This window comes from Hemiscyllium ocellatum (genome assembly GCF_020745735.1).
Source record: "Hemiscyllium ocellatum isolate sHemOce1 chromosome 27 unlocalized genomic scaffold, sHemOce1.pat.X.cur. SUPER_27_unloc_12, whole genome shotgun sequence".
NCBI lineage: Eukaryota > Metazoa > Chordata > Chondrichthyes > Orectolobiformes > Hemiscylliidae > Hemiscyllium > Hemiscyllium ocellatum.
The window spans coordinates 404,691-530,860 of NW_026867479.1; the positions used below are offsets into that span (position 1 = coordinate 404,691).

The 126,170-nt window shown below is 46.3% G+C and overlaps 3 protein-coding genes and 1 pseudogene across 4 annotated transcripts in view; 1 reads left to right on the plus strand and 3 right to left on the minus strand.

Annotated features, from left to right (window-relative positions):
• LOC132807287 (zinc finger protein 271-like) overlaps positions 1 to 18,279 on the minus strand; it is an 86,962-nt gene extending 68,683 nt beyond the window's left edge. The window contains exons 1-2 of the mRNA XM_060821557.1: positions 18,140 to 18,279; positions 7,658 to 7,723 (exon numbers count right to left, since the gene is read on the minus strand). The gene's annotated coding sequence lies outside the window, so the exon portion shown is untranslated. The remainder of the gene's footprint in view (positions 1 to 7,657; positions 7,724 to 18,139) is intronic.
• Positions 18,280 to 27,687: 9,408 nt separating this feature from the next.
• On the minus strand, positions 27,688 to 30,404 carry LOC132807279 (gastrula zinc finger protein XlCGF49.1-like). 2 transcript variants are annotated; one of them, XR_009641944.1, is made up of 3 exons: positions 30,282 to 30,404; positions 28,084 to 29,394; positions 27,688 to 27,747 (listed from the first exon to the last, which is right to left on the minus strand). XR_009641944.1 is itself a non-coding variant. In XM_060821552.1 (2 exons), the coding sequence occupies exon 2, from the start codon at positions 28,990 to 28,992 to the stop codon at positions 28,444 to 28,446; it is 549 nt and encodes a 182-aa protein (XP_060677535.1). In that variant the 5' UTR covers positions 28,993 to 29,394; positions 30,282 to 30,404; the 3' UTR covers positions 27,961 to 28,443. The 2 variants fall into 2 exon arrangements, 1 of the variants encoding a protein (XP_060677535.1); XM_060821552.1 differs by lacking the exon at positions 27,688 to 27,747 and having other exon boundaries at positions 27,961 to 29,394.
• A 4,804-nt stretch (positions 30,405 to 35,208) lies between these two features.
• Positions 35,209 to 118,559, minus strand: LOC132807281 (zinc finger protein 420-like). The gene is made up of 3 exons (XM_060821553.1): positions 118,448 to 118,559; positions 107,306 to 108,603; positions 35,209 to 36,508 (listed from the first exon to the last, which is right to left on the minus strand). Exons 2-3 carry the CDS (start codon positions 108,202 to 108,204, stop codon positions 35,767 to 35,769), a joined length of 1,641 nt encoding a protein of 546 aa, XP_060677536.1. The 5' UTR covers positions 108,205 to 108,603; positions 118,448 to 118,559; the 3' UTR covers positions 35,209 to 35,766.
• Positions 76,839 to 100,252, plus strand: LOC132807274 (zinc finger protein 239-like; annotated as a pseudogene).
• Positions 118,560 to 126,170: the final 7,611 nt, after the last annotated feature.

Consider the following 126,170-nt stretch of genomic DNA (forward strand, 5'->3'; position numbering starts at 1 on the left):
CTGCTTTCACCGAAGACAGTTAGTCATACACCACAGAAACAGATCCTTCCGCCCAACTAGTCTATGCCAACCATATATCCAAAATCAATCTATTCCATTTGCCAGCATGTGGCCCATAGTCCTCAAAACTCTTCCTCTTCATGTACCCAGCCAGATGTTGTAATTGCACCAGCCTCCATCATTTCCTGTCAGCTCGTTCCATACATGCAGCACCCTCTGTGAGAAAAAGTGGCCCCTCAGGTCCCTTTTAAATCTTTGCCCTCTCAGCTCAAACCTCTGCCTTCTAATTTTGGACTCCCCTACCCGGAGGAAAATTCTTTGGCTATTCAACCTATCCATGCCCCGTATAAACTTCTATAATGTCACCCGTCAGCCTCCGACACGAAGGGAAAACAGCCCCAGCTTATTCAGCCTCTCCCTCTCGCTCAAACCCTCTAACTCTGACACCAGCCTCATATACCTTTTCCAAACCCTTTCAAGTTTCACAACATCTTTCCATAGCATGGAGACCAGAATTACACACACTATTCCAAAAGTGGCCGAACCACTGTCCAGTACAGCCACAACATGACCTCCCAACTCCTTCACTCAATGCTCTGACCAATAGAGAAAAGCATACCAAACATCATCTTCACTATTCTGTCTACCTGCAACTCCACTTACAAGGAACTATGAACATGCACTCCGAGGTCTCTTTCTTCTGCAACACTCCCCCTAAGTCCTGCCTGCATTGCTTGACCAAAATACAACACATCACATTTCTCCAAGTTCAACTCCATCTGCCCCTCCTTAGCTTATCAGCCCATCCGATCAATTCTAATTTAAAGTGAAATCTCTTTCCTCTCTTATTCCTTAGAAGCTGAAGATCTCCATCCCACACACTCTTCCTCCATTTTCAATTTGCTGAACCTAATCCCTGAAGGGTCTGGTTCATGCCCATTAACAGGGCCATACTCAGGGGAGATTTAATTGAAACATACAGAATACTGAACAGCCTGGACAGAGTGGATGTTGGGAAGATGTTTCCATTGAGAGGAGAAACTAAGACCCGAGGGCACAGCTTTAGAGCAATGGGAAGACTTTTTAGAATGGAGATAAGGAGAAACTTCTTCAGCCAGAGTGGTGAATCTATGGAATTCATTGGCATAGAAGTCTACAGAGGCCAGGTCACTGAGGATATTTAGATTGAGATCGCTAAGTTCTTGAGTATTGAGGGGATTGAGGGTGACAGGGAGAAAGCAGCAGAATGGCCCTCAGAAACTGATCAGCCACAATTGAATGGTATGAGTAGAACTGATGGGCTGAATAGCCGACTTTCTGCTCCTATGTCTTATAGTCTCTTGCTGTCCAGGACACAGAATTGGGAGGAGTCAGCCATTTGGTCTTTTAAGCCTGCACCAGCATTGAACAGATCACAAATGGATATGGATCTCCCTACATCAAGATGCAGAGGCTGGAACTTTTTTCACTGGAGCATCGGAGGTTAAGAGATGACCTTACAGAGGTTTAAAAAAGTCATGAGGGGTATAGGTGAGGTGAATGGCAGGTGTCATTTCAAGCTTAGGGAGCAAACTTTTAAAGTGAGAGTAGAACGAGTCTAAAGACATGAGCACTTTTTTTTAAAAAAGAAAGAGTGGTTGGTGTGTGGAATGAATGTCAAGAGGAAATATTGGATGCAGGTACCAGTTACAATGTTTAAAATACATTTTGATAAGTAAGTGAATAGGAAAGGTTTGGAGGGATATGGGCCAAACACAGGCAGGTGGGATTAGTTTAATTTGTGAATATAATCAGCATGGATCAGTTGACCTGAAGGGTGTTTCTATGCTGTATGACTGTCACTGTTCTGTACTAGCCTTAAAACTATTTTCTTGCCTTCCCCAATAACCATTTGTGGGCGGCACGGTGGCATAGTGGGCGGCACGGTGGCACAGTGGTTAGCACTGCTGCCTCACAGCGCCTGAAGACCCGGGTTCAATTCCCGACTCAGGCGACTGACTGTGTGGAGTTTGCACGTTCTCCCCGTGTCAGCGTGGGTTTCCTCCGGGTGCTCCGGTTTCCTCCCACAGTCCAAAGATGTGCGGGTCAGGTGAATTGGCCATGCTAAATTGCCCGTAGTGTTAGGTAAGGGGTAATGTAGGGGTATGGGTGGGTTTCGCTTCGGCGGGTCGGTGTGGACTTGTTGGGCCGAAGGGCCTGTTTCCACACTGTAAGTCTAATCTAATCTAAAAAGTCTAATCTAATCTAATCTAAAACCATCCACTTTTCGGTTGTTCAAAAATGATATGAACTCAGCCTTGAATATATTCAATGACCCCCTAACTGCATGAAGGCATCCCCACTTCTAAACTCAATCCCTCTTGCTAATATATCACTTGCCTTGCTGATTGCTTGCTGCACCTGTCTGACAACTGGCAGTGACTGGTGTAGGAGGACACTGAGGCCCCTTTGTCCATCCACACCATTCCTGATGAAATCTTATCCGAAACGTCAACTATCCTATTCCTTGGATACTGTCTGACCTGCTGTGCTTTTCCAGCACCACACTTTTTGACTCTGATCTCCAGCATTTGCAGTCCTCACTTTCTCCACTTCCCAATATATCACCATTTAAACAATACACCTCATTTCTGCTTTTTTCTCCCCACAGCAAAATTTACAACCCAGGAACCCTGTGGTACTGCACTTGCCAGGTGTTTGAGGCACAGACGTGGACCAGCTTTTCCAGAGTCTGTCCTTTTTCTGGATTCACTCCCTTTCTTTTCAGTTGCTGCAAGTCAACAATTGGATCGCAGCATGAAAATAAAAGAAATAGAAAACGGAGTGAGAGAAGAGAGTGCTGTTGGACAGAGGAAGGAAATTACAGTCTTGGATGAATCTCAAGTCTTCATTCAGAGAGAGAGGAGCAGCAGCAGCTTCAGAAGCTCATGGGTCAAGATTAGAGTGGTGCTGGAAAAGCACAGCAGGCAAGGCAGCATCCGAGGAGCAGAAACATCTACGTCTCTGATTCAGACAATAGGGCTGTTCTGAATGGTAGGAGGACCAGGCTTCTCCTTCCAGTGTTCCAGAGCTCCTCATTGGGCCGGCAAATGAAATTCATGCACCATTTTTACAGACAGACAGAAGCATGTGCATTTTTTTTGCAGACACAGTGAACATGTGCAGTGCTTGCTGACACAGAGGGACACGTGCAGTAGGCTCTGTAGATAGACTGGTGTAACTGACGCATTCAACTGGCCAAATGCCAAAATGAGGAAAAAAGGGTAGAGTCACAATTTTGTTTCACCTTCCCACCCCCCCGGCTCTACATAACCGCGCATGTTCCTTGCTTTTCTCCTTAACCTCACCCCTCATGATTTTTCAAATCTCAATAAGGTCATCCCTCAACCTCCTCCATACCAGTGAAAAAGTCCCAGCCTCTCCCTATAACTAAAACCCTCCAGTCCTGGCAAAGTCCAAGTAAATCTTTACCGAACCCTCTCCAATAGTTTTCTTCCTATTATAGGGCCACCAGAACTGTACTCAGTACTTTTTAAAAAAAAAAGTGGTCTCACCAACATCCTGTACAACCTCAACATAGAACAAAAAAAATTTACAACCCAGGAACAGGCCCTTCAGCCCTTCAAGCCTAAGCTGATCCAAATCCCCTGTCTAAACCTATTGCGCAATTCCTGAATCTGTTTCTCTCTGCTCTCCACCTACTCATGCATCTAGACAGATGCACCTTTTCTTTTTATAGATATTTTTATTGAAAATTTAACGTTTTTACAAGTTTACAAATTAAGAAAACACAAGTACAAACACTAATATACAATTAAATCTTAAATAAAATAGCCAAAACCTGTCAAACAAAGAGAGATACAGAGAAGAAAAAGAAAAAAAAGACAAAATTCAACCACTGTATTCATGCGGGATTCCTCTCCCAAGGGGCCCCGGACCAGCCAGAACTGTTACCTCAACTGGATGAAAGCCCTTGAAAGAATGGCCAAAATATCTGTATCTATGTAAGTCAAAAAGGGCTGCCATTATTTATACAATAATTCAGTTCTTTGGTGCACCATATTTGTAAGGAAGTCAAGGGAAATACATTCCATGATTAATCTGTGCCAATTCGGAAGTCCGAGAGGGCCCTCAGCCACCCAGTTTACTAAGATATTTTTCCTTCCATAGAAGAGGAGAATGGAAAATAATTTCCTCCTGTGCACATCCAGAGAAGGTAAGCTCGAGAAGCCCAGAAGAGGAGATACTGGATCTACTGTAATTTCCGTTCCCAAGATTTCTGTCAGGGCGTTTACTACTTTGGTCCAGTATTTGCGAATCTTATGGCATGTCCATAAGCGGTGTGTAAGAATGCCCACCTGTTTTACATTTGGGACACATTGGAGATGCTCCTGCCCTAGATTTTGCCAATCTTTCCGGTGCCATATGGGTCCTATGAGGTATCTTCAACTGAATGGTCTGGGTTCTGTTACAAATGGCGATTTTTTTGGCATTTTCCCAGATGTCATTCCACATTTCTGTAGAAATTTCCAGCCCCAAATCCTGATCCCATGTTCTAAGCAGACGGCCCATATCTTCTGACACGTCATCACGTAATAAATGATAAAGAGTTCTGACCGAGGGTACACCCATTGGCCACAACAATGTTCTCTATCTGATTTATAGAGACTAATAGCGTAGTCTTCTTCTGTATGTAGTCTTGAATTTAGAAGCATCGAAAGAGGTCTCCATTAGGTAATCCAAATTTCTGATGAAGCTGTTCAAAAGACATCATGACCCCCTTCTCAAACAGATCCCCCTGGATCTCCAGGATTTGAATGTGACATCTGTAAGCCCTGGCTGAAAACCCCATGCCCCCACTATATGAGTATAGGGGGATGTTTTATGTGAATTACCCTTGTTTTGCCACATTATATTCCAAGCTTTGTGTTTAGTACTATAGGGTTTCTGTAGTGGTCCGTAATGATTTTCATCTTATCTAAAAATAAGAGGTTAATAAGAGGGCACTGTACTTGAGAAGCATCGACGTCCATCCAGATTGATTGGGTCACGTCTGACCTGCAACTGGCTATGTAGCTTAACAAGGAACTTAACCTGATACTTCCTAAACTCTGGAAAATTCAGCCCTCCCCCCTTGCCTGTGGAAGCTGTAGCTTCCTTAACTTAATGAGGAGCCATCTAGGATTCCAGATGAAAGAACCCAGCCAACGATACAATCTGCGCAGTGCCGGCCTTGGCAGCATCACCGGAAGCATTCTCATAGGGTATAAGAGACTGGGCAAGACATTCATTTTAATTAGGGCTATTCTACCTAGCCAGGAAATTGGAAGGTCGCCCCAACGTTGAAGGTCCTGTCTTAACCTTTCCAATAGATGCACAAAATTGGCCTTGTATAGCTGACCAAATACTGGGGTGATAACCGAGACCACTGAAAGGGGAAGTGGGACATACTGGTGAGGCCACCCATCGGCATGGCCTCCGATATTGAAAAATTAATTTTGTAGCCTGAAAATTCACTAAATGTATTAATAACTTGGATTAATGAGGCATGGACATCAGAGAATTACTAAGAAAAAGATCATCATCTGCATATAGGGTAATTTATGCTTACCTGAACCAACCTTCGGGGCCATTATATTAGAGTCAGCCCGTATCGCTTCCGCTGATGGCTCAATTATTAGCGTGAATATCAACGGTGAGAGGACATCCCTGACAGGAGCCCATACCCACAATGAAGCTATCTGAGCCTCACCCATTTGTGATCACAACTGCTTTGGGATCATCATACAGTGTTGAGACCCATTTGGCAAATACGTTTCCAACGCCAAACCTCTCCAATGTATAGAACAGGTATGATCATTCAACCCTGTTGAATGCCTTCGCCGCGTCCAATGAGAATACTATTCCCAGTATTTTTTCCTGATGACAGACTTGATTCACATTCAAGACCCTTCTAATATTATTAGATTATCTATGGCCCTTAATAAACCCAGTCTGCTCCTCTTATGATATATGGCAGTACCCTCTCTCGCCTCAATGCTAATGTTTTCGAGAGAATTTTAAAAATCTACAGTTAGCAAGATGCACAATCTTCTGGATCCCTTCCTTTTTTGAGAATAAGGGAGATATTCACCTCTTTCAGTGAAGGCGGGAGGAAATCCTGACTTAGGAGTAGTTGTACATGCCCATAAGTGGGCCAGCTAATACTCCTGTGAACTCTTTGCACAATTCAACCTGAAAGCCCTCTGGCCAGGTGCCTTACCACTCTGAAGTTGCCTGATTGCTTCAAGTATTTCCTGGGTTGTTAGGGGAGCATTCAGGGCCGATACCTGTTCTGGGGTTAAGTCCAGAAAGGCCAGGCTTTTAAAAAAGGACTGCATCCTCCTGGCTCTATCTTCACAATCCTGCAATCAGAATAAAACTTTCTGAAGATTGTGTTGATCCTTTTAGGATTGTGAGTCAGAGTACCAGCATTTCCCCTGATAGCTGTGATAGCTTGAGGGGCCCTTTTTTTCCTTGCGAGAAATGCTAAGCATCCACCAGGTTTATCGCCAAATTCATATAATCTTTGTTTTGCAAATAATATTTTCCTCTTTGCCATTTGGGTAAAGGCGGTATTCAGAGCTGTCCTAAGGACTGTAATCCTTTGTAATTTGGCAATAGAAGGTCTGTTAGCACATGCTGTTTCAGCTGCTTTTAAGCGAGCCTCAAGTAGACACTGTTGTTCTCCCTTTAATTTTTTCTGGGTCACCGAGTATGAAATGATCAGATCTCGTGCATAAGCTTCAATAGTCTCCCACATCACTGACGGGTTACTAGTCGAACCTGAATTAATTTCCAAGAAAGGTTTAAATTCTTGACAAAAATATTTTACAAATTTACTATCCTTCATTAAGAAGAAATCCACATGCCAATGTCAGGAGGATGCCTCACTGTTCCTAGCCTTGATTTCCATATACACAGCAGCCTGATCAGAAATTATTATATCACCTATTTTACAGGATGATATGGAATTTAAAAAAGTCAAGGGGGCAAAAAACATGTCAATTCTAGTGTGACATTTATGTGGATTAGAGTAAAAAGAGAAGTCTCTGCCTTGCGGGTGGAAGCACCTCCACACATCTACTAATCCTAATTCTTGATTCAAATCCGCCAATTGTCTCGATCTGGGGGATACACCCGCAGTACCCTTGGGTATCCTGTCTATTTCCGGCTCCATAATGCAATTAAAGTTTCCCCCTATAATTGTATGATGAGCACAGAGAGCCATCAGTTTGGAGAAGGCTTCCATTATAAATTTGAAAGGATGCACCGGGGGACAATACTGGTTTAAAATCCCATATTCCTCTCCATTTATAAGGGCTTTAATTCGTATATATTGTCCAGATTCATCTTTTATCTGACTTCGGATTTTGAAAGGGAGATTCTTCCAAATAAGAATGACTACTCCCCTACATTTTGAGCTGAAGGAAGAAAAGGCAGCCTGATCAAATCCACCCTGTTGTAATTTCAAATGTCCATTATCCAATAAATGGGTCTCCTGTAGAAGAGCTATATTAACCCTTTCTTTTTCGAGGTTTGATAATATTTTCTTCCTTTTGATTGGGCAATTACTCCCCTTGACATTCCAGATGCACCATTTAATTGAATGACTCACCATAATCATCCAGACAAGTCCGAGACCCTCAGGAGGAGGAACACCATCCAAAACACCGAGCATAGACTATAGAAAATTCACAAAAAGAGATTCTTTATTACACGAATATCATAAAAAAGTTACTTCTAAATAAAAAAACAAAAACATATTTCAAGGGAGATTTTCCTCCTCGTTTCCGGGGGCATCACTTCCTTTCCCAACCAGTGCCCCACACTCGACCCAGGCACCCCATAATAAAAAAGAAAATTCAAGTGTACGACCAAGCTAAAGTTAAGTGACTAACCTACCACCCTCCTCCCCACCCCCCCACCTCTAGATATATTTGGTGATGTTAATACCACGTATAAACATATAAAACTATAAAATTACAGTCTCAGCAGATAATAATTATGGTAATACAAAATAAACAGGGGAAAACAACCCTGCTTTAAAAGAAAGAAAAAAAATAAGACAAAGCAGAGACCCCTCCTCACCTACATCTACTAGACTACCCGGCCTAATAAGCCCCCCCTCACTACTCCCCGGAGATAATATTAAGCAATAAAGTAATAAAAGAGAAAAAACAGGAGAAGGGGGAGGGCAGAACAACATCATTCACCACGAGTTAACTCTTACAATTTATCTAAGAGAGTCCAAAAATTCCTTGGCCTTCTCCGGCGATCCGAAGTTATACATTGACCCTTCGTGGCTAAAACGTAGCGCCGCTGGCTAGCACAGGGAGTACTGAATGTTTAAATCCGTTAAACGCCCTCCTCTTTTGAATCAGAGCTGGGGAAAAGTCTTGACACAGCATAATCTTGAATCCTTTGTGAATCATGGCTTGGGGATCTTTCCCAAGATTTCTAGAAGCTTCCAGGAGCACCTGCTTCTCCTTAAAGCACTACAGCCAGAACCGGACCAGATGGGGGTGCTGGTCCAAGCTGGCCTGTGCATTGCAACCCGTTGGGCCCATTCTACCCTTACCTTGCCTGATCCAGCCTTCAGATTCCATAACTGCGGAAGCCACTGCTCCAGAAGCATTGTAAGCTGGCCTTCCTCTTCCCGTTCAGAGAGGCCCAGCAAACGAATATTTTTTGGACGACGTCGAAAATTGAGGTCGTTGATGTGATCGTCCAAGGCCCGGACTCGCTGTTCGAGAGTCCGGACGCGACCCACGGCTGATTCTGCAGCAGCATTGGAGGTTGCGGCCTTTAACTCCGCCCCTCCGACTCCATGTCCGATTCTTTCAATATCTCGGTCATACTTCTGCAGCGCAACGGAGAGCGACTCCCACCTGTTCCTGGACTCTTCTATGAAGGGGTTGATCTTCTCTTCAAGCTTAGAAATCACTGCAACAAGGCTCGCCACCATAGTTAAGTCCCCTGGGGCAGCTACAGACACCTCTGCTGCAGCTGGGGAGGGATTCCTGTGTGGTGCGAGCATTCTTTCCTTTAGTCATTTTAACGGGGCACTAAACTGCTCAAGTTTGGTGCAAAATAACTAGCTGTATTTAAATAAAAGCTATTTTAAATGATTTGGCAGGTGTGGTGGAGGCAGACAGCCCACTTTGCCTGAGTCTTGGGCAGAGCACTACAGACTCAGACTTGCTGGGTCGCCACCATCTTGGATCTCCCCGCCCAGATGCACTTTAAATAAATCGAGAGCCCCTGCCTCTACTTCTGATGGCAATGCATTCCAGACATCTATCACCCTCTGAGTAACGTACTTTCTGTGAGCATCTCCAACATGATGTCCCAACTCCTGTACTCAGCAGGTGAACAATGAAGGCAAGTGTGCGAAACACCGTCACCCCATCTACCAGTGAGGTAGCTTTCAAGAACAATGAACCCAAAAGACCCGCGGGTCTCTGTTCTGCAACATGACCCAGGCCCTACCATTACCTGTACAAGTCTTTCCCTCCTTTATTTTAGCAAAATGCAACTTCTCATTTTTTTCCATACTTCTCTCATACACACACACACCATCCTCTCAACACTCTCACAGACTCATACTCCATCACAAATCACACTTTATCAAGCATGCACACATGCAAATACACATTCACTGATGCACAGTCTTATACACAAACTCACTTACACACACACTTTCCTGATGAAGGGCTTTTCCCCAAAACGTTGATTTTCCTGCTCCTGGGATGCTGCCTGACTTGCTGCAACACCACATTCTCGATCCTAAACTTATTACCCTCTAGTTTTGGGCTCCCCCATCCAAAGGAAAATACCATGTCTATTTACCCTATCCATCTCCCTCATGACGATATAAAAGCATATAAGGTCACTCCTCAGACTCTGGCACACTATGGAAAACAGTCCCAGCCTGTCCTTCTGTCTCTCCTCACCTGGGTAACCAAGACACATACCTGAGGTCGCAAAGTCTGCTCCCTCTCTGGATTCACTCCAGTTCATACAAGTGAGCCTGCTCCGCAATCATTAAAGATCATGGCTGATGTATCCATCGTTTCATCTTCTCCTCCCTGCACTGTCACAAGGAACCCCTTAATTCCCCTACCAGCAAAAACCCACCTGTGTCTTGAATATACTTAATGAAGCTGCCTCTATTGCTTCCTTGGCCAGAGTATTCCATAGATTTTGATGAAAACATCAAAACATCGATTTTCCTGCTCCTCGGATGCTGCCTGACTTGCTGTGCTTTTCCAGCACCACTCTAATCTAGACTATTCCATAGATTCATGACTCTCTGGGAAAAGCAGTTCCTCCTCATCTCTGTCTGAAAGCTCCTCCCTCTAGCCTTGAGGCCTAGTCTCACCCACCAGCAGAAATTACCAGACAGGGTAGGGCTTCACCCCCACAGTGCAATGACATTGAGAAGATGTTTCCATTGGTAGGAGAGACTAGGACCAGAGGGCACAGCTTTAAGAATAAAGGGAAGACCTTTAGGAACAGAGATAAGCGATGTCTCCTTTTTTGCCGACAGCGAGGAGCATGGATAATGTGTTGGTGACACCAGCGAGCAGGTGCGCTGTTGTTCACACCGAAGAGCAGACACAATATGCTCTGCGGCGATGCTGATGTTATTGACAGATGTTAAGTGTTCAAATGCCAGTAGGAGAAATAAAGGGTAGGGCCACAGTTCTTTTTCCCCCCATGTGGGTCAACATTTTATAGCTTTTGCATTTTGTCTGGCTGCTCACTTTTTTTTAAAATGTCTTTTCGTCAGTGTAAGGGTGAGATTCACAACTAGAGGGCAGAGGTTTAGGGTGAGAGCAGAAAGATATTAAAGATACCCCATGGGGCAACTCTTCCATGCAGAGGGTGGTGCTTGTATGAAATGAACTGCCAGAGGAAGTAGTGGAAGCCGGTATAATTGCAGCATTTAAAACACATCTGAATGGGTACTTGAATAGGAAGGGATTAGTGGGATATGAGCCAAGTGCTAGCAAATGGGACAATATTAATTTAGGATATCTGGTTGGCATGGACAGGTTGGACCGAATGGGTCTGTTTCCGTGCTGTAAATCTCTATGACTCTAAATAAAAAGTTTATTTTTCCAAATAACACCAAATCCATGTTAACAAGGCTGAGTGCACCATATGCTTTACTAACCATTCTCAACAGGTCCTGCCCCTTCAATGACTGAGGAACATATACATGCTGGTGCATAGTATCCTTCACTAGTATTTACACACTACCCTCAGCAATTGCACAAGTAACAGTGAGGGGTAAACAGCACAAGGATTAAAAAACAGTGAGGGGTAAACAGCACAAGCGCCAGTAAAAGCAGATGGAAAGTGAGTGTAAAATGTGACTATGACAGGACAGGCCCCACATTCCTTCCCCTCCGTCCCCCCCACAACCTGCCTCACCTTTCACCTCCCGGGCCCAGTACCTTCCAGGTGGCCCCATAGTTGACACAGGGGCCGCCCCACGACCAGTAGAACTCCACCACCCAGGCGGCCGACCAGTTCCCAAACAGGCCCTTAACCCCATCCGCCTCCAGAATGGTCACCGGCTCCTGCCTGCTGTACAGCCGGCCGGTGTGGCCGTGACACAGCAGCTGCACCAGGAAGGCGGCGGTGACCAGTGACGGGGGTCTGCCCCGGGCCGCACGGCGCCATTTTCCTAACGGCCGCCGCTTCCCCGCTCGAGCGACTTCTCCTCCCAACCGCCTTCACCCCCGCGTGACGTCTGCACGGGGGGATGGGCGGGGCCGGGGGAGCCTCACCGTCACCAAGCAACAGCCACCTCGCGCTACAACTGCTCATTCACAAAAACAAACTCTCCTGTCTCGCTCTGCAGCTGCAGGGGGGACACTGCCACGTTTCGAGGAGCCCTGTCTACATTGGGAAAGCTCACGGCTCCATTTAAACAGATATTCCGACATCTAACGGAACGGCCTCATATCTAAAGGGGTAAATCTGCATTTTAAAGGGACATAGACATTTTAACGGGTATTTCTGCAAATACAGAGATGTCAATGGACGAGATTATATTTCAAAGGGATGTGGCACATTACATATGAAGATATCCCTTTGAAAGTGACGCAGTTATATCTAAATGAATCTACATTTCGAAGAGACTTTGCCCTATTTATTAGAGACAATGTGAATTCTGTCTGTGTTCCAATGTTGAGTCAAAGTGACATTTTTCTTTGAAAAGCTCTGCATTTAAATTACATTCTTGAGAAGATGTAAGTTAGGGAGAATTGGCGTTGCTAAATTACCCATAGTGACCAGGGATGTACAGTTTTGGGTGGATTGGCCATGGGAAATACGGAGTCAGGGGTTGGGTACGGGTGGGATATTGTTCAGAGGGCCAGAGTGAAATAGATGGGCTGAATAGCCTGCTTCCACATTGTCGGAATTCGATGACCCTCCCCATAAAGGAGCATTTTATCTGCATCTATCCTATCAAGCCCCTTTCAGAATTCGACTGGTTTCAATAGAGGTATACAGCACAGAAACAGACACTTCGGTCCAATTCATCCATGCCGACCAGGATTGCAAACTAAACCAGTCCCACTTGCCTGCATCTGGCCCATATTCCTCTAAACCTTTCTGTTCATGTACCCATCCAAATGCTATAACTGTACCTGCATCTATCACATCCTCAACAAGTGCATTCCACATGCAAATCATTCTCTTTCAGAATGTTGCCCCTCCGGTTCATTTTAAATCTCTCTCCTCACATTAAAAAAGTCCCCCGAGTTTTTAGTTCCCCTACGCTAAGCAAGAGCCATTTGCTTTTCACCTTATCTCCACTCATGATTTTATCAATCTCACTGAGGTCACCCCCCAACCTCCTGGGCTCGAGTGAATAAAGTCCCAGCCTCTCCTTATAACTCAAACCCTCCAGTCTTTACAACATCCTGGTAAATCTTTATTAAACCCTCGCTAACAGTATTCTTCCTATTACAGGGCCACTAGAATTGTACTCCGTACTCTGAAAGTGGCCTCACCAACATCCTGTACAACCTCAACATGATGTCCCAACTGAAAATGTGTTGCTGGTCAAAGCACAGCAGGCCAGGCAGCATCTCAGGAATAGAGAATTCGACGTTTCGAGCATAAGCCCTTCATCAGGAATCATGATGTCCCAACCCCTATGCTCAGTGGTGTGAACAATGAAGGCAAGGTTGCAGTAGGTTTGATATCCAGACGTTTCATTACCTGGCTAGGTAACAACATCGGTGGCGACCTCCCAGTGAAGCTCTTGTCTCCTGCTTTCTATTTATATCTTTCTCCTGGATAGGGTTTCTGGGATATGTGGTGACGTCATTTCCTGTTTGTTTTCTGAGGGGTTGACAGATGGCATCTCGATCTATGTGTTTGTTTATGGCATTGTGGTTGGCATGCCAGGCCTCTAGGAATTCTCTGGCATGTCTTTGCTTAGCCTGTCCCAGGATACATATGTTGTCCCAGTCAAAATGGTGTTTTTTTTTCCATCCGTGTGTAGGGCTACGCGGGAAAGAGGGTCATGTCTTTTTATGGCTAGCTGGTGTTCGTGTATTCTGGTGGCTAACTTTCTTCCTGTTTGTCCTATGTAGTGTTTGTGGCAGTCCTTGCATGGAATTTTGTAGATGATGTTGGTTTTGTCCATGGGTTGTACTGAGTCTTTTAAAAGTTTGTTAGTTTTTGTTTGAGAGTGTTGGTGGGTTTGTGTGCTACTAGGATTCCGAGGGGTCTTTGTAGTCTGGCTGTCATTTCTGAAACTTCTTTGATGTATGATAAGGTGGTTAGGGTTTCTGGGGCTGTGGTTGGTCTGCTTGTCATGGTTTGTTCTTGAGGAATCTGTGCACTGTATTATTTGAGTATCCGTTCTTCTTGAAGACGTTGTATAGGTGGCTCTCCTCTGTTTTCCGAAGTTCATCTGTGCTGCAGTGTGTGGTGGCTCATTGGAACAGTGTTCTGATACAGCTTTGTTTGTGGGTCTTGGGATGGTGGCTGGTGTCGAAAGAAAGGACAACGGAGAACAACAAACCTATGTATACAGAAAACTGACAAACTGACCAAATACTTAACTACACCAGCAGGGGCCTGCAGGTCAAGGCCTCTCTGTACATGGATGACATTGCCGTTTTCTGCTCAGATCCATTGAGCATGCACAGACTCGTGCATATGTGACCAGTTCGAATGGGCATCGGGGGGCCAAGGGAAACCGAAGTAAGAGCGAGGCCATGCCCTTCGGGAACTGGGCCGACCTATCCTCGGTCCCCTTCACCATCAGGACTGACCACCTGAAGGTGCTGGGTAGTTGGTTCGGGGGGCTGGGGCGTGCGCCAAGTCTTGGGAGGGGTGTATCAGCAAAGTGGGGCAGTAGAAGTTGCCTACACGAGAAGTATGTGATGGACACCTGGAAGTACTCAAGGATGCCCTCAAGAACAGGGTATGATGCTCAACTCATCATCCGCCAGTTCCAACGTGCCACAGCAAGGAACCATAATGACTTCCTCAGGAGACAGACACGTGCTGCAACTGACAGGGTACCCCTCGTTGTTCAGTACTTCCTGTGCTAAAAAATTACGCTATGTTCTTCGTGACCTGCAACACATTATCAATGAGGATGAGCACCTCACCAAGACCTTCCCAACACCTCCACTACTTGCCTTTAAACAACTGCCAAACCTCAAACAGATCATTGTTCGTAGCAAACTGCCCGGCTCTCAGGACAACTCAATAGAACTCTGTCACGGTGGACGCTGTAAGATGTGTCAGATTGTGGACATAGATACCACTATTACGCGTGGGAACACCTTCCACCTTGTACATGGCAGGTACTCATGTGACTCAGCCAACGTTGCAGACAAGGATGCCCAGAGGCATGGTACATTGGGGAAACCGAGCAAAGGCTACGACAACGGATGAATGGGCACCGCACAACAATTAACAGACAGGGGGGTTCCCTCCCAGTTGGGGAACACTTCAGTGGTACAGGACATTCAGCCTCGGATCTTCGGGTGACCATCCTCCAAGGTGGACTTCGGGACAGGCAGCAGAGGAAAGTGGCCGAGTAGAGGCTGGTAGCTAAGTTCGGTACCCATAGGGAGGGCCTCAACCGGGACCTTGGGTTCATGTCACATTACAGGTGATCACCATTGCACCACACACACACACACACACTCACACATACACACACACACAAGTACACACAGACATGCACACACACACTCCCACACGCACCCCCTCACAGACACTCTGCGCTCACTACACACACACACACACACACACATTCTCACAATCACAACCCCCACCCCAGACAGACAAAGACCCACATGCACACATATTTTGTGGGGTGAATTTGTACTTGCAGAGTGACATCGCACTTTGCTCAAAAGCTGCATGCATTCATGTAGAACTCTGAGTTCAAAAACTGCATGAAGTTATATAAAACTTGGTTATCTCACCTTTTGGATTAGAGTCAATCTAAACATCAGGTCATAGACAGAGAACAAAGGGGGCTAACACCTTCAACATATTGTCTAGCTATCACCATTGTTAACAGCTAACCCGAGAATGCAACTTTTTAAAAAAAGGGTTTTGTGATTTACACATGAAAGAAGTGAAACTATCACTGTATTCTAACAGATGAAAGGCTTAACAGACAATGAATTTTTCAATGTATAATTTCAGTTACATCACACTGCAAATTTTTGCTATAAATTCTGTGTTACGATCGAGCCCTCCACAATCACCTGATGAAGGAGCGTCGCTCCGAAAGCTCGTGTGCTTCCAATTAAACCTGTTGGACTATAACCTGGTGTAGTGTGATTTTTAACTTTTCCACCCCAGTCCAACACCGGCATCTCCAAATCATGACAGCTTATAGGTGTCAGCATTATGTTGTAACAGTGATGCTATCAGTGAATAAAGGGGATGACGAAAATTAAACTAAACTCTAAGAGGGTATTGTTCCAGGCTTCCAAAGAGTACAATCTCCAGGACAAACCAAGAGAGAGGCTTTACAGGTCTGAGTCCATGAAGGATACCCTGGGCCACCTCAAATCTCCACTTTAACATGGGAGGTAGGACAAAATAGCTTCTGCTTGGCTAACTCGGTGGGAACTGAGTCAGGCAGATACTGGCGACTCAGAACAAACAAGGATCCACAGACTGACGTAAATCCGGTGAAAAAAATTGCAAATGCAGAAGTAACAATGTGAACCTAACCATTGATCACAGAAGTAACGGTTTGACCCCAACCACCAGACAGGACAAATACGATTCCAAGAACAGGTTGTCTACAAGAAATTATGATAGGCTAAGTCAAAAATGCACAAGGACCTTGCAAGATCTGATTGGTTGTTACTATGTGATCATGCTCAATGTCTGACTCAAAACAATGTACATAAGTTCTATACAAACTCTGTAAAAGTCGGCGGATTCTTTTGGCACTCTGGGGCATACTCATCAGTGGCTCAGTGGTTAGCACTGCTGCCTCACAGCACCAGGGTCCCAGGTTCAATTCCAGCCTCGGGGGGCTGACTGTGTGGAGTTTGCACATTTTCCCCATGTCTGCATGGGTTTCCTCCCACAATCCAAAGATGTGAATTGGCCATGCTAAACTGCCCATAATGTTAGGTGCATTAATTAGAGGGAAATGGGTGGGTGTGGACTGGTTGGGCCGAAGGGCCTGTTTCCATACTGTTGAGAATCTAATCTAAGCCTTCTGGGCTGATCAGAGTCTACCGACCCGGCCGTATCAAAGAATAAACTATTGCTTGTGTGATTGACAAAGAGTCATTTCCTTATTGACCAATCCCAGAAATCGGGATCATTCGAACAGCCAGACAGGTAATGGTTAATGTCCCCAGGATGTGGGGAGCAAAATAAGACATCAAGGCATTAACACCAACATCAGGGATAAACTGAACATACAGACATGACAAACATTAGTGGCAAGCCAGAATCACAGATGTACAGCACAGAAACAGTCCCTTCAGTCCAATTCATCCTTGCCGACCAGATATCCTAAATGAATCTAGTCCCATTTGCCAGCAATTGGCCCATGTAAATGCTTCCCAACATATACCCATCCAGATACCTTTCAAAGGTTGTAATTGTACCAGCAGCCACCACTTTCTCTGGCAGCTCATTCTTTACACACACCACCCTCTGTACATCGGAGTTCCCACTTAGGTTTCTTTTAAATCTCACCCTAAACCTGTGAGCAACCCCAGATCAAAGATCTTGTCTGTTTACCCTCGCCATACCCCACATTATTTTATACAAGGTTGTAGGGTCACCCCTGTGGGATATAGGTAAAGCAGTGTTACTTCTGTAACCATAATTGCTTCTGCAGGGTAAATGAACTAACGCCAAGGTATAGCTGTTTCAGCAAAGAGTGGAGTTAACAAGAGTGAAAACTATGTGAAGGAAATATATAATTGCTTTTGTATTAGCTAAAATGTGCATACAAGAATGAAATGCGCCTGCAAACAATGGTAGATATTACAGACAAACAGATAAAGGTGCTGTGAGGCGAGGGGGTGTATGTTAAACTAGATATGCTCGTACAAACAGTTATAAGCATCTGTTTCCTGCTTCTACAAAAACAAAAAAAAACACAATCAAAGAGGTCAGAAGGCTCAGTGTCGGCGAAACATGGGAGGAACTGTTGCTTTCGCAAACAAGGAAGCACCTGGCAGTGAAAGAGGATAAACGCTAACACTTTGTTCACGCACATGGCCGGATAAGGCAAGAAATAGACAAGAGAAATGGGCGCCACCGGGAAAGAATGGAAGGACCAACCGATCTTTTGCGGGTCAGCTTGGAACATCAGAGCGGGGGAATGGGAATGAGGGAAGGAAGCTGAACGGGCTGGAGCCAAAGTGGAGGAAGAACAGAGGATGCAAAACCGGCTTGAAGCTGCAATGAGGAATATTGCATGTGCTGTACTTGTACCTGTTGCAGTTACTGGTGGGAATCGGGTGCATTTTAAACATCAAAACAGAAAAGATATCCAGCCCTCTCCCTTCCCAATTTCTATCCTTCCGTCCCTCCTCACCCGGGTAACTAAGACACATACCTGAGTTTGCGGAGTCTCCTCCCTCCCTGGATTCACTCCAGTTGCTACAAGTGAACAGTTTCCCCTCCTCCCATCTCTGTCTCCCTCCCAGGATGAAGAGTTACCCAGAGGGAGGGAGATTCACTTTGAAACTGACAGGGCCACTTCCGCGTTGTGACGTCACAAGGGAACGGGGCGGGGCGAGGAAAAGGGACGGTGCAGGGGGCGGGGCAAGACCGACAGCGGGACGCCGCACTGCGCATGCGCTGCGCCTGCAGCAGAAGGGGAGGAGAACACACTTTCCAAAACGCCCTCCCTTCAGAGAATCCCCACAGTGTGGAAGCAGGCCACTCGGCCTCACCGACCCTCCCAAGGGTCACCCAACCACACTCATTCCCCTACATTTAACCCTGAGTCATGTGTCTTACCTGCACATTATGCCTAATTTAGCATGGCGGATCCACCCTAACCTGCACATCCCTGGGCACGATGGGGAATTCAACATGGCCAATCCACTTTTGATGAGAGTGATGCTGGAAAAGCACAGCAGTTCAGGCAGCATCCGAGGAGCAGGAAAATCGACATTTCGGGCAAAAGCCCTTCATCATGAGAGCCCACAGGGTGGAGAGAAAAATGAGAGGAGGGTGTGGGTGGGGAAAAAGTAGCATAGAGTACAATAGGTGAATGGGGGTGTGAATGGAGGGGATAGGTCAGGGAGGAGGGTAGGGGATGGTAGCAAAGACTACAATGGGTGAATGGGAGTGGGGATGAAGGTGATAGGTCAGATAGGAGGGTGGATTGGCCTGTTCGGATCCGAACTCTACTGGTTTAAAGATGGTCTGGAATCTGTGTAGGATGAGTTGGTTACGGAGGCAGGCACTGAGGAAGCAAATGTGGCTGTGGTAGTGAGTCTGTTTCAGGACATGGTTGAAGAGCTTCAGGGCAGAGGAAATGACTTGGGAGTTGCAGTGGGAGAGGGACTCCCTGAGATTCTTGTAGAGAGAGGAGGAAAACTTCTTCAAGGCAGGCATCCTTGCAAGGGTTAAATCAACTAGGTAAAAACAAGGACTGCAGATGCTGGAAACCAGATTCTAGAATCACACAACTCCAGGCTGTAGTCCAACAGGCTTCTTTGGAAGCAGTAACTTTTGGAGTGCTGCCTCTTCATCAGGTGGCTGTGGAGGATAAGATCCTAAGACACAATTTAGAGCAAAACATTCCAGTGTCCTGCCATTGAAATTTGAACAAGCCTGGATTGTTAAGTCTTCCACCTTTTCAAATAGGTTGCAGGTCTCATTACAATGTAAATCCCAGAAGGTCTTGTTGAGATAACAAAGTTTTATAGCAAAAGCTCACATCTCAGCTCAGACAATGCATTAAAGGTATGAGATCAGAGTCTGCCTGTATCCCAATCTTGTGTCAGACTGGTTCTGTTTCCAAAGTCGAATTTACAAACTATTACATGTATTGACTGCCTGTAGATTTTTTCTTAAAAAAATGCACATAGAATGTATCTGCAAATATACATCCCCACACCCCCCCCCCCACCACACACACGCGCAAGTTTGTTGGGTGAATTTGTACTTGCAGAATTATGTCTTACTTTGCTCAAAAACTGCATGAATCCATGTAAGATTCTGTAAGTCAGTTTAACCATTGTGGCACAGAGTCTCACACAGGGGAGCTCACACCTTCAATACATTATCTGGGCTGACGTGACACCAATTGGTAAAGTTCACTTGAGGATTTAATTATTTAAAAAAGTTTTGTGATTTACATTTGAAAGAACTGAAACTATCATGGTCATTCGAACAGATGAGAGACTTAACAAACAATCCAGGTCATTTTCAATATATAATTTCAGTTACATCACACTATAAACTGTTGCTATAAATTCTGTGTCTTACAATCTTATATTCCACAATCCCCTGATGAAGGAACTGCACTCCGAAAGATACTGCTTCCAATTAAACTTGTTGGACAGAATTCCTCAAGTAGGGCACCATAAGAATCCTGGGAGACCCCTAATTCTTGTTTACTTCGTAATGAACAAACATTAAGGACGGTCACCTATTTATTTCTCATTTTGTTTCATTTTTCTTGTTTTATTCCCTGCGATGATGTGGGAGAATTGTTAGATTTGGGTCAGCCATTTTGTCACATATTAAAGCCTGGAAACCATTTTGAATCTCAACTTAGTGCCTGTTTGCTAAAGCTTGTGTTTCCCAGGCTCAGCGGAGACGGTTGGCCTTGCAGCTGTACTGCTTCCTGATAAACAAATTCTTTCCTGACATGGGGCTTTATTTCCATCCCCCACAGTTGGTGAGTCAGGCAGGAGATACCCTGGTCCTCTCAGGTCACCGGCCGATGAGAGATGAAATATAGAGGGTGGTTGCTACTTTTGTTGTGTCCAAAATAAAGAGGAAAGCTGGCCAGGGACAAAAGTGCTGTTAGAAATGTTGATACAATTCTCCCTACTCAGCCACAAGATACTCGTGAGAGAACTCAACAGGGTCCTAGTGTCTGGATGTAATGTTGCTGAGAGCACTTGCGCTTTCCAAAGTTAGTAATAATGAATTTGCTTGCCCCAGGGTTACGAGAGGTGAAACCCTATTTGATAAGCCCTGGACCCACACTGAGGACCGTGGCATGCTTCAAGATGCCTCCGATCTGTTTGAGTGCCCAACATTAGTTTTAATTGGCGAGTAGAAATCTGAAGTATAATTGCTCGCTTCAGGACGTCCAGACTTGAATGAATTTGGTATACAGGACACATTGGGCAACTATTAAAGACTCCTTTGTATTTCCCCGGGTTGTGGACTAATGCAGAGACATGAACAACTTGCCTTGAAAACAGTGTTCGATTTGCAAATGGAACAGCTGAGAGGTATTTAGAGTTTGCACACTTGGTTAAGCAGCAATGTGTCACAGCCAGGATTTATGAGGCTCAACTCCCTAACTTGGGCTGTTCTGGAATGTGAGTGCCTCATTACCCTTGGAAGGAAGGAAGGAAGGAATAAACAAAAGCTGACAAACTGAGATATGAAGAAAGTTGGAAAATGTTACAGAGACACACACACAGACAGAAGTTTGCAGAAAGGTTAAAACTTCATAATCTGGTTTCAATGCAGATTAGCCTGGGTATGGGACTGATATCACAGGGGCCTCAAAAAGGGTACTCCCTCAATACTCAAACCAAAATGTGGGTGCCCCCTTCTGGACGGGTTTGTGTTCATTCTTTGCTGCTGCCTATTTCTGTTGATTACGCACATTATTGGACACACTCACAAACCTGGTGGCACCCAGATTTTCGTAAAGCAGCTCGGAAAAGATCTGAAGTGTGTTTAATTTGTAAACAAACAAGATGCATACTCTAAGAGAGATGCCCTGGGTTTGTTAACCACCTCCTTGCTTGGTCGGCCTTTTTTAATTGTCTACAACTTGCATATATAGTATCACCTCGCGTACATTGTCATGAATACTGTCTCATAGGAATAGATTTTTAGTAGATGAATCAAAACCATCTCAATGACTGAAACAGCCGGCACTGGATTGTTGAACAAGTGGAAATATTTGCATCAGTTAACCAAAACACTTCAGAGTTTACATTCACGGGTATGTCAAGTCGAAGAGTTAGGACCGGGGCATTTTGGAGCTTGCTTCTTCGGGCAGAGAATTCCGCAGATACACTACTCTCTGGGAAAAGCAATTGCCCTCACTTCCTCCTCCTCATCTCTGTCCTAAACCTACTCCCCCAAAGCTTGAGGCCTTGTCTCAGCCACTAGCAGAAATGACTGGATAGGATTGGGCTTCATCCTCAAAGTGCAATGAATTCCCACTTGCCACCAAAATCCCGGATGTACTCACTTAGTTGCTTGCTGTCTCCCATATGAAAGATTTCATTGTAACTTCTTCTCGTCCCAGTAAGGGCAAATCATCTTTGAAAGCTGCTCTGAAAGTCCCATCTTCTCAACCACACTTCTGTTTTCACCGAAGACAGTTAGAGTCATACATCACAGAAACAGATCCTTCAGCCCACCTCGTCTCTGCCAACCATATATCCGAAATCAATCTATTCCATTTGCCAGCATGTGGCCCATATTCCTCAAAACCCTTCGTATTCATGTACCCATCCAGATGCAGAGGGATGTGGACCTAATGCTCGTAAATGGGACAAGATTAATTTTGGATATCTGGTCAGAATGGATGAGTTGTACCAAAGGGTCTGCTTCCGTGCTGTATGACTCTAATCTTCTTCAGTGAAAGCAGAAGTGTGATTGTGAAGGCTGGAGTTTCAGAGCAGCTTTCAAAGATGTTTTGCCCTTAATGGGAGCAGAAGAAGTTACAATGAAATCTTGCATTTGTGAGACAGCAACTGAGTGAGTAACTACATCCGGGATTTTGATGGAAGATGGGAATTTGTTGCACGGTGGGGATGAAGCCCTAAGCTATCAAGTTATTTCTGCTGCTGGATAAGACCTCAAGATTAGGAGGAGCAGATTTAGGACCGAGATGAGGAAGAACCGCTTTTCCCAAAGAGTAGTGAATCTATGGAATTCTCTGCCCATGGAAGCAGGAGAGGCATCTTCACTAAGAGAGACCTTGGAATGCAGGTTCATAGCTCCTTGAGAGTGGAGTGACAGGTTGATAGGATAGTGAAGATGGTGTTTGGTATGCTTTCTTTTATTCGTCAGAGTACTGAGTACAGGAGTTGGGAGGTCATGTTGCGGCTGTAGAGGACGTTGGTTAGGCCACTGTTGGAATATTGCGTGCAATTCTGGTCTCCTTCATATCAGAAAGATGTTGTGAAACTTGAAAGGGTTCAGAAAAGATGTACAAGAATGATGCCAGGGTTGGAGGATTTGAGCTATAAGGAGAGGCTGAACAGGCTGGGGCTGTTTTCCCTCGAGCGTCAGAGGCTGAAGGGTGACCGTATAGTGGTTTATAAAATCATAAGGGACATGGATAGGATAAATAGATAAAATCTTTACTCTGGGGTGGAGAGTCCAGAATTAGAGGACGTAGGTTTAGGGTGAGAAGGGAAAGATATAAAAGACTAAAGGGGCAACTTTTTCACACAGAGGCTGGTGTGTGTATGGAATGACCTGCCAGAGGAAGTTGTGGAGACTGGTGCAATTGCAACATTTAAGAGGCATTTGGATGGGTATATGAATAGGAAGGGTTTGGAGAGATATGGTTCGGGTGCTGGCAGGTGGGACAAGATTGGGTTGGGATATCTGGTCAGCATGGACGGGTTGGACCAAAGGGTCTGTTTCCATGCTGAACATTGCTATGACTCTAAACTCAACAGAGTTGAATGGGTATTTGCAATGGTAGGGAATGAAGGGTAGTTGGGACAATGCAGGGAGGAGGAGCTGAGTCGATGGATAGATCAGCCATGATCTTAATGAATGGTGGAGCAGGCTGGATGGGCCAAATGGCCAACTCCTGCTTCTATTACTATCAAACTATAACCCTTCATTTCCCATGGCTAACCCACCTAATCTGCACATCCCAGGACATTCTGGGCAATTTAGCATGGCCAATCCAAATCAAGGCATGTGAGCAGTATAGTGATGTGGAAAATAAACATCAGAGAACGATAGAAAGGTACAAGGGGAGTAAATGTACCAGCAATCAAAACTGGATTTTAAAGGTCACAAAACTTGAATCTAAAAACAGTGTGTCTGAATGTGTGCTGCATTGTAACAAAAGTGAATGAATTAACTGCACACATTGAAGAGAATAATTATGATCTGAGACTCCTAACAGAGACATGGCTTCAGGATGACAAGGATTGGATCCTGAATATCGAGGGGGTAATCAGATGGGAAGTGAGGTAAAGGCAGAGGGTTGGCAAAGGTCATCAAAGCACTGAGCACACGGTACACTGGTGTCACCTCGGATTTCAGGGCCTGATTTCTCTGTCCTCTGTCGATCTCCCTGTTCCCTATTACACCTTCTGGAACAATAAAACATTCAGTAATCAAGCCCCAACCCACAATCTCCCAGCCTGTCAACCATCCAGGCACAGAGTGTAGTCATAACAGAGAATTAAACAAGAAAAATGAAACAAAATTAGAAATAAATAGGTGTTCGTGCTTAATGTTTGTTCATTCAGAAGTAAACCAGAAATGGGGCTCTCCCAGGATTCTCATGGTGCCCTACTTGGGGAATTTTGTCTCCCTTCCATCTAACTGTTAGCACCCAGCTATGATTTACAACAATATTTACACCAACAGAAATAAAGCACCTGTTAGCAAATAGGCAGAGATAAACTGATGTAGATTTTTTTTCTCTCTCATGCAAACACACACACACACACACACACATATCTATGGGGGTGAATTTGTGTATGTGCAGGTCCGGGGGGAATTGGCCATGCCAAATTACCCATAGTGCCCAGGGATGTGCAGGTTAGGTGGTGGGGGGGCGGATTTGCCTTGCCAACTTACCCATAGTGCCCAGGGATGTGCAGGTTAAAGTGGATTGGCCATGCTGAATTACTTAGTGCCCAGAGATGTGCAGGTTAGCTGGGGTAAATGTAGAGCAACAGGTGTAGGGGAATGGGTGTGGGTGGGTTAACCTTCAGAGGGTCGGTATGGAGTTTTTGGGCCGAGTGGCCTGCTTCCACACTGTGGGGATTCTCTGAAGGGAAGGGGTTTTGCAAACTGTGACTCGCCTCTTGATATGTTGATGTCACAGCAGGGAAGTGGCCCTGTCCGTTTAAGTGAATCTCACTCTGTCTGGGCAATTCTTCATCCCGGGAGGGAGACAGAGATGGGAGGAGGGGAAATCTATTCACTTGTAGCAACTGGAGTGAATCCAGGGAGGGAGGAGACTCCACAAACTCAGGTATGTGTCTTAGTTATCCGGGTGAGGAGGGACGGAAGGATTGACGTTGGGAAGGCGGAGGGGTAGATAGTTTTCTGTTTCGATGTTTAAAATGAACCCGATTCCCACCAGTAACTGCAACAGGTACAAGTACAGCACATGCAGTATTCCTTCAAGCCGGTTTTTCATCCTCTGTTCTTCCTCCGCCTTGGCTCCAGCACATTCAGCTTCCATCCCTCATTCCCATCCGCCACCACCCCCTCCTCCCCCACCCTGATGTCCAAGATCGGTTTGTCCCTCCATTCGTTCCCGGTTGTCTTTTGTGGGTTTTGAAAACTTTTCCAGTCCTCTGAGTATCGGAGTTGGGAGGTTACGTTGTGCACTCTCCAGGACATTTGTTTGGCTACTTTTGGAGTATTGTGTGCAGTTCTGGTCTCTCTGCTAGAGGAAGGATGTTGTGAAACCTGAAAGGATTCAGGTAAGATTGACAAGGATGTTGTCAGGGTTTGAGCTGAACAGGGTGGAGCTGTTTTCTGTCGAGCGCCAAAGGCTGAGGGTGACCCTACAAACTTTTATAATATCATGTGGGGCATGGATAGGGTAAATAGACAAGGTCTTTTCCCTGGATGGGTCATAGGTTCAGGGTGAGGGTGAGATTTAAAAGGAACCTAAAGGGCAACTCCTATATTCAGAGGGTGGTGCGTGTAAGGAATGAGCTGCCAAAAAACGTGGTGATGGCTGGTACAATTACAGTATTTAAAAGGCATCTGGATGGGTATACGAATAGGAAGGGTTTAGAGGACATAGGCCAAGTGCTGACAAATGGGACTGGATTAATTTAGAATATCTGGTTGGTACTGATGAGTTGGACCAAAGGGTCTGTTTCTGTGCTGTACATCTCTATGACTCTGGCTTTCCACTAACATTTGCCACGTCAATAGGTTCACTTTCTCTCTAATGTCGGTGTTAATGCCTTGATGTCTCATTTTGCTCCCACCTTCCTGGGGACGTTAACCATTTCGTGTCTGGTTCTTCCTCAAGAAGCTGTATTCCCGATTCACCCCGAATTGACACACTTTTTTTGCTTCCAAAAATCAGACCTGCTCACTCTCAGTGGTATCCCAGTGTTGTGAAAGATATTAACTTCCAGGTGGAACTATTCAAAATTCAGAGAGATGTCAGTCTTGATATTTTTGCTTTTCTATCCCTGTAAGATCCTGAATCAGCACCTTCAGGGAAATTAGTTAGAGCGGAGTGAGAACAGAGGGGAAGGGAGAGTGGGATGGTGCTTTCAATTTTGTGGAATAATAAAGAAAAGAATATTCCACAGAAAGTAGAATTGCTTGTTCAGAATTTCTACCCTGCACCGACAGTGATGACCTTTGTAATCTCTCTTTATAGAGTATTTGAAGATCTGAAGACGGAAGTTTCAAAATCAACAGATGAAGGCCTTATGCCTGAAACATTGACTCTCCTGCTCCTCGGATGCTGCCTGACCTGCTGAGCTTTTCCAGCGCTGCACTTTTCGACTGACTCTCCAGCGTCTACAGTCTTCACTTTGATGTCAATGTCTGACAGTCACTCAGTCCATTGGGACTGCAACAGTTTTCAACTATGAGTCTGTGAGAAGGAGCAAAGCTTTTTGGTTCCTGTTTGAGTAGGTTTTCAGCATCAGTGGGACTGGATGAGAGACCCTACTGTTACAGCACATTGAGTGTGGAGCCTGAAACAGTTATAGGGCCTGGGAAGAGGAATTCAGGGTGGGGAGGGGCTCCACACACGTTTGTGTGTAACTGAAGCTTCAGCCATGGAATCCCGCCCCGTGGAGAAACCGTGGAAGTGTGGCAACTGTGGGAAAGGCTTCCGTTTCCCATCTGCCTCGGGTGGACTCCTCGGGTTGGGATTTTTGCAAATGGTGCATAGACTGCTTTCAGCTTGGCCCCACCCCATTACCCAGACACCTTACCCCACCCCCTCACTCCATTGTTGATGTCACTGCACAGAACTGGTCTTGTGAGGTTCAGAGTGAAACCCCCTCCCTCTGGGCAACTCTTTATCCTGTGGGGGGAGTAAATGAACTTTTGTATCTCTTTTCCCCAGGGTTGGGGGTAGGGGGGAGTCCAGAACTAGAGGGCATAGAGTTGGGGGGAGGGGGTGGAAGATTTGTGAGGGACCTAAGGGGCAACCTTTTCACGCAGAGGGTGGTGCGTTTATGGCGTTTATGGAATGAGCTGCCAGAGGAAGTGGTGGAGGCTGATAGAATTACAGCATTTAAAAGGCATCTGGATGGGGATATGAATAGGAAGGGTTTAGAGGGACATTGGCCAAATTCTGGCAAATGGGTCACTCGGTTCATTTAGAATATCTGGTCGGCGTGGACTGAAGGGTTTGTTTCCATGCTGTACAACTCTATGACTCTATTTCTACATAGTCAGAACCAATTTCACAAGACTAGGAACAGGCCATTCACCCCTTCCAACCTGTCCTGAGCTGTGGTTAAACTGCATATAATTCAGTGCAAGTTTCAGAAAGGTTTCAACAGCTCTTTTAAAAAATTTAAAATGCTTTCAGACTTCAACTATGTTTCTGAATATATCATTTTAGGTATTCTTAATTGTAAAGATACGCGTATCTAGTGAACACAACCCACAACTCCTGGTGCTGCCAGTAAACTTTACAATTCTGATGAAACGATGCAGTACCTGCACTCACAAAAAATTTACAATTTCTAACGATGCTAGCTCCTCATTCACTGCTCCTTCTGATACACGACATTGGAAACTCAGTGCAGGAGGCTGCAAAAAAATGAGTAGCTTTAAAACAAAAACCTCTTGGAGCTCAAAGCTTTCAATGAGAGCCTGAGCCTGGCAGTAAGTTCAGGTAACCTTTATTGTGACCCAACTTTGTTACAGCTTCAGATTCCACCCCCGCACCTCCCCCCCTCACCAAAAAGGCGTAGAAAAAGTTGCTGTTTTTTTTAAATAAGCAGCTCAAGGTCAAACCGCACACATTGCCACCCCCCTCTCTTCCTTTACTATTGGTCAGCACCGAGTTGTCCCTTTGTAATTGGGTCCTTGCTACAGCCGTAACCCATAGGAAATACTGCCTCACTCACCAATTTCAACCCATACCTTGTCTCCAAGTAAATTTCTCTCCATGCATTTGCCAGTCGGGTGGAGGGCAGTGTAGAGTCAACCAGACTGCTGTGGGTCTGGAGTCACGTGTAGGCCAGACCGGGTAAAGGATGCAGCTGGGACGACTGAGTGAATCCTTTCCCACAACGGCAGTTTCCTTCCCTAAAAAGGACGTGAGTGAATCAGATGGGGGTTTCTCCACCCCCAACCCCCGAAAATGGTTTCACTGTTAGATTCTGCACTCCAGATTTCTGACCGAATACCAGTTCTGCCATCTGTCGGGGCGGGATGCAAACCCCGGAGTCCCTGGAACCGGGTTGACAGTCCAGTCGATAATGGCACTTGGCCGTCGCTCCTTCAATCCCCCTGCGATGGCACGTGAACTCGCTGGTGCCTCCGCAGGCGGGAGGAGCAGGTGAAGCCTTTCCAGCACTCGGGGCAGCTGAAGGGCCTTTCCTCTGTGTGGACTCGCTGGTGGGTCCGCAAGTTGGAGGCCTGGGTAAATCTCTTCCCACACTCAGGACAGCTGAAGGGCCTCTGCCCTGTGTGGACCCGCTGGTGGGTCAGGAGGTGGGAGGCCCGGACAAAGGCCTTCCCGCACTCGGGGCAGCTGAAGGGCCTTTCCCCAGTGTGGAGCCGCTGGTGCCTGAGCAGGTTCGAAGAATTCCTGAAGGCTTTCCCACACTCGGGGCAGTTGAAGGGCCGCTCCCCTGTGTGGATACGCCAGTGGGTCAGCATGGTAGAGTCCTGGGTAAAGCCCTTACCGCATTCAGGGCAGGAGAACGGCTTCTCCCCCGTGTGGATGTGCCGATGAACCTCCAGGGCAGACGGAGCACGGAAGCCTTTCCCACAGTCGCCACACTTCCATCGTTTCTCCACAGGGCAGGATTTCTTGGGCTTTTCCATGGCCGAAGCTTTAGCTGCACACGTGTGGAGACCCTCCCCAATGTGAATTTTTCTTCCCAGGCCGTACAGCTATTACACGCTCCTCACTGAGTGCACTGCAATGGTAGGGTCTCTCATCCAGTCCCACTGATGCTACAAACCTACTCAAACAGGAACCAAAATGCTTTGCTCCTTCTCACAGAATCAGAGTTGAAAACCGTTGCTTTCCCAATGGACTGAGTGACTGTCAGACATTGACGTCAAAGTGAGGACTGCAGTCACTGGAGAGTCAGTGTTGAAAAGTGCAGTGCTGATAAAGCGCAGGAGGTCAGGGAGCATCCGAGGAGCCAGAGAGTCAATGTTTTGGGCATAAGGCTTTCACCTGTTGATTTTGAAACTTCTGTCTTCAGATCTTCATATACTCTGTAAAAAGCAATTACAAACGTCATCACTGTCAGTGCAGAGTAGAAATTCTGAACAAGCAATTAATTCTACTTTCTGCGGAACATTCTTTTCTTTTGTTATTCCACAAAATTGAAAGCATCATCCCACTCTCTCTCCCCCTCTGGTCTCACTCCACTCTAATTCCCCTGAAAGTGCTGATTCAGGATCTTCCAGGGGCAGAAAAGCAAAAACGTCAAAACTGACATCTCTCTGAATTTCGGATACCTCCACCTGAAAGTTAATATCTTTCACAACATTAGGATCCTGCTGAGAGTGAGCAGGTCTGATTTGGGAAGAGTGTCAATTCAGGGTGAACCTGCAATACAGCTTCTTGAAGAAGAACTAGACACAAAATGGTTAACATCCCCGGGAAGCGGGGGAGCAAAATGAGACATCAAGGAATTAACATAGACACCAGAGAGAAACTGAAGGTAAAGATGTGGCAAATGTTTGTGGAAAGCCAGAGTCACAGACATACAGACACTTGGATCAAACTCTTCGGTGCTGACCAGATATCTGAAATTAATCTAGTCCCATTTGCCAGCACTTGGCCCAAATCCCTCTGATCCCTTCCTATTCATATCCCCAACCAGATGACTTTTAAAATACTGCAACTGTACCAGCCTGAGCCACTTCCTCTGGCAGCTCATTCCATAAATGCACCACCCTCTGCGTAAAAAGAATACCCCTTTAAGCCGCTTAAATCACCCCCGTCCACACCCTTAACTTATTAACCTCCAGCTCTGGACTCCCCCATCCCAAGGAAAAGACCTTGTCTAATTACCCTCTCCCCGCCCCTCTTCATTTTATAAAAGTCTTTCAGGTCACCCCCCCCCCACCACCCCAATTTATCCGTCTCTCCTCACCTTTAGTTTGCAGAGTCTGCTCCCTCCCTGGATTCACTCCAGTTGCTACAAGTGAACAGATTCCCCTCCCTCCCTGGATGCAGAGTTCCCCAGAGGGAAGGAGTTGCACTCTGAAACTGACATGGCCACTTCCGCGTTGTGACATCACCAATGGAGCGAGGCCGGCAGCGGGAGCCCCCACACTGCGCATGCTCCGAACGGCGGCCGTCTGGTCCGCAGTGCGCCTGCGCAGTTTGCAAACCATCTTCCCATCGGAGAAGCTCCATAGTATGGAAGCAGGCCACTCGGCCCAGGGAGTTCACACCGACCCTCCGAAGGGTAACCCATCCACACACAATCCCCAACCCCTATTGCTCAGCATTTAACCCTTACTAATGCACCTAACCTGCACATCCTATGGTTAATCCACCCTAACCTAGACAGACGCCAGCCAGACATCCTAAATTAACACAGTTCCATTTGCCAGCATTTGGCCCACATTCCTCTAAACCTTTGCTATTCATACATGCAGATGCCTTTTATATTGTGTCATTATTTCAGCCTCCACCACTTCCTCTGGCAGCAGGTTCCACACCTCCACTACCCTCTGCGTGAAAACGTTTCTGCTCACTTCCCTTTCCCCATTCACCTCAGACCTATGTTCTTCTAGTTCTGGACTCCCCTACCCTGGGGAAAATACCTTGCCCTGATTCATGCCCCTTATATACTTTTATAAGGTCACCCCTCAGCCTCTGATGCTCCAGGGAAAATATCCCTGGCCTATCATGCTCTCCCTGTACCTCAAACATTCCAACTCTGCCAACAAGCCTTATAAAAGTTTTCCCACCCCTTTCAAAGTTTCACAACATCTTTCCTATCGCAGGAAGACCAGAACTGAATGCAGTATTCCAAAAGTGGCCTAACCACATGTTCCTGTTCCTGCACAGCCGCAACAGGACCTCCCAAATCCTGTACTCAATGCTCTGACCAATAAAGGAAAGCATACCAAGGTCTCTTTGTTCTGCAACACTCCCCTTAACTGTTCAAGTCCTGCCTGGATTGCTTGACCAAAATGCAAACCTCACATTTCTCTAAATTAAACTCAACCTGCCACTCTTTGGCCGATCAGCCCATCCGATCAATTCTGATTTATATCTCTTTCCTCCCTTATTCCAGAGAAGCTGAAGATCTCCATCCCACACACTCTCCCTCCATTTTCAGTTAGCTGAACCTAATCCCTGCTGTACCACATCCTGAAAGGTCTGGTTCATGCTGATTAACAGGGCCATACTCACCAGGAGGGGGATCTAATTGAAACATACCTAATACTGAACGACCTGGACATTGGGAAGATATTTCAATTGGTAAGAGAGACTAGGACCAGAAGACCTTTTAGAATGGAGAAAAGGAAAAACTTCAGCCAGAGAGTGGTGAATCTATGGAATTCCTTGACACAGAAGGCTGTGGAGGCCAGGTCACTGGGTATATTTAAAACTGAGATAGGTAAGTTCTTGAGTATCAAGGAGATCGAGACGTATTGGGAGAAAGCAGGTGAATGGAGTTGACAAACCGATCAGCCACGATTGAATGGTATGAGCAGACCCGATGTGGTGAATGGCCAAATATCTGCTCCTGTCTTATAGTCTCTTACTGTCCTGGACAAAGTGAGAGAGTTGGGAGCAGGAGTAGGTCATTTGGTCTTTTGAGCCTGCACCAGTTTTGAACAGATCATAACTGGATATTAATTTACCTACATCTAGGTGGATAGGCTGGGATGTTTTCAATGGAACACAGGAAGTGGAGATGCGACATTATAGGAGAATTATAAAAATCATGAGGGGCATAGATGAGGTGAATGGCAGGAGTTGTTTCAAGATTAGGAGCAAATTTTAAAGTGCGAGGTGAAGAGATTTTAAAAGAGATATGAGGAGCACCTTTTTCCTTTGAGAGAGTGGTTTGTGTGTGGAATGAATGTCCAGAGGAAATGGTGGATGCAGGTACAGTAACAGCGTTTAAAAGATGTTTGGATAAGGACATGAATAGGAAAGGTTTGGAGGGAGGTAAAAACAATGACTGCAGATGCTGGAAACCAGATTCTGGATTAGTGGTGCTGGAAGAGCACAGCAGTTCAGGCAGCATCCAAGGAGCAGCAAAAGCCGGAAGGTTCGGAGGGATATGGACCAAACACAGGCAGGTGGAATGAGTTTAGTTTGTAAACATAGTCAGCACGGACTAGTTGGACTGAAGGATCTGTTTCTGTGCCGTCCGACTTGTAATTGTTCTATACTGGCCTTGAAACCATTTTCTTGTGTTCCCCCAGAATCATCCACCTCTTTGTTGTTCAAAAATCAGATGAGTTCAGCCGTGAATATATTCAATGACCCCCCCCCCCAACCTAACTGCAGGAAGGCATCCCCACTTCTGAACTCAATTCCTCTTGCTAATATAACACTTGCCTTGCTGATTGCTTGCTGCACCTGTCTGACAACAGGCAGTGACTGGTGTAGAAGGACACTGAGACCCCTTTGTACATCCACACATCATTCCTAATGAAGGGCTCGGGCCCGAAACTTCAACTCTCCTGCTCCTTGGAAGCTGCCTGACTGCTGTGCTTTTCCAGTGCTACACTTTTTGACTCTGATCTTCAACACCTGCAGTCCTCCCCTTCTCCACATCCCCATATATCACCAATTAAACAATGCACTTCCTTTCTGCTGTTTTCTTCCCCACAGCAAAGGCTATAACAACTTCACACTGTGGGACTGTGTTTGCCAATTGAGACACAGACCTGGATCAACATTTCCTGAGACTGCTCCTCCGTGGATTCACTGCCTTTACATTCAGTTGCTGCAAGTCAACAATTGAAGCCCACAATGAAATAAGAAATTGAAAAGAGAGTGCCGTACTCCCAGATGTTAATCAGAGGAAGGACGTTGCAGTCTGGAGTGAAGCTCAATCTTCATTCAGAGAGAGAGGTGCAGCAGCAGCTTCAGAAGCTCATGGGACAACTTCCGCATTTTTTATTTTATTAAACAAATTACAAAACAGTTTACAATAAACATTTACAGCTGTACAAGAGACAGCAATTTTACAAGGGAAAGGAGCAGCAAAGCTAGGCCCCAAACCCTATCGTTTGACCATTTTACAGGGAGATGAGGACAAACCTCAAATCCCAGTTCCACATATGACAAGACAGTAACAATGACATTTGTACATTAAACAATACAGTTACATACAGAATTGCAGACAATACAGACACAGCAAGCCTCCCACCTTCCAACCACTCTAAGGCAGCCCAACCCTACCGGTTCTCAGTCCAGCCTGTGCCCCTTTCAGTTACAACTTCCGCATTCAGACAATAGGGGATGTTCTCATTGGCAGGAGGACTACCCTCTGTTCGGTCCTCCAAGGCTCCTCATTGGCTTCTAAAGAAGATCGCGCCCCGTTGCAGCGGACAGCTAGGAGCATGCGCCATTCTTGCTGACACCGAGGAGCATGCGCTGTCCACTCTGTGGCAATGCTGTGATTACTGACAAATTTAAGTGTCAAATGCCAATAGGAGAAAAAGACACGGTACAGCCAATATTTAATTTCCCCTGTGACTCGACCTAACCAAACATGCTCCTCACTATTTTTGCGAGTCACCTTGCCTGCACCCCTCATGATTTTACAAATCTCAATAAGGTCACCCCTCAACCTCCTCCACTCCAGTGAATAAAGTCTCAGCCTCTCCTTATAACTCAAACCCTTCAGTCCTGGCAACATCCTGGTAAATCTTTACCGAACCTTCTGTAATAGTATTCTTCCCATAACAGGGCGACCAGAACTGCACTTGGTGTTCTAAAAGTACAACTTCAAAATGATGTCCCAACTCCAACATTCAACAGTGTGTACAATGAAGGCAAGTGGGCTAAACAACTCTTCACCACTTTGTCTACCAGTGATGCAACTTTCAAAGAACTATGTACCTGAACCACACCCCCATGTCTCTGTTCTACAACATAACCCAGGGCCCTGCCAGTAACTGCTACTAGTCCTCCCTTTTTTTTAAGCAAAATGCAATTCCTCACTTTTATCTATACCGTTCTCGTGTACACGCTGTCTCTCAGACAGAGACACATACCACCCACTCTCACCCTCTCATAGGCTTTTCTTCATCACACTCATACATTACCAAGCATGCACACAGGCAAACTCTCACACACAAAGTCACATGCGCACAGACACACACAGGTCTATGGGGTAAATTTGCATTTGCAGATACATTCAATTTTGATCAAAAAAGCACACAATCTGCAGGCAGTCAATCCATGTAATATTTTATAAATTCCTACTTTGGAAATTCAAGATTGCGATACAGACAGAGTCAAACCTCACATCCTTCACGTACTCAGCTGAGATGTCACTGATTTTTATAAAACCTTAAGTCATCTCAAGAATGTGACTCAAAAGTACTTCTGAGCTTTACATATTAATTACAAAACCCACAACCCATTCTAGAAGCTGAAAGACTAAACTACAATCTTGATTTGTTCCATATATCCTATCAGTAGTATGACACTGTGATCAGTTGCGATATGTTCCTGCTCCATCACTACCCAATGAAAGAGCAGCACTCCGAAAGCTACTGCTTCCAAATAAATCTGTTGGATGATAACCCGGTGCTGTGTAATTTTATCACTTTATCCACTCCAGCCCAACACCGGCACTTCCACATCGTTCCCAGTGAACACAGCCCACAGCTCCTGGTGCTGCCAGGAAACCTTACAATGCCAATGACATGGTGCACTCTGCACTCCGGAAAAAATTCTAACGGTACTGGCTCCTCATTCACTGCTCCATCTGATACACGACATTGGAAACTCTGCAGGAGGCTGAAAGAAATGAGCAGCTTTAAAACAAAACCTCTTGGAGCTCAAAGCTTTCAATGAGAGTCTGAGCCAGGGGGTAACTTCAGGTAACCTTTATTGTGACCCAACTTTGTTACAGCTTCAGATTCCACCACCCCCAGCAAAAAGGCAGAGAAAGCATAGTAGATTTTTAAAAAAACACCTCAAGATCAAAGTGCACACAGACCCCCGCCCCTCCCTTCCTTTAATATTGGGCAGCACGGAGTTGTCTCTTTGTAATTGGATCCTTGGTACAGCCGTAACCCAGAGGAAGTATTGCCTCACTCAGCAATTTCAACCCATACCCTGTGTCCAAGTAAGTTTCTCCCCGCTCCTTTGCCAGGGGCTTTTTTGGGGGGGCGGGAGTGGGTGCACAGCTGTGGGTCTGGAGTCACGTACAGTCCAGACCGGGTAAAGGATGCAGCTGGGACAACTGAGTGAATCAGATGGGGGTTTCTCCACCCCCACACCCCTAAAATGGTTTCACCGTTAGATTCTGAACTCCAGATTTCTGACCAAATTCCAATTCCACCATCTGTCATGGTGGGAATTGAACCCGGAAATCCCTGGAACTGGGTTGATCGTCCAGTCGATAATGGCACTCGGCCGTCACTCCTTCAATCACCCTGCGATGGCACGTGAACTCGCTGGTGGCTCCGGAGGTGGGAAGAGCGGGTGAAGCCCTTCCCGCATTCGAGGCAGCTGAAGGGCCTCTCCCCCGTGTGGATCCGCCGGTGGGTCAGCAGGTTGGAGGCCCGGGCAAAGCTTTTCCCGCACTCGGGGCAGCTGAAGGGCCTTTCCCCCGTGTGCACTCGCCGATGCTTCACCAGGGCAGAGGAATCGCTAAAGGCCTTCCTGCACTCGGGGCAGCTGAAGGGCATCTGCCCCGTGTGGACCCTTCGGTGCTTCAGCAGGTCGGAGGAATCGCTGAAGGCTTTCCCGCACTCGGGGCAACTGAAGGGCCTCTCCCCGGTGTGGACGCGCTGATGCTTCAGCAGGTCCGAGGAATAGCTGAAGGCCTTCCCGCATTCAGGGCACGTGAAGGGCTTCTCCCCAGTGTGGACCCGCTGGTGCACATGCAAGTTGCCCACCTGACTAAATCCCTTCCCACACTCGGGGCAGGAGAACGGCCTCTCTCCAGTGTGGATCCGCCGGTGGGTCAGCAGGATGGACGCCTGTGTAAAGGCCTTCCCGCACTCAGGGCAGCTGAAGGGTCTCTCCCCTGTGTGTACCCGCCGGTGCTTCAGCAGGATGGAGGAATTGCTAAAGATCTTCCCGCACTCAGTGCAGGGGAACGGCCTCTCCCCTGTGTGGACCTGCTGGTGGGCCTGCAGGGCGGAGGAATTGCTGAAGGCCTTCCTGCACTCAGGGCAGAAGAACGGCCCCTCTCCGGTGTGACTGCGCCGACGAATCTCCAGGGCAGACGGAGCACGGAAGCCTTTCCCACAGTCACCACACTTCCATGGTTTCTCCATGGGGCGGGATTCCTTGGGTTTCTCCATGGCCAAAGCTTCAGTCGCGCACAAACACGTCGTGAATTCCTCTTTCCAGGCCGTATAGCTGCTACACACTCCTCATTCAGTGCGCTGCAACAGTTGGGTCTCTCATCCAATCCCACTGATGCTGAAAACGTACTCAAATGAGAACCAAAAAGCTTTCCTCCTTCTCACAGACTCATAGTTGAAAACTGTTGCGGTCCCGATGGACTGAGTGACTGTCAGACATTGACATCAAAGTGAAGACTGTAGATGCTGGAGAGTCAGAGTCGAAAATTGCAGCGCTGGAAAAGCACAGCAGGTCAGGCAGCATCCGAGGAGCAGGAGAGTCAACGTTTTGGGCATAAGCCCTTCATCTGTTGACCTTGAAACTTCCGTCTTCAGATTTTCCAATACTCTGTAAAAAGAGATTACAAAGGTCATCACTGTCTGTCCAGGGTAGAAATTCTGAACAAGGAATTCTACTTTCTACGGAATACTCTTTTGTATTCCACAAAACTGAAAGCACCATCTCACTCCGCTCTAACTAATTCTCCTGAAGGATCTTCCAGGGGCTGAAAAGCAAAAAAGCCAAGACTGACATCTCTCTGCATTTTGGATAACTCCACCCGGAAGGTAATATCTTTCACAACACTGGGATACTGCTGAGAGTGAGCAGGTCTGATTTTGGGAAGCAAAAAAAAAGTGCCAATTCAGGGTGAAACTGCAATGCAGCTTCTTGAGGAAGAACCAGACACAAAATGGTTAACGACCCGGGAAGGGGGGAACAAAATGAGACATCGAGGCATTAACACCGACAACAGAAAAACTGAACATACAGACGTGGCAAACATCGTTGGAAAGCCAGGGTCATAGACATAAAGCACAGAAACACCCTTTGGTCCAACACGCCTGTACCAAACAGTACAAAGAGATCTGGGTGTTCTTGTACACCAGTCAATGAAGGTAAGCATGCAGGTACAGTAGGTAGTGAAGGCGGCTAATAGCATGCTGGCCTTCATAACAAGAGGGATTGAGTATAGAAGCAAAGAGGTTCTTCTGCAGCTGTACAGGGCCCTGGTGAGACCACACCTGGAGTACTGTGTGCAGTTCTGGTCTCCAAATTTGAGGAAAGACATTCTGGCTATTGAGGAAGTGCAGCATAGGTTCACGAGGTCAATTCCTGGAATGGCGGGACTACCTTACGCTGAAAGACTGGAGCGACTGAGCTTGTATACCCTAGAGTTTAGAAAACTGAGAAGGGATCTGATTGAGACATATAAGAATATTAAAGGATTGGACACGCTAGAGGCAGGAAACATGTTTCCGCTGATGGGTGAGTGCCAAACCAGAGGACATAGCTTAAAAATACAGGGTAGACCATTTAGGACAGAGATGAGGAGAAACTTCTTCAGCAGGGAGTGGTGGCTGTGTGGAATGCTCTGCCCCAGAGGGCAGTGGAGATCCAGTCTCTGGATTCATTTGAGAAAGAGTTGGATAGAGCTCTCAAGGATAGTGGAATCAAGGGTTATGGAAATAAGGCAGGAACAGGATACTGATTAAGGATGATCAGCCATGATCGTATTGAATGGTGGTGCAGGCTCAAAGGGCAGAATGGCCTACTCCTGCACCAATTGTCTATGTTACAAATCATTCAAATCCCATTAGCCATTTTCCATTTAAACCCTTCCTATTCATATACCCATTCAGATGCCTTTTTAAATGTTGTAATTGTACTTTCCTCCACCACTTGTGCCATCCTCTGGGTTAATAAATTGCCCTTTTGGTCAGTTTTACACCTGCCCCTCTCCCCCACCCTGAACCAATTACCCTCACATTCTGGACTCCCCCACCCCAGGGAAAAGACCTTGCCTATTTACCCTATCCATGCTCTTCATGATTTTATAAACCTCTATAAGGTCACACTTCAGCCTCCAACGCTCCAGGGAAAACAGCCCCAGCCTGTTGAGCCTCTTTCTATAGCACAAATCCTCCAACCCTGGCAACATCCTAGCAAATCGTTTCTGAACCCTTTCATGTTTACAACATCCTTCCAATAGGAGGGAGACACAATATTGCAGAAGTGGCTGTGGTTCTGTTGGATAATGGCGGTTTAATTCCAAAGTGTTAATTCCTCCATGAGAAGGGAATAATCAGCAATGTAGCTGTGAGAGGCCCCTTGTAGAAGAGTGAAGAACTGAGTGAGAGAACATTCCATTAAAATGAAGAGGAACACAGTTGATTCAGAGACTGGGGACTTCAATCTAAAGCAATGGCAGAAACAAGAACAGGCTACAACAAATGAGGGAACATTATTGAAAGAAATGACAAACATTTAAATAGCACCAGAAGGAACAGTTGTTCCATCCTGTCTGACAAAATAAAACACAAAACGTGGCCTAGCCACAGCTAACAAGGGACATTAAGGATCGCACTGGATCCAAAGAAGTGGCGTACAAATTGGCTAAAAATAAAGCAGCAGATCTGAAGACTGGGAGCAGTTCAGGTTTCAACAGAAGGATTGATCAAAAGGGGAAATGGGGGATGTGAAGAGGCAAAAAAAGCATTAGTGAAAACAATTACACTTAGAAACAGGCAAAGGTCTCATGTGGAATAAAGAGATGGCAGACCAATTCACCACATACATTGCTCTGATCCTCACAAAGGAGGATACAAGTAACATCCCCAAAATGTTGGGGAACACATGGTCCATTGAGAGCAGAACTGAAGGAAATGAGCAGTTGTGTATAAATGGTGTTGGGGGAAATTGATGGGATTAAAAGTTTACAAATCCCCAGCACCTGGTGATCCAAACGCCAGACTATGGCCCAAGTCATCCAATTGTCAAATCTTGAGCTGACCTTAGCAGGACTTATACACTTAATGGTAAGGTCCCAGGGAGTGTTGCTGAACAAAGTGACCTTGGAGTGCAGGTGTATAGCTCCTTGAAAGTGGAGTTGCAGGTAGATAGGATAGTGAAGGTGTTTGACATGCTTTCCTTTATTAGTTGGAGTATTAATTAATGGAGTTAGGACGTCATGTTGTGGCTGTACAGGACATTGGTTAGGCCACTTTTGGAATATTGCATGCAATTCTGGTCTCCTTCCTATCGGAAGGATGTTGTGAAACTTGAAAGGGTTCAGAAAAGGTTTACAAAAAGTTACTAGGTTTGGAGGATTTGAGCTATAGGGTGAAGTTGAATAGGCTGGGGCTGTTTTCCCTGAAGCATTGGAGACTGACCTTATAGAGAGGTTTATAAAATCATAATCACGGATAGGATAAATAGACAAAGTCTTTTCCCTGGGGTGGGGGACATCCAGAACTAAAGGGCATAGACTTAGGGTGAGAGGGGAAAGATATAAAAGAGACCCAAGGGACAACTTTTTCACTCAGAGGATGGTGCATGTGTGGAATGAGCTGCCAGAGGAAGTGGTAGAGGCTAGTACAATTGCAACATGTAAAGGCATCTGGATGGGTATATGACTAGGAAGGGTTTAGAGGGATATGGGCTAGCTGCTGGCAAGTGGATTTAGATTAGGTTGGGATATCTGGTTAGCATGGATGAGTTGGATGAAGGGTCTGTTCCCATGCTATGATGTTTGTCTTGAGTTTCCCATCTGAAACTTGCATCATCCTATAAAAGAAATGTCCAAAAGACATCACTGTGCGCACAAGATGGAAAAAAGACTGAGGGGACAGTTCAACTTTCTACAGAACACTTTTCCTATCTATTTGCTGACTGTATTAAATTCGAATCCTACATATTATCCCTCCCCCTGCATTGAAGTTCAAATCCATCCTCATGTCTTTCCTCCACTCCTGGTGTTCGCCCTTTTCTCTTGTCTACAAACTGAAACTAACACCAACACGTCAATGCCCTCCTGCTCACTGCCATCTCGGAAACACCCACATCCTGTTCCAGTGCCACAAATTATCACATTAATTCACCTCAAATTCACAGCCCATCTAAGTGTTGTTTTTTTTCTGGACCTGTCTCCCACTTCCTTTTCCTGTTTTAAGGGCACACAGCTGCAAATGTGTTGCTGGTCAAAGCACAGCAGGTTAGGCAGCATCTCAGGAATAGAATTCTCTATTCCTGAGATGCTGCCTAACCTGCTGTGCTTTGACCAGCAACACATTTGCAGCTGTGATCTCCAGCATCTGCAGACCTCATTTTTTACCTTAAGGGCACACAGACCGAGCTCAGGGCCAGGTCTCCCAGAGAGTGAGATGAGGAAATTCTAGTTGACACAAAGACTGCCCCGAGGTTGGAATTCCATCCCGGAAATGACGGCGAACAGTGCCTTCACCAAGATGGCCGCCCGCCAGCCCGGCCCAAAGACAACTTCCGCCTGACCCTCACAAAGATGGCCGTCGGTTGCCCGGGCAACCCGAGAGCTCCTTCCCCGGTGAAGTAAACACTGGGCCTGGGCGGCTTTTATTCGCGGCCTGCGGCCTCCCCCTAGGAGTTTATAAACTCCCCAGTCTCCCTCCTCCCGCGGTTCCCAATCCTACCCTGTCTCACCATCTCCTCTCCCCGGGGGCAGGAGCCAGGTATTGGCGCTCGGGCCTGGCGACCTCCCCCGGGATGTCTCTGAGGCCTGTCCGTGTTCTGAAGAAGGATCCCCGGACGCGGAATGCGCTACTGGACCCAGCGGTTTCGGACCTTGTTCCTTCGGCCGCCGTCCGGCTGCGGGAGCTACACTGCACATGCGCCAGCTCGTATAGGGGCGGGGTCCTGATGAGTGACGTCTTCGCCAGTTCAGGGGGCGTGGCTAGATGAGTCCTCCAAGAATTCGGTTACAATAGGGGGCGGGGCGATAGTTGTGCCCGCCCCCTGCCCCTGAAAGTTGGGTTTCTTTTGGGTTCGAACGTAGCTTTTTTATTCAATTTTCAGCCTGTTCAGAAGTGAGCAGAATGGGTTTTGTTGATTATAGTGTTTTATTAAAATGCCTCTTGATTAAATTTTAAAAGTATAAGTGATAAGTGCTAACTTAGCCTTGAGCGCGTCTTTTTAAGAGCAAAAAGAAATTGTTGTTGTCTGGGTCTGTAGATTTTGGATGAGCAAAAATGGCCTTTATTATAGCGATATGCCCTTCCTGTCGGAAATGGGAGATTAGGGAGAGTTTCCACGTTACTGAGGATTGTCTGCAGCAAGTGTCCTTGGTCACAAATCCTATCAGATCGACTGGATCTGTTGGAGCGATAGTTCGAGGCAATGAGGAATTTACAAGAGCTAGGGGGTGCAATAGATAGTTATAGGAAGGGAGAAAAGCTGCAGATACAGTCAGATAGATGGAGTAACACCAGGAAAGGTAGGAGAGGTAAACAGTTAGTGCAGGAATCTTCTGTGGCTATCCCCGTTTCAAACAAGTATACTGGTTTGAAAAATGTATGGGGTGATGAACTCCCAGGGGAACGTGGCATGAACAGCCAAGTTTCTGGTATTGAGACAGGCTCTAATGTAATGAGGGGCATGCTGGGGTCCAAGTGTTCGATTGTGACAGGGGACCCTCTAGTCAGATGCACAGACAGACATTTCCTCAGCCAGCGGCGAATAATCAGAATGGTGTGTTGCCTCCCTCGTGTCAGAATCAAGGATGTCTCAGAGAGGGTGCAGAATGTTCCGAAAGGGGAGAGGGACAAGCAAGTCATCATTGTACACACTGGAACCAATGACTTCGGAAGGGAAAAAGATGAGATTCTGAAGGGTCAAAGAAAATTAGGCAGGAATTGAAATAAGAAGGTCGTCGAGGGTCGTAATATCTGGTTACTCTTGGTGCTATGAGCTAGTGAGGGTAGGAATAGGAGGATAGAGAAGATGAATGTATGACTGAGGACCTTGTGCAGGGGAGAAGGGCTCACATTTTTGGATTGTTGGAATCTCTTCTGGGGTAGAAGTGACGTGTACAAGAAGGACGGATTGCACCTGAATTGGAAGGGGACTAATATACTGACAGGGAGATTTGTGAGAGCTGCTCATGAGGTTTTAAACTAGTTAGGTGGGAATAGTGAGGAAAGAGATCAATCTGAGACTGGGACAATTGGGAAAAGGTGCTGCAAATGTGTTGCTGGTCAAAGCACAGCAGGCCAGGCAGCATCTCAGGAATAGAGAATTCGACGTTTCGAGCATAAGCCCTTCATCAGGAATAAGAGAGAGAGAGCCAAGAAGGCTAAGATAAAAGGTAGGGAGGAGGGACTTGGGGGAGGGGCGATGGAGGTGGGATAGGTGGAAGGAGGTCAAGGTGAGGGTGATAGGCCGGAGTGGGGTGGGGGCGGAGAGGTCAGGAAGAGGATTGCAGGTTAGGAGGGCGGTGCTGAGTTGAGGGAACCGACTGAGACAAGGTGGGGGGAGGGGAAATGAGGAAGCTCATCCCGTGAAACACCCCATCCACCTGGACACCCCGTGAAACGCCGCCTTCGCCTCCGTGCCTACTTTCACAACCAAGACTCCCGCCCACCCTCTGACGACCCCTTCTCCCGCCTCCAACACACCCCATCCACCTGGACACCCCGTGAAAACTCCTACCCGCCCTCGACCTCTTTATAGCCAACTGCCGCCGTGACATTAACCGACTCAACCTGACCACCCCTCTCACCCACTCCAACCTCTCACCCTCAGAACGTGCAGCCCTCCACTCCCTCCGCTCCAATCCCAACCTCACCATCAAACCCGCAGACAAGGGAGGCGCGGTGGTAGTTTGGCGCACTGACCTGTATACTGCTGAAGCCAAACGCCAGCTCGCAGACGCCTCCTCTTATCGCCCCCTTGACCACGACCCCACCTCCCACCACCAAACCATCATCTCCCAGACCATCCAGGACCTCATCACCTCAGGGGATCTCCCATCCACCGCCTCCAACCTCAAAGTCCCACAACCCTGCACCGCCCGTTTCTACCTCCTGCCCAAAATCCACAAACCTGCCTGCCCCGGCCGACCCATTGTCTCAGCCTGCTCCTGCCCCACCGAACTCATCTCCCAATACCTCGACACGGTCCTGTCCCCTTTAGTCCAAGAACTCCCCACCTACGTTTGGGACACCACCCACGCCCTCCACCTCCTCCAGGATTTTCGCTTCCCCGGTCCCCAACGCCTTATTTTCACGATGGACATCCAGTCCCTGTACACCTCCATCCCCCATCACGAAGGACTCAAAGCCCTCCGCTTCTTCCTTTCCCGCCGCACCAACCAGTACCCTTCCACTGACACCCTCCTTCGACTGACTGAACTGGTCCTCACCCTGAATAACTTCTCTTTTCAATCCTCCCACTTCCTCCAAACTAAAGGAGTTGCCATGGGCACCCGCATGGGCCCCAGCTATGCCTGCCTCTTCGTAGGACATGTGGAACAGTCCATCTTCTGCAACTACACTGGCACCACCCCCCACCTTTTCCTCCGCTACATCGATGACTGTATCGGCGCTGCCTCGTGCTCCCACGAGGAGGTTGAACAGTTCATCAACTTTACTAACACCTTCCATCCCGACCTGAAATTCACCTGGACTGTCTCAGACTCCTCCCTCCCCTTCCTAGACCTCTCCATTTCTATCTCGGGCGACCGACTCAACACAGACATCTATTATAAACCGACTGACTCCCACAGCTACCTGAACTACACCTCCTCCCACCCTGACCCCTGTAAAAACGCCATCCCATATTCCCAATTCCTTCGTCTCCGCCGCATCTGCTCCCAGGAGGACCAATTCCAACACCGCACAGCCCAGATGGCCTCCTTCTTCAAGGACCGCAGATTCCCCCCAGACGTGATCGACGATGCCCTCCACCGCATCTCCTCCACTTCCCGCTCCTCCGCCCTTGAGCCCCGCTCCTCCAACCGCCACCAAGACAGAACCCCACTGGTTCTCACCTACCACCCCATCAACCTCCGCATACAACGTATCATCCGCCGCCATTTCCGCCACCTCCAAACGGACCCCACCACCAAGGATATATTTCCCTCCCTTCCCCTATCAGCGTTCCGCAAGGACCACTCCCTTCGTGACTCCCTCGTCAGATCCACACCCCCCACCAACCCAACCTCCACCCCTGGCACCTTCCCCTGCAACCGCAGGAAATGTAAAACTTGCGCCCACACCTCCACACTCACTTCCCTCCAAGGCCCCAAGGGATCCTTCCATATCCGCCACAAGTTCACCTGTACCTCCACACACATCATCTATTGCATCCGCTGCACCCGATGTGGCCTCCTCTATATTGATGAGACAGGCCGCTTACTTCCGGAACGCTTCAGAGAACACCTCCGGGCCGCCCGAACCAACCAACCCAATCACCCCGTGGCTCAACACTTTAACTCTCCCTCCCACTCCACCGAGGACATGCAGGTCCTTGGACTCCTCCACCGGCAGAACACAACTACATGACGGCTGGAGGAGGAGCGCCTCATCTTCCGCCTGGGAACCCTCCAACCACAAGGTATGAATTCAGATTTCTCCAGCTTCCTCATTTCCCCTCCCCCCACCTTGTCTCAGTCGGTTCCCTCAACTCAGCACCGCCCTCCTAACCTGCAATCCTCTTCCTGACCTCTCCGCCCCCACCCCACTCCGGCCTATCACCCTCACCTTGACCTCCTTCCACCTATCCCACCTCCATCGCCCCTCCCCCTAGTCCCTCCTCCCTACCTTTTATCTTAGCCTGCTTGGCTCTCTCTCTCTTATTCCTGATGAAGGGCTTATGCTCGAAACGTCGAATTCTCTATTCCTGAGATGCTGCCTGGCCTGCTGTGCTTTGACCAGCAACACATTTGCAGCTGTGATCTCCAGCATCTGCAGACCTCATTTTTTACTTACAATTGGGAAAAGGAGTGAGTCAAGCAGTCAGGGTAGGTAGGGACAAAGCAGAGAACAAGTTAGGATTGGTAAATTGAACTGAATTTACTTCAATGCAAGAGGCCTAACATGAAATGCAGATGAAGTCAGGGCATGGGATATGACAGCAATCACAGACACGTGGCTCAGTGATGGACAGGACTGGGAGTTTAATGTTCCACAATACAAATGCTATAGGAAGGGTAGATAAGGGGGCAAGCGAGGTGGGGAGTGGTGTTTTTGATAAGGGTTGGTATTACAGCTGTATTTAAGCAGAATATTGTTGGGAATACATCCAGGAAAGTTATTTGGGTGGAACTGAAATGAGAGGGATAATCACCTTATTGGGATGGTATTATATACCCCGCTAAGAGTCAGCGGGAAATTGAGAAACAGATTTGTAAGGAGATTTCAGTTATCAGTAAGAATAATACAGTGGTTATGGTGGGGGACTTTACATCTTTGCCCCCTCACATTAAACTAATGTCCTCTAGTTCTTGACTCCCCTGCCCCAGGAAAAGACTTTGTCTAATTTACCCTGTCCATGATTTTATAAACTTCTACACAGTTACCCCTTAGCCTCTGATGCTCCAGCGAAAATAGCTCCATCCTCTTCAGCCTCTCCTTATAGCTCAAACCCTCCCACCCTGGCAATATCCTTGTTCAAATTTTCTGAACCCTTTCAAGTTTCACAACATCCTTCCAAAAGGAAGGAGACTAGAATTGCACGCAATATTCCACAAGTGACTTAACTGAGGTGTGATACAGCTGAAACACGACCTCCCAACTCCTATACTCAACACTCTGACCAATAAAGGAAAGCATACCTTCTTCACTATCCTATCTACCTGCAACTCCACTTTTAAGGAGCTATGAACCTGCACTCCAAGGTCTCTTTGTTCAGTAACACACCCCTGGACCTTACCATTAAATGTATAAGTCCTGCTCTGATTTGCTTTTCCAAAAATGCAGCCCCTCACATTTATCTAAATTGAACTCAATCTGCCACTCCTCAGCCATTGGCCCATCTGATCAAGATCCCGTTGCAAATCTGAGGTAACCTTGCTCGCTGTCCACTATACCTCCAATTTTGGTGTCATCTGCAAACTCACTAACTATACCTCCTACGTTCACATCAAATAAATTTACGTAAATTATGAAAAGTAGTGAATCCAGCACCGATCCTTGTGGCACTCCACTGGCCACAGTCCTCAAGTCTGAAAATCTACCCTCCACCACCACCCTCTGCCTTCTACCTTCGAGCAAGTTCTCCTTGTGTTCCACGAGATCTAACCTCGAACACCTTACTGAAGTCCACATAGATCACGTCCACCACTCTATCCTCATCAATCCTCTTTGTTATTTCTTCAAAAAACTCAATCAAGGTCATGAGACATGATTTCCCATGTGCAAAGCCATGTTGACGATCCCTAATCAGTCCTTGCTTTTCCAAATGTGTAAATACTGTCCCTCAGGATTCCTTCCAACAACTTGCCCACCACCAACATCAGGTTTATTGGTCGATAGTTCCCTGGCTTGTCCTTACTGCCCTTCTTAAACAGTGGCACCATGTTCTGACACCTAACCTGTCACTATCAATGATACAAAATCTCAGCAACTTCCCTCGCTTACCACAGAGTTCTAGGGTACACATGATCAGGGCCTGGGGATTTATGCATTTCAAGACATCCAGCACCACATCCTCTGTAATATGAACATTTTTCAAGATGTCACCATCTATTTGACTACATTCTATATCTTCCATGTCCTTCTCCACAGTAAACACTGATGCAAAATACTCGTTTAGTATCTCCCCCATCTCCTGCGGATCCACAGAAAGGCCACCTTGCTGATCTTGGAGGGGTCTATTCTCTGAAGAAGCTTTCTGAAGAAGGGTTCATGCCCGAAACGTCGTTTCTCCTGCTCCTTGGATGCTGCCTGACCTGCTGCGCTTTTCCCGCAACACATTTTCAGCTGTGATCTCCAGCATCTGTAGTCCTCACTTTCTCCTCCCTATTTTCTCCCTAGTTACCCTTTTGCCCTTAATGTATTTGTAAAAACCCTTTGGATTCTCCTTCACCATATTTGCCAAAGCTATGTCTTTTTACACTCCAGGAGTACAGGAGTTGGGAGGTCATGTTTCTGCTCCTATGTCTGATGGTCTCTTCCTGTCCAGGACACAGGGTGAGAATTGGGAGCAGGAGGAGGCTATTTGGTCTTTCGAGCCTGCACCAGCATTGAACAGATCATGACTGGATATGGATCTCCCTATAGCGGTGCAGAGGCTGGGACTACTTTCACTTGAGCACAGCTGACCTTTCAGAGGTTTATAAAATCATGAGGGGTATAGGTGAGATGAACATTTAAAAGACATTTGGATAAGTACATGAATAGGAAAGATTCGGAGGGATACGGGCGAAACACTGGCAGGTGGGACTCGTTTAGTTTGCGAATATAGTCAGTGTGGACTAGTTGGGCTGAAGGGTCTGTTTCTGTGCTCAGCAAAAGTGAGAACTGCAGATGCTGGAGATCAGAGCCATGATTAGAGTGGTGCTGGAAAAGCACAGCAGATCAGGCAGCATCCGAGGAGCAAGAAAATCAACATTTCGGGCAGGAGGATGCTGCTTGACCTACTGTGCTTTTCCAGCACCACTCTAATCATGGCTCTGATCTCCAGCATCTGCAGTTCTCACTTTTGAATGGCGACCAAGAATATATCCGGGTCTATTCAGACTCTCCCTGTAGCTCAAACCCTCCTACTCTGGCAACAGCTTCGCAAATCTTTACCAATCCCTTTCAAAGTTGCACAACACATTTCCTGTAGCAGGGAGACCAGAACTGAATGCAGTATTCCAAACTTGGTCCAAATAATGACCTGTACAACTGCAACATGATCTCCCAACTCATCTACTCAATGCTTTGACCAATAAAAGAAAGCATCCCAAATGCCTTTTTCATTATCCTGTTTACCTGTGACTCCACTCTCAAAGATCTATGAACCTGCACTCCAAGGTCTCTTTGTTCTGCAACACTCCCCTTAACGGTGTCAGTCCTGCCTGGATTGCTTGACCAAAATGCAAACCTGACATTTCTCCAAATTCAACTCCATCTGTCACTCCTTGGCCCATCAGCCCATCCAGTCAATTCTAATTTATAGTGAACTCGCTTTCCTCTCTTATTCCCCAGAAGCTGAAAATCTCCATCCCACACACACTCTGCCCATTCTCACTTTGCTGACCCTAATCCCTGCTGTACCTCATCCTGAAGGGTCTGCTTCATGCTGATTAACAGGCCCACACTCAGGAGGGGGGGAGGGGGAGGGTCTAATTGAAACACAGAATCTTGAACACCCTGGAAAGAGTGGAAGTTGAGAAGATGTTTCCATTGGTTGGAGAGATTAGAATCAGTGGGCACAGCCTTAGAGTAAAGGGAAGACCTTTCAGAATGGAGGTAAGGAGAAACTTCTTCAGCCAGAGAGTGGTGACTCTATGGCATTCACTGCCACAGAAGGCTGTGAGGCCAGGTCCCGGAGAATATTTAAGACTGAGATACAGACGTTCTTGAGTATCAAGGCAATGGAGGGTTACGGAGACAAAGTGTGAGAATGTGATTGAGAAACTTATCAGTCATGATTGAATGATGGAGCAGACCTGATGGGCTGAATGGCCTAAATTTCTGCTCCGATGTATTATGTTCTCTTGTTGTCCTGGACAGTGAGAGAGAATTGGAAGCAGAAGTAGGCCATCTGGTCTTACAAATCTGCACCAACATTCAACGGATTGGTGGTGATTCTGCCGACATCTAGATGAATAGGTTGGGACTTGTTCAATGGACCACAGGAGGTTGAAAGGTGACCATACAGAGGTTTATAAAATCATGAGGGGGACAGATGAAGTGACCACCAGGTATTGTTTCCCTAGGTTGGGTGGTTCAAGATTAGGCAGCAAATTTGAAGGCGAGAGGAGAAAGATTTCAAAAAGGCTGGAGGGGCACCTTTTTTTCAACACAGAGAGTAGTTAGTGTGTGGAGTAAATGTCCAAAGGAAGTGGTGGATGCAGGTACAGTAACAATATTTAAAAGACATTTGGATAAGTACATGAATAGGAAAGGTTCAGAGTGAATTGGGCCAATCTAGGTGGGACTAGTTTAGTTGGTGAATATAGTCAGCATGGACTAGTTGGGCTGAAGGGTCTGTTTCTGTGCTGTATGACCCTGTAACTGTTCTGTACTGGTCTTAAAATAATTTTCTTGCCTTCCTCCATAAACATCCACTTCTTTGTTGTTCTAAAATCAGATGAGCTCAGCCTTGAATATATTCAATGATCCCCTAACTACAGCGAGACATTCTCACTTCTTAACTCAATTCCTTTTGCTAATATAACACTTGCTTGCTGCACCTGTCTGACAACTGGCAGTGACTGGTGTAGGAGGACGCTGAGGCCCCTTGGTATGTCCACACATCATTCCTAATAAAGGGCTCGTGCCCGAAATGTCGACTGTGCTGCTCCTTGGATGCTACCTGACCTACTGTGCTTTTCCAGAACCACACTTTGACTCTGGTCTCCACCATCTGCAGTTCTCACTTTCTCCACATCCCAATCCATCACTAATTAAACAATATACCGCCTTTCTGCTTTTATTTCCACAGAAAGGCTCCAACTTCACATTGTGGTACTGCATTTGCCATGTGTTTGCCAATGGTGGTCTTCTCTACATCGGGGAGACTGAGCATATACTTGGGGAACGGTATCGCCGAGCATCGCAGCTGGGTCCACAGAGGCCAACTGGACCTCCCAGTCACCATCCATTTTAATTCCCCTTCCCACTCCATTCCTGACATGACCATCTTTGGCCTCCAGCCTTACCACACCACACCAAACCACAACTTGGAGGAACAACACCTCATCTCCCGCCTGTGCAACCTACAACTCGAAGGACTCAACATTCTCCAATTTCAAATAACCTCACTTCCCATCCCCAACTACCTTCAAAGCCCCGACCCCTCATTTCCAATCCTCCCTGCCACCAACCAGTTTCCTTCCTCCCCTTGACCAACCAGGTCGTACCCTCAGCCTGTCTTCACCTATCCCCACTTCACCACACTGCCCCTTACACCCCCTTTATCTGCATCTCCCCCTATACCCATCCCCAGTCCTGAAGAAGGGATACAGCCGAAACGTCAACTTCTCCATCTCCTGATGCTGCCTGGCTTGCTGTGTTCTTCCAGCCTCCTGCCTGTCTATTTTGTCAATTGAGACACAGACTCAGACCAACATTTCCAGAGTCTGTCTCCTCCCGGTTTCACTCCCTTTGCTTTCAGTTGCTGCAAGTCAACAATTGAACACCACAGTGGAAAAAGAAATGGAAAAGGGGGCAAGAAAAGAGAGTGCCGTGCTCACAGATCTTGGACAGAGGAAGGAATTTACAGTCAGGGTGAAGCTCAATCTTCATTCAGAGACAGGAGCAGAAATAGCAGCCTCAGAAGCTCATGGTCCAACCTTCGCATTGAGACAATAGGAGGGCTCTGATTGGCAGTAGGACCAGGCTCCTTCCGGTCCTTCAGGGTTTCCCAAAGGTTCGTCTCCCCGTCCATCAGAGCGATGAGAGGCGGGGCCCCAAGTCGATTTCACACATGCGCACCATCAGCACTGCTCACGGCCAATAGAACGGTTTACTGATCGCATGGGATTGTGGGTGGTATATCAGCCATTAAAGAGAAGAACTCAAGCGTCCCATATGCCTTCTTAACCGTCCTTTTTCGTATGTTGGTGACGTATATGTCAGGAACTAATCTTTAATCGATATTAGATTGATACACTGAGTGAAACACTGCAGGCATTCAACTCTAAACACAATTTCCAATTCGGTGTCCGTGCAGCACTCTTTATTTGTCCTCACATCAGGACAGAATCAAAGCCCGATATCTGTTCCACCTGAACCTCGATTTTTCTTTAGTTTGCGGGTTCCAAATCTCTGTTTCAATCATTTATTAAAAGTTACTCATGGTACATGTGCATCGCTGGCTGGCCAGCATTTAGTTCCCCTTGAGAAGGTGGTGGTGACCCGCTTTCTTCAACTGCTGTGATCCATAATGGTATGGTGACCCACAATGTCCTTTGGGTGGGAATTCCAGGATATAGACCCAGGGATACTGAAGGAACAGCAATATGTTTCCCAAGTCAAGATGGTGAGTGGATTGGAGGGGTACTTGCAAGAGGTTGTGTTCCCAAGTATTTGTGGGTGGCACGGTGGCACAGTGGTTAGCACTGCTGCCTCACAGCGACTGACTGTGTGGAGTTTGCACGTTCTCCCCGTGTCTGCGTGGGTTTCCTCCGGGTGCTCCGGTTTCCTCTCACAGTCCAAAGATATGCGGGTCAGGTGAATTGGTCATGCTAAATTGCCCGTAGTGTTAGGTAAGGAGTAAATGTAGGGGTATGGGTGGGTTGCGCTTCGGCGGGTCGGTGTGGACTTGTTGGGCTGAACGGCCTGTTTCCACACTGTAAGTAATCTAATCTATCTGTTGCCCTGGTCCTTCTAAATGGAAGTGGTTGTTGGTTTGGAAGGTGTTTTCTAAGGATCTTTGGTGAATTTCCGTGGTACATCTTGTACACCGTACACATTCCTGCTTCTTAACAGTGGGCAGAGGGAGTGGATGTATGTGGGGATGGTGCCCATCAAGAAGGCGACTTTGTCCTGGATGGTATCAAGCTTTTTGAATGTTGTTGAAGCTGCACCCATCCAAGCTGGTGGGAGAGTAGTCCATTACACTGCTGACTTGTGTTTTGTAGAAGATGGACAGGGTTTGGGGAGTCAGAAGGTCAGTCACTCGCCACAGTATTCCTGACCTGTTGCCTGCTCTTGTTGCCATTGTGTCTGTGATTAGTCTAGTTGAGTTTCTGGTCAATGGTAAACCCCAATGATGTTGATAGTGGGGTGTTTAGTGACAGTAACACTGTTGAATATCACGGGGCAGTGGTCAGATTATCTCTTTTGAGGATGATCGTTGTTTGGCATTGGCATGGCATACATGTTACTTGCCACTCATCAGCCCATTGGATATTGTTAAGATCTTGTTGCATTTCAAACTGAACTGCTTCAGTTTGTGAGGAGTTGTGAACTGTGCTGAACATTGTGCAATTATTGGCAAATATCTCCCTCTCTGACCTTATGATGGAGGAAGGTCATTGATGAAGATGGTTGAGCCTAAGACACTACCCTATGAGTTCCTGCAGAGACGTCCTGGAACTGAGATGACTGACCTCCAACAACCAAAGCCATCTCTCTATATGCCAGATATACCTTAACACTTAAGATACACAATAATATCCCCCCATTCTCTCTCCTATCCCCCCATTCTCTCTCCCCTCCCCCATTCTCTCTCCCCTTTCCCCATTCTCTCTCCCCTTTCCCCACGCTCTCTCCCCTCCCCCCATTCTCTCTCCCCTTCCCCATTCTCTCTCCCCTCCCCCCATTCTCTCTCTCCCTTCCCCATTCTCTCTCCCCTTCCCCATTCTCTCTCCCTTCCCCATTCTCTCTCCCCTTCCCCCATTCTCCCTCCCCTTTCCCTTTCCCCCATTCACTCTCCCCTCCCCATTCTCTCTCCCCTCCCCAATTCTCTCTCCCGTTCCCCCATTCTCTCTCCCCTTCCCCCATTCTCTCCCCTCTTCCCCATTCTCTCTCTCCTCTCCCCCATTCTCTCTCCCCTCTCCCCATTCTCTCTCCCATTTCCCCCATTCTCTCTCCCATTTCCCCCATTCTCTCTCCCCTTTCCCCCATTCTCTCTACCCTCTCCCCCATTCTCTGTCCCCTCGCCCATTCTCTCTCCCCTCGCCCATTCTCTCTCCCCCACCCCTATTCTCTCTCCCCTCTCCCCCCACACTCATTCTCTCTCCCCTCCTCTCCATTCTCTCTACCCCACCCACGCATTCTCTCTCCCCTCCCCATTCCCTCTACCCTCCCCCATTCTCTCTCCCTTCCCCCATTCTCTCTCCCCTCCCCCTCCCCATTCTCTGTCCCTTCCCCCCATTCTCCATTCTCTCCTCCCTTCCCCTAGTCTCTCTCCCTCCCCATTCTCTCTCCACCACCCTCCTTTCTCTCTCCCCCACCCTCCATTCTCTCTCCCCACCCCCACCCCCGTCCTTTCTCTCTCCCCTGTTGTGGGGAAAAACACCAGGCTCGGAGTCAGAATTGCGGTTCAATGACAGAGTTTATTGCACAAGGAAATCCCGGGGCTCCGGGGAGAGAAAGACACCAACAGCACAGTGTCAGCTGCGAGACTTCTCTCGACCCGGAGCACACGTCAAGAAACTTTTTTCCATCTTGTGATACAATCGGTCAGGGATGAGATTATTGTCTTTGTAACATGATTTGTTTATGGTAGTCCTTGCAGAATCGTTGACAGTTGATACAATCATTGTCAGTTCAGGCACAGCCTTTGTTAATTTCCGCACAGTCGTTGTCAGTTTCAGTGAAGACATTGTCCATTTCAATGTCTGCATGGAAATCCATTGTTGTAGTAATGGGCGCTAATTGCTCTTCCTGAGAAGGAGGATTCCTGCAGCCCTGGCTATTAGCATTTGGTATTGAGTCTGTATCAAGCTGTTAGCATTTCTATAAGAGGTGTTGGCTGGACCCAGACACTTCGGCGGGCAGTGTTCAATACTCATGTGTATTCTCTCCCCCACCCGCCTTAAGCTAATCACCTGGGTTGTGAGTCCATTGTGCTGGCATTCTAGTGGCCCCCAGGCAGTGTCTGTATCTGCTCTGCTGTTTCTCTCAGTATTGTGATCCGGCGGCCATCTTGTGTGTCAAGTTGGCCAACTGATGGCTCAGTGACCATCTTGTGTATCCGTGTGCCTAGTGTCACCCTGCCCTGTGCCATCGCCCACTTCTCCACCACGTCCATTCTCTCTCCCCTGCCCAATCACTCTATCAACCCCACTCATTCTCTGTCTCTACCCCCACCCTCTGACCCCAATTTTCTCTCCCTCTGACCCCATCCATTCTGTCTCTTTTCTCCCCAGCCCCCACCACACCCGTCCTTTCTAATGCCTCGAACCAGCTTTGACCGCTGGATCAAGCTCTTCAAAGGACACACACACAAAATGATGACTCTACCTGGGAGTCGGGATTGGTGAGAAATGGCTGATCTTCAAAATTGAGAATACCTAAAATGATATCTTCAGAAACATCATTAAAGTCAGAATGCACATTCAAGTTTTTCAAAGAGCTGCTGAAATCTTTCTGAAAATTTCACTGAAATAAGCGCAGTCAGGCCACAGCTCAGGAGAGGCTGGGAGGGGTGAATGGGCGAAAGTGGGGACTGCAGGTGCTGGAGATTAGAGTGGTGCTGGAAAAGCACAGCAGATCAGGCAGCATTCAAGGCTTTTGTCTGAAACGTCGATTTTCCTGCTCCCTTGGATGCTGCCCGACCTGCTGTGTATTTCCAGCACCACTCTGATCTTGATTGTAAGGGGTGAATGGCCGAGTGAAGTTGTTCCAACTATCTAGAAATAGTGTCACAGAGCACAGAAACATACCCTTCGGTCTATGCCGACCAGATATCCTGTGCCGACCAGATATCCTGAATTAATCCAGTGACCCATTTGCCAGTATTTGACCCCTTATCCCTCTGAATCTGTCCTATTCATATCCCCATCCAGATGCATTCTAAATATTATCACTGTACTAGCCTCCACCACTTCCTCTGGCTGACACGCACCACTGTCTGTGCAAAAAGATTACCACTCAGAAACCTTCCCCCTCTCACCCTAAACCCGCGCCCTCCAGTACTGGACTTGCCCCCCCAACCTGGGGAAAAGACATACAAAAGTTGAGCAGCCAGACAGAATGCAAAAGTAATGAAGTGTCGAACCACAGGGAAAAACAAATTGCGGCTCTACCCCTTTTTTACCTTTTGGCATTTGGACTCTTAAAATCTGACACGAACACCTGCATGCCCAGTGAGCATACTGCGCATGTTATCCGGTGTCAGTAACACAGTACGCATGCCCACTGGTGTCAGCAAAACTCTGGGGGATGTTCATCGCGTGCCAGCTGTTCCCCAAGTTTACACTCGGTCTTCCCGATGTAGAGAAGACCACAATTTACAAACACGTGGCAAATGCAGTATCTCAATGTGAAGTTATAGCCATTGCTGTGGGAAATAAAAGCAGAAAGGTGGTGTATTGTTTAAATGGTGATATATTGGGATGTGGAGAAAGTGAGGACTGCAGATGCTGGAGATTAGAGTCAAAGTGCGGTGCTGGAAAAAGGCAGTAGGTCAGGCAACATCCGAGGACCAGGAGAGTCGACATTTCGGTCCCGAGCATTCCATCAGGAATGATATGTGGATGTGCAAAGGGGCCTCAGCGTCCTTCTACACCAGTCACTGCCAGTTGTCAGACAGGTGCAGGTGAAGAGCCTTTGCCTGAAATGTCGATTTTCCTGTTCCTCAGATGCTGCCTGACCGGCTGTGCTTTTCCAGCACCACTCTAATCTAGACTCTGATTTCCAGCATCTGCAGTCCTCACTTTATCCTGGACAGGTGCAGCAAGCAATCAGCAAGGCAAGGGGTACATTAGCGAGAGGAATTGAGTTCAGAAGTGGGGATGTCTCCCTGTGTTAGGGGATCATTGAACATTATCCAAGGCTGAGTTCGTCTGATTTTTGAACACCAAAGAAGTGGGTGTTTCTGGGGGAAGGCAAGTAAATGATTTAACACCAGTATAGAGTCAGACACCAACAGAACCAGATCCTTTAGTCAAACTAGTCTAAGGCCGACTATATTCACAAACTAAACTAGTCCCACCTGCCTGCATTTGTCCCATATTCCTCTGAACCTTTCCTACTCATATACTTATTGAAATGTCTTTTAAACGTTGTTACTCAACCTGCGTCCACATTCATCCCACATACAAACCACTCTGTGTAAAAAGAAAAGTGCCCCTCCCCCCAGCCTTTTTAAAATCTTTCTCCTCTCACCTTCAAATTTGCTGCCTAATCTTGAAACCCCCACCTTAGGGAAAGGATACCCAGCGGTCACCTCATCTACCCCTCGTGATTTTATACACCTCTGTCAGGTCACCTCTCAACCTCCTGTGATCCAGTGAACAAGTCCCAACCTATTCATCTCGATCGTTGTGAATCTGCCAACAATCTGATGGATGTTGGTGCAGGCTTGAAAGACCAAACAGTCTACTCCTGCTTCCGATGTGCTCTGTGTGTGTGTCCAGGACAGCAAGAGAACATAAGGCATCAGAGCAGAAATTGGACCATTCGAGGTTTGCTCTGCCATTCAATCATGGCTGATAGGTTCCTCAGCCACATGCTCCCACTTCATCTCCGTAACCCTCCATCACCTTGAGACTCAAGAACGTATCCATCTCAATCTTAAATATCCTCAGTGGCCTGGCCTGCACAGCCTTCTGTGGCAGTGAATTCCATATATTCACCACTCTCTGGCTGAAGTTTCTCCTTACCTCCATTCTGAAAGGTCTTCCCTTTACTCTGAGGCTGTGCCCACTGGTTCTAGTCCCTCCAACCAATGGAAACACCTTTCCAACTGCCACTCTGTCCAGGCTGTTCAGTATTCCTTGTTTCAATTAGGTCCCCCACCGAGTGTGGGCCTGTTAATCAGCATGAAGCAGACCCTTCAGGATGAGTTACAGCAGGGATTAGGGTCAGCAAACTGAGAATGGAGGGAGAGGGTGTGGGGTGGAGATTTTCAACTTCAAGGGAATAAGAGAGGAAAGAAAGTTCACTATGAATGAGAATTGATCAGGTGGGCTGATGGGCCAAGGAATAGCAGTTCAGTTTAGAGAAGTGTGTGGTTTGCATTTTGGTCAAGCAATCCAGGCAGGACTGACACAGTTAAGGGGGATGTTGCAGAACAAAGAGACCTTGGAGTGCAGGTTCCATAGTTCCTTGAAAGTGGAGTCACCGGTAGACAGGATAGTGAAGGAGGCATTTGGTATGCTTTCCTTTATTGGTCAGAGCAGAGAATACAGGAATTGGGAGGTCATGTAGTGGCTGTGTAGGACATTGGTTAGTCCACATTTGGAAGACTGCATTCATTTCTGGTCTCCCTGTTATAGGAAAGATGCTGTGAAACTTTGAAAGGGGTCGGAAAAGATTTATAAGGCTGCTGTCAGAGTTGGAGGGTTCAAGCTATAGGGAGAGGCTGAAATGGCTGGGGATATTTTCCCTAGAGCATTGGAGGCTGAGGGGTGACCTTACAGACATTCGTAAGGGGCATGGATAGGGTGAATATCCAAGGTCTTTTCCCCAGAGTCCAAAACTAGAAGGCATATGTTTGAGGTGAGGGGGAATTTTAAAAAGCATTTGGATGGGTACATGAAAAGGAAGGATTTCAAGGGATATGAGCCACATGCAGACAAATTGGAAGTAGATTAATTTAGGATATCTGTTTGGCCAAACAAGTTGGACCAAACAGTCTGTTTCCCTGCTGTATGACTCTAATCTTCTTCAGTGAAAGCAGAAGTGTGATTGTGAAGGCTGGAGTTTCAGAGCAGCTTTCAAAGATGTTTTGCCCTTAATGGGAGCAGAAGTTACAATGAAATCTTGCATTTGTGAGACAGCAACTAGTGAGTAGTACATCCGAGGTTTTTGTGGAAAGTGGGAATTCATTGCACTGTGGGGATGAAGCTTTACCCTATCCAGTCATTTCTGCTGGTGAATGAAACCAGGCTCAAGATTAGGAGGAGTAAATTTAGAACAGAGATGAGGAGGAACTGCTTTTCCTGGAGTGTAGTGAATCTTCGGAATTCTCTGCCCAAGGAAGCAGTAGAGGCAACTTTGTAAAGTATATTCAAGACACAGTTGGATGGGTTTTTGCAATGATAGGGGAACTAAGGGTAGTTGGGACAATGCAGGGAGGAGGAGCGGAGACAATGGATAGATCAGCCATGATCATAATGAATGGTGAAGCAGGCTGGACGGGCAAAATGGCCTATTCCTGCTTCTATTACTCCGAAACTATAACCCTGCATTTCCCATGGCTAACCCACCTACCATCCATGGACATTATGGCCAATCCAAATCAAGGCTGGTGAGTAATGCAGTGATGTAGGAAATGAACATCAGAGAACGATAGAAAGGGACAAGGGGAGTAAATGTACCAGCAATCAAAACTGGATTCTAAACATCACAAAAATTAAAATTAAAAATGGTGTGTCTGAATGTGTGCTGCATTGTGACAAAAGTGAAGGAATTAACTACACACATTGAAGTGAATGATTGTGATCTGACACTCCCTACAGAGACATGGCTTCAGAATGAGAAGGATTGGATCCTGAATACTGAGGGTGACCTCAAATGGGAAGCTAGGTAAAGGTGGAGGGTTGGCACTGCTATTGAAAGCACTGATCACAGGGTAGTCTGGTGTCACCTCGGATTTCAGGTCCTGATTTCTCTGTCCACTGTTGATCTCCCTGTTCCCTTCTAACCTTCTGGAACAATAAAGCATTCAGCCAATCAAGCCCCAACCCACAATCTCCCAGCCTGTCAACCATCCAGGCAGTGTAGTCACAGCAGGGAATCACACAAGAAAAATGAAACCAAATTTGAAATAAATAGGTAGGTGCTTGTGTTTAATGTTTGTTCATTAGGAAGTAAACCAGAAATAGGGCTCTCCCAGGATTCTTATACTGCCCTACTTGAGGAATTCTCTGCCCCCTTATATCTAACTATTAGTACCCAGCTATGATTTACAACAATACTTACACCAACAGAAGTAAGGCATCTGTTCTCAAATAGGTAGAGACATACAGGATGGAAATAGACATTTTCTCTCTTTCATGCATGCACACGCCACACACTCTCTGTCTCACACACACACACACACTCACTCCCGTGGACTTGTTTGTGTATGTTTGCAGAATTATAATTGCAAAGTTGGGCTGAAATGTCACTTTTTGTTATCAGTGGGACTGGATGAGAGACCCTACCATTGCAGTGCACTGAGTGTGGAGCCTGATGCAGTTTTTTTGGCCTGGAAAGAGGAATTCAAGGTGGAGAGAGTCTCTACGTGCGTTTGTGTGTGGCTGAAGCTCCGGCCATGGAGAAACCAGAGGAATCCTGCCCCGTGGAGAAACTGTGGAAGTGTGGCGACTGCAAAAAAATCTTCCGTTTCCAATCTGCCCTGGAGACTCATCAGCACAGCCACACTGGGGAGAGGCCATTCCCGTGCCCTGTCTGTGGGAAGGCCTTTACCCAGGCCTCCAACCTCCAGACCCACTGACGGGTCCACACCGGGGAGAGGCCCTTCAGCTGCCCCGAGTGTGGGAAGGCCTTCAGCCATTCCACCAACCTGCTGACCCACCGGCGGGTCCACACAGGGGAGAAGCCGTTCCCATGCCACGTGTGCGGGAAGGCATTCAGCAATTCCTCCCACCTGCTGAGGCACCAGCGGGTCCACATGGGGGAGAGGCCCTTCAGCTGCCCTGAGTGCGGGAAGGCCTTCACCCGCTCCTCCCACCTGCGGAGCCACCAGCGAGTTCATGTGCCATCGCAGGGGGATTGAAGGAATGATGGCTGAGTGCCGTTATCGACTGGAGTATCAGCCTGGTTCAGGGGACTCCCAGGTTCGAATCCCACTGCGACAGATGGTGGAATTGGAATTTGGTCAGAAATCTGGAGTTTAGAATCTAACGGTGAAACCATTGTCGGTGGGGTGGGGGTGGAAGAAGTCCCCGTTCTTTTTTAGGGAAAGAAACTGTCGTTGTGAGAGAGGATTCACTCAGTCGTCCCAGCTGCATCCTTTACGTGGTCTAGCCTACACATGACTCCAGATCCACAGCAGTATGATCGACTCTGCACTGCCCATCCAACTAACTTGGATACAGGATACAGGTTGAAAATGCTGAGTGAGGCAATACTTTCTCCGGGTTAAGGCTGTACCAAGGATCCAATTCCAAAGGGCAACTTGGTGACCAATAATGAAGAAAGTGAGGGGTTGGAGGGAGTGTGTGCAATTTGACTGTGAGCTGTTTTTAAAACATTGCTACTTTTTCTACGCCTTTCTGCTGGGAGATTGTGAAGCTGTAACAATTTTGGGTCGCAATAAAGATTACCTGAACTTCCCACCGAGCTCAGACTCTCATTGAGAGCTTGGAATTGCAACATGTTTTTGTTTTAAAACTGCTCATTTCTTACAGGTGAAAGTGAGAACTGCTGATGCTGAAGATCAGAGTCAAGATTAGAGTGGTGCTGTCAATGCACAGCAGGTCAGGCAGCATCCAAGGAGCAGGAAAATCGATATTTTTCGGGCAATGTTGATTTTGCTCCTCAGATTGTTGTGTTCATTTCTGACAGCCTCCTGTACTATGTTTCCAATGTTGTGTATCAGTTGCAGCAGTGAATGAGTAGCCAGTATTGTTAGAAATTGTGAATTTTTCAGGAGTGCAGGTACTATATCATCCCATTGTCATTGTACAGTTTCCTGGCAGCACTGGGAAGTGGTGGCTGTGTCCACTGCAAACGATCTGGAGGTGCCGGTGTTGGACAGGGGTGGATAAAGTTAAAAATCACACAACACCAGGTTATCTTCCTTCTGGTTTATTTGGACGCACTGGCTTTCGGAGTGCTGCTCCTTCATCAGGTAGCTGTGGAGCAGAATCATAAGACACAGAATTTATAGCAAAAGCTGATGGTGTCATGCAACTGATGAGGTATTGAATAAATCTAGATTGCGGATTAGTCTTTCATCTTTTACCATGGGTTGCAGGTTTCAGTTCGTTAATATGTAAACCCCAGAACTACTTTGAATTCACCTTCGAAATGGTTTAAGGTTTTATAAAAATAGGTGGCATCTCAGCTCAGATCCTGCACAAAAGGTGTGAGGTTCGAGTCTGTATCCCAATCTTGAATCAGATTGGTTCTATTAACTAAAGTGGGAATTTATACAATATTACATGGACTATAAAATATTACATGCAGTTTGTATGCTTTTTGAACAAAATTGAATATATCTGCAAATATAATTCTGCAAATGCAATTTCACCCCATAGACTTATGTGAGACTGTGTATGCACGAGAGTGTGCGTGCATGTGAGTTTGTGCATGCATGCTAATGAAGTGTGTGTTTGGAGTATAAGCTTGTGAGACAGTGTGAGTGTTAGGGTGTGTGTGAGTGTCCGAGAGAGCGTGACAGATGAAGGCAAGGCGTTGCATTTTGCTGAAACAAGGAAGGGCAGAACTTGTCCAGTTAATGGTAGGGCCCTGCGTTGTATTGGAGAACATAGACATGGTGGGGGAGGGGTTCAGGTACATAAAGTTAAAAATCTCTCAACACTAGGTTATCGTCCAACTGGTTTATTTGGAAGCACGAGCTTTGAGTGCTGCTCCTTCATGGGATGTTTGTAGAACAGGATCATAAGACACAACCACCTGATGAAGGAGCAGCGCTCCAAAAGCTTATGTTTGCAAATGAGCCTGTTGGAGTATCACCTGGTGTGGTGTGAATTTTAACTTCGTACACCCCAGTCCAACACCAACATCTCCAAATCGGGGACATAGTTCTTTGAAAGTTGCATCATTGGTAGACAGGGTGGTGAAGGAGGCGTTTAGCACACTTTCCTTCATTGTTCACGCCGTTCAGTGCAGGAGTTGGGACATCACGTTGAGGTTGTACAGGATATTGGTGAGACCACGTGTAGAGTACTGAGTACACTTCTGGTCGCCCTATCAACGACCACAAGTTGATGGGTGACCTTATTTCGATTTATAAAGTCATGGGGCGTGTAGGAAAGGTAAATATCACAGTGGGGAGAAAGGGTGCATCTCACCTTTTTTTTACTTCTCTTGGCATTTGGACACTTCAATTCTGTCAGTAGCAGCATCACCAGAGAGCATACTGCGCATGCTCGCCGTTACGAGGATGAAACTGCGCATGCTCCTCGCAAAGCACGCGTCACGACTTTCTTTTGGTGGACCAATGGGAAACCCTGGAGGACCGGAAGAATACCGGTCCTCCTGCCAATCAGAGCCTTCCTATTGTCTGAATGCAGAAGTTGGAACACGAGCTTCGGAAGCTGCTGCTCCTCTCTCTGAATGAAGATTGAGTTTGCTCCAGACTGTAACCTCCTCACTCCGTCACCCATCTGTGAGTACGGCACACTCTTCTCAACTCCTTTTCCTTTTATTTCATTCTTGGATTCAATCTTTCACTTCCCTTTCCTTTCGGTTGCTGCAAATGAATGCACGGCGTGGATCGATTCGGGACAAGGTTTTTATAAACAGAGAGTGGTTCATGTATGGAATGAATGTCCAGAGGAAGTGGTGGATGCACGGACAGATACAACGTTTAACCGATACTTGGATAAGTACATGAATAGGGAAGGTGCGGGGGGATATGGGCCAAACACAGTTTGAGAACATACTCAGCGTGGAATATTTGGGCTGAAGAGTCCATTTCTGTGCTGTCTGACCGTAACTGTTCTGTTGTGGTCTTAAAACCATTTTCTTGCCTTCCACTTTAAACGTGGTTACTGTACCTGCTTCCAACACACAAATCACTCAAAAACCCACCTCAACCACACAACATAAATATCCACACTTTGTTGTTCAAAAATCAGAGCAACTCCGCCTTGAATATATTCAATAACCCCCCTAACTGCAGGAAGACATCCCCACTTCTAATCCCAGTTCATTTTGTGATTTATACCACTTGCCTTGCTGATTGCTTGCTGCACCTGTCTGACAACTGGCAGTGACTGGTGTAGAAAGACGCTGAGACCTCTTTGTACATCCACACATCATTCCTGACGAAGGGCTCGGGCCGGAAATGTTAGCTGTCCTGGTCCTCAGATGCTGCCTGTCCTGCTGTGCTTTTCCAACCCCAAACTTTTAGACTCTGATTCCAGCAGCTGCAGGTCTCATTTCTCTACGTTGGATGCTGTGGGTTAACCTTATAAATGTTTAAGGGGCATGGCGAGTCAATACCCCAGGTCTTTTCTTCAGGGTAGGAGAGTCCAGAACTAAAGTACTTGCTTTTAGGTGAGCGGGGAAGGGGACATGAGGGGCAACATGAGGGTAGTGCATGTGTGGAACTGCCAGAGGAAATGGTGGAGGCTGCAACAAGTACAACATTTAAAACCCATCTTGATGGGTATGTGAATAGGAAGTGTTGAGAGGGATATGGGTCATATGTGGGCAAATGAGACAAGATTAGTTTAGGATATCTGGTCCGCACGGACGAGTTGGGCCAGAGGGTCTGTTTCTGTGCTGTAATACTGGAATTGTCTTTGGTGAATGCAGAAGTGTGGTTGGACTTTCAGAGCAGCTTTCCAAGATGTTTTGCTCTTACTGGGAACAAAATAAGTTACAATGAAGTCTTTCATTTGAGACAGCAACTGAGTGAGGGAATCCATCTGGGAGTTTGGTGGAAAGTAGGAATTCATTGCACTGTGGGGATGAAGCCCTACCCTATCCAGTCAAATCTGCTGGTGGATGAGACCAGGGAGTCGATTTTAGATTATATTAGATTACTTAGGCCCTTCACCCCAAAAAGACCTCACCAACCCTCTGAAGAGCAACCCACCCCCATTTACCCCTTCACCTGACACTACAGGCAATTTAGCATGGCCAATTCATCTAACCTGCACATCTTTGGACTGTGGGAGGAAACCAGAGCACCCGGAGGAAACCCACACACAGTTGCCCGAGGCAGGAATTGAACCCAGGTCTCTGGCGCTGTGAGGCAGCAGTGCTGCTCGCTGTGCCACGGTGCCATTTAGGACAGATGAGGAGGAATTGCTTTTGCTGGAGAGTAATCAATCTATGGAATTCTCTGCCCAAGGAAGCAGTAGAGGCATCTTCATTAAGTATATTCAAGACACAATTGGATGGATTTTCATGGTCAGGGAGTTAAGGATAGTTGGGGCAATGAATATATCAGCCATGATCAGCTCGGATTTCAGTTTCCCACAGAGTAAGATATTGGTCTGTTCTCTGCTCTGCTAGATTTCTGCTGAAGCCTTGACCCCCACCCCCACACCTTCTGGAACAATAAAACATTCAGTTATGAAAGACTCAAGCCACAATCCCCCAGCCTGTCAATCATCCAGACACAGAGTGTAGTCCTAGCTGGGAAACCAACAAAAGAAAAGAACAAAATTAAAAATCAATAAATGCTCATTCTCATGCTTAATGTTTGTTCATGAGGAAGTAAACCAGAAATAGGGCTCTCCCAGGATTCTTATCGTGCCCAACTTGAGGCATTCTCTCTCCCTAATATCTAACTATTCATACACAGCTATGGTTTACAATAATATTTACACCGACAGAAATAAAGCATCTGTTATCAAGTAGACATAGGGATATACAATACAAAATAGACTTTTCTCTGTCTTATTCACACACATACATCCATGAGGGTAAATTTGTATTTGCAGAGACATTCTATTTTTCTCAAAAATGCACAATATACAGGCTGTTCAATCCATGTAATATTTTGTAAATTCCACTTTGGAAATAGAACCAATCTGATTCAAGATTGTGATACAGACAGACCCTGATTTCACACCTTTAATGCATTGTCAGAGCTGAGATGTCACCTTTTCTTATTAAACTTTGAGTTATCTCAAGAAAATGTCTTTGAGGAAATTCTGGGATTTACAAATGAACGGTACGAGCAGCCCATACTAAAAGATGAAAGACTTAACAATCCAGGGTTTTTCAATATATCATTTCAGTGCACTGTAATGTTTTTCCATCCATTCTGTGCCTTATGATTTTATTCTCCACAATCACCTGATGAAGGAGCCACGCAGTGAGTGCTAGTCATAGAGATGTACAGCATGGAAACAGACCCTTTGGTCCAACCTGCCCATGCCGATCAGATATCCCAACCCAATCTCATCCCCCCTGGCAGCACCCAGCCCATATCCCTTCAAACCCTTCCTATTCATATACTCATCCAAATGCCTCTTAAACGTTGCAATTGTACCCACCTTCACCACTTCCTCTGGCAGCTCATTCCATACATGTACAACCCTCGACATGAAAAGTTGTCCCTTAGGCCCCCTTAAGTCTTTCCCTTCTCACCTTAAACCTATGCCTTCTAGTTTTCGACTCCCCCCACCCTGGGGAAAAAGGCCTAGGCTATTTGCCCTATCCACGCCCCTCATGATTTTATAAACCTCTCCACGGTCACCCCCCAGGATGCTCCAGGGTAAAATAAATGCCTCAGTTCCGCCCTCAGTCTGTGTAACTGGTTAAAGCTCCTTCCCATAGTCAGCTCCTTGGGACACATCAACTCATTCTGTGTAACCAGTTAAATCTCAGTTCACTGGTGGTTCCTTTCTGAGTGCTTCTCTGCTCACACTGATGTCCAGTACCTTTTGAAGCAGGTCGAATGGATTTCTCTTTCCAAATTCAACCCCCCACCCCCCCAATGATATTGAGTGACCCTGTCAGATCTCGTTATGGAATTTGCAGATCCTCCCCTTCTGATACCGTGTTAACAAAGTTGAAACAAGTCATCACTTTCCATACCGAATAGAAATTCTGGTTTATATTGTATGTGTCTGTGGGTTTAAAGTACTAACCCAGTAACATACAAACGGTATTATTGATTTAAAATACACAGGAGACGTGAGGAAGGAGATGTCAGGACCTGGCACACTCTGAACCCTAACAGGGTGTTCCAAGTGGTAGTGAAAACATTTCAAAATGAAGTGGATGGCCAGAAACACTGTGCTTCTGTGGAAGCACAGAAACAGTCCATCTCATCCATGCTGACTAGATATCTGAAATTAATCTATCCTATTTACCAGCACTTGGCCCATATCCCTCTAAACCCTACCTATTCACATCCCCATCCAGCTGCCCTTTAAAAGTTGTATTTGTGCCAGCCTCCACTTCCTCTCACAGCTCATTGCACACACGCACCACCCTCTGTGTGAAAAAGTACAAATCTATGCCTTCCTCATCCCCCGTTTGACCTGTACTGATACCTTCGGGGATCTCTGAACTTGGACAGTAAGGTCCCTTTGTTCCTGAGCACTCTGTAGTGATCTATTATTTATTGCTTACTTCCTTCCCTATTAAGATGAGGTGTTGTCCCTCCAATTTGATTCGTTGTGGCAATAGAGGAGGCCAAAGATGGTAATGTCAGAAAGGGGGTGGGAAGGGGAATTGAAATGGGTGGTGACTGGGAACTCTGGTCGGCTCTGTCGACCCAGATATGATGCTCAGTGGACCATTCCCCAAGTTTGAGGTCAATCTCTCCGATATAGAGAAGACCACAACTGGCAAACACATGGCAAATGCAGTTCCACAATATGAAGTTATAGCCTTTGCTGTGGCAAAAATGTAGAAAGGAGGTGCATTGTTTAAATGGAGATGTAATTGGATGTGGAGAATGTGAGAACTGCAGATGCTGGAGATCGGGGTCAAAAGGTGTGGTCCTGGAAGAGCACGGTAGGTTAGGCAGCATCCGAGGAGCAGGACAGTTGAATTTTCGAGCACGAGCCCTTCATCAGGAATGATGTGTGAATGGACAAAGGGGCCTCAGTGTCCTTCTACACCAGTCACTGCCAGTTGTCAGACAGGTGCAGCAAGCAATCAGCAAGGCAAGTGGTATATTAGCAACAGGAATTGAGTTCAGAAGTAGGAATGTCTTCCTGCAGTTAGGGGGTCATTGAATATATTCAAGGCTGAGTTCATCTGATTTTTGAACAACAAAGAAGTGATGTTTGTGGGGGAAGGCAAGAACATGGTTTTAAGAACAGTTCCAGAGTCATACAGCACAGAAACAGACCCTTATGTCCAACTAGTCATAGAGATATACAGCATGGGAAACAGACCCTTCGGTCCAACTCGTCCATGCCGACCAGATATCCCATCCCAATCCAGTCCCAATTGCTAGCACCTGGCCCATATCCCTCCAAACTCTTCCCATTCATATACCTGTCCAAATGCCTTTTAAATCTTACAATTGTACCAGCCTCCATCACTTCCTCCTACAGCTCATTCCATACATGTACCACCCTCTGTATGAAAAGGTTGACCCCAAGATCTCTTTTGTTTCTTTCTCCCTGTCACCCTAAACCTATGCCCTCTTGTTCCGGAACCCCCCACCCCCCTCCCACAGGGAAAAGATTTTGCCTATTTACCCTATCCATGCCCTTCATGATATTATAAACCTCTATAAGGTCACCCCTTAGTCTCCAACGCTCCAGGGAAAACAGCCCTAGTCTCCCTTTAGCTCAAATCCTCCAACCCTGGCAATTTCCTCGTAAATCTTTTCTGAACCCTTTCAAGTTTCACAACATCTTACTGATAGTAAGGAAACCAGAATTGCACACACTATGTTCCAAATGTGGCTGAACCAATGTCCTGAAGAAAGGCTCATGCCCGAAATATCAACTCTCCTGCTCCTTGGATGTCGGCTGACCTGCTGCGCTTTTCCAGCAACATATTTTCAGCTCTAACCAATGTCCTGTACAGCTACAACATAACTTCCCAAATCCTATACTTGGAGAATTGGGAAAGTTTTCAAAACCTGCAAAAGACAACTGGGAAAGGATGGAGGGACAAACCGAACCTTTGAGGGTCAGCTTGGAGGCATCAAGGACTCGGGACAGGGGGTGGGGATGACCCCAGCTATGGGCCACGTGTGAGCAAATGGTTCCAGATTGATTTACGATATCTGGTCGGTACAGCCGAGTTGGACTGAAGGGACTGTTTCTGTGCTGTATATCTCTATGACTCTGGCTTTCCACTAACGTTTGCCACGTCAGTATATTCAGTTTCTCTCTGGTGTCAGTGTTAAGACCTTGATGTCTCATTTTGCTTCCCCTTCCCAGGGATGGTAACCATTTTGTGTCTGGTTGTTCCGAAAGAAGCTGCGTGGCAGCTTCATCCTGAATTGACCCACATTTTATTTGCTTCCCAAAATCAGACCTGCTCACTCTCAGCGTTCCCAGTGTTGGGAAAGATATTCACTTTCAGGTGGAGGTACCCAAAATTCAGAGAGACATCAGTCTTGATGTTTTTGCTTCTCTGCCCCTGTAAGATCCTGAATCACATCTTCAGGAGAATGAGTTAGAACGGAGTGAGAACAGAGTGGGGAGAGTGGGATGGTGCTTTCAATTTTGTGGAATAATAAAAGAAAAGAAAATTCCACAAAGTAGAATTGCTTGTTTAGAGTTTCTACCCTGGGACTGACAGTGGTGACTTTTGTAATCTATTTTTACAGCGTATTTGAAGATCTGATGGCAGAAGTTTCTCAATCAACAGATGAAGGGCTTATGCCCGAAACATTGACCCTCCTGCTCCCCAGATGCTGTCTGACATCCCCGTGCTTTTCCAGTGCCACGTTTTTCGGCTGACTCTCCAGCATTTGCAGTCCTCACTTCAACATCAATGTCTGACAGTCACTCAATCCACCAGGACCGCAACGATTTTTGACTGTGATTTCTGTGAGAGGGATCAAAGCTTTTTGGTTCCTATCTGAGTGTGTTTTCAGCATCAGTGGGACTGGATGAGAGACCCCACTGTTGCAGCACTGAGTGTGGAGCCTGAAAAAGTTATACTGTCTGGGAAGAGGAATTCACAGCGGGTAGGGGCTCTACATGTGTTTGTGTGCAGCTGAAGCTTCGGCCATGGAGAAACCTGAGGAATCCCACCCTGCGGAGAAACGATGGAAGTGTGGCGACTGTGGGAAAGGCTTCCGTTTCCCATCTGCCCTGGAGACTCATCGGCGCAGTCACACCGGGGAGAGGCCATTCCCCTGCCCTGTCTGCGGGAAGGCCTTCAGACATTCCTCCCACCTGCTGGCCCACCAGCGGGACCACACGGGGGAGAGGCCCTTCAGCTGCCCAGAGTGCGGGAAGGCCTTCATGTTTTTCTCTGCCCTGTTGGCCCACCGGCGAATCCACACGGGGGAGAGGCCATTCAGCTGCTCTGAGTGTGGGAAGGGCTTCAACTATTCCTCCGACCTGCTGAGGCACCAACGGGTTCACTCAGGGGAGAGGCCCTTCAGCTGCCCCGAGTGCGGGAAGGCCTTCAGCAATTACTCCAACCTCCAGACCCACCAGCGTGTGCACACGGGGGAGAGGCCCTTCAGCTGCCCCGAGTGTAGGAAGGCCTTTACCCAGGTCTCCACCCTGCTGAGGCACCAGCAGATCCACACCGGGGAGAGGCCGTTCACCTGCCCACGGTGCTGGAAAGGCTTCACCCGCTCCTCCCACTTGCAGAAGCACCAGCGAGTTCATGTGCCATCACAGGGGAATTGAAGGAGTGACGGCCGAGTCCCATTATCGATTGGACTATCAACCCGGTTCCGTGGATTCCTGGGTTCGAATCCCCCCACGACAGATGGCAGAATTGGTATTCGGTCAGAAATGTGGAGTTCAGAATCTAACGATGAGACCGTTTCAGGGAGGGGGTGGTTCGGGGGAGAAAGCCCCCATCTGATTCCCCCTCTCCCTTGTTAGGGAAGGGAACCGCCATTGTGGGAAAGGATTCACTCAGTCGTCCCAGCTGCATCCTTTACCCGGTCTGGCCTACACGTGACTCCAGACCCACAGCAGTCTGGTTGACTCTACACTGCCCTCCCCCCACTGGCAAAGGAGCGGGGAGAAACTTACTAGGAGTGAGGGAATGGGTTGAAATTGCTGAGTGAGGCAATACTTCCTCCGGGTGACGGCTGTACCAAGGATCCAATTACAAAGGGACAACCTGGTGCTGCCCAATAGTAAAGACAGTGGGGGGTGTGTGAAGTGTGTGGGCTTTGACCTTGAGCTGTTTAAAAAGCTGCTACTTTGTCTATGCCTTTTTGCAGGGGGGATCTGAAGCTGTCACAGTAAAAGTTACCTGAATTTACCACGAGGAACAGACTCTCATTGAAAACTTTGAGCTCCAAGAGGTTTTGTTTAAAGCTGCTCCTTTCTTTCAGCCTCCTGCAGAGTTTCCAATGTCATGTATCAGATGGAGCAGTGAATGAGTAGCTCGTATCATTCACTGAAATTGTAAATCTTTCAGGTACTGCGTTGCTTCATGAGCATTGTAAAGTTTACTGGCAGCACCAGGAGGTGTGGGCTGTGGTCACTAGAAATTATGTGGATGTGTCGAGATTAGACTGGGTTGATAAAGTTAAAAAAACTCACAATACCAGGTTATTGTCCAACAGGTTTATTTGGAAGCACTAGCTTTCTGAGTGCTGCTCCTTCATCGGGCAGCTGTGGACCAGCATCGTAAGACACAGAACGTATATCAAAAGATCAGTATCCTGCAACTGATAAGATATGTTGAACAAGCCTAGATTGTCTTTCATCTCTTAGAATGGGTGCAGGTTGTGGTTCATTAACGTGTAACTGCCAGAACATCTTTAAAGTCACATTCTTGAGACGACTTAAGGTTTAATAAAAAAGATAATATCTCAGCTCAGACAATGCATTTAAAGGTGTGAGATTTGAGTCTGTTAGTATTCCAATCTTGAATCAGACTGGTTCTATTTCCAAAGGAGGAATTCATAAAATATTACATGGATTGACTGCCGGGAAATTGTGTGCTATTTGCGCAAAATTGAATGTATCTGCAAATAAGTTCTACCAATACAAATTCACCCCAAAGAATTGTGTGTGCGTGCATGTGAGTTTGTGTGTGAGAATGCTTGGTAAAGTGTGAGTGTGATGGAGTATAAACCTGAGAGAGTATTGGGGGGGAGAACGTGCATGTCTGAGGGGGACCATGTGTGAGAGAGGTATTAATACAAGCAATGGGCTGCATTTTCCTAAAACAAGGAGGGGCAGCACTTGACCCAGGGCCCGACCCTTATCTGGACATGTTATAGAACAGACAGACGTGGGGGGTGGTGTTCAGGTACATAGTTCTTTGGAAGTTGCATCACTGGTAGACAGGGCGGTTAAGAAGGCATTCAGCCGCATAGCATTCATTGTTCACACCACTGAGAAGAGGGGTTGGGACATCATGTTGAGGGTGTACAGGATGTTGGTGAGGCCACTTTCAGAGTACTGAGTACAGTTCTGATGGCCCTGTATTAGGAAGAATACCATCAGAGAGGGTTCGGTAAAGATTTACCAGGATGTTGTAAGGACTGGAGGGTTTGAGTCATAAGGAGAGGCTGGGACTTTATTCACTGGAGTTCAGGAGGTTGGGGGGTGACCTCATTGAGATTGATAAAATTATGAGGAGTGGAGGTAAAGTGAACAGTAAAGGACTCTTGCTTAGCGTAGGGGAACTCAAAACTTGGGAGCATATTACTTGGAGGAGAGAGATTTAAAAAGAACCTGAGGAGCAACATTTCGAAAGTGGGTGACTTTGTATGTGGAATGAACTTGCTGAGGATATGGTAGATGCAGATACAATTACAACATTGAAACAGCATTTAGATGGGTACATGAATAGAAAGGTTTAGAGGGATATGGGCCAAATGCAGGCAAGTGGGACTAGATTAGTTTGCAATCCTGGTCGGCATGGACGAATTGGACCGAAGTGTCTGTTTCTGTGCTGTATACCTCTATTGAAACCAGTGGAATTCAGAAAGGGGCTTGACAGGATAGATGCAGATAAAATGTACCTTTGTGGGGAGGGTCATCAAATTCCGACAATGGGGAAGCAGGCCATTCAGCCCATCTATTTCACTCTGGCCCTCTGAACAGTATCCCATCCATACCCACCCCCTTATTTCGTATTTCCCATGGCCAAGCCACCCAAAACTGTAAATCCCTATGGGTAACTTAGCACGGCCAATTCTCCCTAACCTGCACCTTCTCAAGAATGTAATTTAAATGCAGGGCTTTTCAAAGAAAAATGTCAGTTTGACTCAATATTGGGACACGGTTCAGAATTCACACCTATTGTCTCTACTTATAAACAGGGCAACGTCTCTTCGAAATTCATTTAGATATAACTGCGTCACATATTAAGATATCCCTTTGAATGTGCCTCATCCCTTTGAAATGTAATCTTGTCCATTTGCATCTCTTTATTTGCGGAAATACCCGTTAAAATGTCCATGTCCCTTTAAAATGCAGATTACCCCCTTTAGATATGAGGCCGTTCTGTTAGATGTCGGAATATCTGTTTAAATGGAGCCGTGAGCTTTCCCAATGTAGACAGGGCTCCTCGAAACGTGGCAGTGTCCCCCCTGCAGCTGCAGAGCGAGACAGGAGAGTTTGTTTTTGTGAATGAGCAGTTGTAGCGCGAGGTGGCTGTTGCTTGGTGACGGTGAGGCTCCCCCGGCCCCGCCCATCCCCCCGTGCAGACGTCACGCGGGGGTGAAGGCGGTTGGGAGGAGAAGTCGCTCGAGCGGGGAAGCGGCGGCCGTTAGGAAAATGGCGCCGTGCGGCCCGGGGCAGACCCCCGTCACTGGTCACCGCCGCCTTCCTGGTGCAGCTGCTGTGTCACGGCCACACCGGCCGGCTGTACAGCAGGCAGGAGCCGGTGACCATTCTGGAGGCGGATGGGGTTAAGGGCCTGCTTGGGAACTGGTCGGCCGCCTGGGTGGTGGAGTTCTACTGGTCGTGGGGCGGCCCCTGTGTCAACTATGGGGCCACCTGGAAGGTACTGGGCCCGGGAGGTGAAAGGTGAGGCAGGTTGTGGGGGGGACGGAGGGGAAGGAATGTGGGGCCTGTCCTGTCATAGTCACATTTTACACTCACTTTCCATCTGCTTTTACTGGCGCTTGTGCTGTTTACCCCTCACTGTTTTATTAATCCTTGTGCTGTTTACCCCTCACTGTTACTTGTGCAATTCCTTAGACTAGTGTGTAAATACAAGTGGAGGAGATTATGCACCAGCATCTGTTCCTCAGTCATTGAAGGGATAGGACCTGTGGAGAATGGTTAGTAAAGCATGTGATGAGCTAAGCCTTGTTAACATGGATATTGTTTGTTATTTTTCAAATTATACTTTATTATTTAGACTCGTCAGAATTGTACAGCATGGAAACAGACACCTTTGGTCCAACCCGTCCATGCTGACCAGATATCCTAAATTAATCTCGTCCCATTTGCCAGCACTTGGCTCATATGCCTCTAAATCCTTCCCATTCATCTACCCACCCAGATCCTTTTAAGTGCTGTAATTGTACCACCCTCCACCACTTCCTCTGGCAGCTCATTCCATACACACACCATCCCACCCTCTGCATGGAAAAGTTGCCCCTTAGGTACCTTTTATATCTTTCCGCTCTCACCCTACACCTATGCTCTCTAGTTCTGAATTTCACCCCTACACTGGGTGAAGTTGAGCAGCCAGACAAGATGGAGAAGCAATTAAATATTGTGCCGTATGGGGAAAACAATTGTGGCTCTACCCTTTTTTTCTCCTATTGGCATTTGGACACTTAAAATCTGTCAATAATACCAGCAGCATCGTGTGCGCTCCTCTGTCAAGACGCACTGCACATGTTCATCGGTGTCACCAAAACATTGCGCGTGTTCCTCACTGTCGGCAGAAAAGGTGAGACCTTTTGATTGACCAAGAGTACGACACTCTCATTTCTCATCCTCTTTTCCATTTATTTTTCATTGAGATGTTCAATTGTTGACTTGCTGCAACTGAAAGGAAAGGGAGTGAATCCAGGGAGTGGACAGACTTGGGAAAAGTTGAGCCAGGTCTGTGACTCAATTGGCAAAATAGACAGATAGGCAGGAGGCTGGAAGAACGCAGCAAGCCAGGGAGTGTCAGGATGTCAAGTCAATGTTTTGGGTGTCACCCTTGTTCAGGACTGGGGATGGATGTAGGGAGAGCCGCAGAACAATGTTGTGCTGAGGGCAGGGTGGTGAATTGGAGATAGGTGGGGACAGGTAGAGGGTACAACCTGGTTGGTCACTGGGTGGAAGGAATCTGGTTGGTGGTGGCGGGGATGGGCTGGGAAGGGATTCAAGGGGTGGCGAGAGGTTATTTGAAATTGAAGGCCGCCAAGGTGGAAGATGTGCTGTTCCTCCAATTTGCGGTTTAGTTCGTTGTGGTAATGGAGGAGGCCAAAGATGGTCATGTCAGAAATGGAGTGGGAAGGGGAATTAAAATGGGTGGTGACTGGGAGGTCTGGTCAGCCTCTGCGTCCCTGGCTGCAGACTGTTCCCCAAGTTTATGCTCAGTTTCCCCAGTGTAGAGAAGACCACAAATGGCAAACACATGGCCAATGTGAAGTTAGAGCTTTTGCTATGTAAAAAAAAACAGAAAGGAGGTGCATTGTTTGAATGTTGATGTACTTTTTTGGGTTATGGAGAAAGTGAGGACAGCAGATGCTGGAGATCAGAGTCGAAAAGTGTGGTGCTGGAAAAACACAGCAGGTCAAATAACATTCCAGGAGCAGGAGATATTTCGAGCATGAACCCTTCATCAGGAATGATGTGTGGATGTACAAAGGGGCCTCAGCATCCTTCTACACCAGTCAATGCCAGTTGTCAGGTGCAGCAAGCAATGAGTAGTGCAAGTGGTATATTAGCAAGAGGAATTGAGTTCAGAAGTGGGGATGTCTTCCTGCAGTTAAGGGGTCATTGAATATATTCAAGGCTGAGTTCTTGTGATTTTTGAACAACAAACAAGTGGATGTTTATGGGGGGGAAAGGTGAGAAAATGTCCGGATATTCATTCCAAACACAAACCACTCTCTTTTTAAAAAATAAATGCTGCCCCTCAAGTCTTTTTAAAATCTTTCTCCTCTCACCTTCAAAATTTGCTGCCTAATCTTAAAACCCCCACCCGAGGGCATCTATCCCCCTCATGATTTTATACAACCTATATAGTGTTACCTCTCAACCTCCTGTGCTCCAGTGAGAAAAGTCAAAGTCTATCTACAAGATGTAGGTAGATTAATACCTATTTTTGATGTGTTCAATGCTGGTACAGGCACGAAAGACCAAATGGTCTTCTACTACTCCCAATTCTGACACTCTGTGCCCAGGATAGCAAAAGACCATCAGACATAGATGCAGAAATTAGGCCATTTAGCCCATCAGGTCTGTTCATACCACACAATCGTGCTGATAAGTTTCTCGATCCCATTCTTTCACTTTCTCACTGTAACCCTCGATCCCCTTGATACTCAAGAACCTATCCATCTCAAACTTAAATATCCTCAGTGACCTGGCCTCCATAGCTGTCTATGCCAATGAATTCCATAGATTCACCACTGTCTGGCTGAAGACGTTTCTCCTTCTCTCTGTTCTAAAAGGTCTTCCCTTTACTGTAAGGCTGTACCCTCAGCTCCTTGTCTCTCCTACCAATGGAAACATCTTCTCAACGTCCACTCGTCCTGGCTGGTCAGTATTTTGACCCTTTAGAATGAGGTACAGCAGGGATTCGGTTCAGCAAAGTGAAAACAGAGGGGGAGTGTGGGGTATGAAGATTTTCAGCTTCTAGGGAATGAGAGCGCAAAGAGAGTTTGCTATAAATTAGAATTTTTGGGATGGGCAATAGGCTGAGGAGTGTCAGATGGAGTTTAATTTAGAGAAATGAGATATTGCATTTTGGTTGAGCAATCCAGGCAGGACTGACAGTTAAGGGGAGTGTTGCTGAACAAAGAGATCTTGGAGTCACAGGTAGATAGACTAGTGAAGAAGGCGTTTGGTATGATTTCCTTTATCGGTCAGAGCATTGAATAAAGGAGTTGTGAGGTCATATTGTGGCTGTATGTTGGTTAGGGCATTTTTGGAATACTACGGTAAGTTTTGCTCCCCCTGGTATAGGAAAGAATTGATGAAACTTTGAAAGGGGTCGCGAGAACGTTTGTAAGGAAAACTTGTCCTTAAGCATTTAGACTAAAATATAATGTTGAATTATAGAACACATTTTCTCCACACAAGAAAATAGACTGGCAGGGAGGGTAAGACAATGAAGAACATTTGCCTTAACATCAGTGAATTTGTATAAACAGGGTATTGAGTGATCACATTCACGGCTGTTCCTTTGTGAAATGAATGTGTTTGATTCTGACCTCAAAACGTAACTCGGTATCAATCACTTCTCTCCCGAATTATTGCCCTTCATTGTTATCTGTCTAGTTCAGAACATGCAGTGCTTTTGTAAAAGAAAATTCATATAAAGAAAGTTTGTTTGGTGACAGCACCGCCTTTGTAATAAACTTGTGTATAAAGATAGTACACAGAGTAGCCCGCCAGGGCTCTTGGAAGAAGAGTGATTGCTACTCTCCTGGGTTAATAGAATCCAGTTAGCTTGTCTTAAGTATCGGTGTTATGTTGTAACGGTGATGGTATTAATGAAGGGGATAATGTAAAATTAAACTAAACTGTCTGTAAGAGTTTTATTTTTATTCGAGACTTCCAAAGAGTATGATCTCTGGGACCAAGATAGGCTGACAGGTCTGAGTCCACAAGGGACTCCCTCAGCTGTCTCATATCTGTACTTCATCAATTTGATGCTGCAAGCAGGTTTCCAACAAGGACTACATTTGAGTGAAACTGGAAAAGAGGAGTTCCATCTAAGGGTTGGACTCAAGACCAATGGGCCCACAAGGTAAAATTGTACCTTAAATACTCTCTGTCTACATCTGTGTGGTGTTTCCCCCATTTCACTCTCGATACCCTGACAGAACCCTAAATGAGATCATTTACATAGGATGAAAAACAGAAATTGTCAGGATTTTATAATGTTGAGAATGTTTTGCAGAAATCATTAGTCTCGTTGTTCATTGTTGGGTTGTTGATTAGTGAAAGTTTTAAGTCGAGATTATTTTCTCTGTTGTATCTGTTCAGCTTGGCTTGTCTTGCTTTGTTAGTTATGATTTTGTTCTGTTTGGGTGTTCTTCGTTTACGAAATATAGAGGGTGGCTGCTGCTTTTGTCGTGTATAAAATTTAAAAAAAAAAGCTGGCCAGTGATACAATTCTTGTATACTTGGTTAAGCAACTATGTGCCACATCCAGGATTTATGAGACATCTGGAATGTGAGTGCCTCATTCCTCTTAAAATGTTCATTGTATGTACGAGAGAGCGCGCGAGTGAGACAGACAGAGTCAGCACTGATTCCCTGCAGCTTGCAGAAAGTTTAATCCTTTTGAGATTTAGTTTGGATGCACATTTGCTTGTTGACGAATGACGGTTTGTGTTTTGAGAGGTTGGAGCCCCTGTAGATCAGCAGTTTTGTGAAGATTTAAAGTAGGTAGGATAACAATGAGTGTGCCCCGAGATAAGATGGAAGACAAATGTCCCCTAACAGAAATAACAAGTCTGTATCCTTAATTATGAGAAACAATTGAGAATATCAGCTGCAGCTGCTCAACAGAATAAAGATTGGTCTCTAGGAGGCACACGTGATTTAACTCTATTCACTAAAATTGAACAAGGGGTTTGGAAAAAAAGAAAGGGAAGTAAGCAGAAAGCAGTGGGCGGCACGGTGGCACAGTGGTTAGCACTGCTGCCTCACAGCGCCTGAGACCCGGGTTCAATTCCCGACTCGGGCGACAGACTGTGTGGAGTTTGCACGTTCTCCCCGTGCCTGCGTGGGTTTCCTCCCACAGTCCAAAGAAGTGCGGGTCAGGTGAATTGGCCATGCTAAATTGCCCATAGTGTTAGGTAAGGGGTAAATGTATGGGTGGGTTGCGCCGAAGGGCCTGTTTCCACACTGTAAATAATCTAATCTAAAAGTCTTTACCAGAATGGAAAAGGGTAGCTCGGGGTAAAATGGGAAAAATCCATGCAACCATCATGGAGACAAAACTGTATTAAAAGGGGAGTTAGTCCATTAACTGAGGAAGGATCTGAACTAAATTGGACAGAACTAAAACATAAATGTGAAGCACATGATTTAGAAGCAGAATTGGAATAGGCAAGGGAGAAAATTAAAAAAAAAAAGCAAAGATTCAGAATCTACGTTGAAACGTCAAGGGCACTAAAGAAAAAGGAAACTGGTGAATAAACAACAGACTGCAATTGCAGCTGGGCAGGACGAAGCTGACAAGGCCTATTCCTTATACCCCAACCTCCCCTCTTCCAGAGACCCATTACTGAAGAATCCTGATCCATTTGTGGATGGTGGATGGGATACTGACTCGAAGGAGGAAATATTTTATGCCTCCCATCCTGTCAGCTAACCACCTCCGGTTCCCTCGCTGAACCCTCCCCCCTTACTCTGATGACGAATGTGCCAAGGCTCATGACCTTCCCCCAGCTGTTCTGCCGAAAAAGAATTCTGCTTACCACAAACCCGGTGCCTACTGTACTAGGAGTCAATTAAAATTAAAATCTGGAAGAAACATTGAAGAGACTCCTTTTGATTTCCACTGCCCCTAAACTAAATTTGCAATCAACATCTCAGGACCTTAATATTGGTCCTTGCACTCACTCTGATGTGGGAGGGCAATAAAGAAATTTCCTGAATAGAAGAGGTTCCTGACCCACAGGTTCGGAATCTGGGACAAGCCCAATTTATGGATCTTCTTCAACCATGGAAACCTCATGACTCTCAAGCATTATCAATAAGGTTGCAGATTATGGAAGGAATCCTGAGGGATCTGTTAATTACATTAATAGGACTAAGACCATTTAGAATGATGCCTCCCAAGACCTAACTCACCTCAGAATGCAGCTTTTCACCTGAAAAATGGGCGAGTTCTGAGAAATTTTACAAGGTAATAATCATACCCAGCTTGTAGTCCGGCACCCAGCCAAAACTATCATTGGATTATTGCCTGTCTCCACCAAGCAGTGTGTCGTGCAGTTGATGTGGGTAAAGTCTTAACCTGTAAACCCAGCTTGGTCGAAGGGGCTGAGGAGTTCCTTACCCATTTTAAGGAATGCTATAGCGCTTCCTCTGGTGACGCTAACTACCTACAAGGGTGATCATCCCAATTTAATGCCATATGTATGACCGTCTTACCTGATCAGGTGCAGAAAGCTATTAAAACCCACTACATCCACGAGCAAGATGCTGAGGTTGCACAATTCAGCCAAGAGGTTTGTTACTTCTGGGAACTAAAGGATCCCAAGAGTAAGGCTACCGTTGGCACGGTCAAGACAGAACTTGCCCAAACTACAGTGGCTAAACCTAAACCCAGGATTCAAAGTAGACCTTTCCGTCTGCAAGGTCAGTCAAGCTAGCAAATGAAACTCTCATACTATCGTCCAGTATGGCAGGATCGTAGAAATGGTACTGTGTATTCACAACATCCCAATGGACCATGCGGTGGTCCTATGTATCCTTCCCCAACAGTCCATGATGCCCCTATACACCCTCTCATTACTCTTCACTGCCTCCCCCACCCCCTAGAGTCCCCCAACAATTACGCCTTTGTTTCAATTGCAATCAACCAGGACATTGGTCCAAGAACTGCCCTTTCCATAGCAGTCCCTGGTTCATCACCGGAGTAAAAACAACAGACAATCTCCTGGTCTCCCTCCCCAGTGACCTCAGCAGGTGGCCCCTTTTACTGCACAAAACCCTTTTCAAAACTGACTCCCGGATATAGAGCAGCTTCCTGCTTTGAATTTTCCCATACTTACCGCTAGCCCAGAGGACGGACCTATGCTAATTCTTAACCGTAATGGCCACGATATTGAATTCATGTTTGACACAGGAGCCACTGTCTCATCACTTCCCATCCATCTTGCTCATGCTTTTGATTTTCAAATCTCGGACAATGATGAAATCCAGCAATGTTTTGATGGTTCCTCTAATAAACATGCATACGCTGTCCCTCTGACAGTGGTGTGGAAAAATTATGTCACACTCCCTTTTTGCTTTGTTGTTACTAATGGATTATGTATCCCTCTACTTGCTAGTGATCGCTCCTGTCCTCTAAACATTACTTTTGAATGTCATGATGATAGTATCCTGATTCAGGATCCACCTCATTTTGTTCAATGCATCAATACCAAACCAAAGCCACCTCGATGGTGTTTATTTGATTTGGATCCTTATGCTTTTGATCTTATTTTACATAACGTCCCTCACCCCCACATTACTTTAGCTTATGACTCATCTGGGAATGATTTCAGGCTTGAACACATGTTATAATCCCTTACTGGGCACTACTCAGCACGCTTGGGTGATTGGTGAGATCAGGTCACCAGCTGGTGGCGTTCTTTTCGTGTCAGTTCCTCCTCATAGCTGGAAAACTGGCCCTCTCATTTTCCCCCGTGTCACCACTCATTTGAACCCAGAACACAAAGCCCAAGATGTAGGTTTTGACGCTGACTCTTTTTGACCATGCTGATCAAACTTGCCGTGAAATTCAGCTGCTTGCTCAAGGATCAATCCTATTTTATGCACATCCTTAGTCGATCCATGGCAGCCTTCATTATCATCATGCTTACCCTCACCCGCAGGACGCAGTATATCCTGGAGTGTGGGTGGACTCCAAAACACAAGTGGGCCTTGCTCAGGTCCCACCCATCTCCATTCTGACCAAAGCTAATTCTGTCCTCCTGTCTATATCTCAATACTCCCTGAAACCAGAAGGTGAAGCTGGCATTCAACCTGTCATTGATTCATTTCTACAGCAAGGCCTTCTAGTCCCATGCCATTCTTCTGTCAATACACCTATCTTTCCGATCCCTAAACCAGGATGTCCTGAATGTTGTTCACGACCTTCGTGAAGTAAATAAAATCATTGAGGCTCATAATCCTCCAGTTGCCAATCCTGCTACTATCCTCAGCCAAGTTCCAGTTGATGCCAAGATCTTCACTGTTGTTGACCTCCAACATGCATTCTTTTGTCTTCCTTTGCATCCAAATAACCCAATATATTGTTGTGGTTCTGTTCGCCGAGCTGGGAGTTTTTGTTGCAAACGTTTCGTCCCCTTTCTAGGTGACATCTTCAGTGCTTGGGAGCCTCCCGTGAAGCGCTTCTGTGCTGATTCCTCCGGCATTTATTGAATCTGCCACTTCCGGTTGTGAGTTGCTGTCCGCTGCAGTGGCCGGTATATAGGGTCTAGGTCGATGTGTCTGTTGATAGAGCACCCGAGCTACAAATCCTCTCTCAAACTTTGAACCCAATACATTTTTGCCTTCTTTGAAGGGCCACCAATATACATGGACTTGCCTACCTCAAGGGTTTATTCACTCGCCCAAACTCTTTTCAGAGACTCTTCACGCCCAGCTTGAATTGTTTTAATTTCCTGGAGTCGCTACCTGAGTTCAATACATCGACCTCCTCGCTAGCCCTGACAAAGTGTCCAATCACACTGACTCCACTACCTTTCTCAACCATCCACGTCAATGTGGTTATATTGTAACCTCCCCCCCCCCCCCCCCGACAACAAAGTTAAGTTCCTAATGAGCCTTAACGGTATGAACTCACCCCAAAACAACTACAAGTCTTTACGGAGCTTAAAACGACCCTCTCTTCAGCACCACGCTCGGCTGACGTTTGTATGACTGCCACTTTCATCTTTATGTTGCCATCCTTGATACCTGTGCTACAGCTGTTCTCACCCAGCGACAGGCTTCTCTTGGCACGCTATTGCCTATTATTCTACTAAGCTTGACCCTGTTGCTCAAGGTATGCCTTCCTGCACCCAGATTCTCTCTGCCATCCACATTCTGGTAGTGGCTGCCTCTAATATAATTGTACATCAAAATGTAGAAATCTGTACCTCGCATTCTGCAGTATCCTTGCTGATTTCTAAACATGGCTGAAAATGTGTTGCTGGTAAAAGCACAGCAGGTTAGGCAGCATCTCAGGAATAGGAAATTCGACGTTTCGAGCATAAGCCCTTCATCAGGAATGAGAGAGAGTTTGCCAAGCAGGCTAAGATAAAAGGTAGGGAGGAGGGACTTGGGGGAGGGGCGATGGAGGTGGGATAGGTGGAAGGAGGGATAGGTGGTGAGGGTGATAGGCCGGAGTGGGGTGGGGGTGGAGAGGTCAGGAAGGAGATTGCAGGTTAGGAGGGCGGTGCTGAGTTGAGGGAAACGACTGAGACAAGGTGGGGGGAGGGGAAATGAGGAAACTGGAGAAATCTGAATTCATTCCTTGTGGTTGGAGGGTTCCCAGGCGGAAGATGAGGCGCTCCTCCTCCAGCCGTCGTGTTATGTTCTGCCGGTGGAGGAGTTCAAGGACCTGCATGTCCTCGGTGGAGTGGGAGGGAGAGTTAAAGTGTTGAGCCACGGGGTGGTTGGGTTGGTTGGTCCGGGCGGCCCAGAGGTGTTCTCTGAAGCGTTCCGCAAGTAAGCGGCCTGTCTCCCCAATATAGAGGAGGCCACATCGGGTGCAGCGGATGCAATAGATGATTTGTGTGGAGGTACAGGTGAACTTGTGGCGGATATGGAAGGATCCCTTGGGGCCTTGGAGGGAAGTGAGTGTGGAGGTGTGGGTGCAAGTTTTACATTTCCTGCGGTTGCAGGGGAAGGTGCCGGGAGTGGAAGTTGGGTTGGTGGGGGTGTGGATCTGACGAGGGAGTCACGAAGGGAGTGGTCCTTGCGGAACGCTGATAGGGGAGGGGAGGGAAATATATCCTTGGTGGTGGGGTCCGTTTGGAGGTGGCGGAAATGACGGCGGATGATACGTTGTATGCGGAGGTTGGTGGGGTGGTAGGTGAGAACCAGTGGGGTTCTGTCTTGGTGGCGGTTGGAGGAGCGGGGCTCAAGGGCGGAGGAGCGGGAAGTGGAGGAGATGCGGTGGAGGGCATCGTCAAACAGTCTGGGGGGAATCTGCGGTCCTTGAAGAAGGAGGCCATCTGGGCTGTGCGGTGTTGGAACTGGTCCTCCTGGGAGCAGATGCGGCGGAGACGAAGGAATTGGGAATATGGGATGGAGTTTTTGCAGGGGGCAGGGTGGGAGGAGGTGTAGTCCAGGTAGCTGTGAGAGTCAGTCGGTTTATAGTAGATGTCTGTGTTGAGTCGGTCGCCTGAGATAGAGATGGAAAGGTCTAGGAAGGGGAGGGAGGATTTCTAAACATACTCTGCACCCCGCTATGGTTCGTATCAGTCGCTATGAGATTTCATTACTTCTGAATCCATTTCTCTCCTTTAAATACTGCTCTAACATTAACCCCCCCTACATTCCTGCAGGAAGAACCGCTTGAACTGCCTGATCCCCATGATTGTGTTTTCATAAATGAACTTGTTACTAAACCATGTTCTGATCTTACGGACGACACAGATGTGATCAACAAAACTGGTCACGATGCAGGGAAGATACCTGCCCAACTGTCGTCTGATTCATGTGGATGGAAGTTTACTTGCTGGCTATGATCGCTGTGTGGATGGATCGTGTGGGATGTACTGATAGTCCTTGGTCTCATCCTAGGAATATACACTGTTGTCCGCTTATGCGTGAAATGGACTGTGCATTGTTTTTCACCTAAGCCAAAGAGCAATCTGGTTAATTGACCCTTGTCTGCTTCTCTGGACGATGACCTGTCAGAGGAGGCACTTATTTGAAAAAACAAATTGACTAGATGGACTAATTATAGTCATAAGCCAAGTAGTTGTCATGAAATAACAAAAGGAGGGAATAAGAAAGTCTATAGCCATAAAACTTGTCTTTAAACATTTAAACTAAAATGTAATGTTGAATTATAGAGCACATTTGGTGCACACTAAAAAATAGACAGACAGGGAGGCTTGGTAAAAGGGGAGAACTCAAGGTATGCAGAAGATAACCAAGTGATAACAGGTACTTTAAGGCAATTAAGAACATTTGCCTTAACAGTGAATCTGTGTAAATAGGACACAGAGTGATAACATTCATGGCTGTTCCCTTGTCAAATTAATGACAGCGTTTGATTCTGACCCTGAAACAAAATTCAGTACTATCAAAGGCCTTGTAATTGACAGTCAGGAACTGTTAATTATAATGGATTCTTATTACCCCTTGCAAGCTAGGCAAACCAAGGAAAAACACCTTTGCTGTTACAACTCCCTGACTTAAGAGTTCAAAAGGACAAGAGAGAGAGAAACCATTGTAGCACTGGGGCTCCCGAAGCCATTAAAAAATTAAGTCTTCATGCTTACCTGCTTTGGATTGAACGTAATTGCATTTTTGAGACTTTATGATGGTATTGAGTAGCCATTACCGGTTATTAAATATGAACTCTGTAAAAGGTAACATTGATGAAGCTTTAACTTGCTGTTCTTGCAGACCACTCAACAGACCTTTCAGACTGCCCCACTGTGAATTCCAACTAATCAGATCTTATGTCTTATTTGAATCACAACCCTGAAAAGAAAGCATGTTTAATTCGAAGACTAATGCATCCTTTTGGTTACATCGCAGCCTCGAGTACAGTATGATTCAGTGCCTAAAAAGCAGGGGTCTGCTCCTCGCTTAGAAATTATTCTAGGCTGAACATTGAAGAGATTCTGGCACAATGTGTCAGCAAGCCATTTTATGGTCAAAAGTTTGCCCTCCTGCTAAGAAGCCATTTTGGAAAACAGTTGTATCTGACCTGTGACCTGTGCAAGGTTAGGAACTCTCCAATTAGCTCAGACTGGTACTTCTTTATGATAGGAGTTTATCTCGCTAGCAGGCACCTAACTCAGCTGGGTATGTTTTTCCCACCTGATGAATGGCTTGGGGCCTGTGGGAGTGATTAGTCAAGCGTACAGAGACCTGTCAATTAACCTTTCTTCCTTACGAATTAAGAACATGCAACGTTTTTGTAAATCTTTGTGTAAAGGAAACCACTTTGTATCAGTACATCAGAGTAACCTGCCAGGGCACTTGAAGAGTTGGTCCCCTACTCTCCTAAGTTACTAGAACCTAGGTAGTTTAGCTTATCGGTATCAGAGGAGCTGTTGGTAAATAAAGGGGATAACTAAAATTAAACTGAACAGTCTGTAAGAGTTTGTTTTTATTCCAGACTGTCAAAGAGTACGATCTCCAGGACGAATCGTGAGAGGCTACAGGTCTGACTTCACAAGGGATTCCCTGGGCTGTCTCAAATCCCTACTTTAACACTCTAACTCATCCATGTTGACCAGTTAGCCTAAACCGTCTAGTACCATTTGCTAGCACTTGGCCCATATCCCTCTAAACCCTTCCATCCAGATTCCATTCAAATGTTGTAATTTTACCAGCCTCCACGACTTCCTCAAGCAGCTAATTCCATATCCGCACCACCCTTTGCGTTAAAAAGTTGTCCCTTAAGTCCCTTTTATTTCTTTCCCTCTCACCCTAAATGTATGCCATCTAATTCTAGGCTCCTCCCCCCCCCCCCCCCCCCCCCCAAAAAAAAACTCAGGGAAAAGACCTTGTCTCTTTATCCTATCAATGCCCCTCATGATTTTATAAACCTCTATAGGGTCACCTCTCAGCCTCTGACACTCCAGGGAAAACAGGACCAACCTATTCAGCTTCTCCCGATAGCTCAAATCCTCCAACCCTGGCAACGTCCTTCTAAATCTTTTCTGAACCCTTTCAAGTTTCACAACAAACTTCAGACAGAAAGGAGACCAGAACTGCACACAATATTCCAAAAGTGGTCTAACCAATGCCCTGTACAGCTGCAACATCACCTCCCAACTTCAATACTTGATACTCTGACCATTAAAGGAAAGCATTCCAAACGCCGCCTTCACTATCCTATCTACCTGTGACTACTTTCAAGGAGCTATGAACCTGTACTCCAGATCTCTTTGTTCAGCAACACTCCCTTGGATCTTACCATTAAGTGTATAAGTCCTCCTCTGATATGCTTTTCGAAAATGCAGTGCCACATATGTATCTAAATCAAACTCCATCTGCCACTTCTCAGCCCATTGACCCATCTGATTAAGGTCCTGTTGTCCTCTGAGCTAAGCATCTTCGCTGTCCACTACACCTTTAATTTTGGTGTCATCTGCAAAATTAGTAACTATACTTCGTAAAGTGACATCAACAGCATTTAGAGTCATAGAGATGCACAGCATGGAAACAGGCCCTTCAGTCTAACCCATCCATGCCGACCAGATATCCCAACCCAATCACCTGTCAGCACCCAGCCCATATCCCTTCAAACCCTTCCTATTCATATACCCATCCAACTGCCTCTGAAATGTTGCAATTGTTCTCGCCTTCACCACTTCCTCTGGCAGTTCATTCAATAAACATACCATCGTCTGCATGAAAAAGTGCCCCTTGGATCTCTTTTATATCTTTCCCCTCTCATCCTAAACCAATGCCCTCTCGTTCTGGACTCCCCAACCCCAGGGAAAAGATTTTGTCTATTTATCCTATCCATGCCCCTCATAATTTTGTAAACCTCGAAAAGGTCACCCCTCCGCCTCCGACGCTCCAGGGAAAACAGCACCAGCCTGTTCAGCTTCTCCCTGTAGCTCAGATCCTCCAACCCTGGCAACATCCTTGTAAATCTTTTCTGAACCCGCTCAAGTTTCACAACATCTTTCCGATAGGAAGGAGACCAGAATTGCATGCAATATTCCAACAGTGGTCTGTACGGTCGCAACATGACCTTCCAATTCCTGTACTCAATACTCTGACCAATAAAGGAAAGCATACCAAACGCCGCCTTCACTATCCTATCTACCTGCAACTCCACTTTCAAGGAGCTATGAACTTGCACTCCAAGGTCTCTTTGTTCAGCAACGCTCCCAAGGACCTTACCATGAAGTGTATAAGTCCTGCTAAGATTTGCTTTCCCAAAATGCAGCACCTCGCATTTATCTGAATTAAACTTCATCTGCCACTTCTCAGCCCATTGGCCCATCTGGTCAAGATCCTGTTGTAATCTGAGGTAACCCTCTTCGCTGTCCAGTACACCTCCAATTTTGGTGTCATCTGCAAACTTACTAACTGTACCTCTTATGCTTGTATCCAAATCATTTATGTAAATGACAAAAAGTAGGGAACCCAGCACCGATCCTTGTGGCACTCCACTGGTCACAGACCTCCAGTCTGAAAAACAACCCTCCATCACCACCTTCTACCTTTGAGCCAGTTCTGTATTCAAATGGCTAGTTCTCTCTGTATTCCATGAGATCTAAGCTTGCTAATCAGTCTCCCATGGGAACCTTGTCGAACGCCTTACTGAAGTCCACATAGATCAGATCTTATGCTCTGCCATCATCAATCATCTTTGTTACTTCAAAAAATTCAATCAAGTTTGTGAGACATGATTTTCCACGCACAAAGCCATGTTGACTATCCCGAATCAGTCCTTGCTTTTCCAAATACATGCACATCCTGTCCCTCAGGATTCCCTCCAACAACTTACCCACCACCTAGGTCAGGCTCACTGGTCTATAGTTCCCTGACTTGTCTTTACCCCCCTTCTTAAACAGTGGCACCATGTTTGCCAACCTCCAGTCTTCCGGCACCTCACCTGTGACTATCGATGATACAAATATCTCAGCAAGAGGCCCAGCAATCACTTCTTTAGCTTCCTACAGAGTTCTCGGGTACACCTGATCAGGTCCTGTGGATTTATCCACTTTTAAACGTTTCTAGACATCCAGCACTTCCCTCCTCTGTAATCTGGACATTTTGCAAGATGTCACCATCTATTTCCCTACAGTCTATATCTTCCATGTCCTTTTCCACAGTAAATACTTCCACAAAATATTCATTTAGTATCTCCCCCACTTTCTGTGGCTCCACAACAAAGGCCACCTTGCTGATCTTTGAGGAGAAAGTGAGGACTGTAGATGCTGGAGATCAGAGCTGAAAAATGTGTTACTGGAAAAGCGCAGCAGGTCAAGCAGCATCTAAGGAGCAGGAGAATTGACATTTCGGGCATAAGCCTGATTTCTGAAGAAGGGCTTATGCCCGAAACATCAGTTCTCCTGCTCCTTGGATGCTGCCTGACCTGCTGATCTTTGAGGGGCCCGATTCTCTCCCTAATTACTCTTTTGTCTTTAATATATTCGTAAAAACCATTTGGATTCTCCTTAATTCTATTTGCCAAAGCTATTTCATGTCCCCTTTTTGCCCTCCTGATTTCCCTCTTAAGTATACTCCTACTTTCTTTATATTCTTCTAACGATTCACTCGATCTATCCTGCCTATACCTGACATATGCTTCATTCTTTTTGTTAACCAGACCCTCAGTTTCTTTACTCATCTAGCATTCCCTATACCTACCAGCCTTCCCTTTCACCCTGACAGGAATATTTATATAAATGATGAAAAGTAGTGGACCCAGCACCCATCCTTGTGGTATACTGCTGGTCACAGGCCTCCAGTCTGAAAAGCAACTCTCCACCATCACCCTCTGTCTTCCTACCTGTGAGCTGGTACTGTATCCAAATGGCTAGTTCTTGCTGTATTCCATGATATCTAACCTTGCGAACTTGTCCTCCTTGGGGAATCTTGTCAAACACCTTACGGAAGTCTATATAGTACCCTGGCATGTAGGCCGTCAGGCCCAGGGGATTTATCTGCCCTCCAGCCTAATAGTTTGCTGTGTACCTTTTCCCTCTCAATGTTATTGTTTAAGTTCTATCCTTTCTATCATCTCTGACTTGCCCATTCCAATAGGAATGGTACTATTGTCCTCGAGCTTGAAAACTGAGGCAAAGGATTGACTTAGCATCTCTGCCATTTCAGTGTTCCTCCTATTAACTCACCGGTTTCATCTTCCAAGGGACCTTAGCGACTCTGTTCCCTTCAGCATGCCAACAGAAGCTTTTGCTATTCTTTTTGATATTTTGCGCTAGGTTTCTTTCGTAATTTATCTTTATTCTTTTTTTTAGTATCCCTTCGTTTATTTTTGCAAGTTTTCCAATGTTTCATCTTTCGAGGTCTGGAATAACATTTCGGAAAAGACTGAATTTTTTTTAACTACGTTAAAACTTAAAGAAAAACCCACCTTTCAGGTGGCTGGCGAGGGGAGCAGGGAACACATTCGCCCCGCCCCCGTTGTCTCCGATTGGTTGGATGCCTCGTCGAACCGCGCCCACTCCACGCGGGGTGACGTCACGGTTTGGTGACCCAGCCCCTTGTGAGTTGGCGCATGTGCAGTGTGGGTCATGTAGTGGGACAAAGACAGTGTTACTGAGTGTGGGAGAGGAATGGCGCCGGCGGCTGAAGGAACAAGAACAGAAACAGCTGGAAAAGCTGAGCAGCCCTGGCTGCATGTGTCAAGAGAATCCGAGGAAACGTTACGTGTCCAGTGATTCTCTTTCAGAACAGAAACAGGTTTCGGAAACATCCCGGAGAGGTCGCCAGGCCTGAGCGCCCGGGGAGAGGGGACAGTGAGTACCTACTTCGACACTGTCCTATCCCCCCCCCCCCCCCCAGTCCAGGAACTCCCCACATACGTTCAGGACACCACCCACACCCTCCACCTCCTCCAAGACTTCCGTTTCCCCAGCCCCCAATGTCTCATCTTCACCATGGATATCCAATCCCTCTACACCTCCATCCGCCATGGCCAGGACCTCCAAGCCCTCTGTTTCTTCCTCTCCCGACGTCCCCAACAGTACCCTTCCACCGACACACTCATTCATCTGGCCAAACTGGTCCTCACCCTTAACAATTTCTCCTTTGAAACCTCCCACTTCCTCCAGACCAAAGGGGTAGCCGTGGGCACCTGTATGGGTCCCAGCAATGCCCGTCTCTGTTGGCTATGTAGAAAAGACCATCTTCCGTAAATAAACCGGCACCACTCCCCACCTCTTCCTCCGCTACATTCATGACTGCATTGGCGCCATCTCGTGCTCCCGTGAGGAGGTTGAGCAAACTTCACCGACACATTCCACCCTGACCTTAAATTTATCTGGACCATCTGACACCTCCCTCCCCTTCCTGGACCTCTCCATCTCCATTAATAACGACCGACTTGACACTGGCATTTTATAAACCATTCGACTCCCACAGCTGCCTTCCCCACCCTACCTCCTGCAAAAGTGCCATCCCGTATTCTCAATTCCTTTGCCTCCGCCGTATCTGTTCCCAGGAGGACCAGTTCCACCACAGAACACACCAGATGACCGCCGCCTTCAGATACCGCAATTTCCCTTCCCACGTGGTTAAAGATGCATCTTGTCCACATCCCACACCGCCGCCCTCAGACCCCACCCCTCCAACTGTAACAAGGGCAGAACGCCTCTGGTGCTCACCTTCCACCCTACCAACCTTCGTATAAACCAAATAATCCGCTAACATTTCCGCCTCCTCCAAACAGACCCCACCACCAGGGATATATTTCCCTCCCCATCCCTTTCCACCTTCTGCAAAGACCGTTCCCTCTGTGACTACCTGGTCAGGTCCATGCCCCCGACAACCCACCCTCCGATCCTGACACCTTCTGCTGCCACTGCAGGAATTGCAAAACCTGTGCCCACACCTCCTCCCTCACCTCAATCCAAGGCCCTAAAGGAGCCTTCCACACCCATCAAAGTTTTACCTGCACATCCACCAATATCATTTATTGTATCCATTGCTCCAGATGCGGTCTCCTGTATGCTGGGGAGACTGGATACCTTCTAGCAGAGCGCTTTAGGGAACATCTCTGGGACACCCGCACCAATCAACCACACCGCCCTGTGGCCCAACATTTCAAATCCCCCTCACACTCTGCCGAGGACATGAAGGTCCTGGGCCTTCTTCACCGCTGCTCCCTCACCAACAGATGCCTGGAGGAAGAACACCTCATCTTCCGCCTCGGAACACTTCAACCCCAGGGCATCAATGTGGATTTCAACAGTTTCCTCATTTTCCCCTTCCCCCACCTCACCCCAGTTCCAAACTTCCAACTCAGCACTGTCCCCGTGACTTGTCCAACCTGCCTATCTTCTTTTCCACCTATCCACTCCACCACCCCCTCCCCCCATACCTATCACTTTCTTCCCACTCCCACTCACCTATTGTACTCTATGCTACTTTCTCCCCACCCCCACCCTACTCTCATTTATCTCTCCACCCTTCAGGATCTCTGCTTGTATTCCTGATTAAGGGCTTTTGCCCGAAATGTCGATTTTCCTGCTCCTCAGATGCTGCCTGAACTGCTGTGCTTTTCCAGCACCATTCTAATCTAGACTCAGGTTTCCAGCGTCTGCAGTCATTGTTTTTACCGGGAGGAGACAGTAAGACGGGGAGGATTGGAAACCGCGGGAGGAGGGAGACTGGGGAGTTTATAAACTCTGGGGGGGTCCAAATCAATAGATTTCCAGTTGGGATGACGTGCTCCGAGGAATTCTTGTGTGTTTCTGGTTGGCTTATAGGATGGTGGCTTGTCATAGGATGAATGTATGGTCCCAGTCAACAGGGTGTCCTCCTTTGTATGTAAAGATACGAGTGATAGTGGATCGTGTGTTTTTGTGGCTAGTTGATGTTCATATATCCTGGTGGCTAGTTTTATACCTGTTTGTCAGATGTAGTGTTTGTTCCAGTCATAGAATCCCTATGTGTGGAAATATGCCCTTCTGCCCAACAACTCTATACCGACCCTGTAGAGCGTATGCCAGCCAAGCCCATTCCTCTACAATTACCCCTGACTTATGTACCACTATGGGCAATTTTAGCATGTTCACTTAGCCTGCATATCTTTGGATTGTGGGAGGAAACCGGATCACCCGGAGGAAATCAACACACACACGGGGAGATTGTGCACACTCCACATAGACAGTAGCCCCAGAATGGGATTGAACCCGGGTCCCTGGTGCTGTGAGGCAGCAGTGCTAACCACTGAGCCACCGTGCCGCTCCCTTCTATTTCAACAGTCTTTCAACTTTAAACACATTCATCACAGTCTTCCCAGAGGATTAGACTGTTCTCTCTCATTAGAGATGGCTGGTGGTGGTTTATCTTGAGGGTCACCACACCTCAGCCGAGGGGCAAGGCCGAGAAGGAGATCCTCCCATTTCTCCAACTTGGGTGATACATAATGTGAAGCACCTTGGTATACTTTTGTTGAAATATTATCATTAGTATTAGCTGTTGCTGTTGCTGTCATTTATTGGCAAGACTCATGTCAAGTGAAACAATTTCAGCAAGAAATTGTCAACTGGCAGAGCTCCCCCACCCAATGCCAAAAAAGTGAATGGTTTTGTTGGTGAAAGAAAATTGGCAAAGAAAAAGAAATTAAAGTGTCATGTACCTTTAGAAAGAGTGGAAGGGTTGATGTTTCAAAATAAATGAAAACAACATTTATGAAGTGGAGCAACAAACTAAATTAACAACGTAGGTTTCTTTTCACATAACTGCACTACTACAAATGTCTGTATTATGGGAAAATGTTATGTACTAAAATATGTTCTTATTTTGTCAAGAGTCAGGTCAATAGGTTTAATTTTGTCAATAGTGATCAATAAGATTGTGATTTATACAGCATCTATGTGAGATGCACTGGTAGTTAATATTTGATTGAGTAAGTCTCCACTGACCACCACAAGAACAAAGTTTTTCCCTGTCTGAACTGCTGAAGCCATCCACCAAGGGGAAAAGTTTCTTCCTATCTAGACCCTAAGTGTCTTATCTGTACAATCCAAACAGGTCCTCACCCAGCCTTCTCTGCTCTAAGGAAAATATCCTCAGCCGATCTAATCACTCACATAGCTGAAACCCACCAACATGCACCACCCTGGGTTCGTATTCCCTTCTGCACCCTTTCTAGTGCCATCACATTTTTCGAATAATGTGACAACCAGATCCACTACTCCAGCTATGGCCCAACTAATGTCTTGTACAGTTCCATCATGATCTCCTGGCTCTCATGTTCAATGCCTTAACTATTAAGGGCAAATATTTCATATGGCGCCTTAACCATTTAATCCACATGTCCTGTTCCCTTCAAGAATCTATGAACACATATACCTTTCTCTGATCTTCAGTACATTCTAAGTTCTTGCGATTCATCATGTACTCCCTTGCCTGTTGATCCTCCTGAAATGTATCATCTCAATCTTTTCAGGATTGAACTCCATCTGCCAATGTTCTGCCCATCTGACCAAGCCATCTTTATTGCCCTGTAGTCTAAAACTTTCCTCCTTGCCATATATTAGTGTGGGTTCTGAATTTCTTTTGGGCCTGATTTATTGAGGTTGCATTGTTCATTTTGTGGGCATAGTTTTAGAAGATTAGGAGGATACTTGGATCCAGTATCTGTTTATACCCAAAGAAGAAACTCAAACCAGATTTTTTTTTTGATCCAATGTTTTCCCTGGTAACATTTTCACAATGACTTCAATTTCCGCAACACCCTTTGCTTAACTTAAACTATGTTCAAATCAAGACATTACTGAATCGAGATCATAACTTCTTGTACTTTTAAATCTGTCTCAAGCAATGCTGCAAATGAGGTAATCTTGCATTATTATTTTATAACTGCTCAAAACCTTTTCTAAAAAGTGACGGGATGAAGATTGAAGTTGACTGACTGAACTGCTTTCTTCATTTTATAATATTGCCAAAAAAGTAAATGTTCAAACATGTGCAATCTTTTTCTTTCTCTAAAATAGGTAATAAGGTGAAAGGGAATAATGGACAAAGCACTGAAAACAACGCTGACTCTAATTCAGCAAGTATGTTCTTTTCAATAAGTTTAATTCAATATTTACATTAATTACAGTTATGTGAGTGACACAAATAACAATAAGGCTGTTACTTAAGTTTAGAAATTCAATCACACTCTGTGTAGATGGCTTAAAATCATTATATCAAAAGCTTAAAGCGCTTGCATAAAACACACAACCTCAGTTATGTTTATTATTTCCCAAAATGGGTTATCAAGTGAAAGGGAAGTATAATTGGAGATTTGATGACAGCGAGCAAAATGGTAACTCTAATTTTGCAAGTATGCAAGGATTAAGCTTAAAATGCTTGACCGGTTTATTTATTCAAGAAATACGCACCTTTACTCTCTCTAATATTAGCTCCAATTATCAATATTTGATATCAAATTAGAAGATCTGGCTTGAGAAATCTACAACGTATTGCCACACGCTTGCTATAAATACGACAGGGACACAGTAAAAGTCGTGAAAATTAAGTCAGATCTTTGTGGTTACAGATCCATAAGATACAGAAGCAGAATCAGTCCATTCAACTTGTTGAATCTGCTCCACCATTCGATCATGGCCAATGTTTCTCAACCCCATTCTCCTGCCTCCTCCTTGTAACCCTTGATTTCCTTACTAATCAAGAGCCTATCTTTATCTGCTTGAAAAGCACTCAGTTACTTGCCTCGTTTCAGTGGCAATGCGTTCCGCAGAGTCACCACTTTCTGACTGAAAACAATCTTCCTTATCTCATCCCAGCATTTCTTGCCACCGAGAACTATGGGGACAGAGTCTATGTCTATATTTCTTTGTATGGTAATTTGTAAATAATATTTGTTTTTTTTCAGGTTCATTAGCTGCGGCTTAAGTGTGTTGGTAGGTTTGTGGGCTACCATGATGCGGAGAGGTTTGAGTTGTCTAGACATTATTTAGAACATAGAACAATACAGCACAGAACAGGCCCTTCGGCCCACGATGTTGTGCCAAACATTTGTCCTATCCATGTACCTATCCAATTGCCGCTTAAAGGTCACCAATGATTCTGACCCTGCCCCTCCCACAGGCAGCGCATTCCATGCCCCCACCACTCTCTGGGTAAAGAACGTACCCCTGACATCCCCCCCATACCTTCCACCCTTCACCTTAAATTTATGTCCCCTTGTAACACTCTGTACCCGGGGGAAAGGTCTCTGACTGACTACTCTATATATTCCCCTGATCATCTTTTAAACCTTTATCAAGTCACCCCTCATCCTTCACCGTTCCAATGAGAAAAGGCCTAGCACTCTCAACCTATCCCCGTATGACCTATTCTCCATTCCAGGCAACAGCCTGGTAAATCTCCTCTCCACCCTCTCCAAAGCTTCCGCATCTTTCCTAAAGTGAGGCGACCAGAACTGCACACAGTACTCCAAATGTGGCCTCACCAAGGTCCTGTAAAGCTGCAACATCACCTCACGACTCTTGAATTCACTTCCTCTACTAATGAACGCTAATACATCATAGGCCTTCTTACAAGCTCCATCCACCTGAGTGGCAACTTTCAAAGAGCTATGAACAAAGACCCCAAGATCCCTCTGCTCCTCCACCTTACTAAGAACCCTACCGTTAACCCTGTATTCCGCATTCTTATTTGTCGTTCCAAACTGGACAACCTCACACTTGACAGATGTCTTTGATGTAAGGTAATGTGGCTGGGGTTTCTGTGCATGTGTCTGCTTGTTTGAGTTCGTTGTTGAGAAATCAGTGGACAGGGTTTATTGGGTACCTGTTCTTCTTGAATATGCTGTATAAGTATTTATCTTCTGCTCTTCATAGTTCCTGGGTGGTGCAGTATGTCGTGGCTCGTTGAAATAGTGTCCTGATGCAGATTTTTTTGGGATAATTTGCTTCTGCATTAGGTACTTGGGTCTGTGTAAGTTGTTTTCCTGTAGACGTTAGTCTGAAGTTCCCTATTGACTGTTCACTCTACTGACATCTAAGAATGGCACTTTGTTGTTCTCTTTTGTGAATTTAATGCCAGTAAGGAAATTGTTCATGGTGTTGTAGGTTTCCTCTAATCTGTTTCATTTTGTGATAAAGGTGTCATCACTGTGGTGGACCCAAATTTTGGGTTGGAGCGTTGGGAGGGCTGTTTGTTCCAGTCTCTGCATTATTGCTTCTGCTAGGAACCTTGATATTGGTGGTCTCATGGGTGTTCTGTTGATTTATTTGTAAGGCTTATTATTGAAAGTGAAGTAGGTGATAAGATACGGGTCCACAAGCTTGACAGTGTTATCTTTGCTGATGAAGTTGGTGCTGTTTGGTGTTTATGTCTTTGGTGGTTTTTGTAGTGTAGTCAGTGTTTCTTTGGCCATGTTGATGTTCATGGATGTGAGCGGGGCTGTTATGTCAAAGGACAGCATTATTTCATCCTCTTCTATCTTGGTGTCTTTGGTGTTCAGGAATTCTTGGGTGGAGTGAATGGAGTGGCATGAATCTTCTACTCAGTGTTTTCGTCTTCACTGGAGGCCTTTGACTAGTCTGTATACTGGTGTTCCAAGTGGTGAGACTGTGGGCCTGAGGGGGGCTCCTGGTTTGAACAGGACGGGAACAGCAACAAAGTGCCATTCCTAGATGTCACAGTAGAGCAAACAGTTAAGGGGAACTTCAAACTCACGTCGACAAGAAACAGTACACACGGACCAAATACGTAACTACAGAAACAATCATCCCAACACCCACAAACGAAGCTGCATCAGATTATTTCAACGAGCCACCACACATTGCAGCACAGAGGAACTGCGAAGAGCAGAAGAGAAATACGTATACGTACTCAAGAAGAACGGGTAGCAATAAACCCAGTGCGCCATTTTCTCATTGATGCTTCCAAGCTGACCCTCAAATTTGGTTTGTCCCTGCATTCTCTCCTGGTTGTCTTTTTGTGGGTTTTGAAAACTTTCCCAATCCTCTGACTGAGGATAAGAGTTGGGAATTTGTGTTGTGGCTGATAGGACATTGGGTAGACCACTTTTGGAATGTTGTGTGCAATTCTGGTCTCGCTCCTATCAGAATGATGTTGTGAAACTTGAAAGGGTTCAGAACACATTTAAAAGGATGTTGCCAGGGGTTGAGCTGAATGGGCTGGGCTGTTTTTCCTCGTGCACCAGAGGCTGAGGGGTGACTGAGAGTCATTAATAAAATCATGAGAGGCATGAATAGGGTAAATAGACAAGGACATTTCCCTGGGTGAGAGAGTCCAGAACTAGAGGGTAAAAGGTTTAGAGTGGAGGAGGGCAAGATTTGAAAGGGTCCTAAGGAATAACCTTTTCATGCAGAGAGTGGTGTGTGGAAGGAATGAGCTGCCAGAGGAAGTGGTGGCTGTTGATTCAGCTATGACATTGAAAAGGCATCTAGATAGGTATTTGACTAGGAAAGGTTTAGAGGGATATGGGCCAAGTACTGGCAAATGGGACTAGATTAGGCTAGGATATCTGGTTGGCCCGAAGGGGCTGTTTCTATGTTGTAGATCTGACTCTGGCTTGCCACAAACATTTGCCATGTCCGTATGTTTAGTTTCTCTCGGGTTGTCTGTTTCAATGACTTGATGTCTCATTCCACCCACCACATACCACCACCACTACCACCCACCACCACCACCCACCACAGGGACGATGACCAATTCATGTCTGTTTTTTTATCAAGAAGCTGTATTGCAGGTTCAACCTGAATTTACACTTCTTTTGCTTCCCAAAATCAGACTTGCTCACTCTCAGCAATATCCTGAAAGATATTAACTTTCACGTGGTGTTATCCAAAATTCGCAGATGTCAGTCCTGACGTTTTTGCTTTTTCTGTCCCTGTAAGATCCGGAATCAGCACCTTCAGGAGAATTAGTTTGAGCGGAGTGAGAATGGAGTAGGAGGAGAGAGTGGGATGCTTTCAATTTTGTGGAACAGCAAAAGAAAAATATGTTCTGCAGAAAGTGGAGGAGCTTGTTCTGAATTTCTACCCTGGACTGACCGTGATGACTTTTGTAATCTCTCTTTCCAGAGTATTTGAAGACTGAAGTTTAAAAATCAACAGATGAAGGGCCTATACCTGAATTATTGATTCTCCTGCTGTTTGGATGCTGCCTGACCTGCTGTGCTGTTCCAGCACCGCACTTTTCAACTCCTCTCCAGCCTCTGCAGTCCCCACTTTCACATCAATGTCTGACAGTCACTCAATCCATCGGGACCTCAACGATTTTCAACTATGATTCTGTGAGAAGGAGCAAAACATTTTGGTTCCTGTTTCAGACCATTATCAGCATCAGCGGGACTGGATGAGAGTCTCTACTGTTACAGCGCACTGTGTGTAAAGCCTGAAACAGTTATACGGCCAGGAAAGAGGAATTTACTGTGGGCAGGGGCCGTACATGGGGCTGTAGCTGCGGCCATGGTGAAACCAGAGGAATCCCACCCTGTGGAGAAACCGTGGAAGTGTTGCGACTGCGGGAGAGGCTTCCATGCCCCATCTGTCCTGGAGATTCATCGGCGAAGTCACACCGGGGAGAGGCCATTCTCCTGCCCCGAGTGCGGGAAAGGCTTTACCTGCTCCTCCCACCTGCTGGACCACCGCCGAGTCCACACTGGGGAGAAGCCATTCTCCTGCCCTGAATGTGGGAAGAGCTTCACCTACTCCTCTCACCTGCTGGCCCACCAGCGCGTCCACGCTGGGGAAAGACCCTTCCCCTGCTCTGAGTGTGGGAAGGCCTTCAGTAAATCCTCGGATCTGCTGAAGCACCAACGGGTCCACAGAGGGGAGAGGCCATTCAGTTGCCCTGAGTGTGGGAAGGCCTTCAGTGATTCCTCTACCCTGCTGAGGCACCAGTGGGTCCACATCGGGAAAAGGCCGTTCTCGTGCCTTGAGTGCAGGAAGGGCTTCACCCGCTCTTCCGCTCTGCTGACCCATTTGAGGGTCCACACGGGTGAGAAGCCCTTTAGCTGCCCTGAGTGCAGGATGGCCTTCAGTAGGTCTTCCCACCTGCTGAGGCACCAGTGAGTCCACACTGGGGAGAGGCCGTACTCCTGCCTCCAGTGCGGAAAGTGCTTTACCCAGCCCTCCAACCTGCTGACCCACCAGCGGATCCACACCTGCGAGAGACCGTTCTCCTGCCCCCAGTGCGGGAAGGGTTTTGCTGTTTCCTCCCACCTCGTGGCCCACCGGCGGGTCCACACAGGGGAGAGGCCATTCAGCTGCCCCGAGTGCAGGAAGGCCTTCAGCGATTCCTCTGCTCTGCTGAAGCACCAGCGAGTCCACACCGGGGAGAGGCCCTTCAGCTGCCCTGAGTGCGGGAAGAGGTTTACATTTTCCCGCAACTTACGGAAGCACCAGCGGGGGCACCAGCGCTCACAACAATCAGATTCCACCACTGACACTGCTGTGAGTCCCCCCCAGGACTGATTCTCCTGACAGTGGGTGCAGTGGGAGAGTTGGTGCACTGTATTTGTTTTCCGTTGGACTGCAACCCCATGGTGACTCAGTGATTAGCACTGCTGCCTCATGGCACTAGGAACCAAGGATCAATTCCACCCTTGGGGCAACTGTCTGTGTGGAGTTTGTGGAGGGTAGGAGAATGGATGAGATAAGAAACCGCTGCCTGCCTTGAGACAAGTCTCCTGGAGAGAACTTGCTGACTGATTGATTGTCTGGTCTACTGATCCTCACAGTGCCTCATTTCCCTCAGTTTACTGGAGGAGGTCCACACAGATGTACCGAAGCCCCTCTTTCGACTGTGGAAGGAAACCTGTGCAGACAGGGAAAACATGCAAATTCCACACAGACAGTTACCTGAGGCTGGAATTGAACTTGGGTCCCTTATGCTGTGAGGTAGCAATGCTAAGCAGTGTGCTACCCCCCCAATATGTTATAAAATTTGAATAAACCTACTAAGTTGGAAATGTGTCCATGCCAAGAACTTACTGTAAATGTTTGGAAACAAAAGTCCATTGGAATTGTCTTTGGGATGGATCCAAAACTTACTTTGTTAATGATTGAAAATACTTTGACCTCTGGAACTGTCTGCCAGAGAGTGTGTTGGAGTCAGATTCAATTACAGTAGTCAAAATAGAGGTGGATCATTAAACTGAAAAGGAAAGCAATTGCAGTGTTCAGTGAAGAATAGTACAAGGTACTGTAGTGGACGTCAGAGTATGAGTTTCCTGATTGGGGCTGTCCACTTGCTCCTGTTATCATTTCAGGTTGCTGACTTTTCGTTAGCATCCTGCACATGTTGGGATTTTTTCTCCTTACTAGTATCTATTTGAGTGATTCAATGACAAATCTAGTTTATGAATTGTTCCTATGATATCTCATGAGAGGGTTTATGATATTCACAGTGCTATATAAATTGTTGTGGGTCACAATGTGTCCAAGTGAGGAAAAACAAACTGTTCATTTTAAATATTTGTTTTTAAACAATGGAAATAAACAATGGAAAACACACAACTTGCTGTGTAGTGAGATCATCTGTCTTTCATTTATCTAAATTCTCTTTCCTGCACTTTTTTTTTCATGACTTCATCTGCTGAAGTGACTACACTCCAAAAGCTTGTGATTTCAACATAAGAACTAGGAGCAAGAGTCGGCCTTCCGGCCCTTCGAGTCTGCTTCACCACTCAATAAAATCATGACTCATCTTTTCGTGGACTATACTCCACTTACCTGCGTTTTCACCTGATCCCTTAATTGTTTTATTTTTTTTCAAAAACGTATCTACTGCTTCTAGTGATTGCTGAAGTAATGTCAAATCCTTCCCTGGGCAAGGAATTCCATATATTATCAACCCTCTGGGTGACGAAGTTTCTTCTGGGTTCAGTTTTAAACCTGCTTCCTCTAATCTTGAGGCCATGCGCTTTTATCCTAGTCTCACCTACCAGTGCAACATTATATTTCTATTTCTTTCAGAATTTAATATATTTCTGTAAGATCTTCCAAACAACCTGCTGGACTATAACGTGGTGTCATGTGACTTATGACTAAAAAAATTTGTTATCACGCATCCTCATAGCAGTGAGATTTCAGGGCTCGAAGATTGGGACACCACCACTGCGCCATAAAATAAAACCCTCTGCAGCAAATAGTCCTCTTCTGTTGAATGAATGGGGAGAGGTTTCTTCTCAACATGGGATACAAATATTATACCCTCAGAGCCCATTACACTAAATTGAGTCCTCTTCGGTTGAATGAATGGATGTGGAGGTGCCACAGTTGAAATCGTTAAAAATCACATCTTGCCCCTGAATATGTGACACTACCGCTATAGCCCCAGAGCCCGTTGCAGTAAATTGGGTCAGCTGCTGTTGAATGAATGAACGGGAATGAAAAGGGCGGATACACGGACCCGCTTGTGACATTCCCCACCAATCCCAAAGCTTGTGGTCAGTACCGACCAATCGGAGAGAGAGATTGCAGAGGGTGGGACAACACGACACGCAAACGCGGCCGCTATTGGTCAGGTGCGCTCTGATTGGAGGGAGCGTGGATGACGCGTGTCACAGAAGGAGAAGAAAAACAAAGATGGCGGCGCGAGGCTGCGGTTTCTGACGGAGGGAGGGGGGCAGACAGGCATCGTTTACCTCAGAAAATACCTTTAAAATACATTTCACATTAAAGTCGGAACTTTTCAAACAAGAGGTGACGGTTACCGGGTGAACGGGAAAACAAATTAAAACTGTCGGCGGTGGAGGAGAGAGAGCCGGCGCCCGCGGCTTCTTCGGCGGCGGCCGGAGCCCAGGAGCTCAACAACCCCCCGGAGCTGGAGGAAGGTCCGAGCTCCAAGAAGCGGGGGGTCCGGCTGGAGGCTGGATTTACTCAAGGCTTGTATCTATTAACTTATTTAAATGGTACCTACTGTATGGGGGTATGGTTTACATTAAAACCGGAGGATCATGTCAGAGTGTTTGTTTATATTGAGCAGTTGTAGTTGGTAAAATACACTCCCTGGAGGAACACCTTCTATGATGCTGCATTTCTTACCTTCTGCCCTTCCCCCATCTGTTATCTCTCATCTCAACTTTACATTTTATTTGGTCAAATTTAATATCATATTAATGAAACTTGGTATTGACTGTGTGTTATTAATTTGTTTGTTGGATTATTGTAAGAAAAAATTAATGGTGCCATGTCATTTCTGATGTCAGAGTTTGACATTGAATGTGCAGATGTCAATTAAATCAAGAACTTGTGGTTCTAACAAAAAAAAGCAGCTCACTGATATTAATGGCATTGTCTCATTTGAGGATGATTTGAGTCTGACCAACAAACCATTTCATGTAGTCACCCAATTTCATTAAAATTTTCTTTAACTTAATTAAATAAAATAACTCTGGCAGGCTAAGATTTGTACAATTTGTTTATAAGATTTATTGATACGTCCATTGCTCTTGATGTGGTCTCTGCCACATTGGGGAGACGGAACACCAACTTGCAGAACATTTCAGGGAACAGCTCTGGAATGCCAAAACTAAACGACCCCACCGCCTTGTGGCTGAATGCTTTAACTCCCCCTCCCAATCTGTCAAGGACATGCAAGTACTCTGCTGCCACCCCCTCCAAGTTCTAGCTACCTAACGCTTGTAGGAAGAACATTTAGATTAGATTACTTACAGTGTGGAAACAGGCCCTTTGGCCCAACAAGTCCACACCGACCCACCGAAGTGCAACCCACCCATACCCCTAACCTAACACTACGGGCAATTTAGCATAGCCAATTCATCCCGCACATCTTTGGAATGTGGGAGGAAACTGGAGCACCAGGAGGAAACCCACGTAGACACGGGAAGAACGCGGAAACTCCACACAGTCAGTCGCCTGAGTCGGGAACTGAACCCAGCTCTCAGGCGCTGCGAGACAGCAGTACTAACTGCCGTGCCACCCACAATCTTGTCTTCTGCCTTGGGACCCACTAACTACATAGGATCAATGTAGATTTCACCAGTTTCCTTATTTCCCCTCCCCTCCACCCACCTCCACACCACACACCTTGTCCCAGATCCAGAGTTGAAAAATGTGGTGCTGGAAAAATGCTTAGAGGCCATACCTCTAGGAGTTCCCTGGCTGTTCTCTGGCATGGCACCCATCCACAGATTCTATCAACAAACACATTGACCTGGACCCAATATACCGGCCACTGCAGCGGACAGTTGGAACTGACAACCAGAAGCGGCAGAGACAAACCACTATAAATGCCGGAGGAAACATCACAGAAGCGCTTCACACTGAAGATGTCACCTAGACAGGGGATGAAACGTTTGCAACACAAATTCAGCTCGGCGAACAGAACTACAACAACAAGCACCCGAGCTACAAATCTTCTCACAAACTTTGAATTGAGCATAGGAGTTGGGACATCCTGTTGCAACTGTCACACATGCCACACAATACAAGGCATGGTCCTTCTCTGACTTACCATCCCTTTGAGTATTAGGGGGAAGACATCCCTTTAATTGTAACATTCAGGAAAGATGCCTTACTTCAACAAAAATGTGCTGTGCTCACAGATGTTTGGACAGAGGAAAGGTGAAGCTCAATCTTCATTCAGAAAAAGAGGGGAGCAGCAGTAGCTTTAGAAGCTCATGGTCCAACTTGTGCATTCAGACAATAGGAGGGCTCTTCTGGGCAAAATCTGGGAATGAAGCAATTCTCCCCCTTTCCATTCCTTATCCTGGAAGAGAGAGAAGCGGGAAAGAACTGTTCACTTGCAACAACGGGAGGCAGAGAGTGTGAATCCAAGCAGGGAGCAGATTCTGCAAAAGTCAGTTTCAGTCGGCTTCTTCGAGAATATTGTGTGCAATTCTGGTCTCCCTCCTATAGGTAGGATGTTGTGAAACTTGAAAGGATTCAGAAAAGATTCACAAGGCTGTTGCCAGGGTAAGAGGGTTTGAACCACAAGGAGAGGCTGAATAAGGTGGGCCTGTTTTCCATAGAGCATCGCAGGCTGAGTGTGTGTTTTTTAAAGAGGTTTATAAAAACTTGAGGGGTGTGGATGGGGTGAATAGACAAGGTCTTTTCCTTGGGATAGGGGGAGTGCAGAACTAGAGGGCATAGGTTTAGGGCAAGAGGGGAAAAATTTAAAAGGAACCTTGCAGTCAACCTTTTTTTGCAGAGGGTGATGTGTGTATGGAATGAGCTGCCAGAGGAAGTGGTGGAGGCATCTGGATGGGTATGTGAAAAGGAAGGGTTTAGAGGGATATGGACTAAGTGATGGCAAATGGAACTAGACTAATTTTGGATATCCGGTCGGCATGGACAAGTTAGATTGAAGGATTTGTTTCTGTGTTTTATGTCTCTGACTCATGACTGGCATTCGTCAAAACATTTATGCAACAGAAAATTATACGAGGGTAAAGATAAGCCTCACGTCACTGATCCATGAATCCTGGTGTAATATGGATGTATTTCTAGTAATAGAGTCAGTATGGTATGGAAGGAGTCCAAAAGATGGCTTCTTTTACAAAAAGTCACACTTGAAACTTAAATCTGAGTCTTCTGGAAATGTAAGACAACCATGTGTTAATATAAGACAGATAAGTCTGGGCTTTATGTTCCATATTTGAAGGAATGTTTGTGGCTCTAAAAGCCTGATTTGCAGTTGTTTCAGGGCTCATAATATTGTATATCTTCAATAAGAACGTCAGTACAGCATGATAGATGTCCATTCAGCAACTTGAGTGAACTCTTCATGGAGAATGCAATCCACCACATTACCCTGCTGTATACATTTACATATAGATCAGCACAAAGATCTTGGGTACTAAGAGAGGAAAAAATGTTCCACAGAAACGAGAATTGTGTGTTTTGATTTTCTATTGTGGACTGACAGCGATGACCTTTGTCATCTCTTTCCACAGGAATATTACAAGAGAAGAATTTGGAGGCAGAAATCTCAGACCAAACATCACATCGAAGTCTGACAGTTGCTTGATTCACCAGGACTTGGATATTGATGGCCTTGAAAACAAAGGGGAGAAGGTCTGTCTGCTTTGTTAGGTTTTAAATGTCAGTGTGACTGGAAACTCAGAGTCTCACATACTCGCACACCAGAGTAGTGACTGGAACATGCTTTACAGACTGAATGAAGTCCTTCAATTATCAGAGGGTTCACCAGTAACACCACACCTATGCTGTAAGTGTGAACGAGTTTCAACTGATTGTTGAACCTGGAGAAATACGAGGACACCTGCACCATGGAGAAATCATGAAAATGCAGGAACGGTTTCCCTTCCCCCCTCTTCCCGATATTCATCAACATTTATACACGGGGCAGCAGTACTTGGAAGAACAACACTGCAGTGAATCCCTGGACACTTCCAGAGACAGATACTGTCGGTGGAAACTCAGTTAAATTCTGCCATCAATTGGGTGATAGCCAAGTTGTGAGTGAGGTTGAACTTGGTTACTTGAGGAGTTTTATTTTTGGTTGCTACATACAATAAAGTGTAAGTGATTGTTTCAGCAGTTTATTGTGTGCAGTTTCTGAGTTAAGAGCCAAATTAAGGCGATTCACCCACAACCACAGTGAGAGGCTGGGATTCATGTTGACTCCATTGCATTCAGCAGTACATCACGTCAATACCCTTATAAAGCGAAGGCTGACAGCACCACCTTTCTCAAACAGAAACACCCAGAGGAGCGTGTCACCCAATAATCTGTAAAATTAGCATGAAAAGTGGTGTAACTTGTTCTAGTGATAAGAGTAAATCCCCAACACTTTAAAATCAGCAATTTATTTATCCAACTCTCACGGTGAACAAATGAACAAAACTATTAACAAACTGTTAACAGGCCAGGAGCAGATGGGTGGCACGGGTTTAGTTGGGGATCATGGACTGGCTGGTTTGAAGGGTCTGTTCCAGGCTGCATGACTCCAAAGCACTGAATGAATGGGGATCCATCCCAAAGATGATAAAGGTTTCGAGCACCACCTTAGGCAAATGTGTGGACTCAGTCAGCCAGCCAGTTCTCTCCAGGAGACTGTCTCTCAAGAAAGGAAGTGGTTTCCTGTCCCATCAGCCAGATTATCCTGTTTGGATTAGGTCCTATATTTCCAACAAAATAGGTAGACAGGGCAGTGTCTATAACAAATATGTTATTAAACTTGGAAGAGTGCTGAAGACATATACAAGGATGTTGCCAGGACTCAAGGGTCTGTGTAAAAGGGAGAGGTTAGACAAGCTAAGATATTTTTATTTAGAGCATTAGAGACTGAGAGAGGCCCTTAGAGAAGTGAAGAGATCGTGAGACGCATGGAGGGGGTGAATGCACTCACTTTTACCCCGGGTTGGGGAAGTGAGGGCTAGCGGGCATCAGTTTAAGGTTAGAGGAAAAAGAATAACAGGGAATGTGAGGGGCAACTTTTGTTTTTACACAGACGGTGGTACACATATGGAATGAGATGCCAGCGGAAGTGGTTGAGGTGGGTACATTAACAACATTTAAAAGGCATTTGGACAAATACGTGGATTGGAAAGGTATGAAAGGAAATGGGCCAAGTGCAGGGAAATGGGCTGAGTGTTGATGGACAGTTTGGTCAGCATGGACCATGTTGGGCAGAAGGGCCTGTTTCCTGCTGTAGGACTCTATGATTCGCGTCTCTTTGTAGGTCCGACAGTTTTGAGTTTCCAAATGAACATTTCACTAAATCAGGCCGAATAAAATCCAATCTCATTTGTCAACTGTGATGCAGAGGTGCTGGTGTTGAATTGGGGTGGACAAGGTCAGAAGTCACACGGCACCTGATGAAGGAGCAGCACTCATGAAAGAGCAATGCTCCTAAAGCTTGTGATTTCAAATAAACCTTTCGCACTGTAACATGGTGTTGTGTGACTTCCGACTTCTTCAACTCTGGGTTTGTCTCAAACTTGATGGGATACTTTGTCCAACTCGGCATATTTTATCAGTATCGCTTGGAGGAATTTTTTTGAAGATTAGATTCCCTACATTATGGAAACAGGTCCTTTGGCCCAACAAGTCCACACTGGCCCTCTGCAGAGTAACCCAGCCAGACCCATTCCCCTATCCCTATTCCTCTACATTTACCCCAACTAATGCACCACACCTGCACATCCCTGAACACTATGGGACAATTTAGATGGGCCAATCCATCCTAACCTGCACACCTTTAGACCAGGGGAAGGAAACCAGAGCACTCAGAGGTAACCCCTACAGATGTGGGGGGCATTGTGAAAGCTACACACAGACTGTCACCCTGAGGATGCAATTGAACCCAGGTCAACATCATGAGGTAGTGGTACTAACCACTGAGTCACCATGCCACCCCTGAGCCACATAGGTGGGCTTGGGAGGTGGTGTTAGGGGGGGGGGAAAAGAGGGTGAGTCCAGCACAAAACAACAAAAGCCCACTGCACCCACTGTCAGAATAGGCAGGAGGTTCAGCTTTGGGGGTGACCCACTGCAGCATCACTGGTGGAATCTGATTGTTGGATGCACTTGTGCCCCTGCTGGTGCCTCCGCAAGTTGCAGGACAATGTGAACCTCCGCCCGCAGTCGGGGCAGGCAAACGGCCTCTCCCCGGTGTGGACCCATTGGTGGGCCAGCAGTTTGGAGGAGCGGTTGAACCCCTTCCCGCACTTGGGGCAGCTGAATGGCCTTTCCCTGGTATGGACCCGTCGGTGGGATAACAGGTCAGAGGAATTGCTGAAGGCCTTACCACACTCTGGGCAGGCGAAAGGCCTCTCCCCCGTGTGGATTCGCCGATGTCTCAGCAGGTCGGAGGAATTGCTGAAGGCCTTCCCGCACTCTGAGCAGCTGAAGGGCCTCTCACCCGTGTGAACCCGCTGATGGGCCAGCAGGTTGGAGGATTTACTGAAGGCCTTTCCGCATTCTGGGCAGCTGAAGGGCCTCTCCCCTGTGTGGACCTGCTGATGGGCCAGCAGGTTGGAGGAATTGCTGAAGGCCTTCCCACACTCTGGGCAGCTGAAGGGCCTCTCCCCCGTGTGGACCCGCCGGTGCCTCAGCAGGTTGGAGGAGTCGCTGAAGGCCTTCCCGCATTCGGGGCAGCTGAATGGCCTCTCCCCCGTGTGGACTCGCCGGTGCTTCAGCAGGTCGGAGGAATTGCTGAAGGCTTTCCCACACTCATGGCAACTGAAGAGCCTCTCCCCTGCGTGGAATCGCTGGTGGGTCTGGAAGTTGTCCACCCAAGTGAACCCTTTCCCGCACATGGAGCAGTAAAACGTCCTCTCACCAGTCTGTATTTGCTGGTGGGCCAGCAGGACACAGGAGCAAGTAAAGCCCTTCGCCTGCTCGGGGCAGGAGAACGGCCTCTCCCCAGTGTGATTGCACTGATGAGCCGCTAGGACAGGTGGGACACGGAAGCCCTTCCCACAGTCACCACACTTCCATGGTTTCTCAACGGGGCGTGTTTCCTCAGGTTTCTCCATGGCTGAAGCTTCAGCTGCACACACACACACACACACACACACGTGTACAATCCCGCAATGAATTCCTCTTTCCACGCAGTAGAGTTGTTTCAGGCTCCACACACACTGCGCTGCAACAGTAGAGTCTTTCAACCAGTCCCCCCGTACTCAAACAGGAACCAAAGAGAACGCGTTGCTCCTTCTCACAGAATCAGTTGAAAATTGTTGCGGTCCTGATGGACTGAGTGACTGTCAGACATTGATGTGAAAGTGAGGACTGGAGACGCTGGAGAGTCAGAATCAAAAAATGCGTCGCTGGAAAAGCGCAGCAAGGCAAGCAGCATCAGAGAAGCAGAAGAATCAACATTTTGGGCATAAGCCCTTTATCTGTTGACTTTGAAACTTTTGTCTTCAGATAGTCTGTAAGAAAAGATTACAAAAGTCATTACTGCCAGTCCGGTTAAGAATGAGACATCAAGGCATTTACACTGACACCAGAGAGAAACTGAACATATAGATGTGGCAAGTGTTCGTGGCAAGTCAGAGCGATAGAGATATGTCTGCAAATGTGTTGCTGGTCAAAGCACAGCAGGTTAGGCAGCATCTCAGAGATATGTAGCACAGAAACAGACCCTTCGGTCTAATTCATCCGTGCCAACTAGATAACCTAACCTAATCTCGGCCGATTTGCCAGCATTTGGACCATATTGTCTAAACCCTTCCTAATCGTATACCCATCCAGATGCCTTTTCATGTCATAATTGTGCCAGCAGCCACCACCTACTCTGACAGCTCTTTCCTTAAACACGCCACTTTCTGCATGAAAGACTTATCCCTTAGGTTCCTTTGTTAAGTTCTTTTGCTTGAGCTTCTTACACTGCAATACGCCAACTTCTGTGAACAACCAAACTTTACTTAATAAAGTACAAGCTGTGGAGAAACTCTTAACACTCTTCGTAATGCTTGTACACAACAGTACCAAAAAAACACCCTTAAAGTAAAACTGAAACAGAGGCTTACAGTTGAAGTTAGAAGGGCGGAAGGAGACAGTGCTAGCAGCCTTTCTCCACACAGTCCACTGTTTAACTCACCCAAACGAGACTTCAGCTTTCAGGACTGACCACTCCCCTTTCATTGTACAGGTCACTTCTAAAACATAAAAGCTTTGGCCTCAAGTCTCATCTGTTCATATCTGACCAAAAATGCCTCCCAATACCGTTTTTCATCTCTGTACTAAACCAGTCGCTTCGGAGCCCGGGTCTTTTTACCACCCCTCTGAAAAAAAACCAAGGACACAGCATCCTCGAGAAGGACCAGCTTTGTGACAGAGGGATATAGGCCAAACACTGGCAGGTGGGATTAGATTAGTTTGAGAACATAGCATGGAGTAGTTGGACTGAAGGGACTGTTTCTGTGCTGTTTGACTCGGTGACTGTTCTGAAATGGCCTGAAAACTATTTTCTTACCTTCCCCCATAAATATCCACTTCTTTGTTGTTCCAAAATCAGATGAACTCAGCCTTGAATATATTCAATGATCCCATAACTGCAGGAAGACTCCCCACTTCTGAACTCAATTCCTCTTGCTAATATACCACTTGACTTGCTCATTGCTTGCTGCGCCTGTCTGACAACTGGCATTGACTAGTATGGAAGGACGCTGAGGCCCCTTTATACACATTCCTGATGAAGGGCTCAAGCCTGTAACGCTGACTCTACTGCTCCTCGGATGCTGCCTCATCTGCTGTGCTTTTCGAGCACCACACTTTTTGACTCTGATCTCCAGCATTTGCAGTCCTCATTTTCTCCACATCCCAATTTCTCACCATTTAAACAATGCATCTCCTTTCTGCTTCCCCCGCCCCGCAAGGGAATGCTATCACTTCACATCGTGGCCCTGCATTTTCCATGAGGTTGCCAACTGAGACACAGACCTGGCCCAACTTTTCCAGAATCTGTCCCCTCCATAAATTGTGATTGAGCGCGAGAGATAGACACAATAGGGGGGTCTCTGATTAGCAGGAGGACCACGCTCTTTCCGGTCCTCCAGGACTTCCTATTGGCCCAACAAAAGAAGAGCATGCGCAGTTACCGCGGACAGTTAGGAGCACGCACAGGTTTTGCTGACACCGGCGGACATGCGCAGTGTGTGTTGTCACCGAGGAGCACGCGCAAGGTGCTGTGTGAAGTTGCTGGTGTTACTGACAGATTTTGTACCCAAATGACAATCAGAGACAAGAAAGGCTGGAGTGACGTTTTATATTTATCCTGCGGCTTGACATTTTATTCCTTTTGCATTTTATTTGACTACCCATCTTTTCCTCAGGGTAGGGGACTCCCAAACTGGAGGGCATAGGTTGAAGGTGAGAGGGGAAAGATTTAAAAGGGACCTAAGGAGTAGAAAAGAAGTGTGAAAGTTAATTCCCGTCAAGAAATACTCTTTCCAAACCTGTACATCTTTGGATTGTGGGAAGAAACCGGAGCACCCAAAGGAATCCCATGCAGACTCCACTCAGACAGTTACCAGAGACTGGGATCAAACCCGGGTCCCTAGCGTTATAAGGCAGCAGTGCTAACCACTGAGCCTGTTCAGAAGAAGCAGCAATTGATTTATATTAGGGTGACAAGGGAAAGGATTAAAAGGGACCTAAAGGGCAACTATTTCACGCAGTGGGTGGTGCGTGGATTGAATGAGCTCCCAGAGGAAGTGGTGGAGGCTGGTACAATTACAATATTCAACAGGCATCTGGATGGGTATATGAACAGGAAGGTTTGGAGGGATATGGGCCAAGAGCTGGCAAATGTGTCCTGATTAATCTAGGATATCCGATTGGCACAGAACAAACAGCTTGTTTCCATGATCCACTACTCCATGATTCTATTTCTACATAGTCAGAACTGTTATGACACGGACTGCACTCCCCCCACTAATTTAAAAGCAAAAAAAGATTTACCCCATGTGCAAATGTGAAAATTCAAGAGGTAAGGAACTGTTTCCAAGTCACTATTTAAAGTTTTATTTAATGATCTAGGGCACTAACTTGCAAGTGTTTAAATCTGCTGGGACTTTTCGTACTCCCAAATCTATTCAAATCTGTCTAAACCAGTTCAAATCTCGGGCGAAACCCCCAAATTTTACAACACTGGGTGCAATCTCCCCCACCTAATTTAAACCAGCAACATAGAGAAGGTTTAACCCTTGCAGTAATCTGTGAAAATTCAAGAACCAAGAAACTATTCCCAAAGGTCAGTATTTAAAGTTAAAATTAACAACTTTATTTCTTTAAGTCTAATGGAGAATAATTAATTAACAACTATTTACAACTCCTTTCTCTAACCTATCTTCTACTTTCCCCTGTATGATACCAGTCCAATGAAAACCCCTGATTAAGATTTACCGAAAGATTCAAACTTCAAAACCAGCCAGCTTTTAAATCTTCTCTTTGTATCTTCCTCTGTATATTTGCTTTCCAGGTCGGTGTCAATGTTTTTTTTTCTGTGCAAACTCCTTATCTGGACAGGTACCTCTCAGAGAGTTCTCACTAGCAGCCTACATTTGTTGGTCTTTTGGCAGTTCTCCTGCAACTGTTCAATTTTTTTTTGATTTTATACTCCAAAGCATCAAATCATTTCATTGGTGTTATTAGATTAGATTAAATTCCCTACAGTGCGGAACCAGACCCTTCGGCCCAACCAGTCCACACTGACCCTCCGAAGAGTAACCCACCCAGACCCATTTCCCTCTGACTAATGCACCTAACACTATGGGCAATTTAGCATGGCCAATTCACCTGACCTGCACATCTTTGGGCTGTGGGAGGAAACTGGAGCACCCGGAGGAAACCCATGCAGACACGGGGATTGGAATTCAGTATTTTGGGGCAAGATTTAAATCTATTGGCCAAAATTGAGTATGTTTTTGTCCCCAGGCAACCCAGCTACCGAGCTGTTCGACCAAATGTTAAATTGTTACCTTGTTCAGTACGCTTGGTGCTATATCAGGTGGTTCTACTCACTTTTCAATTCTCTTAAAAGGTAGAATACACCTCTACACCTTCTAACAGAAGCCAATTTTTCAAGACTAGGAATCGGCCATTCACCCCTAACAGGTGAAAGTGAGTACTGCAGATGCTGGAGATTAGAGTCAAGAGTGTGGTGCTGGAAAAGCACAGCAGGTCAGGCAGCATCCGAGCAGCTGGAAAATTGACATTTTGGGCAAAAGCCTCATTCACCCCGAACAGCCTGTCCTCAACTGCACATAGTTCAAAGCAAGTTTGAGAAAGATGGCTGCAGCTTTGTCTTAATATAAAATTGAACATGCGTTCAAACTTTAATGCTGTTTCTGAATATATTATTGTAGCTATTCTCAATTTGAAAGATTAGTCATTTCTTGTGCACCCCCATTTCCCAGGCAGTGTCATCACCAACCATTCTCTCTCTCTATCTTCTGAGAAGAGCATGATACAGCAATCAAAGACTGCTCGAGGCATGAGAAAGTTTAGTGGGGGTTGGAAAAGAATCAGAATGGACAGGGTGACAGAGTGTGGGGGCCATTGAGAGACTGGGGGGAACAGAGGGTGGTGGGGGCGGAAAGGAAAGACTCGGGGGTCAAAGGATGGAAGAAGAGAATGAGGGAGAGAGAGAGAAAATGGGGGACAGAAAGTTGCAGGGCGAGAGAGAATGGATGGGGGCAGTGAGTGGGGAGAGAGACAGCACAATTCCCATCTTCCCCACGACTGGGACTGTGTCCCATGAACTGGAACCTACTCCTCCCACAGCAGTCATTTCTCAATCTACATATGGCTAAAGCAGAAGAATTATATAATCCCTGCAGAGCCCATTTCACCTATCAAATTCACAACGACCTTCCACACAGCATCCCACCCAGACTCATCCACTTACCCGACAGCCCTGCAGTTCCCCATGGCTAACCCACTCTAACCTGCACATCCCTGGACACTTTAGCACAGCCGATCCATCCGAAACTGCAGATCTTTGGACTGTGGGAGGAAACCGGAGCACCCAGAGGTAACCCATGCAGACAGAAGGGGGAGAACATACCAAAGTTCACACAGACAGTCACGAGAAGGTGGAATCAAATCACTTCTAACAATTCTCCCAACCTGCAAAACCCTGAACACTCTGGGTAATTTAGCAGGGCCAATCCACCCTAACCTGGGCAAAGATAAAAATCACATGACACCAGTCCAACAGATTTATTTGGAAGCACTAGCTTTTGGAGCGCTGCTCCTTCATCAGGTGGTTGTGGACTATAAGATCATAAGACACTGAGTTTACAGCAAAACACTACAGAGTCATGCCACTGAAATGATACATTGAAGAAACCTGGATTGTAAAGTCTTTCATCTTTTAGAATGAGTTGCCGGTGTCATTAATATGTAAATCCCAGAACTTCTTAAAAGACACCTACTCGAGATAATTTAAGGTTATATAAGAAAAGGTGACAACTCAACTCAGACAATGCATTAAAGGTGTGAGGCCAGATTCTGTATGTATCCCAGTTTTTGAGTCAGACTGGTTCTATTTCCAAAGTGGAATTTACAAAATATTCCATGTATTGTCTGCCTGCAGATTGCATTTTGCTCAAAAAATGCACAATGTATCTGCAAATACAAATTCACCCCATAGACCTGTGTGTGTGTGTGTGTGTGTGTGTGTGTGTGTGTGCGCGCGCGCGCACGCGCACATGAGAGAGAGAAAAAGTCTAGTTCCATACTGTATATCTCTATGTCTATTGCATAACAGATGCTTCATTTCTGTTGATGTAAATATTGTTATAAATCATAGCTGGGTACTAATACTTAGACGTAAGGGAGAGAGAATTCTTCAATTAGGGCACTACAAGAATCCTAGCAGACCCCTATTTCTAGTTTACTTGCCAATGAACAGACACAAGCACCTATTTAATTCTAATTTTTCACCTTTTTTGTTATATTTTCTGGTATGATGATACTCGGTGTCTGGATGGTTTACAGGCTGGGAGATTGTAGGTTGGACTTTGATTGAGTGAATGTTTTATTGTCCCGAAAGGTGTCAAAGGAGGTTAAAGCTTCAGCAGAAATGAAGCACAGCTGAGAACAGACAACAACTGTGTGGGAACAGGAAGATCAACCAAGGACAAAGAAACCAGGACCTGAAATCCGAGCCGACACCAGACTGCCCTGTGGTCAGTGCTTTGATTAGCAGTGTCAACCCTCTACCTTTACCTAGCTTCCCATTCGACATGAATGCCACATCTCCCCTCAATATTTAGGATCCAATCCTTGTCATCCTGAAGCTATGTCTCTGTAAGGAGTCTCAGATCATAATTATTCTCTTCAATGTGAGCAGTCAATTCATTCACTTTTGTTACGTTGCAGCGCTATTACGACACGGGGTAACCCCCTCTGCTAAATTAAACCAGCAATATAGAGATGATTCACCCCATGCAGTAATATGTAAAAGTTCAAGAGGCAAATAACTATCCCAAAGGTAAATATTTAAAGTAAAAATTAACAAGTTTACTCTTTATGTCCAACAGAGAATATTAAAACTCATAAAAATGCCCGGTTTTATAGTCCAAAACATCAAATCATTTTATTGGTGTTAATATTATCAAAATACTTAATTCAAACTTGATTGGACTTTGGTATTTTGGGGCAAAATTTAAACTGATTGGCCAAATTTAAATTTGTTTGTGCCTCATGGCAACCCAGTTGCTCTATTTGTGTTGACCAAATATTACATTCTCATCTTGTTTATAACACTTTGTTCTGCTCGATTTTTTAAAACTCTCTTAAAGGTACAGTACCTCTACCCCTTCATAACAAGCACACAGTCAAATACTGACCTTTTAGTTTTATTGTTTGTAATCTTTTGAATCCAGTTTTAATTGCTGGTACGTTTATTCTCCTTGTTCCTTTCTATTGTTCTCTGATGTCCATTTTCCACATCACTCCATTGCTTATCTACCTTGAGTTGGATTAGCCTTGCTAAATTGCCCATAGTGCCCAGGGATGTACAGGTTAGGTGGGTTAGCCAATGGGAAATGCAGGGTTATAGTTTCATCGTAATAGAAGCAGGAGTAAGCCATTGGGCCTGTTGAGCCTGCTTCACCATTTATTAAGATCATGGCTGATCTATCCATCATCTCAGCTCTTACTTGCATTATCCCGACTACCCTTGATTCCCCGAGGGATGGGGACGGGAGCAGGATACTCTTTGGAGGGGTCAGAATGGACTTGATGGGCTGATTGGCCTGCTTCCACACTGTAGGACTTCTATGATTTACCGCAGTTGTGTTTGCCTTAGATCACAGCTCCCAGAATCTCCCACCTTCTGCAAATCAAAAGACAAGACCCCCCTCCCCTTGTATGTATGTTATCTAAATGCTTAATCATTTCTAGTGAATACAGCCCATACCTCCTGCTGCTGCCAGTAACCTTTACAATGCTGATGAAATAATGCAATTCCTGCAGTACTGAAAACTGTAAGGCTTCTAACAAGACCAGTTACTCATTCACCGCTCCTTCTGATGGACAGCATTGGAAACAAAACATCGGAGGCTGACAGAAATGAGCAGTTTAACTCAAAAATCCACCTAGCCCTTCACTGGGCACCCCAATCAGCACACTGTCCTTACTGCTCACCCCCACAGTGCAATGAATTCCCACATTCCACCAAAATCCTAGACGTACTCATGTACTCAGTTGCTGTCTCACCAATGAAAGGTTTCATTGTAACTTCTTCTGCTTCCAGTAAAGGCAAAACATCTTTGAAAGCTGCTCTGAAACTCCAGTCTTCACAACAACACTTCTGCTTTCACGTAAGATGATTAAAGTCATACAGCACAGAAACACAGCCTTCAGTCCAACTCATCCATGCCGACCAGATATCCTAAACTGGTCTAATCCCACTTGCCAGCATTTGGCCTGTATCCCTCTAAATCCTTCTTATTCACATACCCATCCAGATGCCTTTTAAACGTTGTAATTGTAGCAGCCTCCCCACTTCCTCTGACAGCTCATTCCAAACATGCACTACCCCCGTGTGAAAAAGTTGACCCTCAGGTCCGTTTTAGATCTTTCCCCTTTCACGTGAAATCGATGCCCTCTAGGTTTGGAGTCGCCTACCATGGGGAAAAGATTTTGGCAATCCAACCTATCCATACCCTTTATAAACTTCTGTAAGGTCACCCATCAGCCTCCAATGCTCCAGGGAAATTATCTCTGGTGTATTCAGCATCTTCCTATCGCTCAAACCCTCCAACTCTGCCTACATCTTTGTAAAGCTTTTCTGAACCCTTTTAAGTTTCACAACATTCTACCAGAGGGCGGCAACTGGAATTGCACACAGTATTCCAAAAGTGGCCTAACATGACCTCCCAACACCTGTACTCAATGCTCTGACCCAAAAAGGAAAGTGTACCAAATGCCTTCTTCACTATCCTGTCTCCCTGCAATTCCACTTTCAAGGAATTATGAACCTGCAAGGACACTTTGTTTAGCAACACTCCCCTTTAACTATGTAAGTCGTGCCCTGATTTGCCTTACAAAATGAAACACCTCACATTTATCTAAATTAAACTCATTCTGCCACTCCTTGACCCATCAGCCCACCGATCAATTCTAATTTGTATTGAACTTTGTTTCCTCTCTCATCCCCTAAAAGCTGAGAATCTCCATCCCACACACACTTCCTCCATTCTGACTTTGCTGAACCTAATTCCTGCTGTAACTCATCCTGAAGGGTGTGGTTCATGCTGATTAACAGGCCCACACTCGGGGGAGGTGGAGATCTAATTGAAACAGACAGAATTCTGACTGGCCTGGACAGAGTTCAGGGGAAGATGTTCCTATTTATAGGAGAGTCTAGGACCTGAGGGCACAGCATCAGAGTAAAAGGAATATCTTTTAGAACAAAGATAAGGTGAAACATTTTCAGCCGGTGAGTGGTGAATATGTGGAATTCATTGCTACAGAAGGCTGTGGAGGCCAGGTCACGGAGTAGATTTAAGATGGAGGTAGATGGTTCTTGAGGATCAAGGGGGTCGAGGGTTACAGGGAGAAAGGGATTGAGAAACTTATCAGCCAGAACTTGATAGTGGAGCAGCCCTGATGGGCTGAGAGGCCTAATTTCTGCTCCTGTGTTTTATGGTCTCTTGCTGTCCTGGACTAGGAGTGTGCAAATTGGGAGCAGGAATAGGCCATTTCGCCTGTCGGGTTTGCACCAGCATTGAACAGATCATAAGTAGATATGAGTATACCTACGTAAAAGGGTAAAACAAGGACTGCACATGCTGGAAACCAGAGTCTAGATTAGAGTGGTGCTGGAAAAACACAGCAGGTCAGGCTGCTCCTCGGATGCTGCCTGACCTGCCATGAATATACCTACATTCAGGTTAATAGGCTGGAATTTTTTCCACTGGAGCAGAGGAGGATTATAAAATCGTGAGGGGTATAGATGAGGTGAATGGCCAAAATCCTTTCTCTAGGCTGGGGGTTCAAGTCTACGCAGCAAATTTTTGAAAGAAAGAGAGGAGAAAGATTTTAAAAGGACATGAGGATCGCCATTTCTCTTCTCTCCCCCCCCCCCCCACCCAGCTATAATAGAAGGGGTTCGAAGGATATGGGCCCAGGGCTGGTAAATAAACTAGATTAGGATAATTGGTAGGCATGGACAAATTGGACCGAAGGGTCTGTTTCTGTGCTGTACATCTCTATGACTCCAATATAAAAGATTCAGAGGGATATAGGTTAAACACAGGCAGGTGGGTCCAGTTTAGTTTGAGAACATAGTCAGCATGGATTAGTTGGACTGAAGGGTCTGTTTCTGTAACTGATCTGTACTGGTCTTGCCTTCCCCCATAACCATCACTTCTTTGTTGTTCAATAAGCAGATGAACTCAGCCTTGGAGATATTCAATTACTCCCAAACTGCAGGAAGGCGTCCTCACTTCTCAACTCAATTCCTCTTGCCAATATCCCACTTGCCTTGCTCGCTACTTGCTGCACCTGTCTGACAACTTGCACTGACTGGATTAGAAGGACGCAGAGGCCCTATTGTATATTCACACATCATTTCTGATGAAAGGCTCGAGCCTGAAATGTCAATTCTCCTGTATTTTCCATTGAAAAAAGACCTGGACTCACTTTCCCAGAGTCTCTCCCCTCCCTGGATTCACTCCGTTTCCCTTCAGTTCCTGCAAGTCAACAGCTGAACCCCGGAATGGAAAAGGGGTTGAGAAAAGAGCGTGCTGTACTCACAGATGTTGGAGAGAGGAAGGAAGTTGCAGTCTGGGGTGAAGCTCAATCTTCTTTCAGGGAGAGAGGAGCAGCAGCAGCAGCAGCAACTTCAGAAGTTCATGGTCCTACTTCCGCATCCAGACAATGGGTTTGCTGTGATTGGCAGGAGGACCAGTCTCCATCCGGTCCTCCAGAGCTTCTCATTGGTCCATCAAAACAAGATCACGGAGTGCTTCCGCTTTTTGCGTGAGCATGCGTAATATTTTGCTGACACCATGGAACATGCGCACTGCGTTGCTGACACCGAGTAGCATGCGCAGTACGGAGATGTTGGCATTACTGACAGATTTTCAAAGTTAAAAATCACACAATGCCACGTTGTCGCCCAACAGGTTCATTTGGAATCACTAGTTTTCTAAGCGCTGCTTCTTCATCGGTTCGTTGTGGAGCAGAATCAAAACACACAGACTTTATAGCAACAGGATTGCAGTGTCATGGGATGTAATATTAAACAACTTCAGCTGACCTCTACCACCTTTTAGAATGACCATGTTAGTTTTGATTCCTACATCTGTAAATCCCAGAACTTTTCAAAAGTTACGTTCTCAAGATAGCTTTTAACAATAGGTGTCATCTCAATCAGATAATGCATTGAAGGTGTTAAGCTAAAGTCTGTCTGTGTCGCAATGTTAGGTCAGACGGATTCTATTTCTATCGTGGTATTACAGAATCTTACATGTATGCGTTTTTGTGCAAAATAAAATGCGATTCTGCAAGTACAAATTCAACCCACAAACTTGTGTGTGTGTGTGTGTGTGTGCGCAGGAGAAACCGAGTGATTATATGTGTGTGAGAGAGTATAATGGAGTATAAGTCTGTGAGAGGGTGTATGTGTGAGAGAGAGAGAGAGCATTTGAGAGAGTGCATGTGTATGAGAGAGTCTGTGTGATTGTGTTGGCTTGAAGGTGTGTGTGTGTGAGAGTGAGTGAGTGAGAGACAGAATGGGGTCACCTGTAGTGTGACATGAACCCAACGTCCTGGTTGAGGCCATCTCCATGGGTATTGAACTTGGCTATCACACTTTCCTTTTTTGCCTATCCTGAAGTCTACCTTGAAGGATGGTCACCCGAAGATCCAAGGCTGAATGTCCTGGACTCCTGTAATGTTCCCCGACTGGGAGGGAACACGCCTGGCTGGTGATTGTTGTGCAGTGTCCATTCATTTGTTGCTGTAGCCTCTGCTTGGTCTCATCAATATACCAAGACTCAGGGCATCGTTGCCTGCAGCATATGAGATAAACAATGCTGGCTAAGTCACATGAGTACCTGCTACACTCATGGTGGGTGGTGTTCCCATGTGTAATGGTGCTAATCGTGTCAACACTCTGATACGTCTTTCATCATCTGCCGTGACAGAGTTGTATCGTGTTGTCCTGAAGGCCAGGTGGTTTTCTGCGAACAACTATTTGTTTAAAGTTTGGTGGTTGTTTGAATGCGAGAAGTGGAGGCGTGGGGAAGGTCTTGGCGAGCTGCTCATCCTCATCAATAATGTGTTGCAGGCTGCGAAGAACGTGGCGGAGTGCTTCGGCTCCTGAGAAGTACTGGACAACAAAGGGTACCATTTTGGTTGCAGCTCGTGTCTGTCTCCTAAAATAAGTCATTACAGTTTCTTGCTGTGACACATTGGAACTGGCAGTTGATGAGTTGAACATTGCACCCCGTTCTTATGAGAGCATGCTTGTGTACTTCCAAGTGTCTGTCACGTTCCTCCTCACCTGAACAGGGCTTGTCCAGAGGGGGATGGCTGTTTTAATATGTTTCACTAGAGAAGTGTAGCACTGTCAGGTTATCCATGGTTTTGCGGTATAGAGAAGTGCTGAGACATCCATTCTTGATAGAGCTGCATGTGTTCAAAAATGAGACAGATACTAAATAGTGTGGCGAGTGTGATGGTGGGATGAAACTTGTTAATATCACAGTATCGTTGTTTCAGTGACTCCTCACCATGGGTCCAGAGGAAGAAATGTCATCAATATATCTGCTGTATAGTGTTGATTGGAGGTCCTGTGCAGAAAAGAAGCCTTGTTCGAAACTGTGCATGAAAGCGTTGGCATACTGGAGTGCAAATTTGGTCCCCATGGCTGTTCCATGTGTCTGGATAAAGAATTGGTTGTTAAAGGTGAAAATGTTGTGGTTGAGAATGAAGCGGATGAGTTGTAGGACAGTGCTCAGAGATTGGCAGTTGTTGGTATTGAGTACTGAGGCTGTTACCGAGATGCCATCATCGTGAGGAATGCTGGTGTAGAATACTGACACGTCCACGGATTCAAATAGTCTGTGGATGCTGAGCTTCTGGAAGGATTGGATCAGAAGTCTTGATGAATGTTGTCAGTTCATGGTTGTATTTTTTGGTCAGATCAGCTGGTAGTTGCCTGTCGTGTTCCTGTTCAGTTGTTTGTACACTTCCTTGCAAAACTGAAAATGTGTTGCTGGAAAAGCGCAGCAGGTCAGGCAGCATCCAAAGAGCAGGAAAATCGACGTTTCTGGCAATGAGCCCTTCTTCAGGAATGAGGAAAGCATGTCCAGAAGGCTAAGATAAAAGGTAGGTAGGAGGGACTTGGGGGAGGGGCCATGGAAATGCGATAGGTGGAAGGAGGTCAAGGTGAGGGTGATAGGCCAGAGAGGGGATGGGGGTGGAGATGTCAGGAAGAAGATTGCAGGTTAGGAGGGCGGTGCTGAGTTCGAGGGATTTGACTGGGACAAGGTGGGGGGAGGGAAAATGAGGAAACTGGAGAAATCTAGGTTCATCCCTTGTGGTTGGAGAGTTCCTAGGAAGAAGATGAGGTGCTCTTCCTCCAGCCGTCGTGTTGCTATGGTCTGGCGATGGAGGAGTCCAAGGACCTGCATGTCCTTGGCGGAGTGGGAGGAGAAGTTGAAGTGTTGAGCCACGGGGTGGTTGGGTTGGTTAGTCCGGGTGTAGGTTGGTGGGGTGGTAGGTGAGGACCAGTGGGGTTCTGTCCTGGTGGCGATCGGAGGGGCGGGGCTCAAGGGCGGAGGAGCGGGAGGTGGAGGAGATGGTGTGGAGGGTATCATCAATCACATCTGGGGGGAAATTGCGGTCTTTGAAGAAGGTGGCTATTTGGGTTTTACTGTATTGGAACTGGTCCTCCTGGGAGCAGATGCGGCGGAGACGAAGAAATTGGGAGTATGGGCAGGCATTTTAAAAAGACATGAGGGGCACCTTTTTATTTTAAGACAGAGAATGGTTCTCATGTGGTATCAATGTCCAGGGGAGGTGGTGGATACAGGTACAGTTACAGTGTTTAAAAGACATTTGGATAAGTACATAGAGTCATAGAGGTGTACAGTATGGAAACAGACCCTTCGGTCCAACCCGTCCATGCCGACAAGATATCCCAACCCAATCTAGTCCCACCTGCCAGCACCCGGCCGATATCCCTCCAAACCCTTCCTATTCATATACCCGTCCAAATGCCTCTTAAATGTTGCAATTGTAATAGGAAAGGTTCAGAGAGTCTGGACCAAACACTGGCAGGTGGGACTAGTTTAGTTTCAGAACACAGTCAGCATGGACTAGTTGGACTTAATGGTCTGTTCCTGTGCTTTATGACTGTAACTATCTGCAGTCCTCACTTTTTACTCGAAGATTTTAACCTACTGCGAATCATCTTGCAAGGATGCCTTCCTTGAAGAAGCTCTCTTCCTCCCTCTACAAGGATTTCAGTGAATCTCTCTCTCACTGCACCCCCCAGGTCATCTCCTCTGCACAGAAACTCTTACCTATCACATCTCCATCGCCCCTCCTCCAAGTCCCTCCTCCCTACCTTTTATCTTAGCCTGCTGGACACACTTTCCTCATTCCTGATGAAGAGCTTTTGCCCGAAACGTTGAATCTCCTGTTCCTTGGATGCTGCCTGACCTGCTGTGCTTTAACCAGCAACACATTTTCAATACTGGTCTTAAAACCAGTTTCTTACCTTCCCCAATACCCACCCACTTCTTTGTTCTTCAAAGTCAAGTGAACTCAGCGTTGAATACATTCAATGGCTGACCTAACTGCAGGAAGACATCGCCACTTGTGAACTCAACTTCTCTTGCTAATATATCATTGGCCTTGCTGATTGCTTGCTGCTCCTGACTGACAACAGGCAGTGACTGGTGTAGAAGGATGCTGAGGCCCCTTTGTCCATCCACACATCATTCCTGATGAAGGGTTCGTGCCCAAAACATTGACTCTCCTCCTCCTCAGTTCCTGACTGACCTCCTGTGCTTTTCCAGCGCCACACTTTTCAACTCTGATCTCCATCATCTCACTTTCGCCACATCTCAACATGTCACCATTTAAACAATGCGCCTCTTCTCTGCGTTTTTTTTAACATCAAAGGCTATAGATTGTGTCACTTCATTTGCCATGTGTTTGCAAATTGCGACACAGACCTGGATCAACTTTTCCAGAGTCTGTCGCACACACACACCTCCCCCACCTCAATTCACTCTTTCCTTTCAGTTGCTGCGTATTAACAATTGAACCCCAGAATGAAACAAAAAAATGGATAAAGTGGTGATAAACAGACTGTTGTACTCACAAAAGTTAGACAGAGGAAGGAAGTTACAGTCTGGAGTAAAGTTCACAGAGGAAGGAGCAGCAGCAACTTCAGAACTCACGGTCCAACCTGCACATTTCGACAATGGGCGGCCCTGATTGGCAGGAGGACCAGTCTCTTTCCGGTCCTCCAAGGTTCTTCATTGGTCCATGGAAAGGAGCTGACGCGCAGTTTCTGCGGGCACCAAGGAAGACGCGCAGTGTTTTGCTGACACCGGCGGTCATGCGCAGTGCTTGCTGACACCGCGGAGCATGCTCAGTATGCAGGAATTTGTTACAGATTTTAAAGTTAAAAATCACAAAACACCTGGTTATAGTCCAACAGACTGATTTGGAAGCACTAGCTTTCAGAGCGCTGCTCCTTCACCAGGTGATTGTGGAGTGTAAGATCGTAAGACACAGAATTTATGATCTTATACTCCACACCCGCCTGATGAAGGAGCGGCGCTCCGAAAGCTAGTGCTTCCAAACAAGCCGATTGGACTGTAACCTGCTGTTGTGTGATTTTTAACTTGGTACACCCCAGTCCATCACGGGCAAGTCCACATCATGACAAATTTTAAGTGTCCAACTGCGAATACGAGAGAAAAATACCAAAGCAATTTTTTGTCGAAATGTTTTTTCCCTGTGCCTTGACATGTTATTCCTTTTGCATTTTGTCTGGCTGCTCAATGTTTCTGTCTTTTCCCCAGGATAGAGGTATTCCAAAACTACAGGGTATAGGTTTAGGGTGAGGGGAAAAGATTTTAAAAGATTTAAAAGACTAGGAATATAACATTCACCCCTTACAGGGCGAAAGTGAGGACGGCAGATGCTGGAGATTAGGGTCGAGGCTGTGTGCTGGAAAAGGAGCAGGAGAATCGATGTTTTCGGCAAAACCCTTCATCAGAAAATAGCCATGGGGAACTGCAGAGCTGCAGCGTAAATGAGTGGGTCTGGGTGGGATGCTGTTGGGAAGGTCGGTGTGAATGGCCTGCAGGGATGATATGCCTTAGCCATGCTTATATTGAGAAATGATTACCCCAAATCTGCTGTGGGACGAGTGGGTTCCAGTTCGTGGGACACTGACACCAGTCCTGGGGAAGGTGGGATTTGTGCTGTCTCTCACTTCACATTCTGCCCCTTGTCCATTTTCTCCCCACCCACTGCCCCCTGCCCTTTCTCCCCTTTTCACACTGCACCCCGATTCTCTCCCCAACCCTCTGAACCCCAGTCATTCTCTACTCCCCAACCTCTGTCCCCTCTCCATTTCTCTCCCTTCTCCACCACCACCAGTGCCCCCGCCCGTCCTTTCTCGTGCCTCAGCCCTCTTTGATCTAGTGGCCGAGCAGAGGCTGATAGCCAAGTTTAGAACACATGAGGATGGCCTCAGCCGAGACCCTGGGTTCATGTCACACTACAGGAGACCCACCTACACAATACACTCTCACACACACAAGCACACTCTCTTACATACTCACACGCTCGTGCAGACCCTCTCTGATAGACATGCTCTCTCTCTCAGACACACAGTAACATAACCCCACACTCAAACCCACGCACACACCATCTCACATGCTTATACTCCATCACACACACATACACACACTGTACCGAGCATGCACACGCAAACTCAACCACTCTCTCTCATGCATGTACTCACATAGAGAAGTATTTGGGGTGAATCTGCGTTTGCAGGATTATATATTTGGAAATAGAACCAGTCTCACTCAAGGTTAGGATACAGAGAGACCGTACCCTCACAGTTTTCATGCATTGTCTGACCTGAGGTGTCACCTCCTTTTATAAACCTTAAGTTACCTGGAGAATGTGACTTTTAAAACGTTCTGGGATTTACAGATTAATGAATCGAAATCTACAACCCGTTTTAAAAGATGAAAGACTCTACATCAATCTAGGTTTCTTCAATATATCATTTATGTTACATGACACTATAATCTTTTATTCTATATTCTGTGTCTTATGATCCTCCTCCACAGAACCACAGGTCCAAGGAGATCTGTCCCAACTTTCCAATCTACCTTCATTGCTGACACTCCTCAGGCACGGCACCATTCACGTCAACCTGTTCATAGCCTGAGACCAACGAGCCACATGCCATGGGCGCAGCCAGCTCCAGAAGCAGCTGAGACTTGCTCAGTATGAAATACATTGTACATTCCTCCCAGAATTTCAAGCAGCAAAGCGTTTCAAGAACATCTGCTTGTCGATCTGTCTCCTGCTCCCAGAACACTGCTGTTTGTCCCGTCCCCAGGGACCGGGCTCTCTCCACTAGTGGATAATTGAACCATTTTGTTTCTACTTGTACGCTGTGCTGGTGGAAGGCAGAGCCCATTCGCTCTTCTGCTCTCTATCACTATCACTTGAGGTAGGAGACGAATGCATCAAAGGACAACTTTGAACTTGCTCCAAAGATCTGTTATGGGAGAAATGGAAAGGTGATGTGCTATCGGTACAGACAGAAATGGAGACCGAGAGTCTTCCCTCAGGTAAATTGATACGAGTGCCTTCTTGTGCAGCCTGTTTGGTGTTCAGAATTTGCCTTGACACAGCAATCCTGCAGAAAGTATTTTGTTACACGGGCGTCTGTTTCTTTACCGCAGGAAATGGACAAAAACAGCAAGTCACGTGTTTCAACTTCACCAGTTCATTACCATCTGAGAGAAGAGGTTTCACACTTGAGGTCAGAACACACCGACAGAAGAGGACAAGACAACTCAGAGCTCCACAAGGGTGCCAGCGCAACTGTGTAAATCTGACCCGAACCACTCTCTGCACGAAAACGTCCTACATAAAGTCATTTTACCTCCCTTTTTCTCGGTCCCACATCACTTCGGTTCACACGTCAACCTGTTCGACACTACATCCAAGCATTTCACTTCCCTGTTTTCTGCCTTGTCCGTACTCCAGACAGCCCAACCTCGTTTCACCAAGGTGCGTTTTGAGAAAATTAATCAGGCAGTTTTGCACAAGTCACGTTAAAAGAACTCGGGCTCGTCCGGGATTTGAACCCGGACCTCTCGCAACTCATCACAGCAAAGCCCCCAAAGCGAGAATCATACGCCGAGACCAACGAGCCAGAGAGCCGGTCCGCGACGGATGCCCCACACCGCTTGAGTGA

Excerpts from the sequence above, each read along its gene's own strand:
- LOC132807279 (XM_060821552.1), bottom strand. The coding sequence starts at position 28,992 with ATGGAAAAGCCCAAGAAATCCTGCCCTGTGGAGAAACGATGGAAGTGT.
- LOC132807281 (XM_060821553.1), bottom strand. The coding sequence starts at position 108,204 with ATGGAGAAACCTGAGGAAACACGCCCCGTTGAGAAACCATGGAAGTGT. Across the intron at positions 36,509-107,305 it reads TTTGCCTGCCCCGACTGCGG|GAAGGCCTTCAGCAATTCCT; the intron begins GCGGAGGTTCAC and ends CCCTGAGTGCAG.